The following is a 144,179-nucleotide window of genomic DNA, read 5'->3' as shown; positions in this document are numbered from 1 at the left end:
ATTTTTTTTCTGCCTCTTCCCATTAATTCCTATTAATTCCTTTACAAAATTGTTTCTTATTTTCTCAACTCAACTCGACTCCTTCTCTTTCTCTCTTTTCCTTTCTTATCATTTTTTTTGGAAACAAAAAATTCAAAACAAATAGGTTCGTGTCATAAATATTTTTTGGTAGTGCGGTTAAAAAATATTTCAAGCAAATTTGTCAATTTTTATTACATTTTGATTGTATTTTATATTTACTTTTTAACAAAAAAAAAAAAAAAAATTAAAAAACAAGAAAATGAATGTAAAGGCCCAGGAAACATAACAATACTAAAGATATGGAATTAATAAAAAAAAATCGTATTTATATTTATTATATAACAAAAAAAACTAGGAACAACAACAATGACAACCATACATTATGCAGAAGAAAATAAAAATTTCAATAATACAAGAACAAGGCAAAAAAAAAAAAACATGACTAAGCAGACTGACTGTAAAAGGGCAGATGTTTTAATAGAAAATTATTATGATTGTTCTCAGTCGGAACACGAAATCAATTATTCATCATCTTAAGAATTAATTCGACCGTATAAAAAGTTACTCTTTCTTTCTTTTATAAAAAAAAATATAGTACTCCAGTGTATACGTGGTCTGCAACATATTAGACTTCATACAATCATATTTTATTCTAATTCACTCTAATAACGTTGAAATAAACAAAACAAATGAAAAAAAAAATTGTATTCTTTATACTTTTGTCTGAAAATACGAGTATAAAATTAAGGGCAATAAATGAAGCAAAAAATAATTTTTATAAAAATTCAAAGTACAGTTGGCCGGTCTTACTAAAATGTAAAATTAAATGATGATATTGTAGAGGGCTTAAAAATATTCAAAAGTATATCATATTATATATATGTATATATGTGTATATATATAATATGTATTGATTGTTGTAACAAGTGGAAACATTTAAGTTAATCTTGATTGATTGCATTCTATAAGCACTCAATTTTCATATTTTACAAAAGAAAATAAGGGAATAAAAACTGCTACAATAATCCAATAAAAATAAATACTAAATGAGTTTTTAAGGTCTAAGACTTAGCTATATTTTCAAGAAATAATATTCTGTAAGGTAACAATACACTTATTACGGCATTAGGGAAATCAGGGCTAAATTTAATTGCGAAACTTCTGTATAGAGAATTTTAAAATTTCTGATGCCTCATAGTTACTCATATTTAATGATGTTCAAGTGGTCCGTCAGTTAGTAACAATCAAAAAGGTCAATTAATTTAACTCAAAGGACGTGTTCTACCTGAATACTGGCTAATGTACAAGCTCATTAAGATTATAAACTCAATTTATATTTTCTGCAAAAGTTTTCAAAATTTCAACATTTTATGAAATTTACCATGATAAATGATTACATAAGTAATCAGATAAGAAACCTTTTAACATAGAAAAGCTTTCAACAACATTAGATGAAAAATTTTCCCCTAAAACGTTCTGTTCTGAAAAATATGTGATTTTTTATATAGAAAGCAAAATGTCTTTGTAGGTGCATTACAAAAATATTCAAATTTAATTCTATAATATTTAAAATATTAAACGTTTTCTAATCCACACAATTACTCTATAAAAAAGCACTTATAAAAAATCTAAACTTTTCAATTTTATACCAATCCCAGGCATATTAAATGACTTTTCATAATGATTCAAAGCATACCAAATTATTTTTTTCCGAAATTTTTTTATAAAATTCTTAAAAAATGACATTTCTCCTAAAATTCTACAGAAATGGCAATGAAATTTAATGAATTGGCAAATGGAAAGGATGTGTCCGAGTTATGCTAGTGAATTTCTTTGACTATGGTATGAAATTTCTAGAAAATTACGCTTTATAAAAGTAATTTTAATGCTATCATACCTTAAAAATTCCTAATTCAATTTACAAGGACAAGGACATGAAAGAGAATATGTTTGCAAAATTTTTGTTGCGACAGCAATGACGAATTGTAAAGGAAGGGTTTCGAATAATATTTTGAAAATTTTTTATTTCTAAATTCAAAAAAAAAAAAAAAATATAGAAAATAAATAAACAGGATTGCAGAAACCTTTAAATTTTAATTTATTTAGTTTTTTTTTTTAACAACTTTCATTCGTCAACTAAATTATTACATAGTCTACCTTTAAAGGATTTATAATCCTTTTTCTTGCTTTTAATGGAATAATAAATTTTTTTTTCTACTTTTACTTAAGCCGGTATAAAATTCATTTAAAAAATCTCTTGCTACTGACAAAGTATTATACAAAATGTATATAAGAAATAACAATAGAAGAGTTTTTTCTAGAGAGCAAGGTAGGATTGGTCTAATTTAAAATTAATTTTTGATTTAATTTTTAAAATACGAAAAAATCAAAATGAATTTTAAAATATTTATTTTATTTTTTTCTCGTAATTGATTTCCTTTTCTAATAAATTAGTTGTTCTTGGAAAAAATTATATTAAGTTAATCAGGATTATCGAAGTACCTTGCATGTATATTAAAAATTTGTCCTTGTATTCTTTGACGAAATGTTTAAGATTTTTAAATTTCTCATTTGTTCATATATAGTGAAGTTTCATTGAACTTATGTTCAGGTAAATGTCAATATACTCTGTGGTAAGAAATTTTTAATGCAGAACTTGGTAAATTTTGGTATGAATTCATTTTATAATAGAAGAACGCATTGAAAATTTATTTAAAATTTGGATAATATTGAGGTATTTTGTTATTTGTAAAATATTTTTTTAAGTTTCGAATTTCTCTTAGAAAACTCAGAAATTATGCTATATACTCTATTAATTTTTATTGAAATTATGAGACGAGAGTGAGAATAAAGAAGCATCCGAATATCTGCGTACTGCAATAAATCATGTCCTATTCTAGAGTATTTTACACTTCTTTTAGAAGAATGTTAAAAAACCCTAAAATTCACCGACTGAGAAGAATATTGGGTAAAAAAATTTCATATAAACTTTTACATCATGCTTCTGAGCGGGAATCAAGATCCTCTATAACTTCCTATCAAATTTAAGGAAGTAAGCATAGAAAATCTTTATTTATTTTTAAGACTTCTACTAAAATTTTTATGAATATTGAATGGAACCATAAGTGTTGAGTAACGGGCTAGTTAATTAACAGAATTATTATTGTATTTACCTTGCATATTGAACAAACCTTAACTTTCTAGTTTAAACAACCCATTACTTTGTAAGTGGAACAAAGCCAATCACGTATATGTGTACATGATTGGTTTTGTTCATTGAGTTCAGTTTTGTTTCTTATCTCGCACAATCAACATCATGTTGTTATTATTTTATCATTGTGCTCAACACAAAAAAATTATTTAGTGCAATAAACTAATAGTTTTTTTGTGTATTCGTTCACTTTTTAATTATTTTCGCTAATTACTCGCAATATGCAAAATAAAATTATTTAAAATTCACAAAAATTTTCTGAAAACAACATGTAGGCTAATAATAGAATTATTGTAAAAATTTTATAATCATAAACATCTTTAAATTTCATTATGATTGAAAAAAAAAAACAAGCAACAAAATGTACAACAAAAATTACGCCTGCATCCTCTTTTTTTCTTTACCCATGTATACAGCGCGCATATGAACGTAAAACAAAAATGCGTCCCCATACGCGCGTATTACTTTACAATTTTTAATAGATTAGGTTGTTTTCCTCTTTAACATTTTCCCATTTTAAATTAATTAAAGGAAACGAAATTCTATGTATGTATAATAAAGGCAAGGATTAACATCCTGTTTTAAACCACAAAAAAATAAAAAAATGGTATAGGTTTGTTTATACGTTTTTGTTATTTGATTACGAAAAAAAAAATAGTTCAAACCTTTATAAATAATTTTATTGTTTTGTTGTTTTTTTTTCTGTTTTTGCAATCCAAAATAAAATGAAATTAACAATAAAATAAAATAAAAAGGATTGCCCTAAAAACATTGCTTTAATTTCTTATTTCCCATTCCGTTTACACCTTAATTGTAGGCTACAATAAAAATTTAGTTTCCTTTTAATTCTAAAACATGTTTTTTTTTTTGTACTGAAGGTATAAAAATAACAGGTATTTATTCCATTTTTTTTTTGTTCATTTGTTATGTACCAGCGGTATAATATAAGGATTTAAGGATAATCTATAGAAAATGACATTGCGTAGATCTAATTTAAAGGTTAAAAATTTGTTTCTTTTTAGTTCTAATTAAATATATGTTTTGGGATCATTTTAGAGAATTCCGAGTATTAAGTGACTCTCATAAAACCAATTGCAATATTGCCGATTATACTGATATAACAGTAAACAGGTTATTTCGTAGTTGTTTATAAAATTCAACTCTCTTATATTGTAATTAATAAAAATTCGGAGCATTTTGTAACCCTTGGATATCATTTGAGAAGCGAGTAATTTCCTCATTGCTTTTTAGGTGTTAACGTGTCCGCCTTTGCATATAAACATGCGCTTAGAATTCGCCTCAATATAAGAGTTAATATTTTAAAATAAAAGAATATTAAAGGACAAGAATAAAAAATAAAGTATAAGAATTGCTGTAATTAGGTTGGATGGGTTCAATTATTAAAGTTTCCAGCAAAAATGGCAAATAAATTTTCGTTTTCTAAAATATGCTCAATTTATACTCCAATTTGGCATTCAATTCCCTTAAATTTAAAGAGTATATAAAGACTACTTACAATAAAAATAACTGGGCTTCATATCGCTTTTATATAATTTCAAATTTTCTATTCGACATATTGCGGTACACCTATCAATTTAACATTGTAATATGCAACAGGTATTGTAGTAGTTAGTTACTCTATATTTTAGTATATTTTAATAAGAATAAATATTTCACTATATAATCAAAATTATATAATATTTAATTAACGTGCTCATCCTTCAAAACCATTACAACAAAAACAAAAAGCGAAAAAAAAAATAAAAATAACTTCAAAGAATTCTTAAACATTTCATTCACTTACTCACCCTCATCATATAAAATTAAATTTAATGAATATTCTTTAGTATAGATATTAAATCATATCAGTGTTAAAATTTTTCATTATTAGCTTAGAATTCCCTTCAAGAACACCAAATTAAATTCAATAGACCTCAAAAATGAAGAAAAAAAAAACGAAAAACAAAAATAATCTTTGAAAATTGTAGGTTAACAAACAATTTTCTGATTATTTTCTTATTATACATTTAATTTATCCCACCTTTATACCAATCTACAAAATATAAGAATGTGTACAAAACATAAAATATACTTCAGGTCCTATATTATACCAACATACACACATGTACTTACGAGTCTTACTTATATGGTGTATCAGTTAAAAACACGAATTCTGAATTCTAGTCAAAATTATTGTTAAACTAAAACCGAGTAAAGCAAAATAAAAAACATAAAAATTATATAAGCCTCCAGAAACTACAAAACAAAAAAAAAAAACAATAACCGCGGAATAGCGGAATGAAAATTATTTTTAAACACAAGAGCCCAAAAACACAAAAAAATAAATAAATTTTATTGAAAACCTGTCATTAAATTTCAATTTGAAAAATTCAAACCGTCAATTTAAAAACAGAAAATTATTTTCATGTTTTTGTTTATTAAAAAATATTCTTTAGAAAAATTTAAAACTTCATAATATTCACATACATACACACATATAATTACAATTCTAAAAGTATAAGCTCAACATAGTTTTGCATCATCTTAAACACACACACTCTTAAGTAAGTTTTGTATTAGTTTTGTTGTTTTCGACAACAAAAAATTTACTCTTTTATTTTAAATATTTGATTTGTTGTTAGAACAGTCAGAGAACATTAAGATGAAAGAACAATGAATTTGAAGTAAAATGATGTATTGTCAAAAAAAAAAAGACGAAAAATGCAAAAGAAAAAAAAAACTAAGCAATCAAATGCTGACCTCATATTTAAGTGTCGTTATTATTGTAGGTAGGTAGGTATCGTATCGCTCTAATAAAAATCTTCAAATTTTTTTTTTATTTAATTAATTTATGAATCACGATTTAAATATTTATTTAACGTTTCGAATGTATTTTTCAAAGATTATTGTTGGTTTTTTTCTCAATTTTCTACATTATAATGAAAAAATTCATAATTAATTATTGCTTGGCAGTTAGTGGCGCCCTAAAGGAGGTATGAAACCAAAATTAATATAAGAAACGTTATTTTGACACTTTATTTGGCACTTTGTGTTGAAATAAACTCAAAGAATTGCTACCTATATGAGAAAATCGAAATAATTATTCTTTTCTATTATATATTTAATTCGCCCCTCATCGGGGGCCAGAACATTAACAGTACGTTTGAAAATTTCATAATGAAATTTATAGGCAAAAGTATGGGCTACAGGTTTATATTAATAATTTTGATATAAAACGAGAAAAAATAGAGTTAACAATGTGTTCACAACTGATCATGTGATAGAGTTCATCTTGTGTTCTGCAAAAAGCTTATGCAGCCAAATCACTAATTTTTTTTAGGAGAATGGTGGTCACTTTATTCGTCTATGTCATTTATGAACATACCCGTATTTAATAATTTCTGAGAAGTTATTTTTAAACCTACTATGCCTTAATTTAATTCATATGAAATAGAGTTGGTGCGACAACTGCATTTAATAAAATAATCACTTAATAATTTGTATTTGTAAATGCTTGTCTTAATACGATATTATTGCTAAGTTATCGTTAAATCGATAGACAACAAATTGACAGAGCAAAAATATGTGTACATGCATAGTTGCTATGTTACAGACTAGAATAGGTTTTTTTTACATACATACATACATTCAGACACATACGTATTTATTAATTATATAGGTAGGGCATATGGTTTCGGAGTTTTAGAGACAAATTGTAAGTTGCCTAGAAAACGCAAATATTTAATTCTCATCAAATTTGGTGAACAAATTTTAAGAAGTCTCCTCGAATTATTTCCCATATTTTTTCCATACATATTGTAACATGCAATCCGTTAATTAATACGAACTGTATCCAAAATTGCTTTCAAGATATTAACCGAATTTTCATAATTGAGTATTCCATAGAGCTAAACAAAAATATCCAAATTATCATTGACTTCCCTAAGATGCTATCCTATTATTTGAGGAAACACGATATTTTATGGTAAATTACCCCTAATTTTTTTATTCTTTGTGTTTAAAATACGTGTTTGTCGAATAAAATTTTTAATGGGACTCCTATATTATATTAACAAGTTTACACGATTTATATACTTTTCCTCTATATATTCGGGCTATTTTTTGGAAATTGGTTTTCAATTTAAAATGTTTTTTTTTTGTTATTTTTTAAATTAAATACACTAATGATACTGAAAGAATGCAATTAGAACATAAATAATAATTGAGGGTCTTTTTAATAAAAGAAAAAAAGCTTCCGTTTGTTTTTTAGCCTGTGAAAACAAGTGTTCGAATAAACGAAAAAGGCGTATTTGGGTTAATGTGTTGTATGTTTTTTTTTCTCGATACACGACGATTACCAAATATCACTAAAATAACAAATGATCTTACCTACTGTGTAAAATTACGTGTGTACATATGTAATAGTCTCAGATTAAAAATGTTAAATATCAAACAGGTTTGAAGAAAATTTAAATTTGAATGGTTTGCTTAAAATGTTTTAAGCGAGATTCAATTTGAGCAGATATGAAACTATTTGCAGAATGGCAATACTTCACAAATATATCTTTTGCCAAAATCCTAATTTTGTGCTGTAGAGCTTACTCTTAATTCAAAAACAATTCAAAATAATCAGTGCCTAAAGACTCGTCGAATTAAATGTAAAAATTAAGTTTGTTTCTATTATTGCAAATAATTTGAATATTAAAATTATATTGAATTGTGATATTTTTCAAAAAATCAATTACCTCACAAAAATATTTGCATATTCTAGTTCCATATCTTTATTGTTACTATTATTTTGGTTTTTGTTTTCGTAATCCCAATGTAATGAAATTCCTGTTATTGAATTAACTTCCAAATCAAATGATACGTTGAAATTGTTCTCTAATTCAAGCCTTAGAAAAAATTATCCGAATGTGATGGAGATACACATTTCTTAAAGAAGAAGAGTATTGCTAACTGACAGAAATTTCCATTAACCTGTTTAAACTTTCATTTCTGCAAATGTTGGAGCTTGCATCTATTGATAAAATTTTTCCAATCCCCTTTTTGGTTCGAATTGCAAGAAATAGAAATAATATCGAACCAATATAAATTGGATTACCATTAATGCCATAACCTACAATTTTGCTATTTCTAGTTGTGTTAATGTAATTATTGGAATTTGTTCCAATTAGTACGGAATTTAATGATTTTTTTGAATATTTAGTTCTTCTAGTCCGATTTATTCTTCCTTCAAATATGTAATTGTTTTTTAATATTTATTATAATAAATTTTTAATAATAAATTTTTCTTTAATATTGTATTTCGATTTTTAAAATAAAATTTTTTAGAAATAATTTAAAAAATATTTGAAGAAAAATGTTTATTATTTCTATGTTAACTTGATTTAAAAAAAATTTTTAGATTTTGATTTTTCATTAGAAAAAGACTCTAATAATGATATAGTATAATAGTTGAGATTTGTTCCCAAAAATATCCAAATTGAAAAATTGTTGAACTGGCTAATAATAGAGTGCGTGTGCTACTGCAGAGCAAATATTTTAAATATTAGGAAGTTAGGACTAGTACATTTCATGTGCTGGCCATAATATTGCTTAAAACACCAGGTTCATTGTTGAAAAAATTTTTTTTTTGTCTTAGTTTATAAAATTTAATAGTAAGTTTTGATTGTACTCAGTGGTTCTATTCCATGCTTACATATATTTATTACAGTGGAAAGAGTGAAAAAAACTGGAAGCCAAACTCCTCTGAAAATATATGCATAGATATATACATATATATTTTCTTATCGAATACCCACTACATTTGAAGTTTAGCAAGACAAAGCTTATGCTGCTGTTCTATTGAATACGGAAAATTTCACTTTCTTATATTTACTTTATTCACTAATAGTTTCTCTCCACCATGCTACGAGCAATTTCTCTTATGACACAATAATTTTTCTCATTTTGGATACAGAAGTCAATCTTGTCATGTAATACATACTTACTAATGCCAATAACTTTTGCAGCAAAAACTTTTCTACTTTTGTGTCAAGTTGTGGCAATTAAAAGAGCATAACTATAATTAGTATTGAAATACATTTGTTTACTGGTTCCAATTGTTAAATTGTTGTTGTTGAAAGCAAAAATGAATACGCATTTATGTATGCACAAAAATATGACAATTATAAAAAATAATCACAAAATAAAATTGCACATAAATAAAATTTAATAATAATCCTACAAAATATTTTATTACTAAAATACTGATCTGACATCACATACTATTGTGACTGAGTGAAGAACCATTTACATATATACATTTAATGCATATTAATAGGCATGTGCATTTGTACTAAGGAGACAAAAGATAACAAAATGTTAATTAAAAAAAAATTATCAAACAAGAGAAACAACAATTTTTATATGACAGAAAAGATTCACCGCAAAATCTTTAGATACATACATACATACATGCATATCAATGATTGGATATAATTTCATGGATTGTAATCGGATTAAATGGTTTCAATTTTTTCAATATCAACGATCTTCTCTTTCCCTTAAATTCAAAATACCAACTTTGTTTAATGTCCAAACTTATAATAAGTATTTTAAATTTATGCCTATGTACCTACATTATGTATATGCGAAACTGATATGTAAGTGTGTATATTAATAATTTTTTTTCTTGACTCTAAACACATCATATACCCCCATAAATGAATCAGATTTTCAAAAGATCTGAATTAATTTACTTCAAAATTTTTGTCGTTTCATTTCATATAACACTATTTGTGTTTCTCTTTTCACTTATACTGCCGTGTTCACCATCATCATCAGCATTATCAATACTGTTGTCGTCAAGTAGCTATATGTTATATTGAAAGGCGCTTATTGAAATCATTATAAATTTATAGCATAAGAACACTTATATTTAAGAATAAACTGACCATAACAAAATGCTTCTTTATGCAAAAAAAAAAACCAAAAATACAAAAATAATAAAAATATCACTGAAATTGATGTTGATCAAGCGAGAGAACCAAAAAAAAAGCTCTTTCAATTCAAAAATGCTCCGAATATCATTTAGTTTAGACCATATTACCTGGAAACGCATTTTATATTCGTCTTATAGGTAGAATGTATAAAGAAATTCAGTAAAGAAAAAATATAAAGACTTTAGAAAAATAATCAAAAAAAAACAATAATAAAAAAAATTATTATTAGTTTTATGACACTAATTTTCTCGAACAGGCACTGTTATATGAAATGTGGCAGTTTTTAAAAATGGAGGCTTGTTTTTTATGAACTGCTTCGTGTTCTTAAGTTAAAAAACACTGATACTGAAGTAGAAATATTTTGCATTATGGAAAATTATCGTCTTTGTGACCTAGGAGAAATAACGGAATTTCTAATATCTCTTATTTTTGATTCTAATATTTCAAGTTAACAAGGCATCTGGGCCGCTTGCATTAATTCAAAGTAACGAGATAACATGGTTGGTTCATTGACATGGTTGGTACACTCAAATTAAAATAAATATGTCGTTCTGTTATTCGTGACTAGCAGGTCATCATTGAATGCCCGATGGCTCTTCCAATTTCTCCCGGCTTTTCCAATTTCTCCCGGCTTTTCCGATCCCACTCGAACTATCTCACTCCACTTAGAACCGGGCACCCGTAGAAATAATGAAAAAGAATTTCCTTTCTATCCATTAGTTGCAAAACATCGAATTGTATGGAAAACACACAACATGATATTGTAGCATGAATTTGAATTTTGGATCAATTTCTAAAATTAATTGAAAATTTAATTATTTGTTCTAGTTTGAATTTACCCGGAACCTTGAAAATTTACTAAGTTTGATCAGATAAAACAACAGTGGAGTCAGTCCTTAACCCAAGTTGTAAATTGGAAAGAAAACTTATTTTATTCGGAATAAAATACGAGTACTTTTTATTTTTCAGCACTTTATCAAAGCTGATTTTCTTCTGATTATATTTCGGAAAAAATATCAACTATTGAAGAATTTTTTGAATTGTAAATTGGAGTCGAACGTACTTTATCATGTTTAATATTTTGTTAATTCTAAAGAAACACGAACGGGAAACACAAAAAGAATTGAATTTAGGATCGTTAAGTGGACGAAAAGATTTTGATTTTTTTTTTGGTTTGGCCTGCATAAATTCTTGTTTAACAAAAATTTTGGAATATTTGTAAAAATTGAAAAGTGAAGAAAATAAGCGAAGGAATTATTGAGTTTTTTTTTTATTATGTTTTTGTGTGTGCTTACAAAAGAGTTGAGAAAAATTTTGCTTAACTGGAGCTTATCAACAAAAAAAAACGAGGTAGCGATATTGAATGTTTTTTAGTGTCTTCGTTATTTTCTTCTTTTTTTTGCTTCCCGCTTACTTTCATCTTTTGATTCTCTTAATTTTTATACCAAAAAAAAATTCATTTTTTTGGTGTTTTTGGATTTTTTTTTATTTTTATTCGCTTAAGTGTAATCCTCTTAAAAAGTCTTGTAAAAAAAAAAGTAAATACCAAAAATATGAAAAAAAAAAAAACAAACAAAAATTATTTTTACCTCTTATAAATTAATCGTGGTTCGGTCTCAGTTTTTGTTGTTATAATCAAAAATATGCAATCTAGGTTTTTTTTCCTTTTGCTGTTCGTTATCGTGATGCAAGAAAATAATATTATGAAAAATTGATAGTGTTGCAGAAAAATAATAATTTTGTCATAAGGTAGATTTTTGATCTGCAATTTTTACATTTTATAGCATACTTACAAATTTGTAAAGTAATAATTAGAGATTCACGTTTTCTGCAAAAAATATTATTTTTTATATTATTCTGCACTGTAACAACGTTAACATTGTTAAGAAATTTAAAGAGATTAGAATATTTTGATATTTTGATACTAGAGCTATGTAGGTTTTTGGTTGTTTTGGTAACAGAGTGAACCTAGTAATTTGTAAAGGCTAATTTAAATTTTTTAAAGAAACAATTAGTCTAAAAATTTTAAAATAGCACAACTTCATCAAATGGTCACGTCTAGTTACAGTGTATCTTTGATAGGACCGATTGATAGGACCGGGTCTGACTTGTTCGGCGTACTGCGCGGTTTCTAAGAATTTACTTCCTACCGGTGAGGGTACCTTTATCATGCTGAATGATAGCTAAGTAATAGAATCAAAGTCTGGAATGATATCAAGCTAATTTCGCTGTAAATATGGAAAGAAAAAAATTTCGGGAAACACGTGATGGAAAAAATTGGAAAAAAAAAATTTTATTTCTTAAAATTAATTCTTTTTTAATTTTCAATAGCGCCTTTGTTTTCCGGCGCCCATTGCAAATGCTTAATCTGCATATATGATTGATCTGGTTGTCTTGGCATAAGTTTAGTTTGAAGTGAAAGAAAATAGTTACTTAAAATATAGGTGAAATTAATGAAACACCCTATTAATATATATGTGCGATGAGAGGTTTCCATTCTGTTATTTTGTATCTGATGAAATTTTGTCTTCATTAAAATTATTTTGCAAATTAAAAAAAAAGCAAAAATATTTACTACACCTAGGTATTATAAAAAATAATATTGAGGTTTTCAAATAAATGAAAATAAGAATTATTAAAAAAAAAGTGTTAAACAGTAGGTCGTCCATGCTACGTGTAATAAAAATTTTAATGAGTTTTAAAGATTTTTTCATTATTAAAAATTTGCAAAATTGTTTATTTTAATAGTCGTTACTACTGTCGTAACTTAATTTGTTAAAAAATATTTAATAAAATATTGATGTTTTAATTTTACGATATCTTTTACTGAAGAATCATTTGTTAAATTTTCTCATTTGAATTATTCCATTCTCAGTTCTTCTTATGAAATAAATTCAATTCAATTAAAATTTCTTTTTTCCCAAAAAAAATGCAAAATATTACGGTAATTTTTAGTACAAATTAGTAAGTATTACGACAATTATATAAATTATATTTCAGCGGTGAATTCTATGGGTAACAACCATAAAGCATCATTTCCCTATTTTGCACTCTTCAACTTATACAAAGCTTAACATTATTCATTTCATATCCTCTTAGCTCTCTTAAAACTAAAGGCAGCGAGAGAACGAGGGATAGAAATAAAGTAAAAGAGCGAATTAAAAAACTTTTTACTCTCAGGGTTTTCAAATAGAAAGTACAAAATTACTCAAACAAAAACCTAAATTACCCGATTTTTGTGTAACTGTAATGTTACCAGTCCACTATTCAACTTTGTTCTTTAGCATATGGCTTTAACACGTTGAATATCGTTGATCAGATTTTGATTTTTCAAAATTGAAGACTTTAAATTTTGTCTAATACCCTAAATTTTAACCTAAAATTTATAATTCCTAAACCTTAATTCATAAAAACTTAAAATTTTTACTCAAAATTACCCGAGGTTTGAGAGGATAGCATAAAAACTAACCCACTTTTAGGTAATTACCCCAGAATCACCAATGATGTTTGCAATTCTAATATTGAAAAATCTTTAACTCGAAATTAAAGCTCTGTAAAAAACAATCAAAATATATGAAATTCTCTTTTCTTTCTCTGCATTTCTCTCAATCTACATAAGTCACTCACTTATTCTTTAATTGTTAAAATCAACTTAATTTCAATCTCTTTGAAAGACAACACCCTACCAAAATTACATAATAATTTAAAATTCAACCATTCTAACTATAATCTTCTTTCTCTTAACATAATAAAAATCATTTCTAAAGTTTTTAATCAATTTTCCAACAGGTCATTGTAATGAACATAAAATGATTTATTTTATTATTAAAAAAAAAAAGAAAAATGACTCTTTTAAGAGTTTTACATAAACATTTATTTAATTAATTTAAATTTACATTTTAATTACGTCAGCAGATTTTCTTAAAATACTTATGCAATTATATATTATGTTGATGGATTTTAAAAACTTAATATGCACGTACCATGTACCTTTACTATGAATATGCATTTAAAAAACATTGCATTGCATTTAGGATATTTTTAAAGGACAATGAAATTATTTAAGTTCATATATTTGTACAAGTGAATGTGCATGTAAATATTTCCTTCAGTTCTGTATTATATATATACTCGTAGATATACATATAGGTAAATTTTGTATTTTATGTAATTTAAGTAATTAGGTGCCTTACCTACCTAATATTTTATTTAATATGCTTAAATATAAACGACGAAAACATTATAAATGACAATCGTGTTATTAATATATTTTGTTATAGTGTTTTTACTATATACACTGTGTTATATAAATTTATGTTGTGTGCTAATGTTGTTCTAACTTTTGTAATACATTTGTAAGAACAAAAATTATTTTCTTTTACTAATGCTTAATTAATTACATACAACGTGACTTCATTATTTTCTTCATTTTCCTTATGTATATAATTATAATATTTTAGTAAAAATAATTAAGGTAAAAAATTTTTAGGGTGAGGAAAATTGTATCTTACTACATATTAATTTTTTTTTGCAATTAATTTTCGAGATTTATTATTAAAAATTTATGTAAAACGTTTTAATTTAATGTTATAAAAGTTGACTTTTTCTATATGAAATAAAAATTCATTGCAAATAAAATTATAATGAAAATTTAGTGTTTATTAATTATATGGAACGTGCTGTAATTTATTACAAATTATTTTAAATAAATAAAAAAAAATTAAATTAATTAGAATGCAAAAATATTATGACATGTAGATAGAGTTATATAAAATGTTTAAAATTTGGAAATTGTGAGATATTTTACACGTACAGCTTCAAAAATCATTAAACTACATGTACATGTAGAATAATCATGAATACAACAAAAATATTCTATTATTAATTAAAAAATATAAATGAATTTCAAACAAGAGCTTGCACAATAAAATAAAATATTGATTAACTTATAATAAATAATGTTGTAAGCACGTCATTCAACTGAAATATTTAAATTTAATATTTTTGCATACTTTTCGGAGCAACACTAATATAAACAATGAGAAATTTAATATGGTTACAATTTTCTAGACTAGAATATTAGATTGCAAATTATTTGAAAACACAAATCTGCGATTTTTGTTAAAAGACAGACAGTGTTGACATTTTCTTAACATGGCGAGAGATTAAAAAGGTCCATATACTATATTACTATTTAATTTCGTTATAGACTCTATATACTTTATTAGTCATCAATTAGTCTGTTTTCAGAATTTTTAGTCATACCATTTAATAATTAAATTTTTTTTTAAATAATTATGAATTTAAAATAACAATAGAAAATAGTCCCCTTTTCTGAAAATACATATAGTTATAAAATTTTAGCATTATTTATAGTACCGATATGGACTAATTAAAATGCATACCTATAAAATTACCAATAAATGTTGCAAAGATTATAATATAAATTTTTAACGAATTGAAAAACTATTGTAAACCCTATTTAATGAGGTATAAAAATTCTACATTATCATAATATTATTTTAAGGACTTACATGCAAATCTCTCGCAACTCCTTTCCTATTTCAATTCAAACCTCATATATTTTTATTTAAATTTCAAAATGTGAATACTTACAATACGCGTCAGTTTAAACATTACAATGCATTTTTGTGTAAAAAAAGTATAATTTAACTACATTATACCTACATATGTATGTACAAGTATTAAACTGGCCGGTTAATGTAAAACGACGGGGAAAATTACAAGAAGATTTAATTGAAAATTGAAATTAGTATTTACGATTATTTTAATGTCTATAATAATAATATAATGTATTTATATACATTATGTATATACACATGTATATAAATACATTTATGTAAAATTTTGTATTGCATGCAAGTAATTTTTTATTATTATTATTACGATAATCATTATTATTGCCGTTGTAATAGTTTTACAGTATCATAAAATGCACAACTAAACAAAATATAAAATTGAAAAATAAAATAAATAAACTAATACATATAAACACCATTAATGGTAATTTTTTAACTAAAAACAAATATACATAAAAATTTTAAATGTACAAAGAAAAAAAATAATATAAAAAAAAAATTGTAAGAAAAATTCAACATTGCACAAAATGTTTTTTATGTAAATGAATATTATTAATCCTTATTATTAATTACACATACAATGGAAAATAATATTATCCCAAGTAGCAAAATAAGGTATTCATTTAAGAAATAAGTTTTATTGTTTAATATTTTTTTATAATTAGGCAGCTATAAAAACATTATATAAATTGGAATTTTAATTATTATTCGTGAGCTCAACATCTAGATGTAAGATGTACTCGTAGCTGTTGTAGATTTTTGAGCAGACGATCCATACATAGCAAATAATTATCATATGAAAACTGTTTGCAATCCGTAGTCTTACCATAAACCTTCATCTTCGTTTAGCTATCGAAGTGTAAATTAGCATATTCGAATAAACAATATTTTTTACAAATTATTGTGATATTGCAAAATTTGTACTTATTATTCAAAAAATAGTTTTTTTCTGAGAAATTTTTTCTAAGCAACAAAAAATTAATTGTTGCTATTTTATTTCAAAAAATGGACAGTAAATCTGATGAGAATAGAGTAATTTCTATTATTTTCCGTTAAACAAAGTCTGATATTAAACATAATGTTTCCACATATGATTTTCATGCAAACTCAGATTATATCTTAGATTTTGTCGTATATGTTAACAGCAACTAACATTTACTCTATAAATTTTACATTCTATAATTAATTTATTATACCTTTTGATTTCTGTATATTTACATTAAATATTTTTACTCTTCGAAGTTTGAAAAAAAAAATTCAATAAATTTTTACTTTCTTGAATTTAATTAAGTTATATGAGCTGCATATTTAAAATTATCTACACATTTTACTTATTAAGTTCAATGAATTTGTGTTACTTTGGACATTTCAGAAATATTTAAATTCACAGCATTAATTGAAATATACATAAATTATGTTTAATTTCATAAAAATTAAATTTTCATTTAAATTAGGTATAGTTCAAATTTTAAATATAGAACAACAATATATATATATAAAAAAATCACAAAATATATTATAAAAATTCATTTCATTGCAACATGGGTTAGTAAAACATAAGTAATCGTATAATATGGTTATAATGTTAAACTTGTTATATGAATATTATGATCCATTAAACATAGAATAGACTATTAATTTCAAATTTTAAAATTAATTTTTTAGAAAATTTAATTAGCTTTTTAAAAATGAACAACAATATTATTTTACTAACTACAATTGTATGTATGTACTGGAATATTGTCTGTACCATATAGGATGATTCCATTTTATATGGGTAACTTACATGGAAATTTTACAATAACTGATATCAATTTGTAAAATTTGGAAATGAAAATTCACTAAATGGGTTTTTATTTTCAATTGGATTTTATAAAGTATAAATGAAAATCTTACTTTCACTTTTTTATAACAAAATAAGAGGGTGAATGTTATCCTCATACGTGCGGAAACACATAGTTTTGAGTAAGTATTTATGCTTATATTTTTGTTAAAACTTTTAGAATAATTTTCATACAAACAATACTCATATTAATTTTGGATAATTGTAAAAGCAATTTAATGACTCACGTTAAATATCATAGAAATGGACACCCTTAAAAATTTATTGAAATTGTATAGTTCTTATAAATCAAAAAAATAAACTAAAAATTGATTGAGTAAACGAATGAAAATCTAAAATAAATTTTTAAATTGTTGGCTAAAATATAAGGAGGACTTAATAAAATAACATTTATTTAGATAATGCTTGACTATGTGGTTTTAGTTAGGGTTTCAGCAAGGAAACAAATACCTGAATGAAAATATCTTTGCAAATTTATTAATTTAATTCATTATAAATCTTTAGTAGTTTTCTTCCGAAAAAAAAAAAAATTTATTAGAAATATGTCGGTGCTGTGGGTAAGACTGTAGCTATGCGATAACTGCTAATAATTGAATAAAATGTTGTTGAATGGGAGGAGCTACTGTAAAATTATTGTATAAAAATAATGACATTAAATAATTAATTTAAAATTCGCTTATTATTGAAGATCGCACTTGAAATCTAAAATTTTTTAGTAAAAAAGATTATTGTGAAAACACAATATTTTCCCTAACGTTATAAATATAAGCCTATATAACTTTATTGCTTTTAAAAATTTTGGAAAATTTTCAAAAACTCTTTAACCTTATTAGTCACTGTTATATTTAATATTAGAAAATTATCTGATTTTATTCATACACACTCTTGATTTTCGAAGTGGAAGGTTATATAACAGAATAAATAATTAAAATTTTATTCAACATAAAGTGAAATAGCTGAATTCAGTTTAAGCCCACATTTCTGAATTAATTTTGAAGACTAATTTACCAAATTATTGAATTTTATAGCCATAAATATTTAAAAATCTATATTGAAATCAACATTAAACTCAAGCAATCAAGATTTCTTTTTATAATAGCATTCCATTTGAATTAGCTTATCCGAATTACTTTAATTCAATTCACCTGCTACGTTCATCGTAAAACAAATATCGGTATTTTTTTCCTCCATTTGAGGAACTCATGCACACATATACATAATATGCCTATACATTTTGTAGTGAAACCATTCCACGATTATAATCCCATAAAATAAAAATTTTTAATCGTGAATTTAGTTTACATATCTCTCATGTACAGTGTTTATATTTCAACAAAATAAAATTGCAATTTTTAAAATTAATAACAAATAATAAAAATTTTTTATTTAATTTTTCTTAAAAATTTTTTCACCTTGTTTTTCTTTTCTTAAAAATCACTTAAAATATTTTTCATACGTATATGCTTAATTTTTGAAAGGTGGAATTAAACAAAAACGAGAAAAAAAATAGAGTTGACCTTGTCAACTCTGTGATACCCGTACGAATTTGTTATCCTATGTGCGAATAACTAATGTGCCATAACTAACTTTGGGGCAGACTATGACTTTAAGTTGCCGTATTACCATATTAATTTATGCAAAATTTCAGTACTATGTGTTATTCAAAATACTGGTTCTGCCAAACTACTATTGAAGTTGTATGGCAGCTACCAGAAAGAGCCAAGAAATTTTAGCGAATTTTATCAAGCACATCGGCCCTACTAATATACTCACTTGTGTGAAATCTCAATATCACAGCTTTTATAGTTTCTGAGATATAGTCAAATAACTTTTGAAGTTGTTTGGCAGGTACCAGAAGGAGCCAAGTAATTTCAACGAGTTTTACCAGACACATCGGCCCTACTAATATATTCACTTGTGTGAAATCTCAATATCACAGCTTTTATAGTTTCTGAGATATAGCCAAATAACTTTTGAAGTTGTATGGCAGGTACCAGAAGGGGCCAAGTAATTTCAACGACTTTTATGAGACACATTGGTCCTACTAATATATTCGTTTGTGTGAAATTTCAATACCATAGCTTTAATAGTTTCTGAAATATGGTCAAATAACTTTTGAAGTTGTATGGCAGGTACCAGAAGGAGCCAAGTAATTTCAACGAATTTTACCAGACACATCGGCCCTACTAATATATTCACTTGTGTGAAATCTCAATATCACAGCTTTTATAGTTTCTGAGATATAGCCAAATAACTTTTGAAGTTGTATGGCAGGTACCAGAAGGGGCCAAGTAATTTCAACGACTTTTATGGGGCATATTGGCCCTACTAATATATTCGTTTGTGTGAAATTTCAATACCATAACTTTTATAGTTTCTGAGATATAGCCAAATAAATTTTGAAGTTGCATGGCAGCTACCCGAACCGGTACCCCGATCATGTCCAATTTAAATAGGGTTCTGGCACTTACTACAATAAATCATTTGTGAAAATTTGGTGAACTTAGCTCAATTAGTTTTTGAGTTATCGTTGGGACGGACGGACGGACGGACGGACGGACAGACAAAGCTAAATCAACTCAGAATTTGACGCTGATCAAAAACATACACTTGAGTCTATATCTAACAACTTTATTTCTTAGCGTTACAAACGGTAAGGCAAATTTAGTATACCCTTCGAACATACGTTCGTACGGGTATAAAAATTTCTTAACATTATTTATTTTACGTCTAGTTTGAATATTATAGAAAAAGCAAGGTGGAACAACTTTGATGAAATTGGCTACCAAATATACATTTTAATATTGTAAATTTGAATTTGACAGCATGAAAAACAATATTTACAATATTTTTAATGTATAATAATAAAATGTATAGAGTGTGTCAACTATGGAAATTGTGAATAAAATAAGAGAATCGAGGAAATTTGAATTAAAGTGAGGGAAACTTTAGTATATCCTTGACTTAAAAATAGCAGAAATTATAAATGACTGTAAACAATATTCAGCAGTTACAGCTTAAAATTTGAAATGCATATTAAAACAGTATTTGCGTTTTACCGCAATTTTGAAGGTAGAAAAACATTTGTTAAAAGGAGCTTAAAATTTTAATAGGTCTTATAGCTAGGTCTTATTATTTGCTGATTTTTCTTGTACAGTTTCCACATTAATGAATTAAAATAATTATTTGTTAATAACGCCAAATGTCATAGATTATTCTGTTCTTTTCTTTTTACCTCGAACCCATATTTTAAATACTGTATTATGAACGTCTTGGGTAAGCAGTGTGTTTTTCTAATAATCTTAAATAACAAGTATTAATTATAAAAAATAAACTTAAAAAATAATTACAGTTAGATGCACCATGCAACAAACTTGAATCAAGTGTAGTACAAGAACTAAATCAAAGAAATCATTCTGACAAGTTAAAATTGAATAGGACTACAAAAAAACGGTTAAAGATTGACACGATGCCTACGTATTCATATAGTGAATAAAGAATTTTATATATAATTATAAGTTTAAATCCTGTGATAAATTAATTACCTTAAATGGAATGTCCAGTATATTTTTCCTCAATTCAGCAACTAAATGTATGTGCATATGTACAAAAAGTGCTATTTAAATTGATTTCAAAATATTGTGTAGATCCAAAATAATAACGTATAACTGAGTAAATATAGGTACACAAATTTACATACAAATTATTTTTATACAAGCCTCGCGTATATTATTAAAACATACATACATAAAATAGTTATTAGCACAAGACAAAACAATAATAAAAGTAAAAACTTAAAATTTTTAACGCTCTTTTTTTTTTCTTCATATTTAAATTAAAATCTTGTCAATTATGGCTAGTAGATTTTGAATTTGATTTGCATATCATACAAACTATATGCATATAACATATAATATTCATATAAATAATATGGCGACTCAAATCTAAAATGTGGTAACAAAGAAATTTCGTTTTTCGAGGTAATTAAAAATTTTTTATTTGGAAAATTAAAATTTACGAATTTTGGTTCTTATTGGGGAAGCTTGAGCCTGTTGTAATCTGTTATTGAATTTTATGAATCGATATGAAGACCTTATAAAAAAAATTTGGGAAATATTGAATCAGAGGAGTTGATTTTAGAATTGCTGGAATTGCTGGGTTTAGTGTTAATAAGTTCGGACGCTCTACCAACTGAGCTACAGAGGCATGAAGAATTGTGATTGTGTGTTTCAAATAGTAGAATGAATAGTAGGTGACTGGTTCGAGTCCAGTTCGAGAAAGAAAATTTTTCCCTTTGATTACGTTTTCCATCCGTTCTGCATTTGTATGAAAAAATTTCCATTAAGTTAACATTCCTATTTAAGCTTTATTGGAATTTTAATGACCAACTTAAATAAGGGGATCTAAATCAACAATTTTCACCTATTAAAAACAAAAATGAGTTAGAGTTTAAAGCCTTAATCGGTAATATCGTAATTGAAAATATTTTTGCATTCTTAACTAATATTTTTCATTTTCGGAGTTATTACATTTTAAGCCTAACAATCCAGTGTATTGCTCACATAAAATGAATAAAGCATTCCGTTCTATTAAAAATCTATTTTATATTACTGAACATTTTTATTCTTCTTATCTACAGTCTTCATCCATTATGCATATGCATAAAATGACCATAACATCAAGGCATAAGAATGTAGAGAGCGAGCATATGTGAAGTAAAAAAAAGAAAAAAACATTGTGTGGTAAAGGAAAACTGCAATTGAGATCGGTCATCTTTTAATTTTGATTGACAACCAAATGGTTATAGCAGAAAATTTTCTTTTTATATTATTAAAACATTTTTGTAATTAAATGAACACTTATATGAACCATGACGCGTTAAGCCTGTTGGTGTGTGTGCATATAAATAGAAAAAAAAAAATTATTAAGAATCTAACACAATAATTTGACGTTTCCATTCCTTTTAATTTTTCATTCTCCCCCGTGCCTCATCTAGGTTCTGCATTCCACTTATTCTATGTATCATGCGTTCACTTCACATATAAATTTTGTAGCCCATTAAATATTATAAACGTTTATGCATTAAATTGTTAAATAGACGTTTAGGCTGGTTTAAAATTATTTCAATTAAGCATTTTATATGATTAAAAAAAAAAATTTTTTTTTTTCTTAAACGAACTTAGCTAATTAAAATGCACTTGATTCATTCGAATTCAAGTTCTGCCTTTAATTGTAGAGTAGAATTAAAAAACTAAAACAGAAAAAAATGGAAAAATTAGCGAAAGTAAAAAAAATAACAGCAATTATGAATGGTGTATGAATGGTTCCATCGAGTAGTTTTATAATTTTAAACTAAGATAATTTGGAACTTTATTAAAAATCGTATGTTTTTATTCGTATTGCAATTTTAAATTCAAAATGTAGCAAATGCATTTTCGTGTTTTCCTAAATTCCTAAAATAAATTAACAAAAGCCATTCTGTTTCTTGCTTTGGTAAGCAACCAACTTTTATTACAGCCGCTCAATATATCTGACAATTTTCTGTCAATCTCAATTCCGTTGAACTTGATGCCGTATAGCCGTAACTTCGAAAACACAATTGAAAAATTCTATAAAAGAATAGTTTCAAAACAACTGCGGTACCAAAACTTTCGATACATTTCCTCACAAATCTTAGATTTAAACAGCTTATAAAAGAATTATTAAAATTTTTGCTCTTCATTTTGTAGCTAGAAAATTGTGCTAGAAAAGCCTGTTTTTAGCACTTTTCCAAAAAAATTTTTTGCTATTTCCTCGCTAAGTTCTCTCCTTTTTTTCTTGCATAGTAAGAACCTACACCAACTTGAAGATATGTAAATGTTGTACAAAAGCAAAAGTGCATTTTCGAATGGGAATGCAGTTTAAGGTTTATTATAGAAACGAGTTATTAATTGTTTAATGTTTTATTTGCTTTCAATACTCAAATAAACTCTTGATTGATCATTCTTCTAAAATTAGATCACTCAAATTTATCCATTTATTTTTAGTGAGCATTTATATTTTTTTTTTTATATAAATATATAGTACAGTAATAATTTTGTATAAAAATTATATTTATGTGTAATTTTACAAGAGTATGTGTGTATGTTTATATATATAATATTGTAATGCTCGTATACATGCTATTATTGTCAAATAAGTGAGTAGATCTTTTAGATTGTAAAAATATCATGAACGACAAGTGATTGAAAGTTATGCTATGATTTGAAATTTTTCTACATTTATACATACAATGAGTAGTTAACTATAGTATATGTATATAAAAGAAATAACGAGCTACAATGATGATATTGATTATGATGATGATAACAATTATAGGATACGAAAAAGGACGAGGTGATGAAGACGAGGGTGATTTAACTCTTGCTTTTTTAATTTTTAAATTTTTTTTTTTTTTGTAAAATTGAAAATCGTACGTTCGTTCCTCTTTACGTACATACCTCTGTACATAAATGGTGAATGAGGTATAAAAATGGATTGAAAATAAAATGTTAAATGTTGCTTTACAATTTTTACTAGTTTGTATTAAATTGTTGTTATTGCTTCTAGCTGTAGGCAATTGTAATATTTTAAGTACATATTTAGCTAATAAAATTATAAGGAAAAAAAACTGCATGTATATGTAGTACTTACATACTTATATTTTTTCTGTTAATTGATTTATAGCTGCCTTTTAATAAAAGTCAAGAAAATTACTAGTTATTTTTTTTATTTTATAAAATATGCGGCATATTATAACTGTTAAATAATATTTAAAATTGTTTTTTCTCTTGTTTTCAGCTATTTTTAATGAAATTACAAGTAAAAATTACATTTTGTTTTTTTTTTACTTAAACAAGAAAACAATTTCAAACAAAAAATATTGTACAGTAGTTAAAGTACACTAGTACCTAGGTATTATTCACTTATTTAGTGTTTCTTTAATTTTGCAAAATTCATACGTGTTTTCTGCATTTTGTCACCTCAATATGACTTGCATTTTGATTTGTTTTTTTTTTGTATTTTTTCAAAATGTCGTCAGATAATGTCAATCAAAATTGAATGAAAAAAAATTTGTAAAAATATAAGTAAGTAGGTAAAGTACCGCTCACGATTGAAAATATTTTAATTCATTTTAATTTTCATCACTATTGCAAAAAAGAAAAAATTAAAAAATAATTGAAATATCCATAATATTTTTATTTAATTTAATTTATTTATAATATTAATTTTTTAAAAGAATTCTATAAATTTATTATAAATAATTTAAAAATAAAATACCATAATTTATAAAGTGAGTGAGTGAGTGAATGAGTGAATGACTGATAAATATTATTTTTAAAGAGTAAAATAATTTTGACATTATTGACAATTTAATTGATTTGTATAAACTACAGTTATTTAAAAAATATAAAATAAAAACAACGACAATAATTGAAAACTTAAGTTTTATGTACGATGTGTGGGTATTTAAAGTGAGAAATTGTGTTATACCCACATAATATTAATTTTTAAATAATTAGCTTCTAAAGAATATTTTTAAAAATATTTTCAACTATATTAGTCGATGTCGTTAATACATTACATATTACTGTTGTAGTTACATTAGAACTTAGAATTGTGTGAGCACTTGCAGTTGTGACAAACTCTTCAAAATTAAAGTAAAATACGTGGGGTAAGATGCGTAATATAGTTTCAGTTCCAATGTAATTTTCCAAAGTTATTTTCCTTATATTTTGGAGTAATTTCATTTTATACTCCCACAGTTATTCACTTCTTAAAATCGATTTACCATGAAACAAGTTGCTTTATTGCTAAATTAAAACTATTTTAGTAAAAGGAGGTGCCAGGTAATGGGTTCAAACTTTGAGACATCATATCTTATCTTGGGACAGAAATTATTGTTCTACCGTTTTTTGCGAAAATTTACTTGAAAGGCGAAAAAGATTTTCAGACATAAAATGTCTAATATTTTGTAAAGGTTTGCATGTCTTAAAATAATAAAGTTGTAAAAGTCAGCCGAAGGTCTAATTAAAATTTGAAAAGTTGTGTTTATATTTGATGTTAAACAAAACAATATCTGTTACATGATTCTGGAGATATGACGGTTAACGGTGAAAAAATTAACATGTAATTTGTGAAATAATGATTATTTTTCGAAAAGTTCTTAATATATATTGTTCTTTTTAACAAACTATTTAAATAACAGTATTTTTTTATCTTTAATCTTGTAAAACATAATGTTTCGCTTCCAAAATCCAGGAGAGACATGGCTTGAGTAGATTTGTGCAACCAGAGCTACAGTATACCACAACCGCATATAAACATCTGTCACGCCTCTCTCAAAAATTTAAAGTGATTTGCGAATTTCACTTAATTTCTTGCAATTTGTTTTAAATTTTGGCAAAACTATATATAGAATCTTTATTTATTATATTTTTGTGTTATAATTATTATAGATGAATTGTAGGTGAATGAGATCCCATATACACATCCATAAATAGGCGTATGCAGCTGATTAAAAATTCTGATGTCAAAGCATTTTAAACCATCGTCGGCACTTGTGATGAAGAAGAAGCAAATTAGAGGTTATAACACTAAAAACGTCCAAAAATATTCAGAAAATTTTTGTTAATTTTAATTAACATTCAATAGGATTCAATTTTTTATAATACTTTATTAAATCAATATTGACATTTAGACAACAGAACTTGCAAATTTTCGGATCTTTTAACTATAAACACTAAGTTATCATGTTAATAAATAATGTTATATTCTCATGTAATATAATTTTTAAAATTTATTAGTTGACCAGTTTTATAGTTGTCAAAATATTAAAATTTATTGAAGTCATTTTTTTTTCATCTAACTATAGCGTATACACAGGTAAGCATAAATAATTTCTAAATGAGAAATTATAAACAAAAATAGTTTATTATTTTTATTATATTTTTTTTTTTTGAACAAAATACACATATAAGATTATGAAATTGATATTAAATCTAAATTAGGCGTAAATTTACACGTTCTGTTTAATAGTATGACGTTCATTATGTGACCATAACAGTAACAAAAAACAACAAAATAAAATATAGCCGTAAAAATATGCAATGTAAAAGGTTGCCTTAAATCGAAACCGTGCTATGTCGCATTTTGAAAATTTACAGGAATGACTTTAAATTTTGCTTTCCGAATTTGCTTCTGACAAATTTTCGGAGTGTTCGCCTCAATCTTACGGTTTATAATTAGGTTAAATATAATGACTAATCTAACTATGGAATGACTAATCTGTTAATTTTTAAATTATATTCTTTATACGTTTAGAAATCAATTGCAGAAGATCAATATGAACTTTTGATAAGACTATGGAGCAATTTAAAATAGTTTAATTAAAAAAAGAATGAGTTTTTTAAACCCTTTTAAACAGCCTAAATAATATTAGCATGTGGTTTGATCTATTGACAATTTATCATAAAATTTTCAAATTTTTATTAAAATTTCTGAGTCGCACTTTGCGTTTCCCTTTCAATTAAAGAGCTTTTTAAACAACATAGAAGGAAGGGAAATGTTTGTTAGATATTTTTTTTTAAGTGGAATGAGGCAAAAGGTATTTTATTAAGTTTACGTTCTATTTAACAAAATATGGAAGTCAGAAAAATATTTGATATTTGTACTGGAAAATTTTTTAAAACAAAGCTATTCGGGAGTCTATTGAATCTCGGCAGTAATAATAATAATAATGGGTAAAAATTACTAATTCTCGTGAAAAGTGGACTTGGGATAGTTCTGTTTTAAACTGATGAAAAGTAATAAAATTTAATCACGACAAAAATATTTCAACACTATAAATTTATTTTTTTTTTTTTTGAAGACAGAAGGAGCATTCCAATTTTTAATGTACAAAAAAAATATTAAATGGTAAGAAAACATTAAAAAAATATTTGTATATAAAATAAAAATAAACTAGTATTGATGTAAAATAAATTATTTATTATGATTAGAGTAAAATAGACGTGATAATAAATATTTTCTCGTAGACTAATTGGAAATTTATTAAGGAAATGTTTTATGTACAAAAAATAAAAAAAAAAGAAACTCAAGTGAAACAAAATCTTTAAAATTGATTGTTGATGAAAGATGACAGATTATACTTGCCGCTTCGTTTCTATGGCGTATACAAGCTTCATTTTAACAAATTATTTTTTTTTTTTTAAATGTTTCATATATTAAATTTCAATTTTTTTTTTTCAACATTTTTACTCACTTTTTTGCTATTTTTTTTTTTTTGCGTTTATGAAAACTTGGTTTGGTTTTTTTTCAGCCTTTTTTTAATTTATGTTACATACATGCATTGCTGATAATTTTAATTAAAATTTTTAACATACCCTCAGGAATCATGTAAAATTAAACGATTCGATTTGCAAAAATTAAATGAGTGTTAAATTAAAAAGAAAAAAAAAAAACTAATTTTTGTTTTTTTCTTTAACACGTTAGAAAGTTTAGTCTATAATATCCTGTTTCACGTTAAATATAAAATGAGGCATCGCATAAGACAATAATGTGTATTTTAAGAATAAATACGAAAATTTATTTTAAGAAATTATAGAATATATGAAATTATGCCGGAACAATAATTATAGTTTATTATATGAGTTCAAAAATGCAGCGATTAAGAGAAGTGATTACAAAATTTTGTGTATATACCTACTGTATATAATTTTGTGTATCTACCTACTGTAAATAATTTGTAGATTTTAATGAATTCAGTAATTTAGAATTTCGGGGGATTGTATTTAATTACTATAATATTGTGTTATAAATTAAGAAAATTTTAATTTAAAATGTTATGAAAATGTTGCAAAATTCACAGCAAATTTAAAATGCAGTTGAACGTATTTTTATAGTATACCGGTTCCTGCTACAAATGGTTCTTCGCATTCCAATTATGGATTTGCAACCACAGAACTGTCCGAATTTCTTTTAAACGTAAAATATTTAAAAAAGTATATGGAGTTAAGAGCAGTTTGTAAATTGATCGCCAATCTTATTATGTAGGCGTAAAAAGTAAAAATTTTGAATCAGTAATTGGGACTATCAATATGATGAATTGACAAATTATATTTTCCTTTGTAGCACAAATTTGCTGAAACAGAGATGGCATAACTCAAAAATTACAATTCCTGAACTATTTATATACAGAAATAAGAACTTAAAACTTTTAGTTTTTGTACAAGAACACCATTTTGCATTAAAAGTCTGACTTATAATAAATTATAAAATAATGCGATAATTAGGAGAAAAAAATAGTAATTACAGAAATCGATTTTCTCAAATAGGCAAAATTTGGATTATGTCAGTATTTCAACAAACAAACAATTTGTATAATTACATTTTTATATATTTTAAATTAAAATTTTAGTTTAAAAACTCGAATCTCCTTCAGAATTTGAGGCATAAACAAAACTAAAATATTCTAAGTTAATTTAGAAAATTGTCCTAAGTTTCAAAGAATGAAACACACAATCACAAGAACGTATATATAAATAGGTATTGTGCCTAATATTAACATAATAGAAATTTCTTGATACAACTGCTGTCATTGTTTGTTTTAAATAGGAGAATGCATGTAGCATCTTAATTAATGTAAAAAGTGCTTGGTAATCATGTAGATTACAGTATAAAGCAATGTGAAGAACATTTCGTCGGCAATTTCTTCATACCTCTGTAGCTCAGTTGGTAGAGCATCCGCCTAGAAAGCGGTCACTGGTTTCAGTCTAGTTCGAGAACAAAAATTTTTTAATTTTTCTGCCTTTAGCTTGTTCCTTTAGTTACGTTATCCATTTGTTCTGAAGTTGTGTAAAGAAAAATTTCTATTATGTTAATATATCGTATATAGTGCTTAATTTAAATTGTGAGAAGAAAATATTAAAATTTTTTAATTCCACTTAGATTATAGAAAATTGCAAATACAATCTTTAATCAAGTATTAATATTTAGGAAAAATTTATATTTCATATAGAAACATTTTGTAATTTAATTGATTAACTTCCCATATTACCACAAGATTGTTGCTATGCGAAACTTTTCACATATATATATATATAACTATATGTGTTCCAACCTGTCTTGTTCAACATGCAAGATAAGTTGGAAATAACAAAATTAAAAATGTTGTGGAAAATAACAAAAAAAAAATGTGTAAAATTTTCTTTATCTTTTTAATTTATTTCAATATTAAAGTGAAATCTGTGTAACATAGAAAGTGTTTTATTATTTAAGACAAGTTTTGCAATTTCTGCAACAATAAAAACAACATTAAATTACCAAATAATATTTCTAATGAAAGTTAAACGCCCTGTATGTTGTTTTGGTCAGTATGCAATAATAATAATAATGATGTGATTTTATCAAACTTTCAAAATGTAAAATCTAATTTTGCTTTAAGTGAAATTCAACAGTAATAGTTTTAAATAGAAAAATGGCATTAAAATTTATAATTTTAAATTTAGTAGCTTATTTATTTGGAAAAAAAAGAAACAAAACTTGCTTTTTAACTTTAACTAGGATTGCAATTTAAATGAATAATTACGGTAATAAAAATAAACAAAATGTATGTAAAGAAAAATGTTATTAAAGAGTTTATAAAAATTACTAATGAACAGCTAATGATAGGTTTGTGAAATTTGCAAAAACATTAAGGGTAAAAATATTGCTACTATCAAGCAGGCATAAATCTTTTTAATTTTAGCTATAAGTACAATTACAATTTTTTTTAAATTTACCTCTCTAATTTAATATGATTTCACGCACATGTGCTGAAGATTCTTGAAACTACATTAATGACTGTACGAATATTTTTGCAATTCCTATGGAGTTGATAAGTTGAATATTTTTATTTACAAAATGATTAGTACAAACACCGACAGAACCAGTGATAAACTGGACACTATAATAAATGGAATTATTAAAAAATTTTAAGAACGTTTAATAAAAATCTCGATCACTTTGAATCCGTCTTAACAAGCTCTAACATTTTTAGGTCTATAAAATATTGTAAAAAATTTAGAAATTTAATTAAATTTTAGATTTTTGAATATAATTTTGTTTTAGTTTAAATTTCCAACCTCTATCTAAATAAGGAGTTCTTTTGATATATGATCAAAGTCGTAACAATTTGACTTCTTTTTTCTTTATTTGAGTATAGTTTATATTCGACGTAAGCACTTATTGCAACCATAATACGCTTACCTCTTAACAATATTCGCATTAAAGTTAAGATTACGATTTGATAATATACAAAGAGTTCCACAAGCTACAGTCGTATTAACGAAAATTTTTTAATTACATTATCATTTAATTTGTCTTATATAATACGAGTATAATATTAATTTTTTGATTTTTTGAATTTAAAGCAGTATGCCAGAATTTTTCATTATTTGAAACTTATCGCATCTCTTAAGAGCTTTTTGTTTTAGATAAAAAATCATTTCGGGGAGCAACAATGAATTTGTAGACAATTTTAAGAATTACCCTAGCAAGCATGGACTACCAATCCCCTTAATTCAGTAATTTTACATGACATTCTCATACACATGAAATCATTATTGTTCTGCAAATAAAAACAAAAATTGTCATAATGGCAATCTTTTTCTAGAATGTCGTAATCAAGAGGAAAATTTTCGAACAAGTAAATTGCCGACACAATTAAACACTAGAACACTCACATTAATTATAATATTATTGATAGGAACATTTCAAAAATTTTAAAAATTAAAAAAAAAAAATAAAAATTCTCAAAGTTGTCTAAAGGAATAAAGGAAAATTGCTGTGCTTTCCATAATTTATTTTGAATAGGATGTGTCAAATCTTTTAAATTTCACTATTATTTTAAATTCATACCTATACCAATGAAATTTTTTCTCATTATATACAGAAAAAAAAAACTTACGTGTATCCCACTTTTGTACGTGTTAAAATAAATCGTTTAAGTCACGCTACATTTGCTTGTCCTACCTTGGACCATCAAAATAAACAAAATGAAAACAACAATAAAATTTAATATTAAATGTCGTTTGATATTTTCAAAAAAGACAAGTTTAATTTTCATCAATTTAGTCAATCTGTATCTGTATGCCGTAGAATAAAATAAAACCAACAACTAATAAAGAAGAAAAAACAAAAAGGTCCCATTTATATTTTCATAGCTTTTAATTATTTTTCTTTTTCTTGAATATTTTTCTTAATTAGATTTAATTCCTTACCATTATTTTACTTCACAGTATACCTTATATTTATATTGCAGATTATACAATAATATTAATGTTGTATGTTATGTTCATGTTCCAATTTTAATACCTTTACCTGACACCTGTTTGTATGTCTAAATACAAAAACAAAAAAAACCAAAGTAAATTAAAAGACAAGAAGAAAAAAAAACAAGAACAAAATGTTTCAGAATTTTAGAAATTCGTATACAAAAATAAAATCTTGTGAATACCATTATTGTTTAGTTTACCAAAAAACAAGAAAAAGAAACATATGTAGCGACATCTTTACACTGTTTTCAACTTAACTTTTACAAGATTTAAGTATGTATAAGGAAAGAAATTACAATATTGCGTAATTTTCTCGAAAACAATTTTTTTTTTCTATAAAATTATTGAAAAATTTTAAAATCTTATTCATCACACGTGATTTTAGGAGATTATAAAATCGATCAATTCAAGAAGTTATCGATTAATTTAGGAGAACAAGAAAAGTTTATTATAGCAGCACTCAACAGTTTCATTGCCCATAAAATCTTTCTCAGTCAAATGTTCTCCGGGAAACAATATTGATGGTACCAACTTCAATAAGGCTGAGAGTGTTAGTATTATCATATTCCAACAAGAGAAGAAGTTGACTTTAGTTTACTAACATCCCGCATTGGTAGACAACATAACCTGCCGCAAAGCGTATAATTGACACCAAAAAAAAAATATCTCAATAGAACATAAAGAAGATTCCATAGATTTGTGTCTGTTGAACGAACCTGAACCTGAATACGACAAACAATAATTTATCAAATACATTGCGACAAAAGTATAATAAGATACGCCATTTCTAATTTCAAGTATGTCAATTACATCAATAAAATAATGTTTAAGATAATAAACTCACTGCATCTCTTGGAATATCTGAATTTATTCGTGTCGTGCCTGCTTGTGTAAGATAGTTAAATTGATATCACTCATAAATCGATTCATAATATCACTCATAAATTAATCACTATCACTCAATAATTAAAGTCAATTTATACACTCAATAATTAAACTCAATAATTATAATATCATTCAATAATCAAATTGATATCACTCATAAATGGTTAGGAAGCTAAATTGGATATTACGGATAAAAATAAAATAAACCAAAGTAAATGCCCACCAGTCTGAAAATATTAAACAACAAAGTTAGTTTTAAAATTTGTCATCTCTCTAGGAAATTTAAGAAAATCAAAAATCCCAACACGCAAAAGATTTCTGTCACATAATCGGGAAAATACAAAATAAATATTCACTCTAATCGAAAATTTATGGAAAGGATTTTATTCATACCAATTTATATACAAAAATACTTAAAATGGTAATACATGAAAAATACATCTACCTACACATATATACACATTTATATTTTTTTTTTATCTACAACATGTAATCGCTTACGTATAATGTACTTTACGATCTGTATTAATTAAAGGTGGCATGAAATTTTTATATTTTCTTTAATTTTTTTTTTTTCATATAAAAAAATAACATGATTAAAGTTGTATGTTGTATGAATTTAAGTGATAATGTTAAAAGGAAACTATTACGATTTACAATACATATATGCATTACATACCTACATGCATGGGTGATATACATTATATGTACATACGAGTATGTACATAGGAGATGACAAATAATGCCGATCTTATATAAATATACAAAACAAGAAAAATCTTTTCAATTTCAATAAATTTTCCATAATATGCAAAGTTCAATGTGAGGATAAAAGAAAAAATTTATGTAAAGTCAAGGGCAAATTTTTAATATTAAAATCGATATTTTATTAAAGGTGTAAAGTACCTACATATATGTATATATGAAATTTTTTTTTATTTACACATAAATTACATTATTATGGATTTATTAAAGCTTAAACATACAGACATGCAAAAAAAAAAAATATTAAAATTGGAAAATTGAGAATAATTGCAAGAATTTGGAATGTGTGAAAATATGTTCGTGGCATACAAGTGTTTCATGTATTAAAAGTATAAGACTTATATTTTATTATTCAATAAAATAAATAAGATAAATTGAATTTGAAAAATGTAATGATGATTACTTAGTATTGACTTATTTTACTTGCACAAGTAGAGGGCGTTTTGACATTTAGAATAAGAAAATTTCAATTTTATTCATGATAAATTTTTAAGCAGTTTACCTTTTCGAAGGATTTAATTTTCAGATATTTTTTGCAGTATATGTTATCCATTCCAAGTTTAATATAATTTTCGAAAACAGCAATCGATATCGAATATTCGGTGTTATTAAAAAATTTGGTTTAGATAACTCTAAAAAAAACTAACCGATTATAAACATGAAATTAAGTGCTTATTGAGAATGCAGAGAAATTATATTAGACTATCAGAGCACACCCACCTACTACTTACTACTGTGGTTCAATTGTATTTCAATTACTCGCATCATGGGTGAAATATCAAATCAGATTGAGAAAATTTTTAATTAATATCGGAATTAAAGAATGGGAACTATCAGGTATGAAAGTGATAAACACGATTTTTTGCATTGTTTCAAGAGTATTTAAAATTTTATAAGAAAATTGCTCGCTACTATAAGAACAATTTACATTTTTCTTAAGGTTTCAATTTCTGAAAAAAATTTTCTAATGCACCTGGTTTAAAATGTTTACAAAAACGCATATATATATATATTTATATCGTTTAATAAACCTTGAATTGGTAGAGCAATAAAGAAAATAAGCAATAAGCATATTTTACTAAAATTCAACTTAATACTTGGATGGTAATCGATTAAGATTGTGACTACATTCACAAAAGACTCAAATATGAAAGATTTATTAATTAAACTAATTGAGTACATTTGGCAATACTTAAAGCGTATTCACAATTAAGCAAATTTTCCCATTTAAACAGTTTAAAATTTTCAATATTTTAATTTTTACTTTAATCAAGAGTTGAGAATTATACAAAAACTTAATAGAATTGAAAAATCTATAGCACTTTAATGAGGAAGGAGTAAATAATAAGGCATTTTGAAGTAACTCTTTTAGAAGAAACCAAAAAAAAATTTCTAAATTGTAAAATATTATTATTTTACCTCATTCCATTGGCATTACCATTTAGATTTTTTAAAAATAAAAATTATGATTAAAATTCTTTAAGAAAAACTTTTTGATAAAAATAAATGGATTTTTAATTTTTTTTTGCTCTCGTAACCTCGCTTTGTCTATATTAGAATGAAAATTTAATGAAAAATTTTCTATTGGGGCGGCAGGCGAATTATAATGTTAATATAAATGTTCAGTTGAAAAGAGTGGCCCTACACCTTATTTTATTCTGTAAAACTTAAAAAATGCGTAGCTAGTCCTTTAATGTTTTATAAGAAATTCTATTCCATTGGTTACTTTTGTAAATTGTTTTTGTTTTTTGTTTGGATTAAAATTGGATTATTAAAAATTTATTTTTGTTTTTTTTGTAAATGAGTGATGATGGACTTGTAAAGGGATGCAAAAAACGAGTAAGAAAAAATGTTTGCTTTTATCCACTAGAATATTAAATTTTATATTATAAACAATTTATTGTTATATTTTTGATCCTTTATTTCTTTTTAATTGAAAATTGTTGTGGTCTTCTTTAAAAATACTTGAAATCTTGAAAAATTTTTTTTTTTACTTGTAACAAAAATTTTTGTATTTTTAGGTCGAAATTAGTCTTTTGATTTTTACAGAAATTTATAAACTTTTTCGGAGATTATGGGAGTAAAATTTAATAAAAAAATCCACAAAATAAACAAAATCAGAAAAAAAATTCAAAATTTAAAATAATTGAAAGTTTTTATTATGGAATGGAATCAAAATTATTCGAAAAGTTTTCGATACTTTGTAATATTAAAAAAACTATTCCAGTCTATTCCGGAGTGAGATATTGGTTGAAATAATGTAGGGTATTAAGTGAATATATATGATAACTTTCAACATATTTTTATTAATAATTTAAAGTAGGGTTTTATAAAATTAAATTTGTATACTTGTAAGTACAATTTTGTCAAGTACAATTGTATAAAATTAAGTGGCTTGTGCTTTTCAAGGCAAATTCCTTACCAAAATTCTCTTATTTATTAGAGGAAACAATTTATTTAAAATTTACAATTATTTTATGTCAAATAGGATGTAAAGTGTGAAATAAAGGCTGTTTTGTGCATGTGAAACTTTATAGACCTTTTGTTTCTTATTTTTACTTATTAACTCCCAGAAGGGATGTACAAGGGGTTGAAAATTAAAGCATGAGACATACGGCAGACAGGACATCGTCATTCGGTTGGCTTCTAAGGTACATGACTCGATTGCCGTAATTTAATAACTCTTTCACTTTGTCCTAATTTTTAGTATAAAATTACCTTAAAAATCGACCTATACTAATAATCATTTTTAGTATCAAAGTTTTAAATACAACCTTAAATTTTTGGTTCATAAAAACAAACATTCTCATTTTCCGAAAATTCCATATTTTCTTAAATTGTCTTTTGCTAGAAATCCGGCAGAAACATTGTATACATAAAGCAATTTCTAATTAATTCAAAAATAATAATTATCATTCCATTTACAACCACACATCTTGGTGCTCTATTAAAATTATCCTATTGAAAACATGTCACCTTTTTTTTTTTAAACCAATTAAATTTTAAATCAAATTATTTAAATTTGCCTACAATCATTTTTTAGTACTTTTCCAAAAAAATTTTTGAAAAAAGTGCTTATTAGTTTCACTCTGTCCGTCCGTCCGTCTGTCTGTGTGTCTGTTTACAAAACTTCTACACCTTTGAAGATAGAAACCTGAAATTTAATACGTACATAGATCTTCACTAGAAACTTAATTCTGTAGAACAAAATTTTTACCTATCTCCCCCCTCTAGAAGTTATACCCCCCCAAAACCCTAAAAATGGCCTTTTTTAAATATTTGTTGCAATGAAACCATAAGCATTTTTGAAATTTTGGAAACGCAGAAAGGCAGTGGCTTGCTTCCCCTTGCGCGGTATACTATAGTTCAACTTAAGAAAAACAAAATGGCCGCTCAAATTTACCGTTACTTAAAGTCTTTTTTTTCCAAATTTTTGATGTCGTTTTTCTTCTAGACCCCAGACTGTAGAAGCTTGAAATTTTAGGAGCTTTTAGATATTAATAAATAGTTCATTTTGTTAGAAGAAAATTTTTTTCCATCTCCACCCCCTCTCAAGTTATCACCTCTTGAAGTTCGTAAAACTTGAATTTTTGACACCTTATATTTCCGAAACCGCAAGCTTTTCCAAATTTTTTAAACGCAAAAAGCTAACGGTAAATTCCGTGAAATTAAAAAATATAATTATTTTTCTTAACTCACACAATTAACCCTTAAAATCGAGCATTATGTTAACCCCTTTTTATATTAAATTTTGCTTTATTTCAAAGACTGCATATATGGGTCATCCTAAATATATGCAATCCTAGAAATAGTTTTGTATATGAATGAAAATAATTTTAATAGTGTGATAGGTATACATAGACTGTATTTAAAAGCAGAATTTTCACTTGTTGAAGGGAAAAGTGCTACAATACAAACCATTGGTTTGACCCAACTTTATTTAGATTTAAAATATAAAGATTTTATAATTTCAATAAGCAAATTTACTTATGCATTTTAAATTGCAATATAAATAAAAATTAAAATATTTAAATTAAAATTAAAATTGTTATTATTATTGTAGCGCTTGCTGAAGGTGTGTAAATTCTATTATAATAGGAAAAAAAAACTACTAACAAGTAATAAAAAAAAATCGCATTATTGATCTTAACAATATTTTTATAAAATATGGGATTGTCATTTACTTGAACGCCCCCTTTTTTTTTAATTTCACAGTGAACAAAAACTAATGTTTTGCTTTCTTATGTTTCAATTGTTTTTTCAATTTTATTCCAAGAGTCTAAGAGAATATATTTTTTTTTTAAGAATTCTTTTATTTTAAGGGTCCGTTTTGTTGTTTCTTTCGCTTGTTATGCTTTTGATAAATTTATCTGATAAGATATTTTTATTTTTTATTTTGTTTTTTATTCATAGTTGTAGATTTATTGCGAAAATTTCCCATTGTGTCAGAAAATTCTTTCTTTTTCTTATGAAAATATTTTAACTTTTGAAGTTTTGAATAAATTTTTGAGTTATTTTGATTCTAAAAAAAATTTAAATGTAAAAAATTTTTTTATTTAGTGTAAAGATAACGTTAACATTTTCTCCAACATGTTTGAATATAAAGTGGTTTTTGTTTTTGGGGTTTTTGTTTTTGAAGAAGCCGTCGAAAAGGGGTACTTTTTTTTAAGTGAGGTATTTTTTATGTTCTGTTTGAATTTTAGAAGTTAATTTATTTTGATTTATTATAAATTTCGGTTCTATCTGAATATTATTCTATTTCAGTGAATGTACTAAATTTGCCTATAGCTTTTCTTTACGGAATGAGTCAACACATTCTAAAAAGAAAACTTTGAGTATTTATAAACAAATACTAAACAAAACCATTAGTTTGTTGGTTGGTTGTCACGGCCGGTTCAGCTTGTCCGCTGTACCCCAATTAAACGACACAAATGTGCCGTTTTGCTACCAATACTTCGTTATTACTAGATCGTCATTGAGCGTACGATTACAGGTGACCTAATTAAGCCACCCAGTTCTCTTTAGCAATAAAACCATAGTTTGTAATTCATTTTCCTTTTAAAATTTAAATCCAGACTTTTAATTTGGATAAACTTAATTTTTTCATTGCTTAGAATAAATCTAAGAAATAAAATCGATGTATAGAAATACAATAATATTCTTTTATTTCTACATAATTTTGCTTAACACATAATTTAAGAGTAATAATTTCCGAAGAATGTATTACTTATATAAAGTTTGTATATATATATTTCTGACTTTCAAAATCGGAGTTTGTGCACGGATTTAGTTTTTTGTCCGAATCGTTTCTACAATGAGCGAGCACCAAAAAAACAAAAGGGTAATCGTTTCAAGTGTTTAAGGGTAGATTTGTAAAACTCGTGCCTCTTATATGGGCATATACATATTTCCAATTCAAGAATCACTAAGTCTTCTGATTTTGTCGTAAAATTACGCACCAGACCGAAAAACAAAAATATCTTGTATCGAAAAGAATTAGAATAAATGCAAAGTTCATGGATGTTGAGAGGAATAAATAAATTCCTTTAACAAATTATTATGAAAATTAAAACACATTAATTTAGATTAAATAAATTATAAAATTTTGATCCTTCAATATTGTATATTTACGAAACATAATACGAAACATATACTTTGCTCCTCAAATAATTTAATTTCTCCTAAATCATATTAATTATTTAACAAATCTATGAAATCAATATATTATTCTAGAGAAATTAACAAATTTATAGTTGCTTGTTTAACATCAAAAATATTGTTAACATCAGAGCATCTTTGAAATTAAACTAATATTTAAACAAAAATTTAATATGAACTTATTAATTTTAAACATTTATATATTATTTATATGTAAAATATACCTATGTACATAATTTAAAAATTAATATTAATTGAATTTTAAGAATTAAAAAAAATATATGCAATAATTTTACTACTCAAATTTAATTGCAATTTACACTTTCAGTAATAGGAATTAGATATTTATTTATCAATATCACGTATAGACTTCATTTATACATATTTGGACTTCATATATACTCGTACACATTTGGATTTGAAAGCAAGACCATTCAATTTCTCATATTTATTCTTTATCTTACATACAGTTAATGAATTGCAGACAACATGAAAATTCAACTATTGAAAGAATTCGAAATATATATATTTTATTTTCTTAATATAAGATACACACATATCTAATATGGGAGGATTAAATTAATAAACTTAAGATGAAACTATTTAAATTGCCAGAATATTTAATATTATATTACATATATTATATGAACATTATATATATATATATATATATACCCATGTACTGTATAGACATGTTCAACTGTATACGAGTATTAAAATGTGTAAAATATTTTGTAGTTGAACAATTTTCCTTTAAGATATCAAATTGTGTTTATTGTACAAAATATACAATTTAGATTATTTTAACAAAATATTATTAGTAAATAAATTATATTACAAGAATTTATGTATTTAAGGTTTTAATATTAAATGCTTAACAATGTACAAATAACTATCGCTATAATAATATTCTTTATGTATATTTGGAATTGTTGTCGATTATTAAGAAATGATTTTGACTTAATTTGTTGTAAAATTTTTAATTCAATAACATTCAATGGAAATTACATACGATAAATGCATGTTAAATGTATTTTGTAAATGACACTTATACAGTGATTAAGAGTAAATATTTATTATTGAAATATATTTGAGAAGTAAAGAAATAATCAGTCGGATTACTCGGTCTACAATTTCACATTATTATCACTGCAATTTTACAAATTCTATTGAAATATTTAGAAAAATTTTCTAAATGAAAAATTTCTTTAGATTTTATTCTTAAATTAAAACGTATACTTTGTCATTGTTCAAAGTGTTTGGGTCCGATATGAAAATTACGAATTGATGATAATAAAACTGGAGTCAAGAGATATGAGTAATTTTTTTACTTCATTAATTAGGAACCACTTTATTATAAGTAAACTTGTGTTAATATGGTTTAAATTCAAAATTCAGTGGTTTTGGTGCCGCAATCAAATCTTTGTCTAATCACAATATCATAATCATATTCAATAATTCAAATTGAGTACAGCTTTAGTGTTCAATACAAAAGCAACTTCAACTTAAATCACACACAATATAGGGTATAAAATTTTCCTATATAAAATTTGAGAATTCGAAATAGTCTTTAAAAATTCGAGAATGAATTGAAAATTTTAATTCAATTTAGTTGCCTAAATTAATAACTATAAGTATTCTCATATTTTAGGAGTAATAACACAAACGTAATAGTAATTTTATAACACAAGAATACATGGTGTTTACATAATATATTTGAATAAAATATTTAGCTACCTACTCATTTATTTTAACTCTAAATGTACACACCTATCTATTCAATCGTTTTTTAAAAGGAAAAATTTACTGTACAATAATACAATTGGATTGAAAAAGATCTCTTAAGATTTCCACTATATAATAACAATTGTATACTTTTAATGCAGTGTATGCATTGCATTGCAATAAAAATGCTTCCATATCTACAATCTATACTCTATATATGGTGATAAATTATTGAAATATTTAATTTACTGTGCAAAGATTAATAGAAATGTTTGACTATTATAATAGGAGTTATCAATTAATGTGTCCGCATGTGTACATACATTCACAAAAGGTGGGAAATTAAAAAGAACGAAAAATTAAAATCTAAATAGGAAAAATAGAAAAAACTAATGTAATGTTATGTTATTTTAATGTTATGTTATAAATATTGGATTATTATATGTATAGATGCATGTGCATATTTTCTAAGCACCTTATGTGTGTAAAGAACTGAGATAAATTGAAATAAAAAAGCAAGCAGAATTTATATAAGATTTTATTTTTAATTTAAAATAGAGCAAGGACGCTTTTTTATGAGCTTTATTAATCAAAATTTATATTTTTCTTTATATGGATTATTTTATAATTTTAAATTACATACATATAAATTGTTCACATAAATTCTGTGGTAGCCAGTCATAATGTCGATTATGTCTATTAATTTATTTTTGAATTTTTTCAATATAAAATCAATTTTTATTATAATAAAATTTCGATTATCATAATCGATTCAGTAGTTTACTAATTTGCGGAGCCAATTTAAATAACTATTCTTCGAATAAATGAAATTCGATGGGCAGTTACAATAGCTTCTTACCATTTCAATTGTGTAATGTATAACACCTATTTAGCACATTTATACGTATTGTTTTCATATGATATTATAAGTTTAACACCCCATGTGAGAACCAGTGGTTTCAGATACTGATATAACGTCGTATTTTAAGTTAATAAAGTTCATTATATGTTCACCTCTCTGTTTTTCTGTTCATTTCAATGATAGTTGAAAAGCTAGCAGTGCAATTTTACGAAATTTTTATAAATATTTTAAAATTGTAAACACCACAATAGTATATTAAATTGTATAAGGAATTGCAAATATCTAATAAACTGTTAAGCTAAAGAGACATAAAGGCGCCTTAATTCGACACAAAATCTATTTAATAATAAAATCATTTTAAAAAATACAAATTAGTCAGCATAGCAGTAGTACATAAATTCTTATTTCTCCGAAAACCATTAATTTTTGTAGATATCACCGAGTTGACAGGATCAACTCAATCTATTCTCGTTTAAAATATAAAATACATTTTTTCTGCATCGAAATTTCCTACATATGTATATTAAAAAATGTACTATGGAAGTAAAAAAATCACAGTAGCGCAGTGCAGCCGTAAAGCAAAACTATACTCTTGTTTTTGTAATAAATTCGTTAAGAAACCATTGGCTATTTTAATAAATTATTTTATTTAATTTTAAATTAAGATTAATAAATAAAATTAATTAAATTAAGAAAATTATGTGGAGCCGAATATTATTGAACACCACAGCAGCCGCATATCACATGTATTTTATATTGTGTGCATGTGTGTACAATGTTTCGTAAAGTTACTGATCTGTTTATTACCTATGTATGTAGTAATAAAATAGATTGTAGAAAATTATTTAAAAATTAATTACATTTCGCACCATGCATTTTATATTATAATTACTTAATAATTATTGAAATTTTTTTTTATTCAAAGCTAAATAAGGAAGTGTGTTATAATTAATAAGTGTAGTTATGTGAATTTATTTATTTTTTTTTTAATTTTTTAAAATTAAATTTAAATCATGAACTTTCAGAAAAATTCACTACTACAATTAATAATATATTCGCAAATATTTTTAGAAGTGTGAATTAAATCAGTAGCTAATATTGAATAGAATTGGATGATGTTTGGTGTAAAAGCAGTGGTGCCCCTCAATGAAATTATTGCCAATCATAAACAAATTTAGTGTGCGAACGAATGATAAAAATTTCGGCGTGCAATGTGTTAATTCTTTGATAAAATTTTAATACTAATTAGGCTTAAGTATCTTCTTGTGTTTTAGAATTGTTGAGTTGCATTTTAGCTTTGACTGATTTTTCAACAGTAAGAACAAAAGCAAAATTAGACGGTCAAGCGGTCTAAAGCTGTGCTTAGCACATGTTCATTTTCAAAAGGGAAGATCATGCATTATAACTATTGAACACTTACAAAATCGAACAAAAGATTTAAATAAACAAACGTCACGAATTTAACATCTGCAATATAGCTAATGTAGCCCAAACTACTATAAGATCGGTTCTTCAAATATTCAAGTGACAACCTTGAATATTTGAAGAACCGATCTTGAATCTTCAAATTTGATGCAAGTGACTACAACAATACATTTCTAATTCTATACTAAATTAGCTCTAACATAATACTCGCATAAACATTTAACTTGCCTATGTTAACCCTGTCATTACGTGGGCCCTTTAAAGAGTTGTTGTAAAATTTCTATGTTGTTTTATATAAAATTTAAATAAAAGCTTTAGAAAAGCCCATATAGACAGCTGCCCTATAAAATTCGATGAGAATAATAAAATTGGATGAGTTCAAAACATTGTGTCGCATATCATAATATTAACTTAATATTACACAATATCAGAAAACTGATAATTTTTTTAAAACTATCATACAATTTTCATTTCTAATTACGGATGTTTGCTGTTATTAAATGAATGTTACATAAAAAGAATATCGAACTTATGGTAATAGCATAGAGAATATGTAAATCAAGAAGATTAAAATCATATATGGGAATGTTTTTGACTACTGGTATGAACAGAAGAAATAAAATGAACAAAAACAAAACCAAATCAATAAAAACGAAAATAATCTGCTACGTTTTCTCTCTCAAGATTCACAGAGGTTCGTTTTAATTCACCATTAACATGCAATCAAAATTCTCGTTGATCACTTTTTTTTTTTTTTTCAAATTTCTCACTCAGAACTCAGAAGTCAAAATCCTGTGCATGTTTTAATTTTTTATTTTTTTATTTTATATTTTTTATATCCTAAAAAATATTCAATTATAGTGAAGCATAAATTAAGAATTTCTGAGGAATTAACGTCTCAGTAAGACGTTTTTAATGTTACTCTAAATGAGAAATAATTATAAGAAACAGAAAATATTTTTTTTTTGAAAAAGGGCAGAAGAGGAAATGTCAACAGTTTTGCAGCAATATTGTAGTTACAATGTTGCAAAAATTAATTTTCATTAATTTTTTTATACGTATGATTTTTTTTTTCCATATTATTGAGAGATTAAATTAAAATTATCAGTTTAGTACAGTGTAGATCGTAAAAACAAACATGAAAAATAATGAACTAAAAAAATAAAAATTGAAATTTATTTGGTATTTTTCAAATTCAATGAGATTAAGAAAAAATTAAATACCTTAATTAAGTTCTTTGTTTATTAGGAATTTTGCAAAATTGATTTTTTTTTAATAAACAAGGCTCTGCTTTACGACAAGGTAAATGCGAGAGTGAGCCACAATCAATATCAAATTATTAATTATTTTCGTACATCATTGGTCTTCCAATAGTAAATGAAGGTAGGCATATTTCTGGCATTTTTTTGAAATTTTTAATATTAATACTTGATTCTAAATATTAAATAAAAAATTATTTTTATTGATTAAATTACTTACCTTAACATCACAAATGTATTTGGAACGAACTTTCGTGGTTTGAAAATGTGATAGAAAAAATTTTAGATTGCAACTCTATATAATTACGAGTATTAAATAGTGTATACCTTACGCATTTGGTATGTGTTATATGATGTCAATATGAAGAACATGTGGTATAAGAGCTATTTCAGAGACATTGTACTAAAAATGACTGAAATTTTTAAAAATAATACATTGTAATACCAACACAATACAACTATTAATAATTTTATAAATTTTGCAACTCGACACATTGTGTTCTTTAAATATGACATTTGAAACTGATAAGTTGTAATTATTATGAATTGTAAAATAACATAAGAACAGAGCCGATCTTGATGAACCTCATACTTACTCGAAAATTATCTGCATACCTAGAAATCATTTTAAAAATTCGTTTAGTTCTACTGAGTTCTAAATCATACTGAAAAAATTGAAAATGCAATGCAATTTTATTTAAATAATGTTTGTATATTTTAATAATCCTGTTGTAAAAAGTTATCATTTAAAGATTAGGCAAGAAATACAGAAGCAATGTACTCTCGAATATTATATATGTATACATATACTTATATCAAAAATTTGGTGCTTTAAAATGTTACGAGTATGCTTTTATTCCAAAGGATGCAATGAATTTATTTTAAAATTCTTCAGTTATAATAGGTTGGTTGGGAACGGTACCAATCTGTTTTGTATTTTTATTTATAACAGAATTATTTTTCACATAAGGCTTTGAAATTTTCAGTTTTTCTTTTGCTCTCCTATATAAGTACATAGATAAATTTCAGTTTCTCTGCTAGATATTTCATAAATCAAAACCGTCTTCAAACTTTTGTGGGTTACGGGTAATTATGTACTATGTTAGTCGAGAATGGACCAAGAAGAAATGGCTTTTTCAACTGACTTTATTGATTATTTTGTTACGACAAAATAATAAATTTGTATGTAATATTTGACAAATATGTAATAAATTTCTTGCAAGCAGAATGATGGATGAGTCGCTTTTTAAAGTTGAATGGGGCGCATTTTGCCCATAGGCTGCACTTTGCCGACAAATCAAATGGAAATAACTTAATCCTCATAAAATCGGACATATTTCCCTTGCATTTAAGGTAAAAAATTGTAATTTAAAATTAGATCAAAAATATTTTCATCATATTTGTACAACTAAAATATAAAGTATGTTATTTGTTATCTTAAGCAGGTTGAAGGTTAAAAATGTGTGTGTGTAAAATTATCTACTACTACTATTATTGCTATTATTTTTTTGCGAGAAACCTATTAAGATATTTAAGGAGTGCATCTGATGTTATGCATTAACCAGAATCTATACTAACTACTGAAAATCTATTTTATATCGTAATTATTTTTTTTTATTTATAATAAAAATTGTAATCTATTGTAAAAAGTGATCAGGCACAAAAACAAAAAAAAAATATTTGTTTTACTTTATTTTCCAATCCACCAAATTTTTAATTTTTTTTTTTTATTTTTAGTAAAGATAGCATGTAGTTACCGATAAATAGTTCAATCTGACAACTTCGTTATTATATTGTTAAAAATCGTGATCGGTAGTTTCATTTTAAGTAGGTACTTGTATTTTTTATAACTATATTGAATAGTTTGAACTTTAGTTCTTTACAAAACTAAATTTTTTTTTTTCTTTTTGGAAGGTTTTCTTGTTATACTCGTTAAAAGAATAACGAGAATATTGACAAAAATTCGAAAATAAAGAACAAAAGCGATCTTTATATTGACAACTACTGCTGTTGCTGACGTTGCTTAGAATTTTTTTTTTGTTTTTTGTAAAATCTTTTTGATCTTCCTTTAAAATTACCGCATAAAATATTCGTAGATCATATGGAAGATCATTTTATCACTTACTGTACAATCGTGTACAATTTTTGTTACGTTGTTGTTGTTGTTGTCTTGAATTCTTGCTCCCCTGTCGTATATGCATGTATTTGTATTTGGTTGAAAAGTTTCAAGAATCTGAAAACTGATTTTTGTAAATACTGCAAAAGCGATAAATAAGTGTGTAGAGGGGGGGGGGGCGGCACATTAAATAACGAAAAATTGAAAAAATTTTAAGCAAGAAAAATGCTATAAAAATAAAAAAACAAAAAAAACTGGAAAGAAAATTTTTGTCATCGTCTTTCTCATGAATAATAAAATGCAGTTTATTTTTATCAATTTATCATCATTTTCATGTCCTTTATTATCTAATTGAATTCTTTTAAGCTGTTAAATAAGTGTGCAATTACTACATTAGCAACCGGGAGATATTATACAAACCAAATTGTTGCTTTTCAATTTAATTTTGACTGTTTTGTTAACATATTTACTCATATCAACTCTCATCATATTCTCAGACAGGAACGGTTCTCTGATTTGTTTGGCGCCCCATGCGGTTTTCAAAAAAATATAACAATGAATGCCCCTGAACAATATACAATATACATTTAATAATTGCGTTCCTGTTCTCTGATGCTTATCTTGTTTATATGATAAATTCGACGCAGTTCCTAGGGGTTCGGTTTTGTAAATTTCTTGTGAAACGAAATTTCCAATTGAATTACGATTACTAACCTTTTTTTGCTCTCGAAGTCGTCGAATTGACCGGTAAATATAAGGTTGATCATGCAGCGTTTTCATATTTATAAACCTAAAAAATTGAAAAAATATTACTTACAAATAAATACACCCCAAACGTCACAAACTTCAATCGAATACTCGTTCCAATATAAAACCTCTTAACTACCGATTTCAAAAGATATAATAGATTTTTTCTTAATTTTTAGGTGTGAACCGCTACAATTAATAGTGTAAAAAAAAAATGTTGGGTAAGGTCAAATTTAACATCGACGTAATTTTTACAGCTATTAACTAGCCTATTGTCGAGCAGGTTAATTAACATAAAGATATACAGTGTAACAGCTTTTATATCATGTAAGACATAATTCGAATAGAGAATGTGTATTTGGTTTCTCCAACTAGCACATTAATTCAGTAAATGAGTATGCAGTAGCCAAAACACATACTAACTACTATTTGTGATTTGCCAAATTAACTCCCGTTCACTAAGAAGAATTTGGTTAGATATTAATATTCAAAAACTTCACAAATACGAGATACTTATCTTAGTCAAACTGATGCAAATAAATCAGAAAATAAAAGCGTTCGTGTCTTCAATGGGTTAATTTATGCAATGTGTACAAAACTATGCTTGTACATTTTGAAATTTCATTGTTTTTTTTTTCCGATTCTCATTTTTTTTTTCTCATTAACATTATGAAATACATGAACGGTAAAAAGAGATCAGTCAAGGGACATTTTACATGTATAAAAGTGTTACGACTATAACAGTCAATTCTTATTCTTTTTTTTTTGTTTAAAATGGCTACTTTAAAAACCATTTATACATTACACAATTATATAAGGAACAAGAGAACAGTTAAAAAATAAAAAAGAAGAAAAAATAGTGATAACAAAATGTTAATTAAAGGAAAAATGTACATTTTTAACAAAGACTCAAACTTCATCACAATTTCCTTTAATGGTGAATTTTAGCTCATCTTTTTAAGGAATTTCCAATTTTTTCTTATTTAATTTCTTTTTTTTAGTTTTTAATTAATTCTTAGGTCGGTATAATAATGATAAATGCTAGTTAACCTATACTAGTTATTCTTTTCCTTCTTATTATAATTAACTCTATTTTTTTTTTTTTAACTATATATAATGAAGCTGAGAAAAGATAAATTTAGTATTTCATTAAAAATAGTTAGTATATATAGGAGAAATATTAACAAAGAAGGTAACAAGCAGAAAGAACAACAAAATAAAAGACAAGAAGAAGAAGATTTTCATCTTATAGCCTTAAACATTGGGCATTCTTTTGGAAAAAATTTTCTTAAGAAGGACATTTAATTTTTAAGTACATATTAACTATATTTAAATTAGTTTCGCCTTTAATAATTAATACAATTTTATTTACTTTTTTTTTTGTATGTTCTTCTCTTTGTTGCTTCGTTTAATGTTGCCTTTTTAAAACTGATCGCTATCATGTTGGTCATTTTAAAATGTTTAGTATAAGAGTTAATTTTTATTGTATAATATAGTTGTAAAAGTACTTATAGATGTTATATACGATGAATTCATCATTATTATATTACGGGAATAGTTAGTTATATAAAAGCAGTTAAATTTGTTTGGTATTCTTTCAATCATGATAATATTGTTGGGGCTATTTCTTCAATTATTAACTAGATAAATATTTTGTTGTCACAAAAAAAAAAAAAAATTTGTATGTGTTCTTATTTAAAATTTTAGGAAAGATCAAAAATTAACGTAATTTTGATTAAAATAATTCCAAAAAAAAAAATTAAGATTTTTAATTCGTGCACAAAAAATTGCAAAATCTTTTATACACGGAACTGTTCCACCAATCTTCCAAATTATATTATTTTATTTTCCTCAAAGGTACCGATATAATTACTTAATTTTGTGACTTCTGAAATACTTAGTTCTTCGACTATTAAGTAAACAAGATACCATTTAAAAGCTACAATATGTATGTGAAATCTTCATATCCGGAATGTTCACCTCTAAGAAAATACATTGGAAGTTTAGGGAAGTAGTTTAAAATATTTAAAACTTCATTCAATACTAAGTATCGTTCTCTGTGACCTTTTTTGTTCCATTTACCACTTTTGCGTATACAAAGAATGATTTAAAATTCTTAATGCCTTTGTACTTCAAATAGACCTCAAAATTACTTTAAGTTATATTAAATATTAAAAATCTGATGTGCTTAACAATGTGTAAAATCTGATCTGATTGTCTAGTTTACCGAAACCGTAACATAAGATTAGGAAAATGCCTTTTAAATACTTCTTTTTAATTTTAATGAAGTTAGTAACTTGTAGCTTAAATACAATATTATTTCCGAATTCAGCTTGTACGTGCAAATTTTTGAGTTGGCTACTAACACAGATTTAGCGCGTTTTGGATATCGATGATAATATCACAAAAAAAAATTTAAGAACCGTTTCTAACAACTTGCATACACACACACATAGCGTATTCATATTTTTAGTTGAAATACTCTTTAATTTTTATTTGTTATTTTAACAGAGTCTTAATGAAGATTTGCAGTCTTAATGAAGAAGCACAGACAATTTCTTATTTGCTCTATTGCAATAGAAAGTTAATACATGTTTGCTCCATATGCACATCAAAAACTACTTTGTAATCGATTTGCGTTGTAATTTATTTAACAAAATATAAAATATTTCTTCAAATAGTTAAGTGATAGCCCTGAAATTTGACGTAAGATTAGTAAATTAATCAACAATTCCTTAGTACGAATTTCAATGACACTTTGTCTGACCAATTTTTTTTTAACGTCCATGTTCTCGAAATGTTCCTTGAGATCTGTGTAGCAAAATCTGAATTCGGGCGATTATACATATATACATAAAACTAAAATACTTACACGTTGTTGGTCATGATCGGCATGGTTAAATGAAGTTGAAAGAAAGAAACTTTAAATATTTTCAAAGAACGCTTGTTTTTATAATTGTATAATTTCTGATCAATTGCTTACGAAATTTTAAAATGATTCAAAATTTTTCTACAACTGAGCTTAAACTTCTTAATCTAATTTTAACTGTAATAGAAAACTTAAAATAAAACACGAAAAACTGAATTAAATTTGCAACATTTTTGTTTGTTATTTTATTTTATGTCTCATAATTATTAGTACCATATTTAAAAAAACATTATTACATATCACAGCTAAGTTACAAGCAGAATTTTTAAAGATTGAACTTTCTTTTTTTTTTAGAAAAAAAAACACGTTCTCTTTAAATTGAAATATACGTATATGCTATGTACATACATTATTAATTTAAAGATTTTATACACCTTCCATATTTTCCTTAATTTTTCTTTTGATAAACCATTCTTAAAAATAATTATAATTTTCAAATTTTTCAAATTTTCATAATTAAAATAATGTTAAATAACGTTTCGTTCTCGGCTATTCAAATAAAATTCCATTCCATGGTAAATTTTCTGAAATTAAAAAGAAATGAAAAATTTTTTCATTAAGTTGTTGGAAAAGCATATTTTTCTATCTATACAATATTTTGTCAAATAAGATAAAATAAGCAAGAAACTGCGAAGAGAGCAGGAACTGGGAACTAGAGATAAGTTCTTAGTCTTAACTTGTGATTTTTATCAGAGTTGTTTTATCTTACAGAATTGACTCATTGTGAAATATACTGAAAAATTCTACCATTACGTTATTTTACTCGATTTCTTTAAAGGCGCATTCGAAAGTATTTTCATGTAATTCAACTGTTTCAGCTTTTTACTTAATAACAAACCATATCAACACGTAATAGTACCCAAATACTCAGTATAATTCCCGAATTATTTATTAATTAAAATTAAAAATGTCTCAGTTCCCGTAAAATTTCTTTTACTCAAGTTTATGCTCCTTCTCAGCAGGATGAATAGCATAATTAGAGTTTCAACAATAAAATTTCATGTATTCAAGTCAGAATAAACTTACCATTGTCTTATTGTCCAAAATTTATTTTTCATTTTATTACTGCTTACACCACCTATTCCACCACCACTGCTACCACTTTCATCATCAACAATTGTTGTTTTTTGTAATTGTCCAGCATCAAAGAATTTTTTCATTGATTTAAATGGTGACGATGGACTAATTAATGTCATAGCAATTCCAGGATGTTCATTATAACATTTTGATTGATTCATATTTGATTTTTTAGCTGATAATGTTGCTGAACGTTTTGCACTTGCCATTATTTTTTTACCAAATTTAAAATTTTCTTTATAAAATAATGATGTTATATTACTGCCAGAACTTACACTATAACCACTATCAACATCATTATTTTTATGACTTTTCAAATCTAATGATTTTAAGGTACTTGAAATATTTTCTACGCTTTTGCTACCACTTAAACCACCATTACCGGTTTCATTACAATTCTCTTCGGATGGACTTATATCGGGTGGAGTTGTTGGCATTATTAAAGCTTCCAATGATAAATTTAATTCATCTAATATTCGAAAATGATTATTTTGTACACGACGTTGTTCTTCTTTTGAACTAATCGGTGGCGATGGTGTAATTACTGTATGACCTGGTGAACCTCCTGGCGATTGTAAATCAATTCCATCGGCCGATAAAATTTCACGAATTTTTTCTTCATTAACTTCTTCGTATAGATTTTCTGTGGTACCATAACGTGTCGTGTATGTATATTTATCCAATGGATCTGCTTGAAATTTTAAAGAAAGAAAAAATATTGATAAAATTAAAATTTATTTTATCCTGGAGAAATTATTTTTTTTTTGTTTTGAATTTAATTTTTATAAAAACTTTCAACTTACTTGAACCGTTTCCATTGCAATTAACACCATTTGTAACGCCAGCACTATTACCAGCTGTAGCAGATGTTGAACGTGATCTTATTATAGAATTTGAAAAACCATTGGCTCGTGAACGAAAACTTTTTGCTAATAAAGCTTTTATTGAACTTCTAGATGGTGTTTTACCATGCTGTGATGTTGACGATGAAGTTGAACCAGATGATGTTGATGGTCCTCGGCCATCATATAATGGTGGCGGCTGATGTGCATATGAAGTTGATGGTGTTGCTGGTAAACATGAAACGGGACTAGATGATTTTTGCGATTTAAATTGTTGTTGCTGTTGCATAGTTGGTGGTTGCGGTGGCGGTGGCTCTAAATATGCATACGAATAAACATCATAAACTGGCGGTGGTGGATGATGATGATTTCTCATTGATGTCGAATGATGATGTAACATTGCTGCTGCTGAAGTTGTTTGTGAAGGGTTTGTCGGTGCACAATAATTTTCAACATTAATAATTTCTTGACAGTTTGTAATGGGAATTTCAGGACATTTTTTCGTTCGCCATCTATATGATTATGGGCAAGAGAAAATATGTGTAGGTAAATATTTTAAAAGAAATTTTTTATGATGAAAAATTGAGAATACATTTTTTATTTTGATAAATATTCTTTTCACAAAAAAAAAAAAACAAAAAAAAAGAGAAAAGGGAAGTAAAAAATACTTTAGGATTCAGTGAAATCAACTTACCTATGCTGATGATTGCTAATCTCATTTTTTGATTTTGTTTTCCTTCGAGATTTTGTTGTATTACTACTGTGATGGTGCTGATGATGCGGTTGATGTTGTATATGTTGTTGTTGTTGTTGAAGATGCTGCTGTTGCTGTTGTTGTTGATGATGAAATAGAATATCAGCTGAAGTTGGAGGACATTTACAAATTACATGATTTGATGGCATGCAAAATTCTATCCGATAAGCGTCATCAGGAAATATTAATTCAGTTTGATCTATTGGTATGGGTGATGATTGATTTGATTTTGATATTAAATCTCTAGTTTTTGCAAATTTTAAAGAGGTTGGATGATGATTTATTGCTGGAAGGTGGGCTTTAGTTGGTGTTGGATAATCAAATGGTGATGTAATATTAACAAATGTTGGTGATGGTGAACGTTTTTCATTTAAATATGCATTAGCTGGGTACATTTTTGTTGGTGATATTGGGGAAGTTTTGGTTGAGGGTATTGGTGTTGTATCGTTTAAAAATGGATTTGTTGAAGTATGCATTCAAAAAATTTTTTTTTTCTTCTTCTTTCTACTTTTAAAGATAATTTTTTTTTTTTAAAGAAAATTCTGAAATTGTAAAACAAAAATGAAAGAAAATTAAGTATATTTGATTAAATTGGGATCCTTTAAATGATTTTTTTTTAAATTAGACAAATTTTTAGTTCAGCAACTTTATATATAACTAAACTAAGTTGTACAAGCTTTCTTAAACATCTGTTTCATTATTACTACCATGCTTATGGGTAATGCAATGTGCTATTGAAACTTGTGACTATAAAATCAACGCAAATAAATTTCTATGTTCACAAGAGTTTTTAAGATTTTTAAAAATTTTGAGTTGAGATGAGCAGGATTTTTCTAAAATTTTCACCATCATTAAAGTTCTTTTCAACATTTTTCAAATTTTCTGTTAGCGGTCACCATTTTACGGAACCTATTATGCTAAGCTTAACATTACTTTTTTATATGCAAATTGGTTTTTATTTTGAATTTTTGAATCAAATAATCACAATTTATAAATAGAGTTACCAAAATTTAATTCCAATACAAACATTTTTCAAACCGCTTAACTTAAATCTTAAAAAACAAAACACATCTTTATTTATGCAAATTTCAAAACCAACTAAGGGAATAAAATTAAAAAAAGCAAAAAAAAAATAAAATACAGTTTAATAGTAAATAATAACAATAATTATACAAGCATAACAGAGCGAATCAAAAATAAAAACGAATAAAGAGAAAAATTACTACCTTGAACGTCTAAAATATGCTGTATAACTTGAATTATTATCTACCACTTTTGCGTTATGTTTTCCTCATTTTATACTCATGTACGTGTACTCTTTAATTTCTGCCGATATTAACATTATAAGAGAATGTGCATCAAAATGCAAAAATAACAAAAATCAAGAAAAACAATAAAAAAAAAAACAGTTTCAATTTTATACAATAGTTGTATTTTGTATAAAACAACCGGACTCAAAAGATCAGAAAACAAAATTTTTGAAAAATTACAAAAAGAGAGAAAGAGAAAAATAAAAATTGTACAATGATGCAAAACTAAAATTCAACATTCTTTAAAAATGCTTTCTTTTTTTCTACATAACATTGGTATATTACGGACCAAAGCACCATATACCTACATGTATACATACAAAATGTAAAGATAATGTTGGTTTGGTATGTTATACCAACATATATGTTTGAAAAGAATTAATGTGCATCATATAAACAAATTGAAAATAACAATAATCTATGTTTGTAGTTCCATAGAAAATTATACACAACAAAATTTGCAGAATTATACAGTGTATATATGCAATTTTATTATTATTAACGCAAGGTTCATTTAAGTAATTTATGTAAGTACAGAGTATCACGTTAAAACTGATCGTAATTTTATGAGTTTAAAAAAATCATGTTCTAATTGCATGTAATTTTTTACAAACTGGTTGGAATTTTTATTTAACGCATTCGATTTTGAATTGACGCAATCGTTTAAGTAGTTGAATAAATATGCGCACAACGATTATAAGGCTGTTTGAACTTAAATATTGCATGTCTGATTGAGCTCTTATTGTTTTTTTACCGATCGAACATTCCTCTCGAACATTCGTACAACATACAGAAATCAAACATGTTTTATGAAGAACAATGTTTGAACAATATTTGGAAATGTAAATATAAAATTGGTTATACGAGATATAGAGCCTGTATTTTGAACATAAAGCAGAGCTTATACCATTTTCGTACGGTATACTTAATTGAATAAATGTAAGAGCTGTTGAAATTAAAAAATTTAAAAATTAATGTTTTGTGATTAGAAGGTTTTCCAAAAAAGAAAGCTTTAAAAGAACAAGATATGTAAAGAAGACTGTTTGACGTAAATTAGCATAAAATATTTTAGCAAACGCATTACTCATAGTTAACAATGAATAAGTAGTTTGTTACGAAATTTTACTCATCGCGTATAATCCATTTCCTATATTGAAATTATTCCATTGTATTTCGATATCATTTAATTCCAATTCTAATTATTTTTCAGTTTTTCTTTACTAAATGTTATTAGAATAATTTTAATAACACACTTTGTACCAATAATTACGTACAATGGCTTGTAATGTTTTTAATTTCAAGGTTTTATTATTATATACACGTTATACATTTCAGTCTGCTGTACATATAATACATGTATTATATAAGCGAACCATGAGCTTGTAAGATATAAATAAATTAATTAGTTACAGTAAATGTATCTTTATATGTGTATATGTTTATGCATATTACAAATCTTCTCTGGCGTTACTACGTAAATTATAATACTAGTGAAACTTATAAGGTTTGAAGTTATTTTTATTGTACACATATACACACACAAATTTTCAAAATATTTTACTGGATTAAAATCATTTTCGTATAAAATAGTTAAGTATATTTTACATTAAGCTTCATAGAAATTTTTAAATAGAATCTAGGAATACACCATTTTCTAGATAAATGCATTGTAATTTGGAATTGTAAAAATTGAAAAGAGGGAGAAAAAATTAAATTAAACTAAAAAAAATTTTCTTTAAATATAAAAATTAAATACTTAACTAATGAAAGAAAAATTTAAATAAGTTTTAATAAATAATTGTGAAAAAGGAAATTTTCTGCAGCAATAATTGATCTTAGACCGTACAAAAGTTGTTTAAACAATTATTGGGTGGTAATTATCCGTATGTTGGTTATAAACAATTTAACACCGATGGGTGATTGACTTACCGATAAATATCTATTAAAGCGTCTGTGTCTAATAATAAAAAAAACAGATCTCTAATCGAAATGCCACTATGCCTAAATATTTGTAAAATCCGAATAATCCGCCTATCAAATAAATAATAGGTCACGCATAAGTACTCATATTAAATAAAGTTGGGTCAAACCAATGGTTTGTATTGTAGCACTTTTCCCTTCAACAAGTGAAAATTCTGCTTTTAAATACAGTCTATGTATACCTATCACACTATAAAAATTATTTTCATTCATATACAAAACTATTTCTAGGATTGCATATATTTAGGATGACGCATATATGCAGTCTTTGAAATAAAGCAAAAATTAACATAAAAAGGGGTTAACATAATGCTCGATTTTAAGGGTTAATTGTGTGAGTTAAGAAAAATAATTATATTTTTTAGTGTCATGGAATTTACCGTTAGCTTTTTGAGTTTATAAAAATTTGGAAAAGCTTGCGGTTTCGGAAATATAGGGTGTCAAAAATTCAAATTTTACGAATTTCAAGAGGTGATAACTTGAGAGGGGGTGGAGATGGAAAAAAAATTTCTTCTAACGAAATGAACTATTTGTTAATGTCTAAGAGCCCCTAAAATTTCAAAGTTCTAGAATATAGGATCTAGAAGAAAAACGACATCAAAAATTTGGAAAAAAAGGACTTTAGATAACGGTAAATTTCAACGGCCATTTTGTTTTTCTAAAGTTTAACTATAGTATACCTCGCTAGGGGAATCAAGCCGCTGCCTTTCTGCCTTTGCAAAATTTCAAAAATGCTTATGGTTTCATTGCAACAAATATTTAAAAAAGGCCATTTTTAAGGTTTTGGGGGGGGTATAACTTCTAGAGGGGGGGAGATAGGTAAAAATTTTGTTCTACGAAAATAAGTTTCTAGTAAAGACCTATGTATATATAAAATTTCAGCTTTCTATCTTCAAGGGTGTAGAAGTTTTGTAAACAGACACACGGACGGACGGACGGACGGACGGACGGACAGAGTGAAACTAATAAGCACTTTTTTCAAAAAATTTTTTGGAAAAGTGCTAAAAACATCTGTAACCTTTCTTCTCACCATTCCAGTGTATTCTTAGAGAGCATTGAGTTGAGATTTTGCCAAAATTCTACTTTTTTCAAAGAGTATTTCAAATTTTCATCATTTACAAATTTGAAATACCAAAGTACACGGTTAGTTTTTAATTCTAATTGGCTTTTTGTTAAAAATATTCTTATAAACGCTCAAAAATGATTGAATATAAAGGAAATTAAAACGAACAACATAAAACCTTTGTCTTCCAAAATGTTGTTTATAAAATTAAATGAATTTTTTTTTTTGGAATTAAATAAATAAATAAAAAAAAAATTCATCAACTTAATAATGAGTGTCACGTTGTGCTTCTATTCCAATACAATAAATTCTTTTCCTTTATTTTTTTTAATAAAAATTAAAATTTGTGTCAAAAGGATAAAAAATAAATAATAAAATTTCTTTTATTTAAAACAAAATTTGTTCATGTTCTCAAAGAAAACAAAAAAAAAATTTTTTTTTCAACAATATATTTTTAACTTAAGTAAATTTTTCCAAAAAAAAAAAACAAAAAATTTAATTTGATAAAAATGCATGTGTGCACATCCATGTCAAAAGGATACAGAATCAAAGAACATTTTACTATTTCATTTTCATTTACTATATCTTCTCACATGTGCTTTTTTATGTATACATATTTCTCTATTTTCATTTATATTGAAACAGTGGCGTATTAATAAATTAATCTTATAAAAAAAAAGTGGATGGATGAGGCCTCAATATTGCTATAATTTTTGGTTGCCAATCATAATGCTGCCATGGTAATTTGATTAGGTTAAATTTACACTTTTTATTTACTTGTTCTACTTATAATGGGTGTGGTTATGTCAAATTCTCATGTCGCACACTTAAAGCTTTCACTGCTTATTTTATGAATATAATTTCCCATAAAATCTAATCGCTCTAAACAAATAATCTAGTAACAATATAAAACCAAAATTTTTTCAATTAATTTTTTCTCAGTGTACCAAAATTGCTACACCAAGACAAAATGTATTCAAAATGATGAAATTAAACAAAGTACTTAGACATGCTAGAATTTAAACTTATTTCATTTTTTATAAGAGAAAATCTAAATTTGGAATAATACGCCCAGTAATACTCTTATACTATGCCAGTTTTAGTTGTGAATTAAGCGATATGTGCAGTAATGAAATAACTAAATTATATAAGAAGAATATTAAAATTAGGGCAGTAAAGAGAAATTTTCCGACTTCATATATATTTTATTAAGAGACATGGCATTTGAAATTTTTAATGAAAATTATTAGTTTGTACCCATATGTTGTTCTAAAGCAGAGCTTAACTTCGACTGTTATGTTTTCTGAATAATGTTCAGTCAGTAATTTCATATATAAAAAAAATTTTTTTTGCACAAAATTTTTGCTTGAACTGCAAATCAAAGACTAATGTCTTTAGAGAATTATAATAAAAGTATAAATAAAACTAAATACAATTATAGTTTATGTAGGTCAAACATAACATATTCCATCTGAGAATTCATTTACGTGACTATCTCGTTATAAGTATAGCAATATTTTTTCCTTTTTGCATAAATTTTTATTCTTTGTATGTCCTTTTATATGTATTTTTTTTAAATTTCATATATTTTATATTTTTACGTAAGAATTTTTTTAAATTTGTATTGTCTTTGCTTAATAAATTGAAACAAATTCAGAAAAGTTTTCGTTTTTTACTAGAATTTCCTAAAGCAAAGTTTCTATTTTTTTAAATTTAAACTTTATTTTATTCTTTTAAATTTGTTAGTTTACTCATAAGAAAATCTTAATACTTATTAGTTGTAAATATAATTTTTGTTATACGTATAACATTAGGTTAAAGTAGATTGAGTCATTTATTGTGATTTTCTATATACTAGGGACATTAGGGGAATTCAAGTTAAAATTTGATTTTTTCTTTTTAAAAATTTTTATAATAGAATTGAAGGTTTTCTGTATTCCTCTTGGGCACGACAATGTCACATTTTCAATTCAAACAATTACATGCTTATATTTACTTATAGTATATTATATATTCCTATATATAGACGCACATACATAGATGCAAAATTAACAGGATTTTTACAAGGATTTTTTCAAATTGAAAAAAATTTAAACAAGTTTATAAATATTTTATTTTTTGTTTTTATTTTCCAGTTTTGTTTTACTTATAGAAAAAAGTTCTTTTTTTTTTTTAGAGAACTAGAACTTTCCTACCACTGACAACTTAAATTGAATTAGAGATAGAAGTAAAATAATAAAAAAAAACAAAATAATAGAGAAAAAGTAGGAAACAAAAGATTTCTTTCGATTTGTTGCATTTTTTATTTTTGCATAATTTTTGTTTTATAAGTTGAAAAATAAAACAATTTAAAATAAATTCGGATAAAGGTAATATAATAATGGCATGTAATATAGCACATTTCCCTTAAACAGTTGAATGCACTTTTTCTCAAAATTAAGACAAAGCTGCAATGCGTGCGTTAATCTTAACGAAAAAGTATGAAGTTGGGCGGTGTTTGATTGCAGTTGATAATGGAAAAAGAATTTCATGTTTGAGGGGTAAAAACTAATCCGTAAATTAGCGATTCCTTGATTCAAAATGAAAATTTTTTTATTTAAGGCCAGAAAAAGTGTTCATAACAACTAAAATTTACATTTTGACAAAGACTGGAGTAATAAAAGGAAGCCTTACACTATTTTCTTTATTGTTAAATATTGTTTCTCTGCATACTTTTAGGAGGAGGATAGAAATTAAATGAGAACTTAACATAATGCACTGTTTATTGGGCCAGATAAAATAAATAGCTTGTCATATTTTGTGATAAGACGAGATCTTCCATTGATTGATGTAAAACAAGTACTAAGATTCCAGAGTAAGTTGCCTTTCTTTTAGACCATAAGGCGAACAGCTTTTCTAAAATAATAGATTTCAGGCCAAAAATCAGGTTTCCACCCCAGCTGTTGCTCATATTTCTATATTTAAGTTTCATAATCAAAATTTGTAGATACACGGACAGACCAATGGGTAAAGTAACATTAATAACCACATATTTTCCCAATTTCGGTGGAGGAAAGGATATAGGGGAAAAAAAAGTTCTGATTTACTTATATAAATTCCTTTTTGTTTTAATTTTCTCATTTTTCGTCTCTCTTTTTATTTCGTTTAAACAATAAAACTATAAGTAAGTTTACATAGAATATTGAGCTTGTAGCTTAACAACAAAACTACAAAAGTAACAGAGGCAACAATAACAACATCAATGTTAATGTACTTGCAAAATGTAAGTACAATAATCAGGATAATATTGTTGTTTTTGTTTTAAATATTTTTTTAAAGAAATATGTACAAGAGTAATATAAAAACAAAAAGCTAGTACACACACTTTTTCTTCATTTTTTGTTAATGTTGCCATTGTTTATTGCTTATTGTTCCTATTATTTTCAATTTGTACTTGTGTTATGATGCACAGAAGTTCAAGTTTTCTATGTTTCTAGTGAAATAATTTTTTTTATTTTTGTTTTCTTATGGTTTTCTGTATGATTATATAAGATCGCCGACTGACTTACATAATATTATAAGAGAGGAATACGAGTATGTTATTGTTTTTGTATTTTTACTCGAGAACAATTCAATTTAACTAGAATTTTGTCTTTTTAAAGAAATGCTATGAATTTTCTTTTTAACAAATTTTATTTTTTTTTGTTTATAATAGAATTTGTAATTTTTTGTAGTTATTTTTATTAATTTTTTTTTTCATTTCATTTTTACTATTGTTATACAAAAGAAATTTAATAAATGTTATACAAAAGCGTGCAGTTTTACATGTTGCATACAAAATTTTTTTTTTTTTAAATCATTATTCTTTAACATTTTGTACGTATAACATGAAATCTGTGTTACTCGTGTGTTTACTGTTGTTTATTATTTAATTGAAGAAAAGCTTAACATGAATTTATATGTATAATAATAAAATAAAATTTAATTGAAGTGATGTCAAAGATTTTTCTTTTTCGTAATGTAGGTATGTACTTATATGTACAAAAATAAGTTCTATAAATTGTTAAATAAAGGTTTGTTAAAATTAAATTAAACCTATTGTTTCATGTTAACTAATTGTAATTAAACGTAATAGCTACAACTTTAGGATGCAGTAATTTTTTTTATTTTTACTTATATTTGGACGAATGTATATGAATGACTCGATTGTTACAAAGCATAGTAGCAATTCTAAAAATTTGATCTTCTAATTATTAATATAACAATTTCTGTAGCTTGAAAGGCTATATATTTCTTAAGAAAGAAAAATTAGACGCAAAAGAGTGGATAAGAAGGTTTTGAACTACTTGTTTAACTAGAGTCTTGGGAACTCATTAGGTATTTGTTTACGAAGGATAGTAAGTTCATTATTCACTTAATTAAGTAAGTAATTTACTTATAAGTTTATTTTTAATTAATAAATAAATATGAACCCTATTAAAATATGAAAAGTATTTACATAAAAGTACGCATAACTTTAACTGTATAAATAACTTCGTCATTCAGTAATTTCAACTGAATTTCGGTCAGTTTAGCTGTATACGGTTAATGTTGGTTAAATAACTTAATAAGGCTGTGAAATGCTTATATAGAAATACTATAAGAATTTCTTAAATTTCAATATACTCACGCAAAATATTTGATTTTAAAAATAATCAGTAATAATACTTTAGTATTAAATTAATATTGAAATATTAAAGCTAAACTATATGAAGAGCCCTTAAAATTTAATAAATATTCAAATTTATATAATAATAAAGTTATTCCTATTTCACATCCCGTACAATGTAGTAAATCTAAAAATACTTGTCATAAAATTATGAAAATTTCGCTAAACCAAAAATTGTCGCCAAAAAGTATTCCCCTACTACTTCTGTTTACTTGAATAACACTTAAATTTAAAATATTCTAAAGTTTTTATTAGAAATGTGTGGACCTCATAAAAAAGTATATTAAATGTCCTAAAATATTTTGTTTAACCATTAATGTAGATAAATAAAGTTTGTGGTTATTAGAATTTTTTTTTCATACCCAACCTCTTATGTTTGGAATGCCTAATATTATATGTAAATTATACGACAACGTCGAGACGTAATAATTTTATTAATATAAAATATTATAAATAATAAAATGAATATATTTTATAACTGTTACATTTATAAAGTTTATGTTTATTCTACGAGTATTACTTTCAACTCATAACTATTCTATTTTAAACATTTATTCAATATGGTATAAGGAAGCAAATTATTTTAAGAGGACTAAATATAAATTTTATAAGTATGAAATTTTTTTCACATTAAATAAAATCTTGCACTATAAAAGTGGGTTGAAAGTTGCTACAGTAAATGGAGCAATTTACATTAGAAACTATTTTAGAATTTCCGCTACAGTCAAGAATTGTTGTAATTTGCCTAGTTTAAAGCGAAATTTATCATAACATTAAAAAAATATTGCTAACAACTTGTGAATTTAGTCGAAAATAAATACTTAAGAAATCGTGAAATTTTGGAGTTCCTTATTTATTCAGTGCCTTTATGATACTTCCAATACACTCAGAAAACTACGAGATCGTGTAATTTTCTTATCTCTTTTTAGTTTTGTGTGGAATATTTGAATTCAATTAAAATCCTCCAATAGAATTCACATTTAGAATTTAATAGCAAGAATTCAGTTATAGTAGATTCTTTTAATAATAATTGTTGTAATTCGATACAAACATTTTTTACAGTGTGTCCATATGACCATATATATAATTATTTTTTTTTTTTTAATTTGTATAATGTTGCACACATATATCTTGTGAAATTTCCACTTATTTGAACAATTTTTGTAAATATTTTTAAATTTTTCAAATGTGTACGTATCCATGCATACATATACGTACATAATGTATGTACATAATTTTTTTTTTATTACGTATACTTACTTATGAGACATAAAATTCATAATCAACAAGAATAGTCAACAGCATTAACAAAATATAATAAAACAATAGAAAATTCTTAAATACAAATATAACTACCTATAATACTTAAAAATAAAAAGCAACAACAAATAAGAGTGAAAATTTCATTAAAGAAAATTTTACGCTACTTAAAAATTTGGCGTCAATGTGTCGTCTTTGATTCACAGTTTTACTCACTAACTAACCAAAAAAAGAAAACAAAATTCCATAGAAGAAAAACAATAAGGCTGAGACATAATCGTGTATTACGTTATCATTACATTGCCATTTTGAGTTTCCTCAACTCCACCACACCATACCATTATCTGCCTCCTCTCCTCCTTCATTCCGTTTCCTCATACTTCCTCATTTCTATGTTTAGCAAAAAAACAAATATGTGTAAGAAAACCAAAGACGAAGGAAAAGTTCATAATTTCAAATTCGTTTACAAAAAAAAAAAAAAAATAAAAAAATAAAAAACTTTGCCGACCGTCTCTTCATAAAAGAGAAATTTATTACTTTGAAAAAAAAATTTTTTTTTCCTAAACACAAAAACAAAAATTAAATTTAAGAATATTTTTATTCGATTTGTTGTTGTTGTTATTGTTATTTTTGGTTGTTGTTCACTCGTTATTCGTTCCAAAAATAATTTTCATCTCTAAATACTTTGTAACAACTTTTTGGTTTTTCATTTTTTTTTTGTTTTCATTTTCATTTTCTTTTGTGCTTTCAAATGTGTTGGGATTTGTTTTTATTGTTATTTTTTTTTGTTTTTAGTTTTTTTTTCTCTTTTTCTATATTTTATTTTTCCTTTATTTCCTCTTGTCTTTAACGCCTAAAAATTTAATAAAAGAAAAAGAAAAAAGGAGGGCATAGAAGAATCCTTATAAAATATTAATGTTAAAAAGAAGCCCAAAACAAAATTACTGGAGAAATGAAATTATAAAAGTAAATACTGAGGAGAGATGGGTAAATATTAAGTAAAAGTCACACACTCGCGTATTCGTGTGTATCTTCAACATATTATACGGAAGTGTAATGTATGTATGTGCTTATATGACAAAGAAATTCATAAAACAATAAAATCAAGTAATGGCACAAAAAAAAAAGGTGGAGAAATAACTTTTGTTATCATCGGTGTTTTGACTGCATTCTTTAGAATTTAAATGCTTGAAAATAAATTATGACAAATATGCTTTACATATAAGAACATACATATGTACAATGTATTTAAAATAAATTTGTACACGTATTTTCTTATTATATTTGAAGAATTTTTAAACAAATCAACTGAGTATTTAAAATTTATAAATAAAATCCTTAAAAATAATTAATGTCAAAACTCTCTCTTTTACAAGTATTTTAATAAAATAAGATTTGAGTAAGTTTGTTTGAAATGATGACGTCTTGATTTTTATAGTGTACCTCTGGATAAATTGGAAAAACTGTCTTTATTTCTCTCCCGTTTCAAATTTCTCTCTCATATTTAGGTTTAATTTTGTTACTCTATAAGTACATAAATTCACATTTTGAAGTCGAATCTGAAGTTTAATTAAGAGTCGATTTTACATTTTCCACCATTTCCTCATGAAATAAATTAATGAAATTTTTACGAATTAGTATGAATTTGTTTGCTGAACGTGACTACGAGAGGCATCCAATTAACAGAAATGTACTGTTGGACTATCACCACCCCGTGACCTCCAGGTCGTGATTAAGCTTAAGATTACTGGTCGCTTAAGCCAGCCGATCCTTTTGAGGAATCTATCGGAATCAGTGAAAATAGAACGTTACTGTTTTTATTAGAATTAGCAAGAACAGTGGGGGAAAAACACAAATATTTTTATCTCTATTGACTATATTTATTATAGTCATATGCAGCTTTTGTTCTTAAATTTATTGAAATTTGTATACATGTTATTCAGAAAATATATGTACAATCAGTTATTGTCTCACCATGGCAAACTTTTCGATAAAAAATATGAGGGCTATAACGAGTACAAAATGTTTGTTTTACAAACAATTTCAATTTTAACCCTTTAATATTACGCCTACCATCGCTGTATTTGTACTGAGTGAAACCTTTCTGCTAGATTTTGGCCTTTCATATTGAAATATTATTATATTTATATAGTTGTTTCAAATATTCATTTCTCTTTCTCACAAATGCAGTCTATAATCTATCCTTATATTTAATTATGGAAAATTTTCCTTAATAAATTAAAAATAAAACAAAAATACATTAATTAATTGGGATGTTGAAAATATTTGGCAAGCAACCGAATTTTTGTTTTATTTTTGAATTAATTTGAATTTTTATTGTATTTATTCCTTTTTTTTTCTAAAGCCAACAATTTATCATCAATGCAATCAACAATAATTAAAAATTTATTGTAAAATTTTTTAATATTGCATTTTCTCAATTAAGTATATTTTATCGTAATTTAATTTTAAATCCCCGTATTCCTTATTTATTTAAAATGAACTCAAAAATTTTTTATAAAAAATATCTAGAATCATAAAATAAGCCAAATTTTTTCAATAAAATGCCCTTATAACTCTCAAAATAATGATAATTATTATGACGTAATAAATGTACTAATTTTTGAACTACTTTTTAAAAACGTAAATAAATTGAAATTGGCTAACATTCAAAAAAAAAAAAATGGAAGAGTAATGGGAAAAAAATTAATGTAACTAATCTTTAAGAAAAGAAAAAAATGTACTTTAAATTCAAAATGTTCTTATTTAATTGTAATAAAAGACTTAAGTAGAACATAAATTTCAAGAATTTGGCAACATTTTCTATACTGTTTAATTTTTTTTTATTTTTAATACAATATTAAAATATCGAAGAAATGAAAAGTGTAGTAAAAAGATGATAAAACGATACAAAAAATGAAATAAAAAATATACAAAATAGCAAAATAAAAAAGAAAATATATTTGAAATACAAAATGAATAAAAGAATTTATATAATAAAAATAAAAGAAAGAGCAGGAAATAATATTCAATAAAAAGGAAAAAAAATAAGCAAAAATGCTGTAAGAACTTTAATAACATATAAAAATTTTATTACCAATTTCATTTCACTTGGTTTACATAGTAAAGCCATACATAATCGAATCCATGTTACTATGTAAGTGTGTTACATGTACATATACATATCGATGGCCCTTAGAAGAATATTACTAATTTATCTGTTCAATTGATGAATTTTGAGAATTTTGTTGAAATTCAAGTTTACAATTTTAAATATGTGTTCTATAGCGAGCTTTGCATAAAAACTGTGACATGAAGAGCACAAATTACTGAGCGAAATTTTAGAAATTACATGAACGCATAACTTGCAGCTGGCTATATACTATTTCACAAATATTTCCTCTTTTTGATTTTACATAACTAAATAACATGAAAAAATTTTCTACGTTAAGTGCAATAAATCAAAAATTATTCTAAAATAAATTAACAATTTTCTCAAATTAATGAGAATATTTAGAAAAATTATATAAGTTTTATGTATAATATTCACTTAATTTTTAATTAAGCATTAAGAAAACGTAAATTGAATTCGAATTTCAAAATTTTTTAAAGCAGCAACAACTATTTACCATGAGAGCCTTATTCGTGAATATACAGAAAGAAATTCGGAAAAGTATGCAGCAATACATACCATTAGTTAGAGAATCAAAAATTGGTAAAACTTTTGCTTCGGGTGCTTAGTATCTTGCTTTCATTATCCGGTCTAAGAAAAACAGAAAGGCTTCGAAGAAAAGATAGAATTTTGATAAAATTCTTTAAGACCTTTAATGTTTTCGTATACATTATATTTTCGGATTGACAAGCATTACAAATTTGTATAACCGTATTTATTTTGCAATATAGTTAGTTGATTGCATATGGCAAAACCCCCTTGTACTTATGTTAGGATATTCAGGAATTACTTCATTCAAGAATAATGGTAAATAGAAATACAATCCATAAATATAATAAATGATCATAATTACTTTAAAAATGGGTCCACAAAATGATACCTCAATAACTCATTCTAAGATAACACAAATATGTAATTTTTAACACGTAACAGAATTCAAATCTCGCAGAATGTTAGTAAAAATTATTCGACAGTTGAAGTTTATTATAAAAACTATGTTATGATAGTTTCACTTGTAACCATCGACATTTGGATCAAAGTATAAATTTATATTTGTTTATTTTTTTGTATTTTTATAACATTTCCTTTTTTGTTTTTATTTTTTGTTCTACTTATCACAATATTTTTTGTTATAAATATTTTCTTTCATTTATACCACACTACTTGGGTCTTTGCTTTTTTCCCCTAAATATTTTATCATCATCAATCAAATGGTACGAATTCTTGTTATTTATTTTGTTTTGGTATTGATTCCAAAAAGAAAGAAAGAGGCAAAAAATTAAAAAATTCAAATCTTCGTACATATTTCTTTTCTCAAGATTATTATTATATCGTAATTTTTAGATCAATAAATTTATTCGGTTTAAAAAAAAAATAAAAAATTTTTTTGTTTTTTAATATTTTCACAGTTTAATATGCTGTTTTTCTCATCTTCTTTCATTTTCCAAAAAAAAAAAAATTGAGAAAAAATAAAACCACATTATTTTGTAAATTTTTTTTTTCTTTATCCTACAAATGAATCTAGGATATGAGGATGAAGCAGAAAAAACAACAACCGAATCAAATCAATACCAAAATATTATTTTGTTAAAATTTTAGGAATGTGTAAATTTGTAACTGAAACTGAGTAATTCTTACACATTGAAATCAATGGTAAAGAAAAAAAAAATAAATTTTTTTTTTTATTTTTATAGCATAAAATTAAGGGAAAATGAAAGGGACAACAAAAATATTAGAGCATAAAATTTCATTAATAAAACATTATTTTAACTTTCCTTTGCTCTACAACGTTTTTTTGTTCATATACGAACTGTATACCAAGTTTTGTAAGTTTATTTTATTGCCGAAAACTACAAAATTATACGCACTTGATCAGAATATTTCCGTAATATCCAAAAAAGGACATTAAATTTTTCTTTGTAATCAAAACAATTTTTTCTTTTATTGAAAAAAGAATTATTTTTCATTAGAGTACCCGTCGGATCCGATTTGTCAGTTTTGTTTTTTCGCAATCAATGTAATTTGCAAAAATTAGCAATGTAATGCAAGATTAAAGTTCGAATAAATTTGAAGTTTGATTGAATAAACGATTGTTGTTTCTATAATTTCAGTCCATTTTCTAGGCCAGTGCAAAATGCCTAGTCTGCGAATATCCAATAAATAATGATTCTTTATATAAGCAAATATAAGGAGAATAATTATTTTCATATGGCAGTTTCATAATGTGAAAACAAAATCTAACAACACTATGTATTAAGTATTAATATTGAGATTTTGTTCTCAAAATTTTATCGTATATGGGAAAATTAAAATAAAAAAAATAAAAAGAGAACCCAGTATTAAGAAATTGGTATTACAATTTCACTAAAGAACTGCAGAACCGCAACTAAACTATGAATTTAAATCTATTTCGGCTCAATATTTTTAAGAACGTCATATACTTATTTAGTGTCACATCAAAACAAAAATAATTCAATGTGCTACCATTTTGGAATATCTAAAAATTTTAATGTTTTTTACTCATACATTACTGTTGATTTGCAAATTAAAATTACTAGAAATTTTTCTTCTCTTACTAATTTTTTAAGTGTTACCGTTTTATGACAAAAGCTAGGTTTTACTAATCAAATCAGGAAAGCAACTGAAAGCCAAGTATTTATACAATTTAACAGCTCATATAACATTTTTGTGTTTGGATAAATGAATAGTGCAGAAAATCTCTATTCAAATTGCAATTGCAATTTACCATTATCGATTTTTGCCCAACGTTTTAAAGTCGTTTCTCGCTATAAAGTGCCATTAACTTTCTACTAATTTTAGAGAAACAAAACAAAAAAAAAATCATTTCGTATTTAATTTTTGTATTTATTTACTTTTATTTAACTTTTATTTTTTTTTTGTATTGTTCAAATTTCTCCTCTAAAAACAAAGAATAAGTTCATTTTTATTTATACCTTTTGGGTAAATATTACCTTTATTTTCGAAAAATAATACAAAACAATAATAATAATAATGAAAAAAAAAGTTACCTGAATTGTACCAGATTATTACAACAATTTTTTTTTTGTTTGCCAGTTTCAATTCTGAAATGTTAATAACAATGCAAGTATACCTATGTATAAATATGAAGGCTAAAATAAACCACCTGTCGACCTCTATAATATTTTAAGATGAAAAAAGTTAGTATAGGTTAAAATTGTTTAGTTATTTATACACACACATATTGTTATATAGTTCCAAAATCGTACCTGACTTAAACAAAATATTCAACTAAATATACACACAACAACACTGCACATTTACGAGTACGTTCGGAATGTATATATATAAGAGCATATAAGTAATATAAACAAAAAGGTTAAAACATAGTAGGTAAATATTAAGTTAAAATCCGTTTTACACATCCTTGAAGCACGTGTGTTAATTGTAGGGACACAAAATAAATTTTTATTTTATTTCTTGTATACAATTTATAACGTGTTTTAGGTATAACAAAGAATAGCATAGGCGATATACTAAAACTAGGTAACAATAAACTAGTGTGTATGTGAATAAAAATAAAAGGATAAAATTCCTTATAAAAATTCTCTTATAGTGAAAAAAACAACAACAACAAATTAATAAAAAATTTCTACTATTTTTATAGTTTAACGTTTACCAAAGGACCTTCTGTCCGTGTCTTTTATATAAATTACGTTTTCCTTTTTTCTTGGTCTTATAAAATTTCAGTTTGAAAACGCAGCTATGGCTATATACACTTTAATGTACGAAAATACCTAAATATGATAACAATAGAAGAAAATATTTTTTATTGTAAAATAAAAGAATAAGTAATACAAAGTACAGTTATACTCGTAAGATTAACCTGAAAATAATTTTAATGTCAAATCTTAAAAAAATATTATACATAATGTATAAGTAAATTAAAATATATTGGGGTCATTCATGCAGTCTTCTTGTACTAAAGGGTCGTATCCTATACTAGAATGTTATATCGATTCCTTTAAATACACTCTTTGTAACTTGTCAGAAGCAATATGTAGACGACTAACTATAAAATATTAAAATTTTTCGGATTATTTCAAAAGAATCAAATACTTTAAAAAGGATATTAACAAAATGCTAAATGATTTTTATGGGTAATAATTTACTGAATTAAATTTTTTGATAAGGGATACTAAACTCGGTATGTATATATATATAAAACTATAAAATGATGATTTAAGTATTAGCAGATTCTACCTTGAATTATTATTACGATTTTCATTTGGAAAAAATGTTATAGAGTATAAATGAGAGACATATGTTTTTTAAAAGTCGTTGAGCTCGATCAATGATTATAAGATTTTATAATATTTTGACATTTTGATTTTAATAATATGTTGAGCTTCAATAAAATTATTATTTTCAATAAAATATATGTAATAAATGTGTATTGAAAGAAGAATTTTTTAAAATGAAGAAAAGCATATTGGCATTTGCTTTTTAAGTTACATTTTAGCACTTTTCCAAAAAAATTTTTGAAAAAAGTGCTTATTAATTTCACTCTGTCCGTCCGTCAGTCCGTGGACACTTTTTTTGTTTACAAAACTTCTACACCTTTGAAGATAGAAAGCTGAAATTTAATACGTACATAGATCTTTACTAGAAACTTATTTCCGTAGAACAAAATTTTTACCTATCTCTCCCCTTCTAGAAGTTATACCCCCCCCCCCCCAAAACCCTAAAAATGGCCTTTTTTTAAATATTTGTTGCAATGAAACCATAAGCATTTTTGAAATTTTGCAAACGCAGAAAGGCAGTGGCTTGCTTCCCCTTGCGCGGTGTACTATAGTTAAACTTTAGAAAAACAAAATGGCCGTTCAAAATTACCGTTATCTAAAGTCCTTTTTTTCCAAATTTTTGATGTCGTTTTTCTTATAGACCCCAGACTGTAGAAGCTTGAAATTTTAGGAGCTTTTAGACATTAACAAATTGTTCATTTTGTTAGAAGAAAATTTTTTTCCATCTCCACCCCCTCTCAAGTTATCACCTCTTGAAATTCGTAAAATTTGAATTTATGACACCTTATATTTCCGAAACCGCAAGCTTTTTCAAATTTTTATAAACGCAAAGAGCTAACGGTAAATTCCGTGAAATTAAAAAATATAATTATTTTTCTTAACTCACACAATTAACCCTTAAAATCGAGCATTATGTTAACCCCTTTTTATATTAAATTTTGCTTTATTTCAAAGACTGCATATATGCGTCATCCTAAATATATGCAATCCTAGAAATAGTTTTGTATATGAATGAAAACAATTTTAATAGTGTGATAGGTATACATAGACTGTATTTAAGAGCAGAATTTTCACTTGTTGAAGGGAAAAGTGCTACAATACGAACCATTGGTTTGACCCAACTTTATTAATTGTTTTTTTTAAGAAGTTGGTGCGAATATTATTGTACTAAGAAAAATTATGTGACAATTTGGAAAAATTTAATTTGAAAGGATTTTAAAATGAAAGTGTAGGTAACTAGCAATTGTAAGTTCTATATCTAATTTTATTTGTATTTACAGTTGTTCCTCGATATGCGATGGCGAAATTTTTGTTCCTCGTTCCGTTCTTAATTTTCATTATATAGAAACATTTATGTATAACTCTTTCCTCATTTTTGTAGTAAAAAAATATTTTTTTTCTATATAAGTACCTATGAGTTTCCTGTATACGCTGTTGTGATTTTACGTCGTGATTAGTTAAAACAACGTTTATCGAGGTATTACTGTATTTCTGCGTTGAGCCACAAAGAATTTATAATATAAATTGTCTCTATTACAGTTAACGTACAAATTATGGACACAACTATATACTGTTAAATTTTGATTTAATTTGTTTTAGTAAGTCAGATTTCTTGCATATAGATATATGTATGTAAATCATAATTATTATCTCGAATTGAAAATTAACCTGTTATTAAAATTAAGTTACCCGCAAAAAATTAAAAAAGGAAAAATATGTCAAAATTTAAATTAGTATTCCTACAAAATTTCTTCGAATACTTAAGGTATATAAGCTGTTAAGGTAATAGTACTTCAGTTTTCTGTTAACACCATTTTCATGTAAGTCTAGTAGTGAAATTTAATTAAGAATAGGTTAAATTATGAATAGGGAACAGTAACTGACAGTTAATGAAGTAAGTAAATAATACCAAATTATTTGTTTCTCAGAATTGTGAATCGAATAATCGTTTTCATTGTGCAAGATTAAACAGAAGATTTTTCAACTTTAAAAGAAAATTTGTTAAACGATTCTCTTTCTCAAATAATTTTCATTTCTTCTTTGTAATCAACTCCCTTCTAAACAAATATAATTATAAAATTTTTTGTTTCATTAACACGAGAAATTTTTTCTCAGTGTACAAATGATTTATTTACCTTAATAACAAAAAAAAAAAAATAAAAGAAAATTTAAAATTGAATTAAATTTGATTTTAACTTCAATTTTTATACTTTTCAAAAACTTTTAAAAAACATTTTCAATTTCAAGAACATTTTGAAATTTTAATACTTTTTTTTTCCCTACTCTTACAATAAATTTCTAATATAAACCACATAAGATCAATATAAGAAGTAATCACAATAAAAAATTAATTAGAAAAAAAAAAACAAAGCAAAAAATAAAGTTAAATCCTATTCTGTGTTGTAATTTAAAAACTTTTCTTAAAAATGAAAGTTAATGAAAAAAAAAATTGACATATCTTAAAGTTTTCCTTTTTTTGATATTTCAATTCAATTTTCATGATGATTTTCATTTTATCCATGTATTTTACAAGATATCCCACTCTCCATTTCTCTCTTCCTGCGTCTTTATACTCTATATATACTTTTACGATTGAAATAATTTAAACTTTGAAGGAAGAAAGTGATTTGAAGAATTGGTACTTTTTTTTTGGAAAAATACCAAAAGAAAAACAAGTAAAGAAGGAAAAGCACAAAATTAATACATCAATTCTTAATTTCTCCCCTTCTCTCTTTCTCTCTCTTTGTAATTGTATATAAGTTAACTGTGAATTTGGATTCTCCATTAAATTTTAATAGAAAAAAAAAAGAATAAACAAAAGCAGAAACAAGCAACTTATACAAGAGAATTTTGTTCCAAAAAATAACATTGTATAAGAGCGCAAAAAAATATTTTTTTTTAGCTAAATTGAAAATTTAAGTTAAAAAAAAAAGAGAGCAAAGAGGCGAAAAAATGAAAAACAAAAAAATTATGGGAGTTACCGAAAATCATGTTAAACAAAAGCTTTCATCTATATTAATTAAAAGTTACAGATTAATGGAATGTCGGAATGATTTTGAATTTTTTTCTTTTTTACAATTTTCAGTTTTTTGACTATACTACGAGTATTATTAGCTTAGGTTATAACTTATGTTAGGCACATAACTTACAAAATTTATATAGAACAAAAAAATTCAATATCATTTTATGGTTTGCTTATGGTATGCTTTTTACTTGTTTTCATTCTAGTTAGAAGAGCAAAAAAAAAACAAGTAAGTAAATTAAGAAATTTTTTAAACTGACTTAGCAAAAATTTTATGATGAATTTATTAAGTTTTTTTCTGAAAAAATAAATTTAGAAACCGGCAGAAGGAAAAAAAGAAGAAGAACTGAGGACTTCCAAATTTACGCTTTTTTTTTTGTTCTGATTAGTTTCTGTGAAATATCCGCATCATATAATTGAAAAATGGTGTTTATGAGCGCGGGTTTTTTTATTTCCTTAACAATTATTTAAAAGTTTTGCGATTACTTTATATTTTGTAATAAAAAATACAAAAGAAAACTATTTTCATAGCGGTTAAGCAATTATTTATAATTAAATAAGAGCAGGCCCGGTTCTGACTTGTTTGAAGCCTTATGCGGTTTCCAAAATGTGCGGCCTTCTCCCATCTGCTTTCAAAGTAATGAACAGTATGCAAATAAACATTGCACATTCAGAATAACAAATTACTTCCTTATAGCCTTGGCATGCTGAGTGCAAGATTAATCATAGAATTAAAGTTCAGCTTTTTGTTTTTGGCTATTTTTTGTTTTTAACAGCGGTTCGATTTTCCGCCGCCCTTTGTAAATGATACATTGTACGTGTCGTGATCCGGGACTGAATAAGAGTCTAAAAATAAGTCGGATGTAATTTTTAAAAATCATTTTTAATCTTGCATTTCTTTTGCAAAGAACGAATAAGCTTAACCCAATTTGATTTAAAATATTACTTTTTTAATGAAATCTTTTGGAATCTATAAAAGCTAAGAAAAAATAATGAAATTCAAATTCAAAAATTGTAAAAAATATTTAATTACTTGAGTATTATGATTTCTTATTATAGTTGTAGGTTCCGATATCACAGAGGATTTTTGCAAGAGTTTGCGGAATTATTTTTTAACAGCTTCACTGCATCATTGCATACTTTCTTATTATATCAAAACAATTCGCCATTTTAGAAATTTTTGATATTGAAGCTTTGAGTCTATTTACCGTTGAACATAATATTATTGCAATTTCTTATTAGAAATTTAGAACTGCAAAACACTTATGATCTGAAATTCATTTGAGGCTGTATTTTTAATTTTCTTTAATCTGATATTAGAAATTCATACTTATATGTCTGTGTTTAATTGAATTTGACTAAGTATCGTATAAATTAATTTTAGAGGCCGTGTTCGAATATTCATTTAATTGTTTTGTTTTCAATATTATACTTTAAACTTTATTTACTTAATCCCCAATTCCTTATTCACACTCATTCATCTAAATTAAAAATTATTCACACTCATTATTGTTTAAAATTAAAAAACGATTTCTTTGAATTTTTTGTATTTTTTATTATAATTTCGAAATTAAAAATATTGTTGTCTTTATACAAGAGACATATTTTTATTTTAAATAGCATAGTTGGAGACACAAATTGCTCTAGATGATAAATTATAAAGTACTTTATACTTACACTCACACATTTTTGTACTTCAAATACGAATAATGAGCAACAAACACTTATTTTTAACTTATGTTTCCTTTCTCTCTCTCTCTCTCTCTCTGTTGTATTTTTTGTTTTGAAACATCTGATTTAAAAATCTGATTTATATTGCAATATTTTCAATTACTTTAATAAATAAAACATAAAGCATAAAATAAGTATAAGAATGTATAATTTCGAAATAATATTATGATAATTTATGTCTTAAATATGTGGGCCAATTGTATGCTAAATGTAACTCTGTAGGTTTGTACGTACACTTACGTATACAAAAATATTATGCTTATGCGAGTACAATAAAAACAGAAGAATTTTTTAGCATATTTTTTTGTTTAAAGTACTTAGACGTGTAACTCTACCGTATATTGTAATTAATTAAATACTGTACATACATTTATATACAATATATTATATATTACAAGTATATTATGCAAATTGTAAAAAATACTTAATAAAAAATGAGAATTTTCACCATAATAATGTGACAATTAATTATGCAAAAGTATCATTTAATTTGTATTATGTACATGGATGTGTGTGTTTGCGTGCATATGTTCGTATTGTATGAGAAAACGTAAAAGCACGTATATAATTTACGAAGAAGAACGTGTTGCATATTTTATATGAACATTTTTTGTTTTCTGTTGTTTTTTTTGCTTTTTTACCGTTTGGCACTTTTACAAACCGGAAATTCTAAATGCGATGCAAATGAATGGTTTTTTATATATGTATGTATATGTACATATGTTATTGTTTTATGTAGAAATTTTTATTAAATTTTATGACAAAAACTATTTAATACTGTTTTAATTTAAAACTTTTACATTATTTTAATTTAAAAATTTAATTTATAGTCGGTGCAAGTCTGATGTAAAACAATTTTCAATTAAATTATTATTGCCATTATTTTACTAATTTCAGTTAATAATTGCATGCTTTTAGGCTGAAAGTGAAAAAATGAAAAGAAGCTTTAATAATGTAGAGTGATAGTAGAATTCGATGAGTTAATAATCAGGTAATAAGGTGAGTTAAAATAAATAAAATTGTATTTAGCGCCTCGTTTTCTGAAATATAATGTTAATGGTTCCTCTAATTTTTCTTCTCATCCCAAAATTACGTTAAAGTTAAGCTGCAAAAAGCATTCTATTTTTTTCCGGAGTTTTTGCTGGCACCGCTGCTTTAGTAGTTCTATTGCAGGACAGTTTGAACTAATAAAATCTTAAATCAAACACAAATTCAACCCCTATTTTGTTAAAGGAACTCAACTTGTAATTGTAATAACTTGTATGAGAAGCTTAAGCCTATAACTTGTTTAATGAAAAGCAAGTCTATGTATTACAAAATAATAGTTTGATCTAGGTTTACCAAAAATCTGTTAGTCGGAATCACTATCTTATTTTTCGCATTTTACTATTGTAAACTGTGGAAATGATTGATTCTACCTAATATCTATATTGATTCCGTGGCTGTGTTTGATTCTGTATTTTATTAAACCATCTCTTTTCAATAAAAATAAGATTGATCCTTCTTTTTTGATTAGGTTAATATAAATTTCATTAATTTTAAATTGAAAAGAAAAAAAAGAAATAAATAACAAAATCAATTGACATTTTTAAATTCTTGACTTTGGTCAATTGAATTTTATCAATTATGCAAGTCAAATTTTTTGTTTTGGGGTTTAAGAATGATGATGAATTGCTGACCTTTATTAATTTTTGAATCCTTTTTAATATGTACACGTACATATATATATGTATGTATATAAATTTATATTAATGGTAATAAATTTTGTGTTTCTTCTCTCCTCATCAAAAATGTCTGTAAATCATTTTTTTTTTTACAATTTTGTTGTTGCTTCTTTTTTTTAATGCCATTTAAATACTAACAATTTTTTTTTTCTCTTCCTTTTTTGTTTTTTTTGAATGCATACTTTTAACTATTATTTTTTATTTGAAAGATCCTTTTAATGCCTATTAATAAGGATTCTTTTTTAACATTCTTATATTAAAAAAAAAAAATGCGTAAATATTTTTTATATTTTGATCTTTGAATTTTTCATTTTTGGTCACTTTTAATATTATTTTTAATAATGAAACAAAAAAAAAAACAAAAAATAGCTAGTCTTAGTTCATGGAAAGGAAGCAAAAACCAGAAGAAATAGCACGAAAAATTTGGAATACCAGAATAGAATCTAGGATATTATTTACAAGAAAACAAAAACAGCTAAAAAAATTGTTTTTTTGCTCTCTCTTCTTTTACTCCGTTGTGCTTTTACAGATTTATCTAGTTATCAAAAAAAAAAAAATAATAGAAAATTTTATTTTATTTTTTTTTGCCCTAAAAAAAGCAGTTAGTGTTGAACATCCTTACAATTTTAAGGGTATAAAATTAAAAAGAAAACAATTTTGAATAAATTATAATGTCACGATGAATTTAATTTTTGTTAATAACTTTTCTTTTCCATTAAACGTCAACGGGGGTCGCCCCTGTATCCAAAAAAAGAAAAAAAAGTAAAAAAGAAAATAAAAACAATTTTTTTTTTAAAAAAGCCCTAAAGTAAAAGAAAACAAAACAAAGAAAAGTTTTTGGTAAAAGAAAAAAATTTTTTATACAATAAAAAAAAAAATCATTTCCTTTCTCTACATTTTCAGATACCTCACTTTTTTTCTGCCTTACTCTCCCTCTCTCTCTCTCTCTCTCTCTCTCTATCTCTCTCTCTCTCCCTTTGCCACTATTTTCACTTTTAAATGAGAATTTTTTGTCCATAGTGTTACCGATTGGCCTGCTAAATTTGATTAGTCAAAATTGAAATTTGCTATTCAGTCATCTCAAAGTTTTGATGTTATTTTGGTTTTACACACTGTTTTGAATAAAGTCGAAAGATTAAGAATAAAGAATGAAGAAAGCCTAGAGTTTTAAAATGCAATACTGCTTATAATCAAATGCAATTTAGAAATACTTAGAAATATTTAACTGTAGCCAGTTTAAATGTTTATTCTCGAATTTCAGAAAACAATTTGCAATTATTCAGAAAATCGGTGATTACTCATATTCTAACAATTGTTAAATTGAAATTTAGAAGGAAATCAAAAATTAAAGAAAGAATGTTTAAAAGAACCATTAAGAATTTTTTTCAGAAATCAATTTTTTTTCTTAACGTTTTCTGTACTTATTAAACATTGGGAAGCAACTCCAATTTTAAACTCAGTTTTAATTACAATTCGTTACGCCTCCACTTAAAAACATACTTTGGTGCTTATTTATTTTGTATCATTTTGAATTTAGGTTTTTTGTTTTATTGAATCTTACACTACCAGTTAACATTTTCAATCATAATTTTCGTTTTTTAGTAACAAAATATTGTTTATAACAGTTCTCCTGCGGCCTAGTTTTCTGAGCCATAAATGCAAAAATTCAAGAGGAAAACATAATAAAAAATAATAAATATAAAAAAAATTTGTATTATTTTTTATTTGCTGCTTTTCAAATCCTTAAAATGACAAAGTCATTAATCATTTTTTTTTCTCTGTTTACTTCTTTGTTCTTTTTATATAAAAGAAATTTAAGAAACGAAAAAAAACATAAAAGCGTAAAAATTCGGGAAAAAATTTCAAAAAGAACAAAAAAAAAACGAGAGAGCATCCTTACCATTCCCCTATACACTCCGCACCTGAAACCATAAAGATCAACAAAATAATAACGAAAAATTCAAGGCAATAAAATAGAAACAAGGATAGAGCAGGAGAAATAAGAAAAACAATAAAAACAACGACAGAAAAAAAAAATCTCAAATTTTCTTACATAATATCCTATTATAATAATATTGTAAAATAGAATACTCAAGCTATTTCTCTTCTTCACTAAACATCATCAAAAAAGCAGGATCAAAAATTCTTTTAACTTTGAAAACTGAAAGTTGGACATTTTTGCTTTTTTCCTATTCAGTTCGTGTAAGTTTTCAATTTTCAATGAATTTATTTTGGCTTAAGAATTTTGAAAAGTTTTGCCTTGGAATTTTTTTTTTCTCTTTGCTTGCTCTATGTATTTATTTCTTTTTTTTTTACGCTTTTGGCTCTACTCGGCATAAGCACCTGTAAAATGAGCTCTTCTTCTTTTTAAGTATAATTTTTTTTTCTCTCTTTTATTTTGTGCTGTCCAAATCATATCACTGGAAGCGAATCAAATCAATTTTCTAGAATAAAGTTTAACATTTTTTTTTCAGTAATAAATTGAATAAAATAATGGTACTTAGTTAAGTAATAATACCGTTTTATAGATTTTAGGTATTCCACGAAGAAATTTTCATATAACCTTGAATATTTATTCCAATTAAGTGGAGATGTAGAGGGATAGGTTGAAAAATATTCTGTAATTTACAATATTTAATTTGGTAATAATTTTTAATTTATAATATTTTTTTTATGCATGGCTAAAATTTAAAAATTGTTACATACTTACAAGAATTTATTTGAAATTTTCATGGCATAAAAAGGAATTTTTTAAAGGCGAAAAAAAAAACTAAATTTAAAGCATTCGCATTAAATTTATTTTTTGGATGTTTAAATTGGATCGATAGACCGATGGAATATGAAAATTGTGTACTTAAATCAAAAATTAATTCAAATGTTTTTCTTTAACGCAGCAATTTCTGTAATTTACGTGAGAACGAAAGAGAGAAATCGAATTCTTGCTGCGGAAAATTATACCTAAGGTCGTTAGAAAGAAAATTTCATAAGCTAAAATCAATGTAGGAAATTTATTCTACCAGTTACATATATTTAACTACCATGTATCATGTAACCAACAAAATGTACAAATTATACACTTTTCAAGAAAGATCGTCTTAACATCTAATAACTTAAGAGATAGGGCAAGACCTAAATATTTTTTTGCCGCCGATACCCATTCTGTAACCTATTGAGCATCATGTCGAGTCTCAGATAGTGGGTAATAATTAATTGTATATTAAAATTCATCTATTACATTCAAAAGTTCAGTTCTTGACTATGACACTTAAACATTTTTGAATTTCATTTTACGTATAGTAGCATCGGAAGTAATTGCGACTATACGTAAAATTTAACAACAATTATATTTGATGAACACAACTAACTCTGTATGGTGGATCCAATACGAGAGTTAATAGTTGTTAGACGTGTACATTTTTTAAAAATCAAATTTAATTTATAATTGCTTTTAAACACCGGATATTAATTTTGTTGTAATAAGTACTATACCTAAATATTAAATGTCATATACAAATTACTTGTATATTTTATAAACGGATCAAGAAAAAATTTGTGGTGTGTACACATTATGGACAAGTGGCTACTTTAAGTTGAATAATTTTCATTACTCTTTGGTGTATTACTTTCAATACTGAATTCCATTTAAAGGAGAAAATTAAACATACCTACTTTATCAATACAAAAAGTATACTTGAGTGTTATATTTAAAATTTTTACTTTTAATTTTAAATTCAAATAAATTTTTAATTATTACTTATGTATTTGAATTTGTTTTCCTAATTTAATTGAAAAGAATGTGTCCAATACTTAATTAGTTAAAATTTTAACTCAGTGTGCCTATATATCGACACTCGGCACATATTTTGGGGTTATATCGAACAAAATTACTTTAGAAATCGCTGTCAATATTAGCAAATTAAAGAAAAAACTCGATAAGATTGAAAAACTGAAGTAAGTTGGTATTTACTCCAAAATGAGTTCAATTAAACCCGTATACAAAGTATGGTGCAGTATCGTTACATTTACAGAGTAATCTATGTGTGACGATGAAAATCTTTTCAATATGCTTAATGATTACTTAAGTATTTTTTTTACTTAAATTTTTAGGCATGATCTGAGGTGTTCCTTCCAAAAGCGGGTTACTGCAAAAAAATTCTCTTAAAATTTCTAACCATAGATGCTTTTAATGCTTGAATTTTATTGGATTCATTGGTTCGCTGGAGCTGAACTATTTTTTCTGTTGATTGTTCATTGGTTCGTCTGAAAAAAGCTGATCGTTTTTTTTTCGTTATAATGCATTTATTACTTTTTTGACAAGAATGATATGTAATTGTAATAGTTCAGTATATGTAAATTTGACGTTTTAAAAAAACCTCCGCGCTAAAGTCAAAGTTGATTTTACTTTTTGAGACAGCGAAAAAAAGCTGTACGAAACATAAAAAGAACGTCCAAAATCCAAATTTGCATGTAAAATACATGCTCGTCGTTTAACTGACGAACCAATGAATCCAGCTTTACTTATATAAACACATTGATTGGCGGATATATTGAATTACAAATATAAATAATAAAATCTAGTGCTTGTTAATCTACAAAATCAAGATTTAAACATATTCTTTAACTTTTAGTTACCAAAAGACCTGTGAATTCTAAGAAATAATTTTATTTTTTTCGAATCTCATTAGATCTGTACAACTAATTGCTCTCATCTTATACAAAAATAATATCTCTAATCTCACTGCAAGTATAAACATAGAAGGGGGATGAGAAATGATAAAATTTAACATTTTGCGGAAAAATTTAATTTTCCACCTAAAAAGAGAAATTTAAAATAAATATAAATGTTAAATACCTATACTTATATATATGCACGCTTAAAAGTACGTATACAATGATTGCTTTTTTTATAGCGTCCAAAATATCAATTACCGGAAAAAATCGTTAAATTCTTTATAAAATGACTAATGGTTTTCAACTGAGGAGCTCAAAAGATTTTTATTTCATCATTAGATTTCGATATTTTTTTCTGTTTTTATCTGTTTTTTTTTTTATTTTATTTTTATGTACGCCTGTTGTTTCCTTTACTTTATTTTTCACAACCTTATTAATGATCTTTTCCTGTGTTACTTTTCATTTTGCTCTCTCTTCAACCTATATTCCATTTCCTCATTCTTCTTTTTGTTTTGTTTTTTTTTTCCTGCTCAGTTATCCTAACATTCTTCATTATCATCATCCTTCTCAACGAAACAACGACCTTCAAAAAGCTTATTTTTTTTTTCTCAAGGAGGTAGAATTATTCCCTATAATTTGTTGTTGTCGTTATGGAACCTGTCTATTTCTATAGTTATTTTGTTATATTCTCAGTATACTTATGGCTATCTCTAAATATTTATTTGTTTATATGCAAGCATTATATTTCGTCCTATAAAAACAATATCAAGAGGAGTGCTAAAAAAGAAGGTATAAAAATAATTCCATAAAAAAATTAATCTCAATTGAAAAATAGAAAATCTTATTATGTACCTATAACAGAATTTTCCGTGTTATATAATACTTTTACAGTAATAAAATAAAGAGAGCAGAAAGAAAGAATTAATGAGAAAAACAAAATAAAACAATATAAAAGAATGTATAATAATATTAAATAAGAAAACTGAAGATATTTTGAGAGCAAAGGACGAAGAGGGATTAAAAATGGAAGTGAAGATTTTGATTTAAATTTCCTCTTAACTATGATTTAATTTGTGAAGATTTTTCTGGGTCTCCTTTATTACTTTTGTTTTTATATAAGTACATTTATTTATAGATTTCGCCAAAATTACTTAAGTATTGTATTTGTTTACAATAAGTCTTGTGTAAGTATACAAGTTCTTATATAGAGAAAAATATAGTGTTACACGATATGGATTACGTCTCTGTGATGTATTTTATAATTAATCAATTCCAGACATACACATTTTCATATGGCGATTTTCAGTGTAACATAGCATTTAAATTTCTTGGCATTATAAATGTTTTAAAGCAGTCTGAACACTCCCGGAAATTTGTCAAATCATTTCCAAATGATGAATTTTCAAACATTTTAATATAAGACCTTACTAGAAATTGTGAAAACTTCCAGATATTTGTATTTATTACAGCAAAATACATCGGAATCTTAGGATCACAATTAACCGACTCAATTCATATGAAACGATTGATAATCAAGTTTTTATTAGAGAATGAAACCTGTCGAAATATTTTATGGTTTTCTATTTGGTAGAAAATTCCGTCAATTACGGTATGCCAAATCTGTCACATCAAAAGTTTATGAAATCTTTAAGTACTAACATGATTTGCAATAAAGATAGAAACGGGTACTGTGTAATTGCAGCAAGTAAGAATAAAATTCGATTTTAATGCTGCAAATTTCTTTTTTATTTGTCATTCTTTCTTATTGCATCTGTTAGTTTTCGATTTAACGACTTTAAATTGAAATGACAGAAAAATATTGTTAATTATAAGTTGGGTGCTCTAGTATGATTATCTTATTATATAAATTATATTATATCATAGATAAATTTTTGATGGGCTAAAATGACTTCTGTCAATACACATATTTATTATGTGTGTTTGCTTACATTTCGCTTCTAATACGGAGAAGCAAATACGGAGATTACTCACATTAATACTCTTGAAATGTGAGGAGTATGAAAAGCAAATCTAATTTACGAATTCACGATATGAAAATGCAGCTCCGTTTATCGTTACTCTTAATATATACCGTATACGTTACGTCATCCATATACCAAAGTAATAAAAATGAAATTATCTACGTTCTCGCAAAATATTTTTGCATTCATAACAATTGAAAAATCTTGTAATATTTTTATTATTTTTCTTATCCATAAGAATTTATAAAATAAAATAAGGCTAAGTTATTCAAATAAATGAAAACAAATAAAAAAAAATGAATGAACTTTTTCTACTTGTTCCTTTTCTTTTTTTTCTTCCTGGCGGGTCTCAGCTTAACTACAACAATATACCAACCTCAATTGGTATGAAGGAGATTTAGAAATCTTTACGTTTTCTTTATAATTTTTTTCTCTTATTATATTTCATTGTTGTTTTCATTTTTGAAAATCGATGTAATTAATAGTCGATAATGATAGGATCGTTGAATTGGGTTTCATTCTTGTTTTTTTTTTTGTTGTTGTATTTGTTTTAATGTTGTATAAAATTCTCGGAAAAGAGATGGAATTTCCTTAAAATATACAAATGATACAATAACAAAACAATGAATTAATGAAATAAAATTTTTAGAAAACAAGCTATACTTAAAGCTACAAAAATATATAGGTTAAGGGAAAAGAAAGGGAGGGGAATCTGTGAAATACATAAATATAAAACTATACTTAGTAAAAAAGAAAAATAAAAGAAAACAAGGGACATAAAAATGGAAAGAAAAAAAGAGAAAGAGAGATGAATATTAAGTAAGTATAGAAAAACAAACGATTATGGTTGACCTCTAATTAAGGCAATAAATTTTAAGACTTTTTAGTTAACTAATTTTTAAGGATATTACTTTTTATATATGTACATATACATAACAATAATATTGGTTTGGTATAATATGTACGTGGTTTGTTTTCTGTGCTTTATTGTTTCGAATAAATAAATGTGACTAAGTATATCTGGTGTAAATATACATATGTCTATATTTACGTACATCGAACCAAGAACCCCAAAATCTAGATATTCCTACAAAACCATTATTATACATAAAACTGCTATGGGTTTATAAATATTCACTAGATGGAAATTGGATAATGTTTTCCAATGTTTTTCAATTGAATTGATTTTTATTTGGTGTTTTTGTTGGGTGTCTTTTTTTTTTTTTTTTTTTTTTTGCTTTCTTATAAATTTACAATTTTATTGATCCAATTTTAGTATTTTTTTTTGGATTTTATCAGATTTTGTGTGGTATGGTAGTGAATGGAAGAGAAATAAAAAAATTTTTATTTGAATTTTGTTTTATTTAGGACCAATATTTTTTGTGGTCAGGCACATTTTTAGGATTCCTTTTGGTCTATATATTCATACATAATTAATTCAAAAATAAAAATTTCTTATTTTGATTTTAGGTTTTAACTTTTCTTATGTACTCGTACTTTACGGTTTAAATTGTATTTTATAACTTTGAATTTGTTTGTTTATTTGTTTGTTTGCTTGTTTATTTGTAAGCATTATTTTGCGTCTCTTTCTCATTTTTTTCATTCTTTAACTTTAAGTAATTAAAATTGAATAAGATTTTCATTTTTCTCTCAACTTGTTTTTTTTTAAGAATTTTTTTTTCTTTAGTGAAATTTTTTGATGCTATTAAATAAATTAAATTTTAATATTAAGAACGAGAAAAAAATTTTGCTTTTAATTTTTTCATTGTATATTTTTTGATTATTTCTTTTTCAATTGAAAATTATTCAGTGAATTAAAATTAATTGTATTTTAATTAGCTAGTATATGATTTAAATTAAATTTTTATGTAGTTAATTAAGTATATCTATATATACTAATAATAAAGTAGATGGGGCTTTGGTTGGCGTATATAAAAATAAAAATAAATCTTAAAGACAATTACGAATTTTAATTGAATAATGTGATTTTATATTATGTAAGAATTGTAAGTACAAAGAGTAGTTACTAATGTAATTAAATGTATACGGTAGCTAAAAATTAATTTATGTAAATTATGATTAATGATAAAATGATAGTAAGTACTTATAAGATGTAATAAAATTTGTAAAAAATTTTTGGAACAAAGTATATAATCAAATAAAAATTTGATTATAGACAACAGAAAATAATAAGTGTATAAGTATTTCAAGAAAAAATACACAAGTAGTTAAGCTTTACACTTATGTAGTTATAAAGACTGTAGTCTTAAAACTTGTCTATATTAAGTTGGATGGGGCGTTATAGCTTATACATATATAAATATTTAAAATACTATGAACTTATAGGATTAATTTTTTTTTTTATTCATATAAGTACTTAAATTAAATTCAGGTACCCATGTCAAGAAACCGAATATAGCATAAAAATTTAAAAAAATTGCTAGCGTTAAATTAGGAAAACAAAGAATGCTTTTACTGTTTGTATTTTAATTTCAATTTTATTTCAAAAAATTAAGGGAATTTTTGCCTACATTACGGTTATACTTAATTCGATGTCTTGCCGGGTCGGCAAATTAACGGTAGGGTCTACTGTTAATTTTTAGTACTACACAGCCCTTTTGTTTTTTATATTTTAGTAATTTGAAAAAAATTGTCAAATTTCTATAACCATTTTGTGAATAAATTATTTAGCATTCTAATACTTAAATAAGTATTAATTAAATCTAATTAAAAATATTTATTAATAAATTACCGTGCTTCTATTGAATTTTTATTTTTTTTAGTTATTTACGTGTCAAGGTGAACATTTTTTTTTTTTGTATTTTTAATTATAAAATATATTTGAAAGGAAAATCAATAAACTATACATATATAAACGCACATTATTTTATTTTTTCATATGAGTATGTTTTAAATTTTTATTTAACAATGTGGGATAATAGGCATAATTTTACATGAAAATCTTAACATAATAGGTGAGTAATGTGAGTTGAAAAATTTTACAGCTTACATTAAAAATTAAAATTGCATGCAATAATTTATTAGAAGGACGATTTCATTTTTTCACTATAGTTTTAAAACAATATTATATTTTAAAAAGTCAATATGCAGGAAAAATTTCCCACAATGTGAATGTTTTTGTGGGAGTCACGCATTTTTATCAAAAAATTACGTGATTATAAGAAAAATTTATAGTTACGTATTTAGTTGCCTATTTATTACAGAAAGGTCGTTTTGTACATTTTGAAGCATTGAAATTTTAAAAAACTAATTTATGCTTAAAATATTTTAATTAAGTATTTTAAAAATCGTGCAAGAAAGCTCAAATTAGATTATGTAAAGTAAGTAATTTTTTAATATAATTTAGCATACACATTATATGTGTTTTTTTGTACAATTTTACGATTCTTTCATAAAATTAAGTTTTAAATAAAATTAAAATCCTTTCATACTCATATTAATAAAATAAGATAATTTTTTTTTCATAAATTTAATTTACTGTTTGTTTAATGTGATTTAAATATGCATGGTTTTGCATTTTAAGCCATAAACTAATTGCATAAGTATGTGCGTTAAATATATATGTACATTCTTCTTATGTATGTGACGAATAAAATTCTATAGAGAAATTATTTGTAATTTATCAATCATTCAAAAATATTTGTTCCTGTTCACAGAAATTATGGATGTAGATTTTATTATGATTATAAGGGAGGTTAAGTCTTAAGATTTGAATTCGATGAATAAAACGTACTTATGTTTTTAAGTATTTAAAATTTACTCGTAAGAATTTAACATTAAGTTTTCTCATTTACTCAACATTATTAAGCAAATTTTAAAATAAACTGTCTAATATTAATAAGCTGACCATTATATATTTTTCTTTTATTTAATTATTTAAAATTATTCATAAATATGTACTTCCATAATAGTTAAATTCTAATATTGAAAATGTTTATAAGTAAATGGGTAGAAATATGTTAGTAAAGAATTAGGGCTACTCTTTCAATACTTGCTAAATTATATAAGTATCGCATGAATTCCAAAGTAAAATTTTCTATTCTGTTTATTACATAAACAGAAAACGAGGGTATATACTCAAATTTAATAAAGAATTCTATTTTATTAAAATATTTCGAAAGTATGTGTTAGTACTTACTTTAATAAAGAAAGTATTTATATTACTTACTTACTTAGTTACTTATATACTTAAGTACTTCTAAGTTATTATAAATTCAGAAATAAGTAACTAACTAACTTGTGAAAAATTAACACTATATTTCCTTAAAGTCAATTATAAAAATGTTCATTAATTTTTTAATTAAAATTTTCATTACATATATTTATTTATTGAGATAATAAGAATTATTAGACTTAAGTAATTACTTATTATTTTGCATATTATAATTAACTTTTCATTAATAATAATGTAAGAAATATGAACTTTTAAGTTAGCAAGTACTTATTTATTCAAAAAATAATTTGTGTAATATTTACATGCGAATGGACATGAGATTTTTTAATGAAATACGGACGGAGTAAGTATTTAATGAACCTTAGGTTATCACATGATAGGCTTATGATAGTACATAATATTACTCTGAAATAGTAGTAGATTTGTCACAGTAAGCAAATTATATACTGGTATTTTATATTGTATGTATTTCACAAATCTTTCCGCATAAGTATATTTATATTATAAAGAATATTATTTGTAAAGAGGCTATAATTAAAATGCTTAATTTGTTTTTTGTTTTATTAAGTAGTTTTAATTAATAATCAAGTAAATATTAGAATTTTTTATGGCTCAAATATTCAAAATTCATAGTGTGCACTTTTTAAAATATAAGTAGTTCTTAATTGTATATTTTAGTTATAAAGATTAATTATAATATTTTATAAAATAATTGCATAATTTTTTTTTTAATTAGTGATTTTATTTAAATGAACATTAAAATTATTCCCACTACATAAGTATGTAGTGGGAATAATTTTATACTGTATTGTAATAACGTGAACTTATGTCATACATTATCGGGTAAGTTACGAAAGAACTATAATTATAACTTGTAAAACGGAATTTACATGATTATTACTCATTTGTTGTATTTATTAATCATACTTATTTGATTCATCAAAATGGCGTGAAAATGCCTTCTTAAGTATAGAATTTGAATAAAAATATTGTACATTTTCAGAGAATGTTTTGCAAAAGTTTTTGCTAATATACCTGGGACCTTATTTATGTAACTAAATTTTCGTATTTTCAGAAATTGGAAGCTATCCTCCAATTTTTCCCGAATACGCAAATTATTTCATGAAAATCGAATTACATGGTAAGGCTCAAGGAAGAAATAATTTCTAAATAAACTAATCAGTACAACTCATATAATTAGTTTTGAACTAACCGCATAAGCAGAAACTCACGGAATTTTTTATATGTAAATTACGCACGTGTCAGTCTATCAAAAGTTAATTTATGAAGTTATTAATTATTATAAAAGCAGAAATGTATACTCAGTTTTAAAAATATACACCAGTTCCAGTTTTAAAAATCATAAATTTATCATTCTAAAATACTTAAGTCCTAAAATAATTTGGAAAAATTTTTTGGAATTCAAAAACTCCGAAAGGCCAATAAATTATGATATTTGAATGAATTACTCATTCATCGTTTCAACAACATAAGCAATACAGACTGTGACACACGTCTGTATAAATTTAAGTTCACTGGGATTGCCAAAAAATAAGTACATGCGTACACTTATTTATAATTTTTAAAATGTACTTTTCATAAACGAATTTAGTAAGTATTTGAGCATACTTAACAAAAATAATTTAACTAAGTACCTAACCTAGATTGCGTTATAACTTTGACTCTTATTTTTGCAATAATTCTTGTTTAACCATATCGAAATTTAATCAGTTTTTCTTTCCGTTTTTAATAAATTTTAACTGTCTTTTTACAAGAGCTCCCTGAGAAGAAACGCAAACAAAAATATCGTAAGTGGTCCTTGTTATTTACAAAATAATAACTACTTAAATAAGTATTACAATATACTTAAATAAAAAATTAAATTTATTAAAATATATTACGGCAGACTAGTCACTCGCCTAAATAACCCAATGACTGTCAAAACTGAAATATGATTTAATTACAATGTTATGCAACAGTTCTACGCTCATATTGGGTGTAAAATAGGAAAAAAAAAATGCAATACTGTAGGTATGTAAATTTTTACGAGATTCAGTGTAAAGGTATGTGAGCAATATGCATACTTATAATTAAGTATATAAGTAAATTAAGCTGCTTATATTGAATATACTATTTTAAGTAATAAGTAATTGTAATAGTTAATTAAATTAATATATTAAAGTAGTACTTACCATTTATTTTTGAAAATAAATTTATTTAAATATATTTATTTTTAAATTTAGTTTCTTTTTTATTTTTCGTATAACTTAATTAAATTTTTATTTTCCCATTTTAATTATATACCGATTTATTTTTGTTCCATTTTGTTTTTTTTTTTATTAATTTATTTACTAAGTTATTAATTACATTATATAAGTATTACACACATTTATATACACCAAAAAATATAAGCATTATAACTTTTATATTTTATTTAAGTATTTATTTATTTTTTTTTTTAGAATTTTAAACCATAATAATAAATAGAAATTTAAATTTTAGAAGCAAAAAAACAATAAAAATAAAAGAAGATTAAAATTTATTTACGTTTTTATTATTTAATTTTGTAATTAATTAATTTAATAAAAATAAGTAATAATTTAAAAAAAAAATAAATCGGTAATCTAATATTAATAATGATAATAAATGAAAGTTGGTTAAGTAATTAAGTAGCTGATAATTTTTTTTTTTTAAATTTCAAATTCAATTATAAAAAATTCAATTTTTTTTTGTTTTATTTTAAATATAGGCACACGAAGCATCTAATATCGGATTTAATAATAATTTATAATTTTTTACAAAATGTTGTTTTAAAGTAACGTAGGTACTTAATTATAATAATGAATTTTTAGTAATAATTATAATTTTTTTTTAATTAATTAATTAGAGAAATTGAAATTTATTTTTAATTATTATTTTTTTTTTTACTATATAAAGCACCAGAAAACACACAATTATTATACTCGTTTATGTATAAAATTTAATACCTATATAATATACTCTTATACTTGAGTATAATTAATTTAAATAATCCCGTTATAATAACAATAATTAATAATATTTATTTCGTTATTTTCTATTATAAGATTTAAATTATTATAAATATTTTATTTTTAATTAATTATTTTGCAATTAATATTTATTTATAATTTTTTTAATTATACATTTCAAATAAATTAATTAAAAAACAAAAATTATGATTTTATTTTTTAAATTTATTAATTACGATATTAATAATATAAATAATGAAAATTATTTTAATTTCCTTTCTGTCTCTCATCATTATATTTTTTTATTTAAACTATTAAATTAAATATAATAATTATTATTTTGGTTTCTCTTTTATTTTATTTTTTTTTTACAAAAAATAAAGTATATTGAACTGTAAACGTATATAAACTGTTATATTATTATATATTATATTTTAGGTATAATAGCGTTATATGTATAGATATATAGTATATTAAATAACAGTAATTTACAAAAATAATCAAACAAGTGTTTTTAATAATATTTTAAGTGTACAAGTACATACAATTTTTTATTTTCATTATTATTTTCTCTTATTTAACAATTGCCATTTTTTTTTTCAGGTTTGTTTTTTCTATATACCCATAGAAAATCAAATTAATTGCATGTAAGTACTTTTTATATATTTTATATTCGTGTAATATAATGTCGAGTATATAGTTGTTATTATTAAATTATTTATGTTAATATACACAATGAAGCACCATAATTGAAAAAAATTTCTAATATTAAAGTTAAAGTTCAAAGAAAAAAAAAAATTTATTTAAATGTAGCAAAGCAAATATTTTTTATAGTATGTAAACCAAGTAAATATATTATACACATATGGGTACGTACATATGTATGTATAAAAGTAATATTATGTAAAACAAGAATTTTAACAACAGTAAAGTACGTAAAATGTTACTATTAACTATTCGTACATTATTTCGTATTTATATAAATATGTATATATTTATGTAATTCTATTCATAGGCAATAAAATTTTTGATATAATGTATAACTAAAATATGAAAAAAAAAAAAAATAAAGTAACGTCGAATACTATTATATGGATAATGATGAGGAAGAAAAACACTAAATAAGCCGAAAATATACTTATATATTAAATAAAAAACCACTTTACTTTTATGTCAAATAATTTCCCTTTTCTTCTTGTTTTCTTTCAATTTTTACAACACAAGATTATATTTATTATACACGTACATATGTACACATTATAAATTATTACTTTTTTTCTTTTTTACTTCATGTAATATGAGAAAAAAAAAAAACCAAAATTACAGCACTCTTTCTCTAATAATTTAAAATAACACATCCACTTCGAGAGACCGGCCGATATTGACTGACTGAATTGAAAAATTCCTAAAACGAAATCATATGAGTAGAAAAAAAAATCCATATAATATACAGCAAAGCAACAACAACGATACAACAGTAAAATTCAACATAAAATACCAAAAAAAAAATATAACATATAACAAAAAATACGATAAAATAATAAACAAAAGAAAAAAAAAAGAAGAAAATAAGAAAATCTAAAAATAAAATAACCAAAAAAAAAAATTAAACCAACGTAAAACGTAACGTACTCTATACTCTACTCTACTCTAGTTTAGTCAGCGTGTAACGTATTTACTCTATACACAATATTATGTATGAGTATAACAGAAAAAAAAAATATATAAATTTTTTTCCCTTTCTGTTCTTATTATTTTTCTTCTTTACAAACATTTTTTTAGTAATTTTCATTTCACCTTCATCTATTCTTTCTCTATAATATTATACATATATACAAATTCTAGCTCTACATTTTTTTTATTATCAACCATCATCAGCACCAACAGCAGTTAGGTTTATTTAAATTATAAACTAAAAAACTATAGAGATTTTGCAAGTATGTAAGTATTTTTATCTAGATATATGAATCTATATACAATACATAATATGTTATCGTATATCGTTCTTATAACTATTGCACTTATATTTTTATCAAACATAAATGAATATTACAGAAACATATTCATTTATATTCATATGTATGTATGTATGTAGCTTACTTTTCCAACAGTTGTTCTTTACTCTTCTTTGGTCTATTAATATTAAAAGTTGCATAAAAGATAGTAAAAAGGAATAAAAATCATATGTTGCTTCTCATGAGAACGAAATTAACAATAAAATAAAATGTATAACAGTCTATATAATATGTTATATAAAATAAAACATGTATATAACATGAAAAAATGTTAAAATTTAAATGATATTTTTTACTTAACTGTTACATTACAAATAAATATAACATTTATACATTTGTAATATTTTTTCTTATCAAAATTTTATCTGTTATGTTATCGTTCTTATAATCTTGATGTTATAACCATCCTAGTACATTGTCTTACGGTAATATTTTTACTAAAATTGCTATTATTAAAAATAATTGAATAGCACAATATCAATTATTGCGTGTATAACAATTTTAAATTTTAAAAGTTACAATGTACATATACATATATAGTTATTTAAGCTATTTAAAAATTATGTGACTTTGTATGTAAATTAAAAAATATATACAAAAAAATTACATTTTAAAATTTAAGTAATGAAAATTAAATTCAATAAATTTGTTTTAGGTACATGTAATTTCCAAAATATGACGTTTTCTTACAGTAAATTTAAAATGCATCCTAAACTTATTAAATATTTAAATATCGAAAAGCAAATCGTACGATAAAAAAATAAATAACATTACATATTAACAATATGATAAATGAGAATAACATTTAACATGTTTTTTATAATTTTTTTGAGAAAATTAATTCAACTCACTCAAAAATTAACTCATATTAATTTTTCGCTCTCTCTCTCTCTTTCTTTTTGGGATTTTATTTCGATATTCGAATTTTCTGTTAACTGTAATTTTGTTGTATGTTAATATTTTAATACGAATATAAAAATGTTAGTTCATTTTGTTTTATGTAATGTTATAATATTTTTGAATTTGTGATTGGATGTGATTAAATTCTTATATGAAGACCGGATAAGAAAACTGAGTATAAAAAAATGTTACAATTAGAGTTTAAGTATGATATGCAATTTTAATTATTTGATTTCACTTATATGGGATTAATGTGCATTTAATATGCATTTTAAAGGGAAGGCATTTAGAAAAATTTTGTTCTTTGTATATATTATGTAATACAGTCCTTTGTTAACCCTAATCACATGTGTGTATATATATGCAATGTAGCACATTACTAATATGGCATAGATCTAATAATATGACATAGACCGTAATTTTTTTCGTTCCATAGAAAGCCCATGGAAGTTTTCTGCTTGCACTGCAAAATACCTCCTTGTAAAACTCCAAATGTTTATTGAAATAGTTTATTGAAATAAAGGGTCGATTTTTATAATTTTTATAATTGCTATGAATAGCGCAATTAAATCATATGAACTCTTTTGCTTTTATATAGAATTGTCAAAAATATATTGCATATCAATCACGTTTGCATTAAAAAACTGCTATTATATTGGTTCTACGAGTATATTGATTTTTCTTATACACAAAATTTAAAAAAATGCGTTGCTTAAACTGTTGTGATATTGCGACAACAAGATAACGAATACTTTGACAGTTTTAGTTCAGTTGCCTCTGTTGCAATACCGAATTTGAATAGCTCAAAACTTTGAGAGACTAGAATGAATATTTATAATTGATAAAGCCACTGACATAAACAAAATATTTTATTTTCTAAAAATCATTCTCAAAATATTCTGTTTTTGGAAAGTGTCGATATTTCGAGTTTGAATATTAACCCAATTGCCAGCATCAGTAATTTTTTTAACTTTTTTTTTATTAATAACACCATAGCAAATTTTTTTCTTAATTTACCGTCTTGAATCAATTATAATAATATCGTTGTTTTGCTGTTTTTAACGCCACCATTAAAATTCTACAAGTCACTCTAATTATTTCATTATAATTATTTTAATATTGTGGCACACATACTGTTCTAAAATTTTTTTTAAAAAGTTTGAATAATCATGTCGTTGAAATTTTAAAAGTAACAGCTTCATATAGGAGCATGACAATGAAGGACAAACCAATAAATCTAAATTTTATATTTTGTAAAATTTATGTAGCTATGTACAATTATGTTCCATTAAACGATTCCATAATTTTTTTTTTTTCAAAGAAAAATCAATTGAAGAAAAACACTTTATGTAAAACAAATTGCAATTTTGTATTTATTTGAAGCAAAAACAAAAAAAAAAATTGAAAACAGAAATTAAAATTTTTAATTATAGCCAAAGTCTAGGCACATTGCAATTTAAACAAAATTTATGAAACTTTTATACAAGTAAAAAAATTTATTTTTTGTTTTTATCGTTTATTTATTTATTTATTGTTTTTTGTTTTGGCCATTGCAAATTCATTTCAAAAATGGCTAGCAATTAATTATATTTAGTGAGTTAAAAGCAAAAATCAAAAAAAGAAAAATAAAATTCAAAATAAAAAATTATAAGATTGCAAAATTAAGTGATATATTTCGCACTGATTTCATAGACATAATTAGTTACAGAAACTAAAAATTGTGTTTTAAGAACCGGTTAAAGAAAAAAATTTCAATACAACATGTGGGCTTATAGCGAATGCGAAAATTTAAGATTTAAATCTTAAATTTAAAATTAAGAATATAGTGAAAAGAGCACATTTCAAATTGAGAGATTATACGAATGGTTTAAAATTGGTTTAGTAAAACTTAATGACATTCCGAACAGGAGCCTTAAAAGATTTTTAAAACTTACAGGATTTCCAGAATTTGGGGGACATTAGAGACTATTTTCGAAATAATTTTTTGTGAAAAATAATGTAAACAAGAAAATTTATCAGAAGGGCCAGCTTTGATTACCAATAATTCAAAAAGAGCATAGGCCGGAAAAAAGCAAGCCATTGACTATTATTCTTCCTCCTCGAAATCTGTTATATCATCCTGCTTCCATAGTATCATCAAGTCTCTCATAGAATGTGTTATTAATTTTTTTTAATATTTATGCGATTTAGTTACGATATAAAGAGAGAAATTTATAAAATAATTTCTCCAGAGATCCCACCGTATTTTGCTATTTAAAACTTTGAAAAACAAAATCTTTTCGAATTTACCAAATTTATTAAATTATTTTAATTAAACTGACGTTTATTAATAATTAAATATTTAATTTTTTAAATTCTGTATTGGTAAGTCGGTTGTATAAAAAAAAATTTATTTATTATGGTTATTCATTTTAATGTTAATTAATTAATATAAGTTAGATAATAAGCATTATTAAATATATTTTAAATTTTTTAAATTTTTACACTGAATAATTTGAAATATGTAAGAAAACTAGAAATTTAATTGATTATTTAGTAAATATGCCAGTATACCCAAATATCGATATAGAAATTTCTGATATATTGATGCATAATATTTGGCGATATTCCTAATGCAATACACATAAGAAAACTTGAATTTCGCTAACTTAATAATGATTAACCTGGAACCATACTCATAAATACAATTCAAAATGTTCACAAAATAAGCACACAAAAATTTCTTCAAGGCATGCAAATTCATAATCCTGAAAAATCTATGTAATTCTAAAAATTTTAGGGTTCAAGTTCAAGGAATAATAAAGCTCTCCTCTAAATTATAATTTTTCTAAAAATTATTTAAATTTAAATTTTAAATAACAGTTCAATAGGTCACGGTTGCAACTTATATTGGAGTTTTTCAGTTGCGTAAAAGTTCTTTCGTGTAACGGTACGAAAAACCTACTCTTTTTACTTCTTATCATTTGCTTACCAATAAATAATTTAAATATGTATAATAATTCAGACTTAACGACCGGGCCGAATCTGCTCTGTCTTTCATAGTTTTCAGGCCTTTTCAGGTGAATTAAATAAACGTTAATTTATTTCTTATAATATTTCATAACAATTTCTCTTTATCAGGTACTTGAACACCACTTTCGCGTAAGTTTTCTAAAAACTCTTTGCTGCTTGTCACTCTTTCCTTTATAAAATTATTTAGAAATATTTCCTAAAATCAAAACTACGCCATAGGAACAACCGCCAAATAGTGCAATAACTAATGGCACCAAGAAAAGTAACACAATGTGCGTAAAATAAAAAAACTAACACAACGTACCTAAAATTCAAGAAAAAAACGTAAATCTACGTGACCCGTCCTAGGAAGTCAGAATAAAAAAAAAAATCGTAAATGGCCCGTCTGTTAAATGGTAACAGTTCTTCTTCATTTTTTAGCAAATATCTGGGTACAGTTCTAAATTACTGTTGTATTATAAAGTCATAATTATTAAAGCTAGATGAAACTGAAGATTTAATTATTGAAAATTTAAAATATAACAAAATTTTTATTTTCCACCAATAACAATATTTTATATTTAACTATATAGCGTACAAATGCTCATATGTACATATGTACATTTGCACCAGTAAGTATATTTGCACCAATAATTTCTACATACACAATTTTCATAACTTATAAGAAAAGGAAAAGAATCAAATTGTTATTATTTTTTTTTATCGGTTGCCGTTTCTGTTCTTGTTGGCTTTTATTTGCAATGCAATTATCATTGCCAATGAAAAATCTAACTGTCATAAAAGTAAATTACGATCGACAATTAAATCGTGTTATAAGAATTAAAAACGATTTACCATTATTATTTTTCTCTTTTTCTCCTTTTTCTTTATTTGAAATTCATTTCCAATTTTTTTTTTTTTTGTTATTTCTTTCATTCGCTTTTCATTTTATCTCTCTTTCTCTTTTATTTTATATTTGTTTTTTTTTGTTTTACATTATCATTCTAAAATAAAAGCAATTACCGTGATGAGCAAAATGATTGACTCTTGATGATACCGACAGATATTTTTATACTGTACCGAACGGATTCATTTAAAATTCACGATTTAAATTGCCACGTTTTCCATAGTAAAACAGTTTGTTTTGTCATTTTTTATAAATACCGGAGTACCTATACATTGCCTATATTATAAGAAACTACAAAAGTAGAATATTTGTATGTATGTTTGTTATGAAGAGCCAATACACATACACATTCTATATATTAATATTTTATTATATTCGGTATAGAGAATTTATTAAAATATTTTTCAAATCTTGAATTCGTAATGTCCACTCTTTGTTTATTTATTCCTTTTTTATTTTTTGGTGGATATTTTAGCATTATGAGATGAGTACATTTTCTTTCGATCTTAGAACACGATCAAAGTTCTTCTGATCACCATGATATCAAAAAAATAATATAAAAACCTGTCCTGTCATACACCACAAAATACTTACAACAAAGATTCATATCAAGTCAAAAACTTTTCTTTTCTTCTTCTTCCTCTCTGACTTTTCCTGCTCTTTATCGTAATTTTTATTCTCTCTAACTTCTTGTTGTTATAAATTTGTGCATTTTGTTACGTTACGTGTTCATGGATAAAGTGCAGTGATATTGCAAAAGAATGTTAAATATATTATTACATGTGTTTGTGCCTGTATATTATGAAACATATTATATCTGATCAGTTAGAAATCATATTAGGCTAATAAAATTGGTGTGCTTTTCGTTTTTATTGTAAAGGCTTAACATTTTACGGATTTTATCAGTTAACTGGTCTTCATGTATAATTTTTGATCGTTTGAATGTTTTTGATTTTTTTTTTTGTGTTTTCCGATCGTTTTTAAATTTTTCTGTTTTGTTTTTTATTTTTGGTTTGACTGTTTTGTTTGTTGATTTGATTTTGACTGGTTATTTTCATGTTCAAACAAAACGGTACAATAATAATGCGTTTTTAGCGAATGATTGTTAAAAAAAAATTTATTAAAATAATATCGTTAGTTTGATTACCTAACTATAGGTATAGAAACTTATTTGTAATGGGTCAATGACATTCAAGCGAAATGATCGTCTAAACGAAATTTGTTTTAAATAAAAAAAAAGAAGCAGGTCTGAACTGAAACTCAAAAACTAAACTTAAATCTGAGTATTCATACCGTCTAGATATAGTACTGTCTATATCTAGGTACATATTATAAGTGTAGGTAGTAGTTGGCATAAAATTATTCGACTATTAATAAGGACTCTTAGGAAAAACTGTCATTAATGACACGAAATATGAATTGCACACAACAACATGTCTAGGATATCAAAATTTAAGATATAGGAATAGCAATATTGTAGAAGCCTGATTGTGTATCTCGGATTTTCATTTCACTTCTTATTCACTTTGAAATAAGAACTCTCCGCATTTTATCTCAAATTATCGACTGAACATCTTCAAAAACAAAATGAAATAATTTTGTATACATTTTAGACGATGCACGGCAATACCAAATAATTCTTCTCGCTCAAAAATTACATTACACAAATTTATGACAGTTACTTACTTTCTTCTCACTTGGCCAGTAAAATAGCGAGATTCACGATCAGGCTTTAAATTAGTTTCGTTTCTAAAACATCATTTGGTAATGATTCTACTTATTTTTATAAAAATCAAATAATTTACAAAGTGTTGCCGTTATGAAATATTTCTAACTGGAAAATTTTTTTTAGTGTGAACACAATGAGTTAGTTAAAAAAATAGAACATGACAGACAAATACAAATTAAATTTAGATTTTTTTTGGAAAGAGAACAGAGAAGTATAAATTAGAAATAATAAGAATGTAGTAAAACAAAAAATAAAAAAATTCAATAAAATATTCATAAAACGTGTGCTTTCTGACTGTTTTATAGCATAGCAATACACTAAAATTTTATACTTAGATAAATAGAAGAAAAGATGGATAGATGAGTTAACAATTCGTTATAGCGGACACATGCTGTTTTACGTTGCCTTATATGCACATTCTAATGCATACATACATACATACATAATAAATATAATGAATAATATAGAATAGAAGCGTGTTTTAAGTTGTTCTTATACAAGTATGTACAAATATTGCTTCTAATATATGTAATAGAATTTCAGACAGGATTTTTAAGTGTTTTAATCAAATAAAAGATATCAGATTGCTGAATATGAACTTCTATTAAAATTGTTTATGTGTGCTTTTTTTTTGGTGTTTTGATTTTCTTTATATTATTTTTATATTATTATGAATTTAAATTGAAAAGTTTAGTTGAAAAATTTTTTTAAAAGAACAAAATGAATTTTGTGGTAGTGTTTTACAAAATGTAATAATCGAATTTGGTCTGCAATTTTTTTTCCTAAAATTTTTGATAGAAATTTTTGGGCTAACAATAAGCAAACTTGTTAATTTACATTGTTAACTTCTAGTGATTATATTACGAAAACGTGAAGTTGTGTGAGTCTATTTCCGCATAAATATTTAAATTTTCATGCAGTCCCCGATGTCTGTACGATTTTATTATTCGGAATTTCAATTTTACACTTTTCAAAATAAAATTCAAAAACAAACATCAGTTAGTAAAAGGAAGTCTCGGAAAACTTTCTAGCAACACCCTCCTTAAACTGTTAATTGCCAAACAAATCCTCGAACATCTTCAGTTTGTGAAATTCTCTAAGTGCTTTGAAATAAAAACTAATTTAAGAATGTTTGATGACCGTTTCTAAAGCCAATTTTCGGGACGCATATTGAAGGTTGATTTCAAACAAAGACTCTAAAATTTATAGAATTCAGCATTGATGACCGCTTTTGCGAATTTATTTTGTTCTTTTTGTCAACAGGCCCAATGACGGAATATATGAATAAGTTGAAAGCTTCAGCCAGATATTTTGGTAAATGAATCAAATAACAATTAACTTCATCCACCGAACCACCAACGTACATACAAATGTGTGTGATGTGAAAAAATTTGGTATTTAAATTTAGACCTAATGCAATTATGATGTTTTGCTAAAATGCAATAAAATTAAATTCTAAAATATTATTCTAGGAAATAAACAATTTTTTTTCTCATTGCGAATGCAAACCACTGTCAATTTTAGTCGGCTACTTTAATAAACAAAAAAAAATTTCATTCTATTTCTTTATAAAATGAACGTCAAAAATCATGCAGTCCAAAATTGTGTGCGTATAAGGTGATAATTATTTAGGGAATTATTACACGTTCGTTTTCGTCATTTTTTTTTTAATGGAGTTATTTATATACATAGCTAAAAATACATATCGTATATTTGTGTAAAATTCTAAATTAAAAAAATTAATGTCAAAATTAAAATAATAGATTTTATAATAAAGGCATAGTCAATAGTTCCTAAGACGCCAAATGAGTATTTAGTTTTTGACTTCTTCTGGAAGATTAATTGATATAGCATTGTCTTGGAGCCGAAATATACAATAAAGGAGAACTTGTACGGGCTATGTTTACTTCCTCTCGTAACGGCGAAAAAAAGTGTGTGTACTTCCTTCCTATTTATAAATAAGAGGGCAAACGGTAATAAATAAATGAATCACGAATGGTGGACGCTACTGTTATGAAATTCACATAAGAAAATTTCTGTTTCAGGATCGACAGTAGCAACATGGTTCAGACAATGTTTCCGAAATTCTGGTCAGAAAAAAAATGTTGTCCCCAAATTTATTCAAATCTGAAATTATGTAAAATATGATTGTTGCTGTTGAAACTGAAATTTTGGCTTGCCACTGCCATAAGAGTAAACGAATGTAGGCATTGTGGTATGAATAAATTCGGTCAATTCCATCGGATTTTGTTCATTTCAAACTTTTGATTTTTATTAAAAAAATTTTTTTACTTGGATCTTCTTTTAAATTTTAAATGATTTTCATTTTTTTAATATTCATGCGGCAGTTTTCGTTTTATATCTTAAGTTTTTGTATTGAATAATCGCGGATAAACACAATTAAAGTACCCTTAGAAAATCTTTAACAAAAATCAAAAAACAAAAAAAAACTGTCGGGTAGGTTTAATATTGTTTATTTGATTTTTCGTTGTTTGATTCTTATAACGGTGTCCATTGATAATCAATTGGATTAATTTTGAAAATAATATTATGGTCTTGTGAAACCATTCAACATAAAAGGTTGTTATTAAAAGTATAAAAAGAAAACAAAAAGGAAAGAGTTCACTTCTTGTGTTTGAATTTTTTTTTTGCTTTTAAATGCTGTATTTTGTTACCTTTGCAGTAAGAGCCCTAAGATAAAAAAATTTTTAAAAATAATAAAAGGATACAATAAAAATAAAGAAAAACCTTTTAATCCTCTTTTCATTATAAAGATTAAAGGTATCACAATTTTATATTGAATTGAAACGAAGTGTTATGCTTTTGAATTTTTGTTTAGAATTCGTAAAGGTAGCAAGTAAAAAGGTTCAAAATTCGAAAATTTTAGTGATCTTACTAGTTTTTGTTGGTCTTAAATCAACGAGAACGTACATAATTTTCTAAGCACGTAAAAGAATTAAATTAAAAATATAATTTGTGTCTGGAAATTCTAGTAAATTGAAAATCAAATGATAACATGGACAACTTAAACTCTAGCATATTTGAAAACTATAATTTTCAATTGTTAATATTCTACTTACTCCGGAGTAATTCAGGTATATCGGGTATATGTAAATAAAATCATTCGTTAAAAATTGTAGGCAGCTCATAGAATTGAAATATTATGTCTATGTATTTATGGATTTACACCATTAGAGGGATAACTAATTTTTAATGTGGTAATATAATGGGAAACAAATTTGTTTTCTTAATAAAATTCAATTGAATCTAACTACTACAATGGGCTTGCCTTCAGAATTCATTTGAAACTTGTAATCGGTATTTGTTTAAAAAATACGGCGAATTTGTTATTGAATACGGCGAATTGACTTCTGAGAAATATTTTACTTTGAAAATTTCAATGTTTCGAAACATACTATTTTGACAATTTAAATCCAAGTTCAAAATTTACTTCATAATGTGAACAGAATACTTTATAAGCTTTTTACGCTGCAACGTTTATGTATTAATAATAAGGTTTACAGGCTGCTTAAAAGAATTTTAAAAATTGCCTATTTTATAATTTGGAATTGAGGAACTACATTATTTTATGCTTCCAAAATCTTGGAAATCAAAGTGAATTTATTTTACTTCACATCAGAATTTAATTTTAATTAAAAAAATTAATTTTGTTTAAGCTGAAATATATATTCGACGTTGTATTCGTCAGAAACTCTAATATACGTAGTTGATGAGTCCAAATACTTCTACTAATAATTTAAAATTTGAACATGATTATACTGCATTTTAGAACGAAAAAAATCATATTATAAACATATATTATTGTAAAGTTCTTAAAACGGTAACGCCATATTAGAGCTCAAACAGACATGCAATTTTCAGTTTTGCAATTACTGTTTGATTGTAAAATCGGGCACGTCTACACAACTAAACTATTGCATCAATTTAAAATGAGTGCGTTAACTAAAAATTGCAATCAATTTGTAAAAAAATTACAAACTGTTTGAATGCTTAATTGCATGCGACCATACATGTTGCATTTTTGCGTGGTTGAATAAAATCCTATGGAAATATTGAATACAAATAAGCAATCAAACATTTGGAAAGCTAAAAATTACATGTCTATTTGAGCCCTGGGTTATCTAAATGCAAATATGAGTACCCTACAGTTAATTGGACACTAAAATATAAACTAAAATTTTCAATTCAATTTCAATTTTTTATTTTTTCTCAAATTCTGACAATATTAAATTGTCCCTATGTTTTATTCCTTCTTTGTGTTTATTTTTCCTTTGGTCTTGTTATTGCTGCTCTTTTGTATAAAGTTTTTGTTTCTTAATTTCGCTGTAATTGTTAAAGTGTTCTTGTTTTTTTTTTTTTTTTTGGGAAAATGTTTTCCAAACGAAATTAAAATTTAGGTTATCAAATGTTAAATTCAATTGAACATGACACTTCTTTTCTCTTAAAATTTTAACATTTTGTTTTCTTATTTTTTCATAGCATGGTTTTTGGAACTTCTTTATTTGGTGTTTTTTTTTTGTTTTTATTTTCTGTGTTTTTCCATTTTTATATTCTTTAATTCTATTGTTTTATATTTTCAATCATGTTTTCGCGAATTTCGCGAAATTAAATAAAATGTTAAAAAAAAAAAAAAAATAAGTAAATCTTTTAATACCTACTTGGATGAAATTCTTTTGATGTAAGATTATTATAGTGAAGGCATTTTAGTTTTTTTTATATATGGCAAATTATAGTAAAGTACTTCTGGCTGGTTTGCTGATTAGGATATTTCGGAATCGCATTTAAATCAGAAAACACAGAAAAAAAAATTTTGAACCAAACCTAAGCGGAGTGTTAAGTTCGTTTTGTTTTTTTAGCTATAAAGTATTAAGAAAATGAAGAAGGTTTTTGTATAGTTTCAAATTAACTCGGGTGGAAATGATGGAATTCTGGAGGGAAAGGATGGGCGCAAATTAAATAAATTTGAATTTTATAGTGCACGGAATAATAAAAATGTTTATTTTTTTTTTTTTGGATTTTATTTTAATTTTTACGGATTATTTAATTACCTTGTATTGTGTTGTCGCAATATTTAAAATGAAAATTTTATGTAACAAGAAAAGAAATTATTTTGTGTTTTCTTTTTTAATTTGAATTTTAACACCATCTAAAACGGTTGTTTTAAAGTGGTTTTTTATTATGGGAAATAAGGGGAAAAAAAATATTGTTAATTATTCTGTTATTGAATATTTTTGTGTTATACTATTGCTATAATATTGTTATTATTGTTATATTTTGCGGCTTATTTTAATAGTATATAATTGCTTAAAATAGCACAATAAAAAGCAGAACAATAGTAAAATATCGAATTATTTTGAATACCACTTTAATGTCATATCATCTATCATCAAAAGATTATTTAACAAATAAAAATTTTAGTAAAGATATTTTTTTTTTTTAAATAAAGATTAAAATTTAAAATTTTTTAGATAATCCTTAAACAAAATTACTATTATATTGGAATGAATAAAACTAAAATCTTTTATTCAGATTCGACACGAAAACCTTTGTGTCATAAGTCTCTTTTAATTTGTTAAAAAATAGCGTAAAGAGAAAAGTATTAATTATTATTGTCTAGACAGTAAGCTTTACAAGAAGAATACATGATAGTATAATAGGTATGAAAATAATTATAAAGAAATTATTTGTAATCAGGAATTTTATTAAATTTATTTTTAAAGAGAAGTGGTTATTAAAACTACTACAAGAGAATGATAATTAACCTTTAACAAAAAACTTCAATTTTAACTGATTAATTAATTTTGGGATTTTCTATATCTCAGTTCTAATAAACGTCTATACAAGGTGTTTTACATAATTTGAAGAATCATTCTTTGATCTATTTTCAGCCAAAAATCATAAGGGGGTGGGAGTGGTGGGATGGAGTGGTGGATAATTTCGGAACCATGCGGCATAAACTAATCATGGGGGCTAGTTTCGCAGCCAATTGATTGCTCTTTATTTTCGGTCTTACAATCAATTGGATTTGAAGTATAATTTTTCAGATAGAGTTCGTCTTTTTTAAAATACATTTTCAATCAATTCTATTTGCAGATTTTCGATCAATTTACAGATTTTGAAGTTAAAGTATTATCGATCAATTCAAACTTAAAAATCTGCAAAAGTAATATGTTCGAAAATAACAGTTTTGCTAAAAGTTCTAAAGGAATTTTTAAGTTTTTTTATAACTACTACAAAAATATTATTAATAGAATTAGAAAATAAACATAATAGCTAAATGTTGGATATTGAAGAATTACTCTTACAGAATAAGAGTACAAATTACAAATCTGCAAAAGTAAAATTTTCAGTTCCTGCCGATTTGCAAGTACGAGTATGTGTGTCAAAATTTTTAAAATTTAATTTTTTCATTACTTTGCATGTCTGAATTAATGAATTTTTTTGATTAGCCTTTAATCTAATATGAATTTTGGTTATTAGTGTGTTCTATAATTTTATTTGATTAATTAACAACTTATAATTTTAATTGTTGTATTATTTATTAATTGTAACACTATTGAAAAAATATTCAAAATTTCTTTCATTGCTATTAACCTACAGCATTTTTCGGAAATTTAGTTTTATGGCGCAATCATGTGAAAGGTATGCATAGGAATAAATCTCCATATTCCTTTAATTTTCTAAAAAAATTTATATGGAACAATTAAATAAATATGTATATGTGTATGTAAATATGCATATAAATATTTTTAGTTCTATTGTTCCCATTAAGTTTTATATGAAAATTCAAAATGTTTTAATTTAAAAATATTTTTGTTTTTTACGATGTTTTTCAAGCATTGTATTTAAAAACACATAAAAATGTTATTCATTGTAGACATTTTTATTAATTTAATAAAATTCTTTAAAATCAAAAGAATTTAAAATAATAAATGGCTTGTTAAGTAATTAATTAGAAATCTACTTAAATTTTTAATAAGAATTAATTTTGTGCAAAATAAATGTTTATGTGTGTACTTAAATTTTGTTTTCCTATTTCACCCCTGGAATATAGGACTGGTATATGATATCTTAGACAACCATGCTCCAGTTTTTTGTGTCATTGGGTTTAACTAGGTTAGTGAAGAGCCTACCATAACTTTTCTTTATATTAAATATTTAAGGTTATTGATATATAATTTTTTTATTTTTGCTGGTATTTTAATATTGGATATTATGGAAACATGGTATGGGGGCGGGGGGTGCAGATATACTCGTTTTTCAGCTACAGCCTATTGAAAAATAAAGATACCGGACTGCTCCTTATACTCGTATGAATAAATGATTATAACTTCAGAATTATACATCATAAAGTGATCATTAAGAGCTTGTTTTACAGCCTGTTTTATAGTTTTGGGGATCCAGCTCAAAAGAGTCAGAATTGTTTTTACAAAACTCGAAATTTCTCGAAAATTTTTATTATTATTTTTTGTTTTTTTTTTTGATGCGTTACGATGAGATCTAAAACTTAACCCATACAACATTTTCCTCTCTATCTCTCATATTTTTGTAGAGAAAGGTGATAAATGTGTTCAAAAAACATGCGGCTAAAAAACTACAAATTTAGAATTTTATTTTGGTTTCTCCTTTTGAATTTTGTGAGATTTTAGCCTATAGGAGGTGATTACAAATTTTTCTTGACAGTAGCAAAGCAACCCTGGTCATAATATCCTTTCTCCTTTTCAAAACAGAGATAAGCTATATCTTATACAAAAAATTATTTAACGAGAGGACAAATTGAAGAGAGAAATTAAATTTTGCACTTTATAACAATTTTGTTAATGCTTAATGCTTCCCGTATACATATAACATCTTAATATATCTTATTATACAAAGTGATAAAATTATTGAAATTTTCCTGGAAATTATAACAATAATTTTATTTTTTATGCTTAAGATATATGCTTAAGATATCCTAATTAAAATTTTATAGTATTTTTTTTTTTTAGATTACAATGTGAGAATTATAATTTTTATAATGTGCTTAATAAATTTTTCATATCAATATAAAATAATATTTACTGACAAGATTAAGAATATAAATTAAGTGCACAACATTAAGGCATGAAAATTTATTACTGTATGCCAAAAAAAGAAATGAAAAATTAAAATACATTTCAAAGATTAACCTCAATTTTCTTCATCTGTAATACATATTCTCGAAATTTTATTAGACATTATAATAATTCAGAATATATATACGAATATAACAGAAGCATAGTATTTTTAGCACTTTTCCAAAAAATTTTTGAAAAAAAAGTGCTTATTAGTTTCACTCTGTCCGTCCGTCCGTCCGTCCGTCTGTCCGTGTGTCTGTTTACAAAACTTCTACATCCTTGAAGATAGAAAGCTGAAATTTCATACGTACATAGATCTTCACTAGAAACTTACTTCCGTAGAACAAAATTTTTAGCTATCTCCCCCCCTCTAAAAGTTATACCCCCGCAAAACCCTAAAAATGGCCTTTTTTAACTATTTGTTGCAATGAAACCATAAGCATTTTTGAAATTTTGCAAAAGCAGAAAGGCAGCGACTTGCTTCCCCTAGCGCGATACACTATAGTTAAACTTTAGAAAAACAAAATGGCCGTTCAAATTTACCGTTATCTAAAGTCTTTTTTTTCCAAATTTTTGATTTCGTTTTTCTTCTAGACCCCAGCCTGTAGAAGCTTGAAATTTTAGGGGCTTTTAGACATTAACAAAGAGTTCATTTCGTTAGAACAAAATTTTTTACCATCTCCACCCTCTCTCAAGTTATCGCCTCTTGAAATTTGTAAAATTTGAATTTTTGACACCTTATATTTCCGAAACCGCTAGCTTTTTCAAATTTCTATAAACACAAAAAGCTAACGGTAAATTCCATAACATTCAAAAATATAATTATTTTTCTTAACACACACAATTAACCCTTAAAATCGAGCATTATGTTAACCCCTCTTTATATTAATTTTTGCTTTATTTCAAAGACTGCATATATGCGTCATCCTAAATATATGCAATCCTAGAAATAGTTTTGTATATGACTGAAAATAATTTTAATAGTGTGATAGGTTTACATAGACTGTATTTAAAAGCAGAATTTTCACTTGTTGAAGGGAAAAGTTCTACAATACAAACCAGTGGTTTGACCCAACTTTATTTATATTATTTTGTGTTTTTTATTTGATAATTTTAATATTCTAAAATAAAATACAGAATTTCTTAACGAATTTTTGATGTCTTTTATAAAACGATTGAAATTTTGTACAAAATTCCAAAGAGAAAAAAAAATAAATGTGTAAAATTTATTTTATTTTTTTTTATTTCATTTAGTTGGTAATAAATTTTTATTACAAAACATTGAACACGATATAAGCGACAGACCACATTACACGCAGTCCTACCACATTATATATAGAAATAATGTTAATGTTGTTAAATTATATAACATTCGTTGTTATACACATACATTTTATTATTTAATGTTATAATCATTTAAAAATATTATACAAATTATTCTGAAATTATGTATAGTGATCATCCTTTAACATGCTATACAAACTCAATTTTTTGAAAAGTTGTAAATAAATTAGATTAGCCAATTATGCTGACCTTGAACACTTAACCTTGACGTAAATTTGAGAAAATATACAAGAAAATTTTCCCGAAATCTAATTCTTTTAGCTCAACTTCATAGCAATAATGTTATACTATTTTATAATTGAATTCATAAATATTAACTAAAAAAAATTTTAACACTCCAACAAGGTATTTGAAAATTATTGTCATCTTATTTTCAACTCACCTGTTAAAGGTCTATTTAATTTTCTATCTTTAAAAAAAATGTACTAATTACAAATATTTTAATCAACACTATTTTATAGTGTTGATTTTTATTCAAATTAATTTATTGGTGCCTTACTTTTGCCACAACTAAAGCGCGAGGCTGAAAACTTTGATAAACGCAATTTTAAATTGAAAAGTTTCTATTAAACGTATAAAGGTATAGATTACTTTATTCGCTGATTTTGAGTGACGTATAATAATTTCTGTGATGATCTTCAAGAAACATTTTCTACATTCGCCGAGCTTTTGTGGGGTATACAATATAATATTTATGTAGATCAAAAATTTAATTATTAGAACATAGAACTAGAATATATGCAAATGACAGGTTTCTTGCTTCAGTTTTAAATTTTTCTCTGCAAACTTCAATTGCAATTTCTCAAAATTGTAATATTTGGATGTACGGTACTCTTATTCTGGGAGGACGACTTGTCATATTAAATTTACATAAGTATATTTTGTATATCAAAAAGTTTTGTTTAAGTAGATCAAGAGATTTTTTGAAATTTCAACCGTTAGGCTAAAATCACTGCTTTATCGTATCTCAGTACCATGTGAAATAATTTCAAATCAATTTTTTGAATAGAACGTGCCCATATATAAATTCTGAGATATTGCACTAGTGTCCACAGTTAAAACCGTTCATTGTCACCGCCACTTATCCTGCACCTACATATGTAGATACGTTTGTATTTGTAAAACACTTTAGAAACTTTCAGGCAAAAGTTCATATTAGAAAAGAAAAAGAATCGCATATACGAGTATATGTACATATGTATAAATTTTCAAAATACCGATTTCAATTTAATAGCTGAATGAATTCGTTACGAACTGGTGATTACTCAAAAATATAAGAAACAACTCATTTTTATGAAAAAAAATTATAAACAGTTCATTTTGTGTCATATTAGCCTATAGTGTTACGGGATATAGTAATAAAATTTAGTGATACAGTTCGCACGTTGCATAAAATCTTAGTTTGGCTTACATTTTGCATATATCCTTTTCTTCTTTTATTGAAATTTTATAAAATTCTTTGTACTAAAATAACTTGGCGGCTGGAGTTATTCCAAACTGCTTTTCTTTTCTGTTGTTATTTTTTTTCTCCAACATAAAATTACATTTTTTTTTTAAATTTTTTTTATTTTTACCTTGCCTTAATGCAATTTTTTTTTTTTTGAAGAAATCTTACGAAATAAAACCATTGTTTGGAATTAATGTTTTGAACTCAATATGCCATTTTAATAATGCCGTTTGATGACAGCTCATATATAAGCATTTTTCAAGTTTTCGTTTTCTTTCGATTTGGGAAAAAATTATTATCATTACTGTTGTTCATAAACAAACACAGCAAATAAACGAGCTAAAAGTTTAGATGATCTTAAGGTATTACTTAAGGTATTATAAGTACTAAATTGCAAAAAATGAATTCGAATTACAAAAAAACAAGGTTAACTGAAAAAAGCGACTAAAATGTATGATTAAATCTAATAGAGTACGCATTGCGCTTTAGACATTTTAGAGATGGTGCTGAATTATATTTAATTTATAATTCAGTGATTTATATTTAAAACTTGAAAGTTTTATCAACACAGCTGTCCAATAAAAATATATTCGAATAGTCGAATTTTCTACTTTACGATATTAGTTAACCAACTGTAAATATCAAATTCTTAAAATGTGTGTGACTTCAAATTGTATGAAAATTCTATGAGTAGCATTACCGATATAAGATTTAAATGAAAATGCATTGAGTGTCTCGAATGTGACTGTTACCCTAAATGTATAAAGGCATTTTTTTATACGATATGTGCAGGTATGTCGAAAGTTATTAATTACTTCATTAACATTAAACTTGGAACGTATTTATTTTTAATATGTTTTTAAGACATCATTTAAAAATAAATGCAAATAATTAAATTAATGCTAAAATTTAATTTTATAAATTAATTATTTAAGAAATCGTGTTCATTACAGGTACCTCCTTGTCTATATTTCTGGTGGTTATATTCCAAATTATGTATATTATTGCATTTTTTATGTAAATAACTACTTACATACTTATAACTTGTCCAATTATTTATTATTTAAAGATCTCGAATAGATTCTCAATATTATTCATTAGAAATAGTTTACGATTTAAAAGGTTTTGAACTTTTTAATTTTTTAAAGAGCAATATGATGTTAGGTACGAGTATTCATTAATTTTTGTATAGAAATTGGAAACGTTAACAGGAAGTAATAAATACCCAAAAAATCATAATGAACCCAGATGTTTTATGGATGCTTAAAAACATTTTATTGAAAATTATGCAAGAAATTGTAAAAAAATAAAGGAAATCCCATAATAGGTAACATTTATTTTCTATTTTTGTATAAAGTTAAAAGAATAAAATGCCAATTAAAAACTGAAATTTTAGGGCACAATTTCATTTCCTTACTATTTAAAATTTATGAAAAAGAATAAACAATTTTTAATTTTCTTCAGAATAAATTAATAAAATGAACAATTGCAGCTAGATCCGACATTTCTATTAATATTGAAAAAGTCTTCAAATTTTATAATTTCCCATTCAAAGAGCACCATTCGTTTAAACGTCCTATTTAAGTATGCAATTTTTTTGAAAAGTTTTAATCTCATAATTACACGTACGTTAAGCATTCGAAGTTCGATGAAACTGTCGATATGTAGCATAATTTATTTGACGCTGGTTCTTTCATAGAACTAAGATAGAAGCAATCATTACTGGAAACATCAGAAAAATTCTTAAAAATTTTAATTTTACAAAATGAAAGTACGCATTTTCCTGAAATATAAAATAAATATTCAATTGGGATAGCTTTTAGAAAAATCCATTAAAAATTGACAAAATTCCTTCATAATATTCCCGTTAAGTTCATTCTACTACTTCACATTTGAGATCTAATTATCCCATCTTATACACTCTATAAACGTGAAAATAATTTATGCGATATTACCGCAATTTTGTTGTATATTGTAACACCATTAATATTAATTAAAAAATACATTGCATACCATCATCGAATACAATACACAAATATATCGAATTTTAGTTTCATAGTTACGGGCCAATAATTTGTTCAAAGTTTCAATTTTAAAAATTAAAAAAAAAAAAAACTAATTTTTTTTATGTAAAATTTTTATCTTTTCCTCCGAACCGAAATCATTTTATTTTTCCACAATTTTTACATTTTTCTAGTTTTTGTTTTCCGAAAACATTCTGCCACGATTCAATATAGTGTCAGACAATTGCAAATTTCCAATCGTTTGACACCATTTTATGTATAAACTATAATCAATTAATCACTGTCCATCTGTCTAAATTTGCTGATGATTTCCTTTTTTCTTCTTTTGTACCTCAATAATAGTCTTCTTTGGAAATCAATATAAGACCAAAATAATAATAACAATGTAGGAATGAAAATTATGTGTACCTATTAATACAAGAAATTGAAGAGAACCAAAAATAAGGAAAAGGAGGAAAAATGAAGTAAAAAAAAAAGTAAAGCAGCGGCGGCAACAGCAGCAACAGTAACAGCAGTTAGTGTTGCCTGCATACTAGCAAAATGTCAAATAACGCAAAAATTGAAAAGGAACAAACAAGAGGCTGATTACCATGACTTGGATACAAGGTTGATTTTTTATTTTTTTGGTTTCTTATTTGTATTCGTAAATAAATTCATATGAGACGTATGTATGCATACAATCAGATCCGTTTCAATATTATGTAAAAGAAATGAGAGGCGAATTCATGTACAGATGAATGTGCGTCTGGATTCAAGTACTTACAATCACACGCTACTTATATCAACATATGTATATGTACTCGGATCCATGCTGTAAGTGTATATCATTTCCTTGAAACTCCTTTCCAATTTATATTCTTTTTCTGCTCTGCGCGAGATTTTACAATATTACTATTTCGGCATCAGTTCAGAAGTTTTCTTCAGATTTCCATGAAATGTTTTCACTATTGTTATATTGGTTTTATTATTTTGTTCTTCTTTTGTTTTTCTTCTTTTTTTTAACAAATCATTCAAAAGCAATTAATTTGAATATAAAAAACTGAAATGTTAAAAAAAAAAATAAAAATTTGTTAATGGCATTTTTACATTCTTTTCGCCTCACGTCTTATTACTCATCACAATTCCTTCATCACAATTGATTTTATGTTCGCCTTAGCATTTATACAAATTGTAAGTATGAATTCTGGATTTGTAAGTAAGTATGTGGTATGTAATACATATTTACAATATTAACAGAACAATGTATGTAAAATATTTGTACCTATACGAATGCTTTTCATTCCATATGAAAAGAGTGTTACAGTTTTTAAATTCATAGATTCGAATGATTTGCGACACACTTCTCATAATTCATTCATTGTTCATAAAATAATCAAATGAGCTATGTCGTGTTAAACAGTAATTGCTGACTTATACTTTTTGGCTACTTTATATTTATCTTCCATTTAAACAATTCTCTCCTCCTTAGGTCGACATGCGAAAGTTTAGGTGGCGAAATGTAAGAGTACACATATTTAATGGGGCCGCAAATTTTACCGCCGACAGTGAAATAGCCTAAATTCCTATTTTATAGGTGTTTAGGCTACAGGTTTTGCACATAATGTGTGTGACATTATGTGCAAAATACTGTAAAGTTCATATTCTAGGTTAATAGCGAAAAACGTCCGTTGTTGCTGTTCACCGCTTTGTTTTTGTTTTCATAATTATTTGTATAAGTTAGATATTGCATAAGAATTGTGCCGCTGGCGAAGTTTTACCGTTCACTTATTGATCAGAATGAGCGAAACTTGCGATTATGTAATCGGTTCTATTGGTACGACAGCAAAATTCTGAAAATATGTTGCAAAAATTAAGTAGGAAATCAGTTCTAATTCCTGAAAGCATCAGTAAATCGATTTACGGAGGCTCTTGTTTTGCCAGCTCTTCTGAGATGAAAATTGGGTCCGAATTGTAACGTTAACCACCATCTTGGCTAAATAATGGATTGTAATATCTATATTCATTAACACATATTATGACTTAAGAGCAACATACTTTTTGTAATCATAAATACAATGGCGTCCATGTTTTTTAAGTATTTATCTAGTAATATAGCTAAAATTTTAATAGCTTACCGATGTAAATTACGGTGTGATACACCTTATATACTTACCTAATTTAAATAAGGTTTTAGTTATATTGAATAACCGTGTAGATGACATACAGGTGACAGCCATTTATTATTTTATTTATTTCTGTAAATACCATTTTATAAATTTGTTACGAATATTACGAAGACTTTTCTTATATAATATTATTATTGTATATATAGAAAATTTAAAGAATTAAATGAAAAAGAAATAGCGCGACGCGATCCCAAAAATAAATAAAATCATGACGAAAACTAAAAATAAAAAGAAAAATACGAAATTTCCGCGGAAATACTGTTTGGTTGGTTTGGTTTTCTATACAATTGTTAATGAAATTTATTGCGAATTGATGAATTGTGAATTGAAATTTTTATATTTTGCATTTTAAATTTTTCCCAATATCTTAACTATATGTACAAAATAATAGTTACTTATAATATAAGCTGTAAAGTTCATTTATATAGGCGGTAGTGTATTTTATGTATATACATTTATTATTGTATATATGCTATTTATGGTGTAGAGTAGATGAAGAAGTGATGATATTCTGATTTATTTTCAAATTATTGTAATTAATTTTAATATAGAATTAAGACCTACAATATCTATCTATACAATATAAATAATTCTCTCTATTATTTTATTTTTCATTTTAAGCAATAATTTTAAAATTTCCTATTCAATATTATATTATTTTGTACATACATATATGTATGTATAGTAAATAATCTAAAATGTGATTTATAATGAAAAGAAATTAAAAATATTTTAAATGTTGGCGTTCAATGGAAATGCTACAAGAAGGAAATTTACGTCATTCTATATAAAATGCTGACTGAATTGATTGGATTTTAATGAAATTTCGAAATATTTATAAAAAATTTTTTATTAATTTACCTTTTTATTTTTGTTTTATTTTTGTTTGATACGCTAATATTGATATATTAATTACAGTATTATTAAACGTTTACAATAAATACGCGATATATTAATATAGTGTATAATTTAGCACGTCATTGCGAAAACTTAATGAAATTGTGTTTAATAATGATTCATATTCAGTTATTGTGTTCAATTTTAAATCAGGATGCATTGAAAGACAAATTACAAGAATTACAATTTTCTTTTAATAAATTTATTAATAAAATATTCTATTTTATAATTTTTATGCATGATAATTATTTTATAAAATTTTATAATTTATTAATAATGATTTTTTTTTCTTTAATAGAAATTAATGAATTTCTGATATAGTTAATGATTAATGAAATTTTTATGTTAGACAGAGTGCTTCGCATAATAATTTATTTATATGTATAGGAAAAATCTGGTATTTTTTTTTCAACGGTCTAAAATTTAAAAATGAGCAATCATCATTTAAGTTATTTGCCACCTTATGCGAAACACCTTGTAAAATATGAAATAAATAATGAGCAACGATAAATTGAATTGAAAACTTCTATTACAGTTAATCTACTACTCGCTATTTACAGAAAATATCAGAACATAATTTTCAAAATTTAAAAGTAATTAAAAATCAATTAAATATACATGAATATATGTATTTTTCCATCTAAGTACAGATGTAATCTAAGGTAAAGCTTAATTATCCATAAAAATTTAATTAACATTATAATTTGATTGTAAAATATTGGATTGTAATGCCTATTCTATGAAATTTTGTTCGTAAAACCAATATTGGTTTTAATTTCGGAGCATCACACATGAATCGACATATGTTTCAAAACATTGATAAAACAGTGTATTCCTATACCGGATTTGAACATATTAGTCTTAAATTTAAATGCTTTTGCAGAAAAACTATTGCCGTATAGAAAATAATATTAAATTTTGTAGAAGCTTAATTCATTTATCCCGCATATAAGGATGGGTAACTCAAAAATCTTACTGGGGCGAATCATAAAACAATCCGGCAAATATTATCGCGCGACACTTCGTTCTTCCTTGTTTAAGATTCTCAAAAATGTTAAAACATTTTACTGGGTGATTGATACTTGAAAAATTTTCGTTGAAGCATCATAATGATTAAATTTGTGTTGAATCTTCAAACAATTACGAATTTCAAAAAAATTATTACAAAAATTTAATTGTCGCCTAAATTGATGAAGAGATTTTGTATAAAAATCTACGTTCCAACTTTTAAACAACACTCCCATATAATTTTTCTGATACAATAATAATTTTGTCGAAAATTCACTTACGCCTCTTCTGAATTATACTCTACTTCATTGTTGAATTTTTGCACATAAATTAAAATTCAAAGTATTTTTATAACAAATTCATTTTCCAATTAGCTTATAAAATGGCTTTATGTCGTAAATTATAATAAAATATTTTCATTTTTTCTATTATAATTGCAAATTTTTTATTTGTAAATATAAAATTATTGATAAATTTATTATTTCATTCCTTAGAAATTTTCAAAAATATTTTTATTACCTATCAAATTAAAAGAAATACATTATTATTTTTAATAAATAAAATTTATTAGAGTTAAGTTTGAAAGAATAGCTTTGCCAGCTAATATCAAAGCATTTTTTTATCTATATTAAATTATTAGTTTCAAGGTCTTTTAAATTCACAATTATTATTGTTAAACAATATTGCACAAAGATATTTAGAATTTAATGTAATTGCAGAAACTGTGTTCAACTTGGTACAGTAAATTTTATGTTCGATTCATAATACTAAATTGATTTTATGTACTGATTCATAACTCTGAAATTAAAAGTGTCCCTATGTAATTGTAATTAATAATGCATAACCGGTTCATTTTGGCAAAAATGTATAGCGTTACGTACATAGTTAATTTAATTTATGATCTTAAGAAATTATAGGCCCTAATCTGGTATCTCGGTTTCTTATCTCACTTTTTATTCACTTTCAAATCAGAATTCTTTTTTCAATAATTCTCCGTTTTTCTAATAGATATTTCATTTTTTCAATTGAATTTTTGCATTTATTCTCAAATTATCAACTGAATGTTGTTCTTGCTACGAATAAAATGAACCATAAATAAATTAACAACAAAATAGTGGAGCTGTAAGCACAATAAATAGTGAATTAATGTTATTATCGAGCAGAAAAACCTGTATAATGGGCTCATCTGTTAAAAAGAAAATATTTGTTTTGTTATAAACAAAACAAATATATAAAGAAAAGATTTCGTTTTGTTATAAATTTTGCAAGGTAAAATAGAAGGCGCATAAATTTTCGAAAATTAACGGGAAACAATAATTGCCGATTAAAAGAAGGATTAGAGAAGGAATTGGCCTCCAGCGAAAGAATTGCAGCAAAAACATTTTTCAAATTTTGCAAACGCATAAAAGTTGTGGGTTGCTTCTTCTACTGCGGCATACTATATATGAACTTTAATTAGTTTTTTTTCCAAATTTTTGATGTCGTGTTTTTTTTAGATCGCAGGTTTTATGAGTCTGAAAGCAGCTGCCAGGCACTAATAAATATTTCAGTTCGCTAGAAGAACATCTTTTTCCAACTCAACCCCATCTCAAGTTAACGCTTCTTTCAATTTTTGCTTTTGTTTTATTTCAAAGAATGCATATATTGATCATCCTAAATATATGCAATCTTTCAAACATATTCGTATATAAATTATAATAATAATACGAATGATAATAAATATATGAATAATAATAATATGAATGATTTAACTTGTTAAATGGAAAAGTACAACATTACGAACCATTGGTTTTATTAAGTCGAATTATTTTTTAATAAATAAATTTTGGGCGGGCTAAAAATAATTTACATTTATTAAATTACGGGTACATACATGTATTTTATTTTATTTTCATATTTTTTGTTTAATTCTAGTTTCCCCAATGATTATTTGTAGAATTATAGTTGATTTGTATTTACTATCTGGTAGGTATAGTTCTACTTGAGCTTTGTAATACCCACTTGGAATGATTACTTCACGATTTACAGGAATGAATTCATCAAAATTCGCTTCACGTAATCCAACTGTGCCCTAAAATTAAATGGGTATAAGAAAATTTTGTAATATAATACTCGTATTATAACTAGTATTCCTGTGTCTTTTAACTAATTTTAATAAAAACTGAATTTTTCATTAAATTGAAAGTATGTAATGAGAATAATGATTGATTATGTTTTTATCTTCTAATGAAATTTTCCGATTTCTGAAAAATTATTATACTCTTTCATATAAATTTAATTTTAAAATATTGTAATATGAGTTTAAATTTATATTTTTTACTTTTATATTTTTAACTCGACAATTTATCAAAACAATATTCAGCTTTTCTCACAATAGTTCCTCGGTAAAAGGTGACCAAAATATTATCAAAAAAAAATTAAAATAAAATTCCAAGTTTTGTGTACATTGTACGGACATGGATGATTTATATTACTGTACTTATAAAGACCTGGTTGAGCCATCTTATACAAATAAAAATAATTAAAGCTATTTAAACCTCTTCCACGATTCAAAAAACTACATAATTCAAATGTATGATTCATAAAATACGGTTGCCATCCACTGTAACGTTTAAACAACTGATAATTCACCTGTATAACATTTAATTTTTAGAAAAAATTTATAATATTAATTAAAGTTTTTTAAAGTTCTTACAAATAACTTGTCGATTGGTTTTGCTAATTCAACCTTTAAAATAAGTTTTTTCAAAGTTCGTGACACTATTTTAATTTTGCATGTATAATTTGACACTAATTCTCGATGAAAATTACAATCTAGTCGAATTGGTATAATTGAATTCTATTTATAAAAAATTTCTGTATAAAAATATTTAATATTTATAGAAAATTTTAAATATTTTGTTTTACCCGGGCTTGAATTTCATTAACTATAAAAAATCCTATTAAAATAATTGAAATATTCTGGAACAATATCATTTTAAAATGAATTTTTACTTCTTATAATTTTAAAAGTAATTCGGTTTATAAAAATTTAAAGAACCGTTTAAAATTTTAGTATAAATTAAACTGCCAGTGAAAAATTCATACTGAACTTTCATTTCAAATATAACGCTTTCATTTTGATAATAATTATAAAATTATAATTGCAATTGAATTGGTTGATTTTGTTTATTATTCGCATTATAATTGATAAGATCAAATAATTTGGGAATTTGCAATTATAGCCAATTCCTTGTAAAAAAGTCAGCTCAATATAGAAAGTTTTAATTACCCTTGTTTAACTTTGAACTTCTCTAAACACCTTGCTATTTGTTTTATAAATAATCCAAAATTAAAGAGTTAGAACATTTTAATAAATTACGTATGAACCTCCCTTTAAGTTATTTATCCAAAAAATGAACCAAAAATGGCTTTAACCAAAAGATTACTGTAAAATATTTCCAATTATTTGAGTTGTCCAAAATATTATAATTTTTCATAATAATTTAGCACACATCTTATACTGCCCTTGATGTGCCTTTTTCCACAATAAAGTGCAAAATATTTTATAAATTTTAATGAATTAATAATGATTGTTTACTTACTAGAATTATTCTTACCTCATTATGCACTTATTTTTCTATTTTATAATAATCAGAAAGCATTTTGGAGAATATGAAAATAAATTTATTATATAATATGTATGTGTTTTTCGAACTGTTGATTATTTTGCTCATTAATTTTAAAGATGAGTGAACTAAATGAGAATGAAATATTTTGATCATAATTTCTTGATAAAAAATACAAATCCGATTAATTCTGGTTTTTTAAAAATATAAAAATAAAATCTACGCTAATTTAAATTTAATTGTAACTACACTCGTTGGTAAAATTAAAATTTTATAATTTGAGAACCAGTAAAAATTTTAATAATTTATTCTTTTGTATAAAAATATTTAGTTCGCAACGAATACTGTTTATGGCTGTATGTAGTGTCGAAGCCAGTTATCGTTACAGCAAGTTAATTATAAGGAATCAAATTAAAATATAAAATTATTTACAATTAGAAATTTTAATGTTTAATTTAATTCCGGGCTAAGGAGCCCCCATTTGTCTCTTCATTTTGTAGTAAGAGTTATAAAACGTAATTCATTTCGAATTAAAATTAGTGATTGAAATTTTTTGAAGTATGTTTAAACATGTCGTCCAAAATTCGGAACAGTTTTTCATTATAAATGAAATTTTTACCAATAACCTTTTAGAACACGGAACAATATTGTTTATATTTAACATTCAATATTGTACTTTAAATATTAATTTATTGAACTGTAAAAATGGAAAAATTTAATTAAAAAATAAAAAACAAAAAGTCATATCTAATTTATCGAATTATAAATAAAATTCTAATATTTTTGTTTTTTTTTTCAACCATTTTGTTCATATAGCTAGTTGCATTTATTTGATTTACACCTTATTTTGTAATAAATTAAACTCCCTCAAATATAAATTCAATTGTAATAAAATTAATTCTTTTTTGTTCAACATTGTACTTAAAAATATTGTTGGTTTTAATATCATTGTATACAAAACGTTTATAAAACTAATACACCCATACCACAATATACGACCGGAGTACAGTTGTTATAGTCATTTAACACTCCCTGTTTAAGAGAAATGATTTATCTGTGAGTTTTTAAATTATGTTATTTCTGAAAAAGTTGGTGGATATTTTATAGGTATTTATGTAACAATTAGAGAAGTAAGTGTATAAACCGTCTTAACAACAATTCGAAAAAATTGAGAAAAAATTCTGAAGTCTTCATCTATTAAGTGCAGATCTAATCTAAGATAAAGCTTTATTATTCATAAAAATTCAATTAACATTATAATTTGATTGTAAGATATTGGAGTATTTCTATGAAATATTTTTCGTAAAACCAATATACATATGTTTTAATTTCGGAGCATCACACGTGAATTGACATACATATGTTTCAAAACATTGATAAAACAGTGTTTTCTTAAACCGGATCTAAACACGTTAGTCTTAAATTTAAATACTTTTACAGAAAAACTATAGCAGTTTATGAGTTCGGTGGGGAAAATAATATTATATTTCGTAGCGATTAAATTCATTTATCTCGGATATAGAGACATTTTTTCGCTTAGAATTTAATTTTTTATTGATTTAGTCACTATCATATACTTATGTCTTTCAGTTTATACTTGAAACAGGTTTAAAGAATGGAGAGGCCTATATACATATTTACTTATAAACTTGCTTATATCTACTGTCCGTCGGCCAAAAATTGATTTATCAATCATATTTCCCATTAAAATATGGTTTTTGCTTGTTAAAAATGTTAAAAAATTTGATTAGGTGATTGATTTTTGGAAAATTTTCCTTTAAATAATAACGATAAAATGTGTTTTTAAATTATTGCAAAAATTTAATTGTGTTCTGAATTAAAGAAGACACTCCCATATAATTACCGACCGTATCGTGTATATAATAGGTAGGTTTAGTGATTGCAACAAATTTTGCATATCGAGTTTTCGGTGGGAATGCACTTCTCTGCATGGGAAGTGTAAATATTAAATAAACTATTTTTAGCAACCTGACGGTCTGTGTGTGCTCGCGTGTATCTCAAGTACGGCTCCACCGATTTTGATGAAATTTTATATATAAATCTATTTCGACCATGACACAGATTGATCACCTTTTGGGATATATTAGACCTCGGGAACTGCACTTTTTAGCGGGCCTGTTTTACATTTTTGAACATTTTGAAGAAAATATTCAACCGATTTACTTGAAATTTTATATATAAGCTCAGCTCGACTGTCCGCGAAAATTTCTATGTTTTGGAAGAAATCAGGCATCGACAACTAGACGTTTACTACGGGCCAAATATACATTTTTGTGTATATAAAGAGAAATAATCAACCGATTTCATTGAAATTTAATATATGAATTCCTCGTATTAAAACAATGAACATATACATTTTTTGGAAAGATCAGAGCTCGAAAACTAGACGTTTACTACGGGCCAAACATACACTTTTGTGTATATACGGTATCTGGTTGTTACCGAAACTAACTGGCGAGCATTTCAGGGAATTAGGGTAGCACAAAGCGAAACTCTACTAAGAGCCAAATTTACATTTTTCTAGGTATGTTAACTATAAGCTTACTAATGTCCTAAAAATTGGAAAGAAGTATTTAACAGACATTTTTATAATATTCTGTAACACTTTCATTTAACTAGACAATACACAATGCGGTCGGTCATGTGCTTCCACATCAGATTTTTCTGTTTTATTTCTCAGATTGCATACATTGCTCATCCTAAATATATGCAATCTTTCTAACATATTCGTATATGAATGAAAGTAAGTTCACTTGTTAAATGGAAAAGTACAGCATTACGAACCATTGGTTTGATTAAGTCGAATTATTAGTTAATAAATAAATTTTGGGCGTGCTAAAAATAATTTACATTTATTGAACTACGGGTACATGTGTTTATATTTTATTTTCATATTTTTTATTTAATACTGGTTTCCCCAACAACTGCTTGCACAATTATACTTGATTTAAATTTACTATCCGGCATGAATAGTTGTACTTGACCTTTGTAATACCCACTTGGAATGATTACATCACGATAAAAAGGCATATTTACATCAAAATACACTTCATGTAATTCAACTGTGCCCTAAATTTAAAAAGATATAAGAAAATATTATAATTAAATATAAAATTATTACTCGTGCACTTGTGGAACTAACTTTGATAAAAATTGAATTTGCATTAGATTAAAATTATAGACAAATGGTTATGTTTTTCTCTTCTAATGACATTTTCCGATTTCTGAAAAATTATTACCCTTTCATATAAATTTCAATTTGTAATATTGGTACGAGTTGAAACTTATGCTTTTTACTTTTATATTTTCAATTCGACAATTTATCTAAAGAATATTCAGCTTTTATCAAAATAGTTCCTCGGAAAAGGTGACCAAAATATTATCAAAAAAAATTAAAATAAAATTCCTAGTTTTGTGTACATTGTACGGACATGGATGATTCATATTACTATAGTTCATAAGAACTGGTTGAGCCATTTTATACAAGTAAAAATAATTAAAGCTGTTTAAACCTTTTCCACCATTCAAAAAACTACATAATTCAAATGTATGATTCATAAAATACGGTTGCCATCCATTGTAACGTTTAAACAACTGATAATTCACCTGTATAACATTTAATTTTTAGAAAAAATTTATAATATTAATTAAAGTTTTTTGAAGTTCTTACAAATAACTTGTTAATTGGTTTTGCTAATACACCCTTTAAAATGATTTTTTTTAAAGTTCGTGATATTGCTTTAATTCTGCATGTATAATTTGACATTAATTCTGGATGAATATTACAATCTAGTCGAGTTGGTATAATTGAATTCTATTTATAAAAAAATTTCTGTATAAAAATATTTAATATTTAAAGAAAATTTTAAATATTTTGTTTTACCCGGGCTTGAATTTCATCAATTATAAAAAATCCTATTAAAATAATTGAAATATTCTGGAACAATATCATTTTAAAATGAATTTTTACTTCTTATAATTTTAAAAGTAATTCGGTTTATAAAAATTTAAAGAACCGTTTAAAATTTTAGTGTAAATTAAACTGCCAGTGAAAAATTCATACTGAACTTTCATTTCAAATATAACGCTTTCATTTTGATAATAATTATAAAATTATAATTGCAATTGAATTGGTTGATTTTGTTTATTATTCGCATTATAATTGATAAGATCAAATAATTTGGGAATTTGCAATTATAGCCAATTCCTTGTAAAAAAGTCAGCTCAATTTAGAAAGTTTTAATTACCCTTGTTTAACTTTGAACTTCGCTAAACACCTTGCTATTTGTTTTATAAATAATCCAAAATTAAAGAGTTAGAACATTTTAATAAATTACGTATGAACCTCCCTTTAAGTTATTTATCCAAAAAATGAACCAAAAATGGCTTTAACCAAAAGATTACTGTAAAATATTTCCAATTATTTGAGTTGTCCAAAATATTATAATTTTTCATAATAATTTAGCACACATCTTATACTGCCCTTGATGTGCCTTTTTCCACAATAAAGTGCAAAATATTTTATAAATTTTAATGAATTAATAATGATTGTTTACTTACTAGAATTATTCTTACCTCATTATGCACTTATTTTTCTATTTTATAATAATCAGAAAGCATTTTGGAGAATATGAAAATAAATTTATTATATAATATGTATGTGTTTTTCGAACTGTTGATTATTTTGCTCATTAATTTTAAAGATGAGTGAACTAAATGAGAATGAAATATTTTGATCATAATTTCTTGATAAAAAATACAAATCCGATTAATTCTGGTTTTTTAAAAATATAAAAATAAAATCTACGCTAATTTAAATTTAATTGTAACTACACTCGTTGGTAAAATTAAAATTTTATAATTTGAGAACCAGTAAAAATTTTAATAATTTATTCTTTTGTATAAAAATATTTAGTTCGCAACGAATACTGTTTATGGCTGTATGTAGTGTCGAAGCCAGTTATCGTTACAGCAAGTTAATTATAAGGAATCAAATTAAAATATAAAATTATTTACAATTAGAAATTTTAATGTTTAATTTAATTCCGGGCTAAGGAGCCCCCATTTGTCTCTTCATTTTGTAGTAAGAGTTATAAAACGTAATTCATTTCGAATTAAAATTAGTGATTGAAATTTTTTGAAGTATGTTTAAACATGTCGTCCAAAATTCGGAACAGTTTTTCATTATAAATGAAATTTTTACCAATAACCTTTTAGAACACGGAACAATATTGTTTATATTTAACATTCAATATTGTACTTTAAATATTAATTTATTGAACTGTAAAAATGGAAAAATTTAATTAAAAAATAAAAAACAAAAAGTCATATCTAATTTATCGAATTATAAATAAAATTCTAATATTTTTGTTTTTTTTTTCAACCATTTTGTTCATATAGCTAGTTGCATTTATTTGATTTACACCTTATTTTGTAATAAATTAAACTCCCTCAAATATAAATTCAATTGTAATAAAATTAATTCTTTTTTGTTCAACATTGTACTTAAAAATATTGTTGGTTTTAATATCATTGTATACAAAACGTTTATAAAACTAATACACCCATACCACAATATACGACCGGAGTACAGTTGTTATAGTCATTTAACACTCCCTGTTTAAGAGAAATGATTTATCTGTGAGTTTTTAAATTATGTTATTTCTGAAAAAGTTGGTGGATATTTTATAGGTATTTATGTAACAATTAGAGAAGTAAGTGTATAAACCGTCTTAACAACAATTCGAAAAAATTGAGAAAAAATTCTGAAGTCTTCATCTATTAAGTGCAGATCTAATCAAAGATAAAGCTTTATTATTCATAAAAATTCAATTAACATTATAATTTGATTGTAAGATATTGGAGTATTTCTATGAAATATTTTTCGTAAAACCAATATACATATGTTTTAATTTCGGAGCATCACACGTGAATTGACATACATATGTTTCAAAACATTGATAAAACAGTGTTTTCTTAAACCGGATCTAAACACGTTAGTCTTAAATTTAAATACTTTTACAGAAAAACTATAGCAGTTTATGAGTTCGGTGGGGAAAATAATATTATATTTCGTAGCGATTAAATTCATTTATCTCGGATATAGAGACATTTTTTCGCTTAGAATTTAATTTTTTATTGATTTAGTCACTATCATATACTTATGTCTTTCAGTTTATACTTGAAACAGGTTTAAAGAATGGAGAGGCCTATATACATATTTACTTATAAACTTGCTTATATCTACTGTCCGTCGGCCAAAAATTGATTTATCAATCATATTTCCCATTAAAATATGGTTTTTGCTTGTTAAAAATGTTAAAAAATTTGATTAGGTGATTGATTTTTGGAAAATTTTCCTTTAAATAATAACGATAAAATGTGTTTTTAAATTATTGCAAAAATTTAATTGTGTTCTGAATTAAAGAAGACACTCCCATATAATTACCGACCGTATCGTGTATATAATAGGTAGGTTTAGTGATTGCAACAAATTTTGCATATCGAGTTTTCGGTGGGAATGCACTTCTCTGCATGGGAAGTGTAAATATTAAATAAACTATTTTTAGCAACCTGACGGTCTGTGTGTGCTCGCGTGTATCTCAAGTACGGCTCCACCGATTTTGATGAAATTTTATATATAAATCTATTTCGACCATGACACAGATTGATCAGCTTTTGGGATATATTAGACCTCGGGAACTGCACTTTTTAGCGGGCCTGTTTTACATTTTTGAACATTTTGAAGAAAATATTCAACCGATTTACTTGAAATTTTATATATAAGCTCAGCTCGACTGTCCGCGAAAATTTCTATGTTTTGGAAGAAATCAGGCATCGACAACTAGACGTTTACTACGGGCCAAATATACATTTTTGTGTATATAAAGAGAAATAATCAACCGATTTCATTGAAATTTAATATATGAATTCCTCGTATTAAAACAATGAACATATACATTTTTTGGAAAGATCAGAGCTCGAAAACTAGACGTTTACTACGGGCCAAACATACACTTTTGTGTATATACGGTATCTGGTTGTTACCGAAACTAACTGGCGAGCATTTCAGGGAATTAGGGTAGCACAAAGCGAAACTCTACTAAGAGCCAAATTTACATTTTTCTAGGTATGTTAACTATAAGCTTACTAATGTCCTAAAAATTGGAAAGAAGTATTTAACAGACATTTTTATAATATTCTGTAACATTCATTTAACTAGACAATACACAATGCGGTCGGTCATGTGCTTCCACATCAGATTTTTCTGTTTTATTTCTCAGATTGCATACATTGCTCATCCTAAATATATGCAATCTTTCTAACATATTCGTATATGAATGAAAGTAAGTTCACTTGTTAAATGGAAAAGTACAGCATTACGAACCATTGGTTTGATTAAGTCGAATTATTAGTTAATAAATAAATTTTGGGCGTGCTAAAAATAATTTACATTTATTGAACTACGGGTACATGTGTTTATATTTTATTTTCATATTTTTTATTTAATACTGGTTTCCCCAACAACTGCTTGCACAATTATACTTGATTTAAATTTACTATCCGGCATGAATAGTTGTACTTGACCTTTGTAATACCCACTTGGAATGATTACATCACGATAAAAAGGCATATTTACATCAAAATACACTTCATGTAATTCAACTGTGCCCTAAATTTAAAAAGATATAAGAAAATATTATAATTAAATATAAAATTATTACTCGTGCACTTGTGGAACTAACTTTGATAAAAATTGAATTTGCATTAGATTAAAATTATAGACAAATGGTTATGTTTTTCTCTTCTAATGACATTTTCCGATTTCTGAAAAATTATTACCCTTTCATATAAATTTCAATTTGTAATATTGGTACGAGTTGAAACTTATGCTTTTTACTTTTATATTTTCAATTCGACAATTTATCTAAAGAATATTCAGCTTTTATCAAAATAGTTCCTCGGAAAAGGTGACCAAAATATTATCAAAAAAAATTAAAATAAAATTCCTAGTTTTGTGTACATTGTACGGACATGGATGATTCATATTACTATAGTTCATAAGAACTGGTTGAGCCATTTTATACAAGTAAAAATAATTAAAGCTGTTTAAACCTTTTCCACCATTCAAAAAACTACATAATTCAAATGTATGATTCATAAAATACGGTTGCCATCCATTGTAACGTTTAAACAACTGATAATTCACCTGTATAACATTTAATTTTTAGAAAAAATTTATAATATTAATTAAAGTTTTTTGAAGTTCTTACAAATAACTTGTTAATTGGTTTTGCTAATACACCCTTTAAAATGATTTTTTTTAAAGTTCGTGATATTGCTTTAATTCTGCATGTATAATTTGACATTAATTCTGGATGAATATTACAATCTAGTCGAGTTGGTATAATTGAATTCTATTTATAAAAAAATTTCTGTATAAAAATATTTAATATTTAAAGAAAATTTTAAATATTTTGTTTTACCCGGGCTTGAATTTCATCAATTATAAAAAATCCTATTAAAATAATTGAAATATTCTGGAACAATATCATTTTAAAATGAATTTTTACTTCTTATAATTTTAAAAGTAATTCGGTTTATAAAAATTTAAAGAACCGTTTAAAATTTTAGTGTAAATTAAACTGCCAGTGAAAAATTCATACTGAACTTTCATTTCAAATATAACGCTTTCATTTTGATAATAATTATAAAATTATAATTGCAATTGAATTGGTTGATTTTGTTTATTATTCGCATTATAATTGATAAGATCAAATAATTTGGGAATTTGCAATTATAGCCAATTCCTTGTAAAAAAGTCAGCTCAATTTAGAAAGTTTTAATTACCCTTGTTTAACTTTGAACTTCGCTAAACACCTTGCTATTTGTTTTATAAATAATCCAAAATTAAAGAGTTAGAACATTTTAATAAATTACGTATGAACCTCCCTTTAAGTTATTTATCCAAAAAATGAACCAAAAATGGCTTTAACCAAAAGATTACTGTAAAATATTTCCAATTATTTGAGTTGTCCAAAATATTATAATTTTTCATAATAATTTAGCACACATCTTATACTGCCCTTGATGTGCCTTTTTCCACAATAAAGTGCAAAATATTTTATAAATTTTAATGAATTAATAATGATTGTTTACTTACTAGAATTATTCTTACCTCATTATGCACTTATTTTTCTATTTTATAATAATCAGAAAGCATTTTGGAGAATATGAAAATAAATTTATTATATAATATGTATGTGTTTTTCGAACTGTTGATTATTTTGCTCATTAATTTTAAAGATGAGTGAACTAAATGAGAATGAAATATTTTGATCATAATTTCTTGATAAAAAATACAAATCCGATTAATTCTGGTTTTTTAAAAATATAAAAATAAAATCTACGCTAATTTAAATTTAATTGTAACTACACTCGTTGGTAAAATTAAAATTTTATAATTTGAGAACCAGTAAAAATTTTAATAATTTATTCTTTTGTATAAAAATATTTAGTTCGCAACGAATACTGTTTATGGCTGTATGTAGTGTCGAAGCCAGTTATCGTTACAGCAAGTTAATTATAAGGAATCAAATTAAAATATAAAATTATTTACAATTAGAAATTTTAATGTTTAATTTAATTCCGGGCTAAGGAGCCCCCATTTGTCTCTTCATTTTGTAGTAAGAGTTATAAAACGTAATTCATTTCGAATTAAAATTAGTGATTGAAATTTTTTGAAGTATGTTTAAACATGTCGTCCAAAATTCGGAACAGTTTTTCATTATAAATGAAATTTTTACCAATAACCTTTTAGAACACGGAACAATATTGTTTATATTTAACATTCAATATTGTACTTTAAATATTAATTTATTGAACTGTAAAAATGGAAAAATTTAATTAAAAAATAAAAAACAAAAAGTCATATCTAATTTATCGAATTATAAATAAAATTCTAATATTTTTGTTTTTTTTTTCAACCATTTTGTTCATATAGCTAGTTGCATTTATTTGATTTACACCTTATTTTGTAATAAATTAAACTCCCTCAAATATAAATTCAATTGTAATAAAATTAATTCTTTTTTGTTCAACATTGTACTTAAAAATATTGTTGGTTTTAATATCATTGTATACAAAACGTTTATAAAACTAATACACCCATACCACAATATACGACCGGAGTACAGTTGTTATAGTCATTTAACACTCCCTGTTTAAGAGAAATGATTTATCTGTGAGTTTTTAAATTATGTTATTTCTGAAAAAGTTGGTGGATATTTTATAGGTATTTATGTAACAATTAGAGAAGTAAGTGTATAAACCGTCTTAACAACAATTCGAAAAAATTGAGAAAAAATTCTGAAGTCTTCATCTATTAAGTGCAGATCTAATCTAAGATAAAGCTTTATTATTCATAAAAATTCAATTAACATTATAATTTGATTGTAAGATATTGGAGTATTTCTATGAAATATTTTTCGTAAAACCAATATACATATGTTTTAATTTCGGAGCATCACACGTGAATTGACATACATATGTTTCAAAACATTGATAAAACAGTGTTTTCTTAAACCGGATCTAAACACGTTAGTCTTAAATTTAAATACTTTTACAGAAAAACTATAGCAGTTTATGAGTTCGGTGGGGAAAATAATATTATATTTCGTAGCGATTAAATTCATTTATCTCGGATATAGAGACATTTTTTCGCTTAGAATTTAATTTTTTATTGATTTAGTCACTATCATATACTTATGTCTTTCAGTTTATACTTGAAACAGGTTTAAAGAATGGAGAGGCCTATATACATATTTACTTATAAACTTGCTTATATCTACTGTCCGTCGGCCAAAAATTGATTTATCAATCATATTTCCCATTAAAACATGGTTTTTTCTTGTTAAAAATGTTAAAAAATTTGATTAGGTGATTGATTTTAAGAATTAAAGAAGACACTCCCATATAATTACCGACCGTATCGTGTATATAATAGGTAGGTTTAGTGATTGTAACAAATTTTGCATATCGAGTTTTCGGTGGGAATGCACTTCTCTGCATGGGAAGTGTAAATATTAAATAAACTATTTTTAGCAACCTGACGGTCTGTGTGTGCTCGCGTGTATCTCAAGTACGGCTCCACCGATTTTGATGAAATTTTATATATAAATTTATTTCGACCATGACACAGATTGATCAGCTTTTGGGATATATCAGACCTCGGGAACTGCACTTTTTAGCGGGCCTGTTTTACATTTTTGAACATTTTGAAGAAAATATTCAACCGATTTACTTGAAATTTTATATATAAGCTCAGCTCGACTGTCCGCGAAAATTTCTATGTTTTGGAAGAAATCAGGCATCGACAACTAGACGTTTACTACGGGCCAAATATACATTTTTGTGTATATAAAGAGAAATAATCAACCGATTTCATTGAAATTTAATATATGAATTCCTCGTATTAAAACAATGAACATATACATTTTTTGGAAAGATCAGAGCTCGAAAACTAGACGTTTACTACGGGCCAAACATACACTTTTGTCTATATAAAGAGAAATAATCAACCGATTTCATTTAAATTTAATATATGAATTCCTCGTATTAAAACAATGAACATATAAATTTTTTGGAAAGATCAGAGCTCGAAAACTAGACGTTTATTACGGGCCAAACATACACTTTTGTGTATATAAAGAGAAATAATCAATCGATTTGATTGAAATTTAATATTTAAATTTTTCGTACTAAAACAATGAACATATAAATGTTTTGGAAAGATCAGGGCTCGAAAACTGATTTGCGGGTCGATTTTACATTTTTCACCATATCTACGGAACGAATTGATGGAATTTCTTGAAATTTGATATTTGAGTTCCGGTTATTACAGAAACTAACTGGCGAGCATTTCAGGGAATTCGGAAGGCACAAAGCGAAACTCTACTAAGAGCCAAATTTACATTTTTCTAGGTATGTTAACTATAAGCTTTCTAATGTCCTAAAAATTGGAAAGAAGTATTGAACAGGCATTTTTATAACATTCTATGACACTTTAACTTAACTAGACAGTACACTAGATTCTTTTCTGATACAATAATAATTTTGTTGGAAATTAACTCACGCCTCTTCTGTATCATATTCTGCTTCATTGTTAAATTTTTGCACATAAATTAAAATTCAAAGTGTTTTTATGACAAGTTCATTTTCCAATTAGCTTATAAAATGGCTTTATGTCGTAAATTATAATAAAATATTTTCATTTTTTCTATTATAATTGCAAATTATTTAATTGTAAATATAAAATTATTGATAAATTTATTATTTCATTCCTTAGAAATTTTCAAAAATATTTTTATTACCTATCAAATTAAAAGAAATACATTATTATTTTTAATAAATAAAATTTATTAGAGTTAAGTTTGAAAGAATAGCTTTGCCAGCTAATATCAAAGTATTTTTTATTTACATTAAATTATTAGTTTCAAGGTCTTTTAAATTCACAATTATTATTGTTAAACAATATTGCACAAAGATATTTAGAATTTAATGTAATTGCAAAAACTGTGAACTTGGTACAGTAAATTTTATGTTCGATTTATAACACTAAAATGAAATTAAAAGAGTACATGTAATTATAATTAATAATGCATAACCTGTTCATTTTGAAATATATGAATAGAGTTTCATATATAGTTGACTTAATTAGATCTTTAGAAATTTTAGGACGTAATCGTGTATCTCGCTCTTTCATCATTTCCTCATTTTTTCAATAGGACTTTTGCATTTATTCTCAAATTATGGGCTAAACGTCTCACCTTCAAAAACAAAATGAATATATTTAGCATTCATACATTTTAGAAAAAAAACGGCTTGGCGAGTAAATATAAAATAACAAAATACAAGTTAAGCTCTTAATCATAAACCTGCTACGAATAAAATGAATAATAAATAATTAACAACAAAATAGTGAAGCTGTAGCGCAATAAATAGTGAATTAATATTATTATCGAGCAGTAAACCCGTATAATGGGCTCATCTGTTGAAAAGAAAATATTTCGTTTTGTTATAAATTCTGCAAGGTAAAATAGAAGGCGCATAAATTTTCGAAAATTATCGGGAAACAATAATTGCCGATTAAAAGCATTAGAGAAGGAATTGGCCTCCAGCGAAAGAGTTGCAGCAAAAATATTTTTCAAATTTTGCATATGCATAAAAGTAGTGGGTTGCTTATTCTACTGCGGCATACTGTATTTCAACTTAAAAAAAAAACAAAATGACCGTTAAAATGTACGGTTATCTAGAATTCGTTTTATTTAAAGAATTTCATTTCCGAAACTGCATGCTTTTCCAAATTTCCGTAAACATAGAAAGCGAACGGTAACAATTAACTCCTAAATTCGAGCATTATGTAAACGCCTCTTTCAATTTTTTTTCCTATTTTATTTCGAAGAATGCATGCATTGCCCATCCTAAATATATGCAATTTTTTAAATTTATTCGTATACGAATGAAGTATTTTCACTTCTTGAATGGAAAAGTACAGCATTACGAACCATTGGTTTGACCAAACTTTATTTTATATTTTTTTTCCAATTTAGCGAAACTGATTAAGTCAAATTATTAATTAATAACTAAAATTTTGAGCGTGCTAAAAATAATTTACATTTATTGAACTACGGGTACATGTGTTTATATTTTATTTTCATATTTTTTATTTAATACTGGTTTCCCCAACAACTGCTTGCAAAATTATACTTGATTTAAATTTACTATCCGGCATGAATAGTTGTGCTTGACCTTTGTAATACCCACTTGGAATGATTACATCAAGATAAAAAGGCATATTTACATCAAAATACACTTCATGTAATTCAACTGTGCACTAAATTTAAAAAGATATAAGAAAATATTATAATTAAATATAAAATTATTACTCGTGCACTTGTGGAACTAACTTTGATAAAAATTGAATTTGCCTTAAATTAAAATTATAGAGAAAATGATTATGTTTTTCTCTTCTAATGAAATTTGCCGATTTCTGAAAAATTATTACCGTTTCATATAAATTTCAATCTGTAATATTGATACGAGTTGAAATTTATATTTTTTACATTTATATTTTCAACTAATAATATTATTATACTACCTATAAGTTAAAGGAAAAGCTGAGCACAAAATTTTTATCAAAACAGTTCTTCGGTAGCGGATCACAGTAAATGTATTATTAAAATGCTAAAATAAAATTTGTGTACATTGTACGGACATGGATGATTTATATTACTATAGTTCATAAGAACTGGTTGAGCCATTTTATACAAATAAAAATAATTAAAGCTATTTAAACCTTTTGCACCATTCAAAAAACTACATAATTCAAATGTATGATTCATAAAATACGGTTGCCATCCATTGTAATGTTTAAACAACTGATAATTCACCTGTATAACATTTAATTTTTAGAAAAAATTTATAATATTAATTAAAGTTTTTTGAAGTTCTTACAAATAACTTGTCATTTGGTTTTGCTAATTCACCCCTTAAAATAATTTTTTTTAAAGTTCGTGACATTGCTTTAATTTTGCATGTATAATTTGACATTAATTCTCGATGAAAATTACAATCTAGTCGAGTTGGTATAATTGAATTCTTTTTATAAAATGTTTTGTATAAAAATATTTATTATAGGAAATCTTACAAATAAATTTATAAAATATTTTATTTTACCCGAGCGTGAATTTCATTAATTATGAAACATCCTATTATAATAATTGGTATATTCTGGAAAAATATCATTTTAAAATAAATTTTTACTTTTGCTAACATTAAGCGAATTAATAAATCGCTTTGAAATAAAAAAAAATTTAAAAATCCGTGTAAAATTGTACATAAATTGAGCTCCAGGTCAAAAATGCACACTAAACTTAATTCGGACAACGGGAAAACAAGCATAAAATTTGTAATGTAATTTAATTGCTTAATTTTTAATAGTTTTTCAGGTTATAATTGATAAGATCAAGTTATTTATAATTTTTCATTACAATTTTAATTACAGTCATTCCTCGCATAAAATTAACTCGATATAATAGAGAAATTCGACAGAAATCTTCAAAATTTTTAATACCATTGCTTCAACTCAAACAAACTCAAACAAATATATCTTATATAAAAGTTAGGTATAAACCTACTTTGAGTTATTTCATCAAAAGTATATTCCCAAAAGCGGCTGTAATGGGAGGATTACTGTATTTCCAAATTGAATTATTCAATCCCAAATTACTATAATTTTTCATAATAATTTTAATAATTAATGAGAAAAAATAGAGTTGGCCTTGTGAACTCTGTGATACCCGTACGAATTTGTTATCCTATGTACGAATAAATATGCCATAACTGATTATGGGACAGACTATGACTTTAAATTGCCGTATTACCATATTAATTTATGCCAAATTTCAGTACTGTGTTTTCAATATTATCTAAGGTTTTGCTAAACTACTACTGAAGTTGTATGGGAGAGCCAAGAAATTTCAACGACTTTTATCAAATATATTTTATCAATACCATAGCTTTTTTAGTTTTATAGTTATATATAGATATTTTTTTTTTTTTTTATCCTTTACAAACTCCTGTTGAGGAGCATAGGGCTTCGATTAAACCTCTCCATCTCTCTCTATTTTGGGCGATAGATCTTATTTGTGCCTAAGTTTTCCCCGCTGCTGTTATTTCTTTATCTATCGTTCTACGCCACGTGTTCTTAGGCCTACCGATGCTTCGCCTACCCTGGGGATTCCATTCCAATGCTTGTTTGGCTATGGACTGCTCTGGCCTCCTCAATATGTGGCCTATCCATCTATATTTCTTTTTTCTGACTTCTATTTCTATCGGGTTCTGCTTGCACAGGTCCCATAGGTCACTATTTCTAATTCTATTGGGCCAGAATATTCGACAGATGATGCGGAGGCACTTATTTGTGAAAACCTGCATTTTATTAATGTCTTTCTTGTTAATGAGCCAGGTTTCACTGCCGTATAGCATTACTGACTTGACGCAAGCGTTGAAGATCCTCAGTTTAACATTCCTAGAAAGTTGCGTGGACTTCCAGATCTTCCATAGTCTAGCAAATGCCGCCCTAGCTTTCTTGAGCTTGTCTTCAATGTCAGCGCCTGCCCCGCCATCTGAACTTATAATGTTCCCCAGGTATGTCACGGAATTCACATCTTCTATTATTTCGCCATCTATTTCAAATTCTTGATGATTTGTTGTATTTATTCTGATGGTCTTTGTTTTCCGTGTGTTTATGTGTAGGCCGACTTCCATTGCGCACTCTTTCAGTTTGTTTAGTTTTTGCTTCATGTTTTCGTATGTGTGTGCAAGTAGGCATACATCATCCGCATACTCCAAATCATCCAAGGTGTTGAAGATATTCCAGCCGATTCCATTTCTTATAACATTTGTTTTCCTCATGATTTCGTCTATCACTATATTGAAGAGGACTGGCGACAGGGGACAGCCTTGCCTAACTCCCCTCGTTGTTGTTATTGGTTCACTTAGCCTTCCCTTGTGGAGGATCTGGGTCTCTGCGTTTTCATACATTGCTTTGATAACTTTGATTATCTTGTTAGGGATTCCCCTCAGCTCCAGAGCTCTCCATATGGCGCTTCTATTTATGGCGTCGAAAGCTGTCTTGAAGTCCACGAAGGCCATATAGAGTGGCGAGTTGAATTCTTTAGACTGTTCCACAATTATTCTTATTGTGTTAATGTGCTCAGTACAACTTCTTCCTTCTCTGAAGCCTGCCTGTTCTTTTCTTAGTCGTCTTTCTATGTGATCCTTAATTCTTGAGTGTAGGATGATGGCGAGTATCTTAATAACGGCATTGAGTAGTGTAATGCCTCTCCAGTTGCTACAGTTGGTCAGATCACCCTTTTTCGGAAGTTTCACAATGATACCTCTCTTCCATTCTTTACATATGTTTTCAGTTTCCCAAATTCTCCCTATTATGGGCTGTAGTGCTCTAGCACATTGTAAGGGATCCGCTTTCATTAATTCAGCTCTTATGCCATCAGTTCCTTCAGCCCTATTGTTTTTCAGTTGGGCTATGGCCTCAGTAACATATTAACTGAAACGCAAAAACAAATTGAAAGATGGGTTGAATACTTCAATGAAGCATCCAACACACAACTTCCGGAATTCCAGCCAGAAATCTGGGCAAGCCGAAATGAAGAACGCAGCAATATAAACACTAGTCCACCCTCATCCAGAGAAATTTGTGAGGCCATAGTTTCTGAGATATAGCCAATTTTTATACCATATAACTTTTGAAGTTGTATGGCAGGTACCAGAAGGAACCAGGTAATTTCAACGACTTTTATCTGACACATCAGCCCTACTAATGTATTCGTTTGTATGCAATTTCAATACCATAGCTTTAATAGTTTCTGAAATATAGCCAAATAATTTTTGAAGTTGTATGGCAGGTACCAGAAAGAGCCAAGTAATTTCAAAAACTTTTATCAGACACATTGGCTCTACTAATATATTAGTTTGTGTGAATTTTCAATACTACGGCTTTTATAGTTTCTGAGACATAGCCAAATAAATTTTGAAGTCGTATGGCAACTACCCGAACCGGTACCCCGATCATTTCCAATTTAAATAGGCATTTACTACAATAAATCATTTGTGAAAATTTGATGAACTTAGCTCAATTAGTTTTTGAGTTATCGCTGGGACAGACGGACGTACGGATTTTCAGACAGACAAGGCTAAATCGACTCAGAATCGACGCTGATCAAAAGCATACACTTGAGTCTATATCTAAGAGCTTTATTTCTTAGCGTTACAAACGGTAAGGCAAATTTAGTATACCCTTCGAACATACGTTCGTACGTGTATAAATTTAATATGTAGTAACGCCCTTGTTCAAAATAAAGTTCAAAATATCTTATAAATTTTAATGAATTAATAATGATTGTGTACTTACTAAAATTATTGTTACCTCATTATGCATTGATTTTTCCATTTTATAATAATAAGTAAACATTTTTGAGAATATGAAAATAAGCTTACTATGACATACATACATAGATAATATATGTGTCTTTTTTAAACTGTTCATAATTTTGCTCATTAATTCTAAAGATTAATATTGAAATATATTGATGATGTTTCTTTATATAAAATACAAATTCGGCCTCTTTTAGTTTTTTAAAAATATAAAAATAAATTTTTCTAATTTAAATTTAATTATAATTACGCTTGTGGATAAAATTAAAATTTTATAATATTAGAACCAGTAAAAGCTTTAATAATTTATCAATCTATAAAATGTGTGACATCCAAATCGTTTTAAAACAAAGTTTTATTACGGTTTATATACCGCACTAATACAAATTTATGTTACCTAAGCATTGTAAACAAAATTCGGTAAACGACAATAATTTTATTGTAAATGTTTTCAACCTAAATATACAAAATTAGAAAATAAATGCCTTCTGAAGTTTTAGGATTTTAACTAAACTATACTCACATTTTAGGATGCATGATTTGCTTTATTCTTGCTTTTATTGCAAAGTTTGCGTTTTACTTGAAATTTGGATGTCACGGTATTTAAGACTATGTGTTTTAGTGTCATTATTGCAATATCTAGTAAGTGGCATGCATTGTTAAATAGTTTTGGGAAATCAAATTAATATAAAAAATTATTTGCAATTAGAAATTTTTATGACTAATTTAATTCTATTACAAATTTTAATTAATTTAAAAATGCAATAAAGAAATTTAAAATTGATTTTGGTTAGTATCTAACTGTGAAAATATGGAAGAAATTTTAATTGAATTTGAAGATATAAGGATACACGATTGAGCCAATTCTGTAAAATTTAGATTATTATTCATAAAATGTAAAAATACAAATAAGTGTAAGCGTTATAAGATATTTATATTAAATTTGCATTTTTAATTTCAATTAGGGAATGAAATTTGTTGAATTTATACAGTCTTATAAAACTAGGAACAATTTTTTATCATAAATGAAAATTTAACCAGTAACCTTTTAAAACACAGAACAACATTGTTTACATTATATATTAAGAACAATATTGTATACATTCAATATTGTACTTAAAATATTAATTTATCGAACTATATTAATAAATAAAAAATTTAATTAAAAAAAAAAACAAAAAGCCATATCTAATTTATCGAATCATAAATAAAATTCTAATATTTTTGTTTTTTTTTTTAATCATTTTGTTCACATAGCTAGCTGCATTTATTTGATTTGCACCTTATTTTGTAATAAATTAAACTCCCTCAAATAGAAATTCAATTGTAATAAAATTAATTATTTTTTGTTCAACATTGTACTTAAAAATATTGTTGGTTTTAACATCATTGTATACAAAACGTTTATAAGACTAGTACACCCATACTACAATATACGACCGGAGTACAGGTGTTATAGTCATTCAACACTCCCTGTTTAAGGGAAATGATTTATCTGTGAATGTTAAAAGTATGTTATTTCTGAAAAAGTAGGTGGATATTTTATAGGTATTTTGGATTGAACCAGCAATCAATCATAAGGGCTACACTACATTTATGCGACAACTAGAGGAGTATGTATACATATGTATAAACTGACTTGGCAACAATTCGAAAAAAATTGAAAAAAAAAATCTGAAGATCATATTTAAATTCGCTATAATTATTTTAAAATTTAATTCAATTGCACTGGTTTTACATTTGTAAATACTCAAATATATAATATAAATATACAAAGTGAACATGGATATAATATTATAATCTTTCGGGGGCAGAGAGGTGGGATAAAAATTTTTATGAAAAAAAATTTTTCTGAGATGGGATCGCAAATGAATATTTAATTTTCAAAATTCCAGTTGAAAATTTTTGGTTTCTACAAAACATCGATCGATTTAAGTTCCATAATTCTTACATGATTTAAAAAATTAAAAAGGAATTAAGAAAAAAATTTGAAAAAAAAAGAAAAAAAAATTATCAAATTTTTCATAAAGTGACCAATTACCAAAAAAATTTACCCTATTGAATTTTTTTTCATAATTAGAAAGATTTTGGTGTTCAAATTACCTCTTAATAATTTTTTTTGTGCAATACCTCGTTTGAAAACTGGACGATTTCCAGGAAAAATCCAAATTTTACTCTAGTTAAAAATTAAATAAGCTATAAATAAATTGAATAAAATACAAAGTGTAAGTGGTTCACTCTGTTGTTCACCTTGTGTATAGTTTTTATTAATTTAAATTGTATGTCTAAAGTCGTTGTATGACAGAGTTTCTAAATATGATTAACTAAAATCTAAAAATTTTAACTTAATTATTTAACGCTGACAATAGAATATGAAAACGTTAAATATTCTCTATAACTATTATAATTTTAAAATTTGAAATTGGTGTAACAGTTAATCATAATATGAATCGTATGTTTCGGCACAGGTGTCATTAAATATTTTGTTATTTCAATATTTAATTCTATTGAAAGTACAATCGATTCCATTCACAGTTTCTCAAGTACAAACCGAAAGTATACGACTTCTTCCATTCTAAGCTTTTTAATATCACAACATTTTAAAAATCGATTTATGATCGATATTTTTTTTTTTTGGTTACCTGCGACCTTAAATGCAATAAGTTTTTTTTTCATAAAAATAACTGTATATTTTTTTCTCTATTTTAATAGCTTTTTGTTTCTTTAATTTTCATAACTATATTAAAATTTATAATAATAAGAAAAAAAAAATAATCTAGTTGTAAAGAGCTCTAATCAACACAAGTTTTGCTTCATAATAAGCTGTAAGTAATTTTTGTAACAAAGCGCGATGCATTTAAAAAAAAAAACAAAATTCCATAAAAGAATTAAGAGAAAAAATCGAATGGTCACGATTTTCGATTACAAGTCTCATTTAATTTTGTTTCTTTTTTTTTTGTTTTTATTGTTTTTTTCGCATCCGTTCATAAAATAGAATTTCTGGTTAAGAAGAAATTAGTATATATTGTGCCTTAATATTTGATCTTTAAGAGAAAAAAAATCCAAGATATAATGGTTTGGTGCTATACAAGAATATGGAAACTTTATAGTGTAGGTATACTTTATTTGAAATCAACAACAATAATAATTGTTGAATATTATTTCAATATTATTTCGTAAAGTGATGGTTCAGTTTTAATTCTTTGTCGGCAAAATACCAACTAGATTTTAGTTATGAAATTAGAAAATATACATAGTTTTTTTTTTTTGGTTACAGAGGCTGTACTTTTGCTGCGGAACCATACATAGATTGTATATGATGTGAAATATACGAGTATATGTAATTGATGTAGTTGGAAGAAGGATCATAGGGTTCTATAAGCATTTTGATTTATTCAATAATTTGCGATTTAAATTTGGATACCTTCATTTTATATAGCTAAATCATTCTATGAAACGTCTATATAATTATAAAAGTCTGTGTGTGTCTAATTATACAAGAAACAAAATGCTTTGTCGAGCAATTTTATATTTCTTTTAAACAATGAAGGTGTTTTCTGACCATACCAATAATACTTCATTAATATTAAATATTGTTTGTTTTACGGTGTAACGGCTTAGTGCTTAATCAAAGATTACCCACCTCGGCAGACCAAAGTTTGAAACATAAATTAGTGTTATTTTAATTAATCATCTCTTCGCCTTGAGAAAGAGAAGATTACCTTCTTTGACTCTAGTGAAATAAGAACTTTAAATTTTTTCGAAATAACGTGTTAGGGCTTTATTAATATTGATCGAAAGAAATCGAATTTTCAAGGAAAAATTTTGTTTATAAATTTATTACCTCTCATAAAATCTAAAACCAACAGTATGCATTTTCCAATCAAATATTAAATAGGTGTACAATTTCATGTGATGATCATATAGTGTAGTCAAGGTTTACAGGTAAGAGATCATTCATTTACACATGCTTCCCAATTCTAGATAATTCACAATTCATTGAAACTTTTAATGATTATATATAATTTTATTGCGAAAAAATAATCATAAAACCGTACCTTACCTTTTCCTATTATTTGCAAGAATAAAAAATTAAGAAAAAAGTAAAATAGTTAAATAGTACGCCTAAGAATAAATGGGAAGTCAGCAAATATCTTGTTACCTGTTGTAATTGAATTGATTTTGTCTAAGTACATATTTTGCTCACAAATTTAAAAATTACTTTTAAAGTTGATTCGTGTAGAATATTTCGATAGATTACATTGTAAGAGGTACTGCAGTATTTAGCTGCATTGAAATTTGTTTACTTGTTTACACAATGCCTCGTCATTTTCCGTTTTTTTCTCCTCTATATAGTTTTTTAAGATCAGCTTAAAACGAACAAACACGACAAAGCCTATTGATTTTTCTTTTGGCTTCCATACATATTGTATTTAGTTTGTTAGAATGTATGTTTTATTAATATTGATATTTCTATTTTTATGTGTGATGATTTATGTTAAATGTGTTTTTTTTGAAATTTTCTTGTTTATTCTTTTAATTGCATATGTTTATGCATATTTGGTTCTATACACGTACACGTTAATATTAAAAATTATTGTTTATTTGTTTGGGTAAATATTTGTTGAGTACCGCATACTTTAATATCGATGACACGTAATTTAGGTTAACGAGTGCATTAAAATTTTTATGTTGTTTAGCTGCTTGTATTTAAATACGCCAACACAATGCTCTATAAAAAGAAATTGGTTTTTTTTTTCATAAATTTGTCCTTTTTGCTTCTGAAAGAAAAAAAATAAATTGTCTTGTTCTTGAAATAGAATTAGTAAAGTTAACAGAACTTTCATAAAACTTTCAAATGCATGGTAGTAGTTTTTCATGATTTTAAATTCTTCGAAATAACTATGTCGTGGTCAATGTTCAATGTCAAATGACTTATGATATTGACCGAGTTAAAATTCACCTCCAATGTGGGACCATTTTTCACGGTATTTCAAATTGGAAATGGTTTACTAGACCATTTTTCACACTTTAATCCACATATTCCCTTTAGAGAGGGTCAATACGAAAGATTTCTTACGTGCAATGATTAAAAGTTGACCATATCATCTTCCACAAGTCTTTATACGAAACTGAACCCCTAACAAATTTTTGACTTGCATGGTTAATTGTAAAGCTTTTCGAATAATCAGTTCTTATATTTGGAATTGTATGGCTTCAAATGCACCATATTTAGAACTTGTAATATGGTGCTCCTATATTGATTTTCAGTTAGGACAGTTTGTTTGGCGTTCCAACTCAAAAATACTGAACAAATTCTATTGAATGAAACTTAACATATAAAATTATTATATAGTACTCGTATATTCGCAATTATTTGATTATGATACTCGAACTTAGCGGTATACCTTTAAAATTAATTTTCAATAAATTTTAAAGAATAATTTTTATCATAAATTAAGAATATTTTTTAAAGCACATATTTTTATTTTCATATATTGAGAAGGTATTCGTCATGCATTGCATAATTTCACAACTTAACGTTATACGTGATGTTTTTCGCAATCATTGAGTCTTGATGTGCCAATAAATTATAAAAAGACGATAATTTTTTAAGCAATTAACAAAAGAGTTTTAAATTAGGACTTGTATTGAAGTTTAAATTTTAAATGAAATGGAAAAAAAACGGGTGATTTTAAAGTTTGTTTTAAATTCATTTATAATTTTTTTACTTTTATTTTATTATAACTTTAATCAGGTTGAGTTTAAATAAGATTCTATATAAAATTTCAATGAATTGCTTTTTAATTAACGAACACATCAGTTGCAAGTGTACTTATGCGAGAAGAAATTTAAAAATGTGCTAATTGAAGAGCTTGA

At 25.3% G+C, this 144,179-nt stretch overlaps 1 protein-coding gene across 2 annotated transcripts; it reads right to left on the bottom strand.

Annotated features, from left to right (window-relative positions):
• Positions 1-50,589: 50,589 nt before the first annotated feature.
• LOC129618745 (probable serine/threonine-protein kinase MARK-A) lies at positions 50,590-90,333 on the bottom strand. Of its 2 annotated transcripts, none has more exons than XM_055533708.1 (5): positions 90,311-90,333; positions 52,979-53,580; positions 52,246-52,796; positions 51,392-52,133; positions 50,590-50,889 (listed from the first exon to the last, which is right to left on the bottom strand). In XM_055533708.1, coding segments are annotated over exons 2-5 (1,830 nt in total). In that variant the 5' UTR covers positions 53,515-53,580; positions 90,311-90,333; the 3' UTR covers positions 50,590-50,888. The 2 variants fall into 2 exon arrangements, with proteins under 2 accessions (XP_055389683.1, XP_055389684.1); XM_055533709.1 differs by having other exon boundaries at positions 51,392-52,130.
• Between the last annotated feature and the right edge of the window lie 53,846 nt (positions 90,334-144,179).

Source organism: Condylostylus longicornis, unplaced genomic scaffold (genome assembly GCF_029603195.1).
Source record: "Condylostylus longicornis isolate FDR11 unplaced genomic scaffold, ASM2960319v2 ptg000010l, whole genome shotgun sequence".
Classification (NCBI taxonomy): Eukaryota; Metazoa; Arthropoda; class Insecta; order Diptera; family Dolichopodidae; genus Condylostylus; species Condylostylus longicornis.
This window is presented reverse-complemented; position numbering and strand designations above follow the sequence as displayed.

Coding starts and splice junctions, on each gene's coding strand:
- LOC129618745 (XM_055533708.1), bottom strand. CDS start 53,514: ATGCATACTTCAACAAATCCATTTTTAAACGATACAACACCAATACCC. Junction 52,797..52,978: donor ATTAGCAATCATCAGCATAG/GTAAGTTGATTT, acceptor ATAATCATATAG/ATGGCGAACGAAAAAATGTC. Junction 52,134..52,245: donor TTGCAATGGAAACGGTTCAA/GTAAGTTGAAAG, acceptor TAAAATTTCAAG/CAGATCCATTGGATAAATAT.